Source organism: Xenopus laevis, chromosome 8S (assembly GCF_017654675.1).
Source record: "Xenopus laevis strain J_2021 chromosome 8S, Xenopus_laevis_v10.1, whole genome shotgun sequence".
NCBI classification, from domain to species: Eukaryota; Metazoa; Chordata; class Amphibia; order Anura; family Pipidae; genus Xenopus; species Xenopus laevis.
Genome location: NC_054386.1, coordinates 9,265,705 through 9,409,883, shown reverse-complemented (window position 1 = coordinate 9,409,883; position 144,179 = coordinate 9,265,705). Strand labels below are relative to the sequence as shown.

General features: G+C 39.5%; 1 protein-coding gene across 3 annotated transcripts; it reads right to left on the bottom strand.

The window, feature by feature from the left end:
* Nucleotides 1-47,429: 47,429 nt before the first annotated feature.
* jag2.S (jagged 2 S homeolog) lies at nucleotides 47,430-130,787 on the bottom strand. 3 transcript variants are annotated; one of them, XM_018232298.2, is made up of 26 exons: nucleotides 130,469-130,787; nucleotides 127,816-128,142; nucleotides 93,178-93,232; nucleotides 88,996-89,247; nucleotides 88,640-88,700; nucleotides 81,835-81,965; nucleotides 79,591-79,710; nucleotides 78,743-78,856; nucleotides 77,495-77,608; nucleotides 76,137-76,250; nucleotides 74,671-74,720; nucleotides 72,355-72,528; nucleotides 64,405-64,555; nucleotides 63,472-63,636; nucleotides 63,260-63,373; nucleotides 63,001-63,114; nucleotides 61,478-61,591; nucleotides 60,717-60,833; nucleotides 58,820-58,847; nucleotides 56,417-56,502; nucleotides 53,905-54,018; nucleotides 53,652-53,767; nucleotides 52,447-52,686; nucleotides 50,476-50,607; nucleotides 48,339-48,495; nucleotides 47,430-48,225 (listed from the first exon to the last, which is right to left on the bottom strand). In XM_018232298.2, exons 1-26 carry the CDS (start codon nucleotides 130,538-130,540, stop codon nucleotides 47,786-47,788), a joined length of 3,672 nt encoding a protein of 1,223 aa, XP_018087787.1. In that variant the 5' UTR covers nucleotides 130,541-130,787; the 3' UTR covers nucleotides 47,430-47,785. The 3 variants fall into 3 exon arrangements, with proteins under 3 accessions (XP_018087787.1, XP_018087788.1, XP_041430669.1); XM_018232299.2 differs by lacking the exon at nucleotides 76,137-76,250 and having other exon boundaries at nucleotides 130,469-130,786; XM_041574735.1 differs by lacking the exon at nucleotides 130,469-130,787 and having other exon boundaries at nucleotides 93,174-93,232; nucleotides 127,816-127,944.
* Nucleotides 130,788-144,179: the final 13,392 nt, after the last annotated feature.

Sequence of the window (144,179 nt, the reverse complement as noted above, 5' to 3'; positions counted from 1 at the left end):
AACTATTCTGGAAAACCCTCTGACGTCAACCTGTTTATTATCCTAGTCTTTTATATCTACTTACTATACTTTTTTATTATTATTATTATTATACTATACATCCATTATTAAGCTTCTTTTTTACCATAAAGGAATAGGGAATGACCATGAAATAGGCCAAATGGTTAGAAGCAAGAGGCCCACTGACACCTGGGCCCACCGGGAGTTTTCCTGGTATCCCGGTGGGCCAGTCCGACACTGGAACCGTGGAAGTGGTAAGGCAGGTGATCATTTCAAGGCTCCCTTACGTCTATGCTCCCTGTACTGCGCTCATCAGAGTGGTCTTCACTGGCACATAGGTGCTAATTGCAGATTGTAAGGAGCATGTATTGACTCAAGTACTTTTGTTAATATAGTTTCATAAATTACGCTTGATGCGTAAAAATCACACAAAGGTATGTCTAGTCATCCCATTAATTTAGGGGATTCTGAAGAACAGGCAGGCTTAATAGGCTCCTGCTTCGATTATGAAATAATCCTCCAAAGCTGGGCCCTCTGCTGCAACTCTAGTTTAGCCTGCCTGACCCCCCTACCCCCAGGGCGCAGGCCTGCACGTGTGCATTTTTTGCATGAGGAGGCAGCAGTAAGATGACTTGCACAGTTATTTGTATTTCAAATCAATTCAGGGATGACAAGTCAAGGAGAATATACCTATGCCCTCAGCTACCCCAAGTTATTTACATATCCATACCAACATAACCTTAGATAAGGGTAAGATAAAATATCCTAGCAACTACAGGCCTGGCTAAGCCTGCTACAGCAATCACGCCTTATCGGTCACGAAAAATCTCTTCCTTTAACAATTGCAGTTAAAATATCAGAATCTCTGTCTGCTTTATTCATAATTCATCAATTATTATTCACAATAATAATTGAAATAAAAATACAGAAACACAGATTGATACAAGAGGTTGAAAAAATTCAAATCACAGCCAAGCACAGTATTATTATGTTACATTTATTTATAAAGCGCCAACATTTTCTGCAGCTCTGTATATAAGGATGCATAATTTACAAACGGATGAAAATGTTAGATATGCGACAATCTGTGGGGATAAAGGACACACAAGGTATAAAATCAAGTACATGCGAGAGAAGTATATGTAAAAGTATTGACAGTGTTATGGCATTGTTACTGAGAATTTAATGAATTAGCATATTCAATATTCCACATCTGTTAAGTGTGTTAGATTTACAAAAGAGGTGCATTTTAAGGGAATATTTAAGGGTAGGAAAGTGTCTGATACTGTGGGGTAATGAATTCCAAAGGTGGGAGCTGCTCTGGGGAAGTCTTTGAGAAATAATGGTAATTAAATTACTAGGGCAGAAGATAATTTAAGATCCTTAGAGAAGTGAAGTGGTCGATTTGGAGAGTATCTATAGATAAGGCTTTAAATGTGAGGTGGAGCATTGTTATCAATGCTTTATAGGTCAGTGCGATGAGTTGAACATGTATTAGATAATGTATGGGCAGCCATTGCCAGGGATTTGCAGAGAAGTGCAGAATAGGTGGATGAGCCCTGCAGCTGTATTCTACATATACTGCAGAGAGGATAAGCAAGAATGATAGACCAAGGAGGAGGAGGAGGTTGCAATAGTCTTAGCAGGAGATGATTAATGAGTGGACCAGCATTTTTGTTGTTTCCAGATAGAGAAAGGGGCATATTCTTGCAATATTATTAAGATGTAGTTGGCAAGATGGGATTGGATGTGAGGAAAATGTATTGAAAAGATGCACAACTCAACATACTCAAGCAAGTGTGTTTATCTTTGCTATTCATTGGTGTAAGTTATTTGGCCCTCCATCTCAGCACAAAAACAAACATGGTATGGTTAGGCAAGAATTCATACAGTCTACAAATGACTCAAAAATGCAACAAGAGAATTTCCCTGTATATTAAATAGACAGTTTCATGAAAAAATTCACAGGTGGTGAAGTGAGGAAATTTGTAGCGAATCCATGTCTGGCGAATAAATTCACCCATCACTAATGATTATGTTTCATGGTTCTGTCCAGTAAATGGGTATTTGAATATACAGATTTCAGACAAAGAAGAAGAGTAAGATGCATCAACGGTCCAGTGTGCTCCCTTACCCATACGCCTGAAGGTCGGCTGGTTGGGCTCCAGTGTTCACTTGTATACATGTGCAAACGTATAGACCACAAATAGCTGGGACTTGCCTGCTTTATGGAAGAGTTAGACTTGTGCCAGCTGCCCTACCTCTGGGTTCTAGCCTGCCAGATTGTTATAAGAATAGTAGATTGGATTAGTAGAGATACATGTTAGTATTATCAGCATGAACGTGCTGTTGGAAGTCATGGGTATAACTTGGTATGAAAGAGTCCAGTTGAAATGTAAAGAATAGTAGAGATGTAAGTCTGACAATAAACAGGAGCTGTGAATGCAGAAAAGTTTGAAAGGAATGGGATCGAGAGGGTAGGTAGAAATATGTTTGGAAAGCAGAAGCCCTTGGGGGACGGAGCAAAGAAGAGACTGGGGAGTGTGGATGGAGGTAGGTGGTGGGATGTTGTTGAGTGATGTCTCTTTTGAGTCAATTGGGCTTTTTAAAGGGCTGAGAAACATCTTGAGCAGTGTCTGAAGTACATGGAGGGACTGGGAATATAAGAATATAATAAATTAAAGGTAGAGGAAAACGTTGCAGGTATTTCAGAGAGTGAATGAATAAGTGCATTGAAGTGCAGAGAAATAACAAATTTGCAGAAGTCTGTTCCTCCCCTGGTTTTGTGGCAGCGCAGCTCAAATACTGTATACGTCATCATTTGGAGAGAAAAGACATTTTACAGAATTGAAGTCTTTACACATACTGTACTCCTATATGATCTTTTAACAAACCACTCGACCAGCATTAATTACAGAACAGAAGAATTACATAGACCCCCCTCCCTTCCCCCCGCCTAAGTGCTACCCCGGGCAAATGCCCCTAACATTTTACTTACCCCTCAGTGCAGATTCAGGCATCAGAGTTCACGGGCGCCATCTTCAGCCGCTTTGGTAATCTTCGAAATTAGTCCGGCACTTCGCCAATTTTCCTGAGTTTCGGCTCGTGCACAGTTGTTGCGAAACAGAAAATTCCTCCAACTGCGCATGCGCCGACGCGTCGGTATCATTCCAAAGATTTCAGAAGAGAAGAAGATGGCGCCCGTGAACTCCGATGCCTGAATCTGCACCAAGGGGTAAGTAAAACGTTAGGGGCATTTGCACTTAGGCGGGGGGAAGGGAATACCATATTCAGCCTTGCCCCTGGTCAGCAAGTACAAGTAAGTTGTAGGACCAATACCATAGGGCCTACTAAAGTAAGATACACAAATACTGGATACTTTATCTATTGTGTAGATATTGTCCATTTTTGTGTAAACCCTTTTGTATTGTGCAACTTCATCTTCCACTGTGTCGATCCTTACTTTTCTCAAACTTCTGTGCTTTTGGTTCCCCACCACTAGGTGTCACTGAAAATTCTTTGCAAGGAGCTCCTGTATGTGGTGTCCTTCTCTGTTCACTGGGTATTTTTGTTGGCCTAATACTTGCTGTTTCTATTTATATCTTTTCACTTTGCAGTTTCTGTGAAAATTATCTTAGGCCATAAACCAAATGACGTTGATTTACTGTTACAACTTATCTCACTCTGAACATACACACACACACAAACACATATATACATATATTAACCTGCTTCTTCCAAGTCAAAAATATTAGGGGACAATAAAGTAAAAGAGTTTCATAGATGTGTTAGGTCTAGAAACGAGAGTTTGTATCAAGGTCGTAACTAAAGGCCTATTAAACCTCCAGCCTCACATTTGTAGCCTCTTCTCTTGTCTTTATGGGTTAAATAGCTTCTTGGGGGGGAAAACATAAAGCAGAATGTTTCTATCAAACTCTTCAGGTGAACCCACTTAAGTATGGAAGTATGAAACTTTGCATTTTACATTACAGTTCATTTGCAAGAACGGTTACATTAAATCCTAAAATTGTGCCATCAGAAGGGGGAAGACAGAAAGAGGGAACCAGCCTTCCAGCACAGATTGACAAAGCTCCATCTTGGATCTTTGGTATCCACTGTGAAATCTCTTAAACTAAATCATACAATGAAGGAATTGTATAATCACTGGGAGGTGCCAATATATTAGGTGCCCCCAAGAGATTATAACGCTTACCTATTCTACTGGACTGATGAAATGTGCAGTGGACCAGGCTACTACTACAATATGTACCATGCCTCCATCTTCTGGGGCGGGGAGGTGTTTGGCCTAGGGGCGCACCTTTTAGAAATCCGGCCCTGCCTACTGTATGCTGCTGAGGAATCCAAGATGGTTGTGTGTTCCACTGTGGAACGCACGAACTTCATGAAGAACAGAAGAGTGTTGGTCAGTGGGAGAAGGAGGGCAGCGGGAGCAGCAGCAGTAACGGTTCTCCTAAATCAGTGGGCCCCGGGCATTGGCCCTATGAATAAAGCGGCCTTTATGTAAGTATCTTGCTCTGTGACTCTGGTGGAAAGCACTAAATGGAGAAAGGGACTGCTAAATGTAAAAATTAAATTGTAATTCTCTACATTGTATGATCTAAGTAAACAATTGTTTTTTTCTACAGATAAAACATGAGGACACATTTACTGGTGATAAGACAGAAAGGGCACAATGGGCAAAAAAACAGGTACAAACTATGGGGCTCATTTATCAATTTATGGGCTGTTACCTATAGCAACCAATCAGATTCCTGAATTCATTGTTCTTCTTGCAGCTGGCTTTAAAAAGTTAATCACTGATTCGTTGCTATAGGTAGCAGCCCATGGGCAAATTTGCTCAGTGTTGATAAATGAGCCCCCGATATGTTTTGCCATCAGTGCCTCTGGCCATAGGTCCTTGCACAGACTGCATTGCCCCAATGAATACACCACTACCTGTGTTTGACAAAGCTGTATTCATGATAAATGAAACATAGGTGTCCCCACACCTGCTCACTGCCATTCTACCAATTTTCAAGTCTTTCTAAATTCAGCTTGATGGGTGGAGCACAGCAAGACCCCAGTGCTGCTTTTATGAGCATGGGACACGAATTTACATCCCTGTGAGCATTAGCACTTTCAAACCGTACCTATTGTTGGATTTTAATGTTTCCTTTTAAGTATAGTTCTCCAAAATACAAAAAAAAAACACTTTTTTTCTGAAAAGGTGAAAAAAAAGAGAGCCCAAGAATTCCAAATACAACATTCACTTGCATTAGCAATGATTCCGTGGAAAAATAAAAGATGCAATTTAAATATTTTAATTACCAGCGAGTAGAGTACTAGCAACTAGAGACAACATTTAAAGACAGTGTATCATTAACACGCCAAAATGATTGTATATGAATTTGCACTTGTTTGACCCTTCTGAGTTCAGACTTCTGACAATGAATCCCCACCCCTGCAATTTAAACAAAGATCTCACAGATGAAGCCTGGGAATAGGATATCAAAGGGGAAAATCCAGCTGCACCACTAGTTTTCACAAGTACAACAAATAGCATTTTGTGTCAGTAAAACAATACAAACAAAACAATAACAAGAGCATCCTCCATGAACGTAGCTGGAGAGCAGCTGTTAGGAAAAAGCAAGTATAATACTAAAAGCAAATAAAGATCTCCTGTATCTATCAAACAAGATACCATCATTCATTAATAATGATCATTAATTCTTTAGTGTTGATTTTCTTTGGCACATTAGTACACACCATGAAAATGCTGGTGGCAACTGAAGGGATAGATGTTTGGAGTGTGAGAATTCACATGAAATGTTGCTTTTGGAGTAGTAGCTGAGTCTACTACTGCCTCCTAGATTTATTACGCTTCAAATTAAACCCTTTGTATTCGCAATGCACAACCAAACCTTTGACTAGGGTTTTTTAAGATACTATTAAAAAAAATATATAATACGGTTTATGTAGGCTCATTCTCCAATGGAGCACAAGGTGCAAAGTGACAAATACACAGGCAAGAGGATCCACTCCCATCTGGCACAGCATTGGCCTACTGTATGTGTAACCAACGTGTAAAAGAAACGGATCCGCACACACACCGATTAGTGCAGTCGGGGATTATCCCCTTTTATTCAGCCACCAAACATCAACGTTTCGGGGGGGGAACACCCACCCTTCATCATCCTGAATAAATGGTGGCTGAAATAAAAGGGGATAATCCCCGACTGCACTAATCGGTGTGTGTGCGGATCCGTTTCTTTTACTCATTGGTTGCTAAGGGACCCGGCCGGGTCAACGGAAGGAACGCACCACCAGCTTGCAGGATTGGTGAACTACAGGTGTGCGGTAGGATAATTACATTGTAATCTACTGTATGTGTAGACATACGGAGTGGATCTTGGTGAGGAAATGCAGACTTTTGCATTTACGGTATGTGCCGAAATCCAATCTGTGGGGCTTATTTACTAAACTCCGAAAGCCACTTTTAGTATAAAATTCGAATTTTAGTGGAAAAAAAACCCCCAAATTTTTGGGATTTATTTTAGACTGAGGATGGAAAAGGTCAGAATCTGAAAATCCTGCATCTCAGTCCTGTTGAGGTTGCATATAAGTCAAAAAAAACTTCGAATTTCAAATGTTTTTTTTGGCTACTTCGACCATCGAATGGGCTACTTCAACCTTCGATTACGACTTCGACTTTGACTCAAACGATTCGGACTAAAAATTGTTCGACTATTCGACCAGTCGATAGTCGACGTACTGTCTCTTTAAGAAAAAACTTCGACCCCCTACTTTGTCACCTAAAAGCTACCGAAGTCAATGTTAGCCCCATAGGCTTAGCAATCTTTTTTTGGTCAAACAAAAATCGTTTGATCGATGGTTTAAAATCCTTCAAATGGAACGATTCGAAGGATTTAATCGTTCGATCGAACCAATAGTGCTAAATCCTTCGACTTCGATATTCTAAGTCGAAGGATTTAACTTCGACAGTCGAATATCGAGGGTTAATTAACCCTCGATATTCGACCTTAAGTAAATTTGCCCCTTCATGTTTTTCACGATTTTTTCAGGTTTTTTTTTCCCTGCAAACACATTTTTGGGAAAGTGTATTAAAAAATAAGGCAAAAAAACCTGTGCGGATTTGGTTGGAGTTTTTAATCAGAAAATACTGAGATAAATTCGGACTTTGATAAATAACCCGCTGTGTGTGTGCACTTACAGCAAGGACCTGGTCTGGTTGTGTTGACTTTTTCTCCACCTGCATTTCTACTAAGGCAGAGATACAACTAGGGTTGCCACCTGGCCGGTATTTTAACGGCCTGGCCGGTAAAAATGATGGTTGATCCCAATGTTATTGATAAGGGAAAAATAAATAGGAAATTAAATATATAGGAAGACCGGTATTTTTTACCAGAAAAGGTGGCAACCCTAGATATAGCCCAGTGTGCCATTGGCCTTAAAATAGAGTTTATGTTATCTGTGTCATTAGTTGTTGCCGTGTATCATCTGGCATTTGCAGGTAAGGGGCATCTGGGGCAGGGGAAGAGCATTTAAAATCTGGTGCAAATCTTTTGCTTCTCATACCAGAGGCGAAAATATATACCTGAGGCTGAGTCAAGCTCCTTGGATTGGCTTTATCTCCACCTGAAGGAAACGCTGGTGTTCGATAAGGGGAGCTTGTCGGGTGGGATTATTTGAATTTCAACTATATAGACATTTATACCTTGATGGTTTCTACGGACCATCTTATTGGTACAGAGTTCATTTAAGGTTAGTTACAAATGCTGGAATAATACACACTTACACATTAAGACCAACATTGCTACACACAGATCAGTGCAAGTTCTGATCTGCACCGTGCAATACATTTTTCAATACGTAGCAAGACGCAGAGAGCAATTCAGTTCCTTCTTTTTTTCATTACAATATACATCAGGGGCTGCACGTTCCAGTATATATATTGTGGCAAGCTGGCGGCTTGAACACGTAACTTTTAGGGGGGATTAGTCAGTGGTGAGCAGGCAGCATAGGAAAAAGGAGCATAAAGACAGGGACACACAGCTTCTTCAAGGAAAATACAGTTTTATTTACCCACTTTTCAAAGACAGTCAATAATCCACATACACAGGGGTGACCATTTTATCATACAAACAAAATCATAAAAATAAAACCTAGCCCACTGGGCACTACCTTCCAACTCTGGAGCCTAACTCAGTACCTGGGGCGAAATTAAAGGCTAGAGTGACCTTTTTCCACCTTTTCCTAGTCACTCTATCACAATATATATATATATGGGGGGACTTTTCCAGCCCCTTACACCGGTACAGTCCTAACTAGGACTGCTTGGTTGCCAAAGGGCTATTTATGCCTCAATCCAAGGGCTGACTTATTCCCACCTCCCAATCCATACCCCTTTTACTAATTTGTCATAGCCATTGGCCTTATTCTAGCATGGTAGTGTGGACTCCCTTATGGAGGAAACCTGTGTCATGGGAGACTGATGTACAAGCAGCTACTGCTCGGTCCTTGATAGACGGGGTTACGATCCGGTTGCATTAAGTCCAACGTGACTTGGGACTCTTCACTGCTGCAGGTCTCCTCCTCTCTTCACTCTTTGTCTGGAAGCTCAGTCTTTCATCCTTTATTCTACTAAGTGTCATTTCTTGGCTGCTGGATCCAGATATGCATTTTCCCACGTGAAATCAAAGTGTATTTTGCATTTACAAGCACATGCAAACCCTGATAACTCAAATTATGATGCTTGTGCTTTCAAGATGAAGAGTATAATTGAAGTGTCATTACCTATATGGCTTACCTACAAAGTTAACAGAGATTTTTTTCAAGATCAGCCTTGAACACAATACCCAGCTGTTATAACTCAACATATTTAAGGATTATTGGTTCATCCTTATCACGTAACATCTACATTTATGCTTCTACCGCACAGTACTGTCTGCCTAAACAAACAAAAACTCTTAGAAACAAACCAATTTCATGTGAAAACATCATTCTCAGTGTTAGTCCAACAGTTTTAAGTTAATTAGAATCTCATAACTTTATATATCAGAGGACCTCCATCCACGACCCAATCTAATAACCATTAGTTATGGAAAGTGCTAAATAAAGATGCGCAGAATTCTTAATTTGTGGATATGGCTGAATACCAAATCCTCTGCAAAAGATCTGGCTGAATACCAACACCAAATCCATACCTTTATATATTCAAATAAAGAAAAAAAGTCATAATCTATTAACAATTAACAAAAACTAAATGTAACACTTCTGACCATATCTTTAAAGTCACACAATGCTGCTCACGACTAGGGATTTAGCTGAATTTAAATCTTGCAGAATCTGCTGGTGCATCCTTGGTAATGTAGTTAAGTATTGGTAAACTACTATTTATATGACATGGCCCTGCGGTGCAAATAAGAAAGTTAATGGGAATTATCCTGCAGTGGAGCCAGCTGGGAGGTTGCCTTGTACCCTGACAGGCCAGTCTTACGCTGAGTAGATAAGCTAGAAAAGTGGCAGTATTATGGATGTGGAAAGAATTAGGGGCACATTTACTAAAGGGCCCATTTACTTAGTTCGAGTGAAGGAATAGAGAGAAAAAAAGTTTGAATTTCAAATGGTCGAATATGGCTACTTCGACCATCGAATGGGCTACTTCGACCTTCGACTACGACCTTCGACTTCGAATCGAACGTTTCGAACTAAAAATTGTTCGACTATTCGAACATTCGATAGTCGAAGTACTGTCTCTTTAAAAAATTCTTCGACCCCCTAGTTAGCCTATGGGGGAGGTCCCTATAGGCTTCCTAACAATTTCATGATCGAAGGAATATCCTTCGATCGATGGATTAAAATCCTTCGATCAAACGATTATTCCTTCGATCGTTCGATCGTAGGAATAGCGCAAAATCCTTCGACTTCGATATTCTACTTCGACGGTCAAATAACGAGGGTTAATTAACCCTCGATATTCAACCATCGAAGTAAAATCCTTCGACTTTGAATATCGAAGTCGAAGGATTAACCGCAAATACTTCGATCAAACGATCAAAGGAAAAATCGTTCAATCGAACGATTAAATCCTTTGAATCGAACGACTCGAAGGATTTTAATCCATCGATCGAAGGATTTTCCTTCGATCAAAAAAAGCTTAGAAAGCTTATAGGGAAGGTCCCCATAGGCTAACATTGTAGCTCGGTAGGTTTAAAGTGCCGAAGTAGGTAGTCAAAGTTTTTTTTAAAGAGACAGTACTTCGACTATCGTATGGTGGAATAGTCGAACGAATAGTTCGAATCGTTCGATCCGAAGTCGTAGTCGGAAGTCGAAGTAGCCTATTCGATGGTCAAAGTACCCAAAAAAACCTTCGAAATTCAACGTTTTTTTACTTCGAATGCTTCACTCGAACTTAGTAAATGTGCTCTTCCAGTTATAAAACACATTAAAACACGTTTCCTTGCTCTGTGCAGATAGGTTACTCTGTCTATTGTATCTGTATTGCAGCTAGAGAAATAAAGATTGATAGCAGCCTATATAGTGAATATAGTCCCCCCTATTGTATAAGGATATTATAAGTCATTGAGGAGTTCCATGGCCATATAAAAGCACAACACTGAAGGTCTGGTGCTTTTATACAGGTTGTGGAACTTCTCAATGATCAGAGGTGTTGGGTAAGTGATTACAATCACTGGTTGTGCCTAATATTTGGCACATTTTCCTTTAAGGTATAAGTATTCTGTACTGTCAATCAATCTGTAGAACAATAGCTGAGCTTCAGATGATCTACACCAATTACGTGAGCTGAGATTCAAATATTGACTGACTACTTTGCCCTCAAAATGTAACTTTAACTCGGGAAATAGTAAAATGGGTTGTTTCTAAAGTCAGTGTCTCTAAAGAAATAACAACTAACCACCGACCCCTCAAGGACTTTGCATTTTCTCTCTACTCTGGTGACTTTAGTGGTTTATCATAACAAACCTGTGGTCAAACAAAATATGTGTCAAAACAGATTAAAAGATTCAGGGACAGGTCATTATTTTACACCTCTAAAGCAAACTAGAGATTGGTTTTTTTTCTCCAAATATAATTTAATGGGGATTAGGTGAGTTAGAAGTAATCTTAATGAATGATTGCATGTATCTGTGTGTGCATGTGTTTTTTAGCACTGCAGTAAAAAGGGGTTGTTCACCTTCGAATTAACTTGTAGTATGATATAGAGAGGGATATTCTGAAACAATTTGCAATTGGTTTTCATTTTTTATCATTTGTGGTTTTTGAGTTATTTAGCTTGTTATTCAGCAGCTCTCAAGTTTGCAGTTTCAGCAATCTGGTTGCTAGGGTGCAAATTACCCTAGCAACCAGGCATCAATTTGAATAAGAGACTGGTTTATGAACAGTAGAGGACCTAAATAGAAAGAAGTAGCAATAACAATACATTTGTAGCTTTACGGAGCATTTGTTTTTTAGATGGGGTCAGTAGTGACCCCCATTTGAAACCTGGCAGATAATTAAAAAATTATAAAAAGAAAATAATAAAGAAAACCAATGGAAAAGTTGATTAGAATTGCCCATTCTCTGTGTGCACACCAAAGTTTCAGAGACAAGAAAATATGATATATTGATAAATGCTCAGTCAATCAAATAGATCACATTCAACTTGATTTCATTTCTAAGGGCTTTCGTCCTCTTAAAAATATACAGTAATTCCCTTTAAGTCAAAACTTTCTTTGAATCCAGGTGATGTGTTTATGAGGCCTAACCACAAGAGGTGAATTAAGAGGCCTATCACACCTGCGGGTGTTGCCACATTAAAGAATAAGCTTTAGAACAGCAGAAAGAAATGTGTTCGTTTGTATACGACATATTTACTTAGCCGGGTGCCTGTACGATGTCTTCATGGAACTTTTCTGTGCACTGGAGGTATTTCAATTTGCACTTTGCAAAATACAAAAAAGGGGGGTTATCGTAGCACTCCAAGGCTAAGGAAAAATAAGAGAAAATTTTTAATACTTACCATCATTTTTTTTCCTTGAACAAACTCATTTTAGTGAGTCACTTGTATCTATCCCTGCCCCGCAGGATTGGACAGCTACTAATTAGCATAGCAAATAAAAAACTCCTCCTTCACCTTCAGTTTTAGGTTTTCCCAAAGTTAAGATAGGGAGGGATCATGAGTTTAGAGAATTACGGAAAGTATTAAAAATGTCCTCTTTTCCTGTTCACTGCGCTCATGGCAGTGGGTCACTTATATAAGATACTATAGCCATGAAGGTTGGGAAAATGATGCAGTAACATTTATTGAGACAAAGACACGGAATGACCAAAGTTAGTATCTGTTAATGACATTACATCTAATTGGTAATGTCTAATGAACGTATTCATTGAAGTCCAACAATTCAAGCAGGCACACAAGGTGAGTTAAACCGGGGTCATACCCCTGGTGTGTTTATTGCGTCACACAACGTTTCGGAGGGCGTTCCCCCTTCGTCACGGGGAACGTCCTCCGAAACGTTGTGTGACGCAATAAACGCACCAGGGGTATGAGTTTAACTCGCCTTGTGTGCCTGCTTGAATTGTTGGACTATTTGGATATTGGGAGTGCCGTCTCCCTTAAGCTTTGTGCACCAAGCGGAACCAGTTGCGAAGGGCCTGAGTGTTCACGTGACCTTTTCTACACATATTCATTGAAGACCAGACAGCTGCTCAGCACATCTCTTCCGAGGACCGGAATGCCCACAACGTTGCCTCTGCTCTAGTGGAGTGAGCTTTAATTAATAAGCAATTTATAAGCTTCTTTGATACAGGAGGTAATGTATCTTGCTAAAGGAGATTTGGAAGCAGGTGCACCTCTTTTGGGGCCATCTGGGATCAGGAACAATGAGTCTGATTTCCTAAAGTCCTTCCCTCTCTGAAGATAGACTGACAGTGCTCTTGCCACGTCTAGTTTGTGTGGTTCTTATTCTAATTCATTAGAAGGATGTTTATAAAAGACTGAAGGAACAATATCCTGATTGCGATGGAATGAAGAGGATACTTTTGGCACAAATTTTGAATTAGTCCACTTTATATCAAAAAAGATATATGTCCCAAGGCTTCTTAAGGTAAAAACAAGACATTTATTAATAATCACATTTAAAAAAAGTTTTCGGTATACACTAACCCCACATGGCCCACCTTACGCGTTTCGCACCCTAGGTGTGACACACCTATGACTAAGCGCCGGAGGGTGCAAAACGCGTAAGGTGGGCCATGTGGGGCCATGTGGGGCCCAGAAATCTTGTTGTGCGGGGCCCCGTGATTTCTGATGGCAGGCCTGGTGGCACATGTAGTGATTCGGAGAGATTATACACCCAGCGACAAATCTCTTCTCCTTTGGGCAACTAATCTCCCCGAAATGCCTTCCCGCCAGCTAGAATGTGAATTGCCGGCGGGATGGCACTTGGGTTCAAGCGAGAGAGAGACTTCCAGGCCAACGCCCATTTTAAAAAACACAAGACCACCTTTTAAAGGGACTGCGAAAAAGAAACATAGATCTAGTATCTAGAGAAAAATATCCAATCTTAATTATAATAACTATCATGGGGACTGTCCCAATAGCAAACAAAAATTATTAAAATCCTTGTTCCTCATACAGAACACCTGTGAGAGGAGTAAAATGTATAAAGACCTGCACAAGCCTTTTTAAAAACTATTTTATGATATAAGTATCTGATAATATTAAGCAAATTATTCCACTTATAAACTTAAAGCAACACTAGTACCTATATTGATCAGGCGACTTCAGTGGCATATACAATTGTACACGGTAACTGAGGTGTGACCCAACAGGACTGCAGGAACACATATTTAAGTGATGTTCAAATCAAGTACAACTTTTGGGTTATCATGTCTAAACCCAGGTGTAGGATACCTGGATGAAGCCTTTGATGAGGGATATCTGTTCATGTACCTCTTATGGGAGCTACATCTCCTGAGGAAGAGAACATGGTAGAGCTCTGCAGATCTTAATATTTATAAAAAGAAAGCGGCTCTATCCCGAAAAAGCTAAAGCTGACCAAGTGAAATTTTTCAGCCCGGGAATGTAAAACTCCGAACATTACATTTGGGACAGCTAATTCAATTAAACTGTGGCTCACCCAATAGGGAAATTGACCTGGTTTTGTAGACTCCAGGTCCATCAAGTAAAATCAGTCTTGTTCACACTCACTGGTGGCGGCAGGTGGCTCGGTTGATGTGCCCCAAATCCGTAGCTTGGGGTGAAATTACAACCAAATGAGAAAGAAATGAGCACACACTCCTGGAGCCAACCGATGAAGTTAAAACTTTAACTTATTCCATATCGCTAAAAATACATGTCCTAACGCGTTTCGTACCTATCGATATGCCTGTGATTACATATCGATTGATACGAAAAGCGGTAGGACATGCACTTTAAGGGATATGGAATAAATTCAAGCTTTAACTTCATTGGTTGGCTCCAGGAGTGCGTGCTCATTTCTTTCTCAAGAGAGAAAGAGATAAGCTGCAAATTGAATATCAGCTCCTGCCAACGTATATGAATAATTTAAATGAAAAAGACAAATCGTGAGGCTAATGCAGAGTCAAGAACAGACAGTGCCAGAGGCAGTCAACACAAGTTCAGGATCTAGAAACCTGGCCCAGCATCAGATCTAACAGAAGCCGTGTACAGGTCAACAACAAAAGGCAATCCAAAAAGTGTCTCACACCGGGCACTTAGGTTACTTCACAATGACACAAAGGTCCACTGATTATATGAAGTGTGTATGTAGATCTTTACAAGCACGGAGAAGCCTCAATGAACTCAAGCCTCGGGTGCATTGCTGTGCTGGAGCAAGTAAGGCTGAGCAACCCGAACGAGCCAAACACAAGAGTACAGACTGTACCTGAAATATTTTGAAATATGTCCTCTGATATTTCCAAAGTGTATGAAAAGGAAAGTTTACAGTGAAGCAACTTAGGCAAATATATTACTTCCAGTACTTTGTGTGAAAAATACTTTTCAATTACATTTTGAGAGAATTCACTGTAGTAGGTTTCTGTGCTATAAAATGTAGAAAATAATTTGTTTGTCTGTGTTACAGCAAAACAGACTATCAAGAGATAGAGAACGATCGGAGCAATCTGTATATACCGACAGCTAGCAACAACATGTTGTTTGAGTACACAAACACTATACAAAAACTGGTTTTCATTTTTTCTTATTTATGGTGTTTGAGTTATTTAGCTCTTTAATCAGCAGCTCTCTAGTTTGCGGTTTCAGCCATTTGGTTGCTAGGGTCCAAATTATCCTAGTAACCATGCAATGATTTGAATAAGAAGAGACTGGAATATGAATAGGAGAGGATCTGAATAGAAAGATGAGTAATAAAAAGTAGCAGTAACAATACACTTGTAGCCTTAGAGAGAATTTGTTTTTAGTTGGGGTCAGTGACCCACCCCATTTGAAAGCTAAATGAGTTGGAAGAAGAAGGCAAATATTTTAAAACAATACAAAATAAATAATGAAGACCAATTGAAAAGTTGCTTAGAATTAGCCATTGTATAACATACCAAAAGTTAAAGGGTTACTGTCATCGGAAAAAAAATTTTTTCAAAATGAATCAGTTAATAGTGCTGCTCCAGCAGAATTCTGCACTGAAATACATTTCTCAAAAGAGCAAACAGATTTTTTTTATATTCAATTTTGAAATCTGACATGGGGCTAGACATATTGTCAATTTCCCAGCTGCCCCAAGTCATGTGACTTGTGCTCTGATAAACTTCAATCACTCTTTACTGCTGTACTGCAAGTTGGAGTGATATCACCCCCTCCCTTTCCCCCCCAGCAGCCAAACAAAAGAACAATGGGAAGGTAACCAGATAACAGCTCCCTAACACAAGATAACAGCTGCCTGGTAGATCTAAGAACAACACTCAACAGTAAAAACCCATGTCTCACTCAGACACATTCAGTTACATTGAGAAGGAAAAACAGCAGCCTGCCAGAAAGCATTTCTCTCCTAAAGTGCAGGCACATGTCACATGACCAGGGGCAGCTGGGAAATTGACAAAATGTCTAGCCCCATGTCAGATTTCAAAATTGAATATAAAAAAATCTGTTTGCTCTTTTGAGAAATGGATTTCAGTGTAGAAGTAGCACTATTAACTGATGTGTTTTGAAAAAATGATGTGTTTTGAAAAAAACATGTTTTCCGATGACAGGATCCCTTTAACTTAAAAATGAACCACCCCTTTAAGTCAATAGCGCATGGAGTGCTTTTGGCTCCTTTTAATTTTTATCAGCTCAGGATGCAAATTCAAATGGCTTCACGATGCCCACGATGAGATTTGCTTGAAAGTGCTTGTATTTATCTTGCATTAGGCTGTCCCACCCCTGGGAACTTCAGTCAAAGCTAAATAAACTAGTCTACAGGGAAGTTTCTCTTTAAATAAGCACTGTACTTCTGAACACCAAAGTGGTAAACTAATATTTTCCTTATTGTCCAGAATGTGAGAATTTCACACCCATATTTCAAACACCTACAGCGTACTTGGAATGAGGGCATGTTCTGACTCAAACAGTAAATTAAAATCTGCCGGGAGGAGACTTGTTTTATTGCACAGGAATCTTCCATGTCATTAAGAAGAACATTTGTGTGTTGTTTTTATGTTTTTAAGAAAAATTTCACATTTAAGATCATTTCTGCATTTACGTACATGTTGAAGTGTCTTATTGCGATATGTGACCTATAGCACACATAACTAATGTAAATGACTGCTGAAAATGTAGCAGAAGGTGATGTGAGGATGCACTTTGTGGTTTCATGCTGCAAAATAATGAGGCAAGTAATATGTTGTAACTGTATGATAAAGGGCCAGATTTTATATCTGTGATATCATTGCACAGAGTTCTAAGCTCTAAGGATAGATAAGGGTAGAGACACATGGTCAGATTCGGGAGATTAGTAGCCCAACGACAAATCTCCTCTTCTTCGGGGCGACTAATCTCCCCAAACTGCCTTCCCCTGCCTTCCCACCGGCTAGAATGTAAATTGCCGGTGGGATGAGGAAACTTCAGGCGACTTCGGAAAACGAAGCAATCCGAGTGCCATCCCGCCGGCCATAGTGACCTGAATGCTACATATTAGCCACTGCTTTATGAGAGAAACAAAGAAGATTTGATGAAACTTACGGTAAGCACGCTATTGTGCATTATTAAGCATTAAACTTAACGTTTTCAGAACCAAACTTTATTTTTGTGATAGTATCCTATTAAGGCAATGGCTTTCACACAACTTTGGTTCAAGCCCCACTTTGCAGTCAAATTTATGATCAGTGCCCACCTTAGCAATCCAGTAGACTTTCTAGACCAGTGGTCCCCAACCAGTGGCTTATGAGTAACATGTTGCTCCCCGACCCCTTGGCTGCTCCCAGTGGCCTTAAAATAGGTGCTTATTTTTCAATTTCTACCATGAAGGCAAGTTTTGGTTGCATAAAAACCAACTGTTCTGCCAAACAGAACCTCCTGTAGACTGCCAGTCCACATAGGGGCTACCAATAGCCAATCACAGCCCTTATTTGGCACTCCCTAGAACTATTTTCTTGTTTGTGTTGCTCCCCAACTCTTTTTTACATTTGAATCTGGCTCACAGTGAAAAAAGGTTGGGGATCCCTGTTCTAGACTCTAAACATTTCAGTACCTAACTTCCTAGTGCAACCAGCAGTGTGCTTAGTTAAGATTAATTAAATAAACTGTATAGTTAAAATTAAACTTTCCAACATACATTTTTAGAGAGGCTTAGCCCCCCCAAAAAAAGAAATTAGCGGCCATATGAATACAGTTAGGAGCTCTCCTATGAAAAGCCAACTAATGGAAGCCTCCTCATTCAAACATTTTGCTGACCTCCCCTGTTGAAAAGATCTCTGCTCTCTGACAGATATATGATTTACAGACATGAAAGATGGATAGATGAAGATCACAAATGAAATGGAGCTGTATTTGACGAAATATATGTACTGTATACAAATCAATATGGAAGCTTAGAGAAACACTTTGCATGAGGTCAAATTGGGTGGAGGCGTCCAACCAAAAACAAAATCAGCTACCCATTACACAAAGTAGAATTCACTCCTTCTCTGGCACAACAAGTGCTGGTCCAGCTGCCAGTAATCACCATGAGCAACCAGTATCTAAATGAAAATGCTTTGGGCACTTTAGCTTAGTGAAATAAACTCTGTAACTTTGTTCTTGATTGATAATCAAGTATAATGTATTATGTTGTTTATTTGTTGTACAGTCTTTGTTGACTGGTTCCCACACATGAATCTCAGTGGGTGGTGGTGCAGGTGCCCCTATATATCTTGAGACAAAGGGAGGTTTATCCAACCTAAACATTATTCTGCTTTGTGTGACCATAATCAACCAATGGGTATAGCACCATTTTAAATGCAATGTGTGTGTGCAGCTCCTAATTGTCTCTACTGTTCATTGTGTGTAGTTGGTCCCTTACTGCAAAAAGTACAAAATAAATCAAAAATGCATGTTCATGGAAACAGCTAAGCAGACACATGAGGTATTAGATAAGGGAACTCTTGTATTGTAAATCGGCCCCTGCAAATACCCCAACCTGATGGTAGCAAGGACGGTACCCGGGAGATTTTCTATATTAGGAAAAGAGAGCAGACTTGCCTTTCAAAAAAGTTTAAGGTAGGTCTTTTGCAGGCAATCCCACTTAAAAAAAGGAAATGTCGCCAGCATTTTTTGAACTTTAATGCATTTTCGGCAGACAGAATATGATGTAAGTGGCATAAGATTGAGGAAGATCTAGCTTCATTTTAGCAGTTCGTCTGGTCTGAGGTGGTGAAGTCAATTTGCAGAGCAATGACCATTCACTTGAGCAAAAAGTCGCCCTTGCAATAGAGTGCGAACAAATGTTACCGACGGTCTCTTTCACTGGCGAATTTGTCGTCTGAATTGTTACAGTAGCTGCCTGTGGATAGGAATGTCGCGGACTGTTCGCCGGCGAACTTGTTCGCGCGAACATCGACCGTTCGCGTCCGCCGAATGTTCACGAACGTAATGCAACGTTCGCCAATTTGGGTTCGCCTTAGCTGGCGCTTTTTTTTGCCATTTCTCCCCCAGACCAGCAGATACATGGCAGCCAATCAGGAAGCTCTCCCTCCTGGACCACCCCCACACCCCCTGGACCACTCCCCTTCCATATATAAACTGAAGCCCTGCAGCGTTTTTTCATTCTGCCTGTGTGTGCTTGGAAGAGCTAGTGTAGGGAGAGAGCTGTTAGTGATTTGAGGGACAGTTGATAGTAAGTTTGCTGGCTAGTAATCTACTTGATACTGCTCTGTATTGGAGGGACAGAACTCTGCAGGGATTTGAGGGACATTTTAGGTTAGGTAGCTTTGCTGGCTAGTAATCTACCTTCTACTGCAGTGCTCTGTATGTAGCTGCTGTGGGCAGCTGTCTGTCCTGCTGCTGATCTCTCATCTGCATCTGTTCTTCAAACCACTGCCACCTAGCTGTGTGAGCTTTTTCACATTCTGTCTAAATATCAATAATAATAATACCGTCTCCAGAAACACCACCTGAGTGACGTAGTGTGATTTCTGCCCTTTACAGCACAAAACGCAGCGCTGTGTCAACAATGGATTTTTTAGAAACATATTTGCCCTTGATCCCCCTCTGGCATGCCACTGTCCAGGTCGTTGCACCCTTTAAACAACTTTAAAATCATTTTTCTGGCCAGAAATGTCTTTTCTAGCTTTTAAAATTCGCCTTCCCATTGAAGTCAATGGGGTTCGCAACGTTCGCGAACCGTTCGCATTTTTGTCCGGACGTTCGCGAACATTTTTTCCGACGTTCGCTACATCCCTACCTGTGGATGGATGCTGATTTGAAAGGGAGCTTATGATGTGTTTGCACTTTGGTTGTCATGCTCAGCTAGGATTATTTTGGGAGCCAGCCTAAGGATTAATTATCTGTGGATGCCTGACCCATCTGTGTGAGCCCCTGGGTGAGTCTGCCTGAGGGAATGGGATTGAAAGGCTCCAGCGTGTGTCCCCTGTTTGAGAACAGGCATTGTTTGTGTGCCTGCTACATGGGAGCAACTACCTCTGTCCAGCAGGAGAGGTATTTTTGCAGGTAGCGCTACCTGGGGAAAGTTAAGAACTCTTTGGGAAAAGGGACCGTGACTCTCTTTGTCCCCCAGGAGTGAACTGTGGGATTTTGCCTTGTAAAGACTGTGCTAGGATTGGGTTCCCCAAAGGCAGGATTTGATATTAATATGTGATTTGTATTTTATATTTGTTCTCTTATATAAAGTTATATTGGTTACCGCATGTGTGTGTTTACTTATTGTTTCCTTGTGGGGCCACCCGTAGGTGTATCTCCAGATCCAACTAGGTGGAGGCACTGCCATTGAGATGAATTCCCAGTACCCTATCATTTAGCAAAGGGGATTCAGGATCTGTGTATTGTAAGATATTGATGATGTACATCCTATAATACATTAAGGGGTTAAAATAGGGTTAGAGAAAACTTATTTGATTCATTGACCATAACCTTGCATATTTAGTGACTGAAATGTTAGATTAATCCACTAAAAGTGTGGTGTTTTTTTGATCTATATTTATATTTTTCACTGACACCCATATACTTGATTTTGTAAAAGGAGCACTATAATGCTGTGTGTGGCTTTTCCTGATGTCTTTTCCAGATTTTTGCGTTATACATTTATACCTCCCCCTGATCCTTGATTTTCAGGCAGCCATAGCTCACATTCATCCCTGATGAGTAAGGCGAGCGAGTGTCCAGAATTGCATTCATGTTATGAGACACTTTCTATACCATCCAACAATAAACACTGACTGAAAGAGGAGCTGCCCGAAGCTCTTCTCATGAAACATGTACGCTAATGGGATTATGAAGCTCACAGTCGACAAAAGGCAGTTTGTTTAGGATTTTCCAAAATTATCTTGAGGTTTCTAGGATGCTGGGTGTGTCATATTTTAATTTATTGGCTTCCCGAATTAAGGTACTAAGCAGAGGTAACTTGGAGAAGGGATTGAGAAATATTGTTTTTCCATTAATTAAACCTAAGGCCCTGGGAGTCTAAAACAGTATTGGGGGAATGTAATTAAAGTCGCAAAGAGAAAAACAATTCGCACCAATAAGAATAAAAATGCACAACTTGCAATGTTATATTGTTCCTTAAACTGTTAAATCGCATTGCAAACTTTAATTGCACACTCTTAAGAAGTGCTTGAAGGTGTCGTAATCTTTTGGAGCAAACATAACTTTTTCAGTAAGAAATTTTATTACATTCACTGCGCATTGGCGCAAACTATAACATTCGCAAACAGTCTTCCACTGTCGGAAGTGGTTGCTATACAGTTTCCGGGTTATAGCTATATTAAAAATTTGTTCGCGCAAAGGCATAACTTTTCACATTGCGAATAGTTTTTACGTTATCGACTTTTATTACATTCCCCCGTAAATGCTTTAAAGAAATAAAGCTGAAAAGTATGGTGTCGAAGTAAGATGTTATATAGAAATATTGATGGAGTGGGACTTACATTTAATACATAAAAAGGGTAATTTTAAACCTTCTAACAATTTGCCTTGTTTTAGGTCCAAATTTTTTTTTCCAAGTGATCAAATTACTGTTGGCAATTTTTATATTTTAAGTTTGCAAATTTTATAGTTTGTGCCAGTGCGCAGTGAATGCAATAAAACTTCTTACTGAAACATTTGTTACGTTTGCTCCAAAAGATTACGACACCTTCAAGCACTTCGTAAAAGTGGGCAACGCACAATGAAAATTCACAATGTAATAACAGTTTAATTAAGAGTATACCATTGCGAAATGCGAAATTTAAAATTTTATTCTTATCTGTGCAAATTGTTTTGCTCTTTGCCACTTTTATTACATTTCTCCATTAGTCTCTAATTTGCCCCATCCAATCGTCATCCGTTGTTTTAGTGTAGATTCCGATTTACCTACAAATAGGATTTTCTGTTTATAGAATCTGTGAAATTAGACATACAGTATCAGAAGGCAGGGAGGGATTTTATTTTGCACAGCTGGGATGGTATGTGTTACTTGCGTGATGTCCCATTTGCAGTCAGCACGGGGCTGTGCAGACTTAATATACCATAGGATGATGAATGTTTAATGCGCTGCACCTGTTCAGAAGTAAATCCTCAAAAGTTTCCACTTAGACAAATATGACTTTGTCGCTCCTTCATTTTGTCCCAACATGGAATAGAATTCTCCAAGGTGCCAGGTGATGTTCCGATGAGTGTATTGGTCATAGATCTGCACATAATATATTTTATGTTTTTTTATATTTTAGAAGAGTCATTATAAAAAAACACACGTGGCATAACTTTGATTTGCGATCTAGCTGGGAGCATCACATTGTCTGGATAAATTCCATCAAAGAAAATCAAAGCTAGATGTTCAGTTCTTTTTTATTAAAACACGAAATGGGTCATTTACGAGCGCAAATGCAAAGAGCAAAAATTTTTCCCCAGATGTCCAGTTTTATTGTACATGTGAAACAATTGGAGACGGTGCATCAAAATGAACGCAAATGTGCTTGAACTTCAAAGCACGCTGCGTCTGCAACCGACAGTCGCATCAACAATGCGACACGATTACCTCCCGGAAATCCCGCTGGCTAGAATCTAAATCGCCGGTGGGGTGGCACACAGAGCGCTTCATTTTTCAGAGTTTCCTCGTGAGGCAACTTCGGAGGACTTCGGAAAGCGCACCGATTGCCATCCATTCGGGGAGATTAGTCACCCCAAAGAAAAGGAGATTTGTCGCTGGGCGACTAATCTCCCCGAATCTGAGTGCGTGTCTCTGCCCTTATGTAACTCCTTGGCACTGTATATTCTTTCAGCCATCAGCAAGTGATGTTCCTTATTAGAAAATTGAGAGATTATAGTATCTTCTCTTTAAACATAGTACGAGTGTATTATATCTAGACTATTTATGACAAGAAGATGTTATACTGTGTTGCCGGACAACCTATTCAAGCATGTGTACTCCGCCAGTGCAGAACATATAAGGTTATAAATAATATGTTTTATATAAATCAAGTCTGTAACACCGGCTGCTTGTGCCGCAGCTCATTTATTCACAAGAGAAATAAAACATTTCTCTTCCTTGCAGATGTTTTTCTATATATAAAAAGCCGCCTGTCCTCCACGGAGACTGACATTTAATCCTTACCGTGCCAGTGGGACAGATCCAGCCAATTTCATAGAAATGGTTTGTTGCTGATTCATATCATACTGAAGGTCTTGCGAAAACAGCAGTGTTGTTTCTTAAGGTGTTAAAGTACCATTTTCCAGGTTCCCTTTGAAATTTGTCTTAAGAGCATCATCTCGGCATGTTGTAACAATACATTGGGGAAGTCTGTTCCCATCTCAGCAAAAAGGAATTTCCAGAAATACGAATCCACTGAATTCCTTGTTGGTGATCGTGAATGCTTCTGTGCAGTAAGATGCCCTCGGTTACATAACAGACCTGCTGGGAGGGATTCCAGTTATATTTAGTGATGGGCGAATTTGGGGCGTTTCACTTTGCTGAAAAATTCGCGAATTTCCTGCGAAATTTGCCAAACGGCGAAAAACTTGTGAAACGACGATGGCGTTGTCCCATTTTTTTTTCACTGCCAAATTTTCGCTGGCAAATTTTCAAGGCAGTTTTACGAATCTATTCGCCGGCAGCGAATCACGGGAATTTGCCTCGAATTCGCGCCTGGCGAATAAATTCGCCCATCACTAGTTATATTTTCTAATTTTAAAGAAATTTAAGTGCTTTTTAAGTAACTGAAGTAATTATGTATAGGTTTTATGTAGAAATCAATAGGTGCAATTTCCCCATGTTTTTCTCCCACATTTCAGCATTTTTTTTAACAAAATTCCAGCGTCATTGTGGACACAAAGGAACAATGCTCTTGGTGTTGCACCTACAGCAGTTGCATCTGATTCACCACTGTTTGGAATTCAGAGCAGAAGTGCTACTATATGGAAGCACAAGGAGTACCTTAAAGTACCTTTAAAGGAGAAACAAACCATTAATAAAAAAAAACCCTACCCCCCTACCCTACATAGACCCCTAACTCTTTACTTACCCCTCTGTGCAGATTTTGTCCAGCGGAGTTTACAGGCACCATCTTCTTCTCTTTGGTAATCTTCGGGAATAAGACCGGCGTAGCGGCGCAAGTGCAGTTGGAGAAATTTTCTGTTTCGCAACAACTGCGCATGCACTAAAACTCACGAAAATTGCAGGAGTGTGGGTCTCATTACAAGAGTCTGAAGTTGGCGTCCGCGAACTCCGCTGGACAGAATCTGCAGGCAGGGGTAAGTAAAGAGTTAGGGGCATTTGCCCGGAGGGGAGGAGGGAGGGGGGTCTATGTAGGGGAGGGGGGTAGGGATTTTTTCTTATTAAGGGTTTGTTTCTCCTTTAATGAAAGTGGTGTGACACGTAACTGACTGTGTTGCAGACATACACACACCCTAATATGCAGTGGTGTAACTAAAAATTATTCTAAATAAAAAAAATAAAATTACTCTAAAATTTGACCTTTTCTAAATAACCATCCTAATGTCTACTCTCTAGATAAACCCGTTTGGGGGGTAGTACTAAGCCTTGACTTGCAATTTTTCCATACCCAACTGATATTTTTTATTGCTCTTGCTACAAGAAGGGCAGAGATACATGCTCAGATTCGGGGAGATTAGTCGCCAGGCGACAAATCTCCTCTACTTCTGGCGACTTATCTTCCCTGAACTGCCTCGGCTAGAATGTAAATCGGCGGTGGGATGGCACTTGGAGCGATTCGTTTTCCGAAGTCGCCTCACAAGTAAACTTTGGGCGACTTCGGAAAAGGAAGCTATCCGAGTGCCATCCTGTCGGCGATTTACATTCTAGCCGGCGGGAAGGCAGTTGGGGGAGATTAGTCGCCCCAAAGAAGCGAGGATTTGTCGCTGGGTGACTAATTTCCCCGAATCTGAGTGTGTCTCTGCCCTAAATCAGGCCATGAAGGCTTGAGGAATTGGTGCCAAATGTTTCCAGTTTAAAAGATGAACATTTTTATTGATGTAAAATGATTCTTTTTCAGCCATAACTGTGCCCCGTGATATTGTCATTCCTGTGACCCCATCCAAACGTTATTCTTGCCCCATGTGACTTACAGTTCTCTTCCTGAAATAGTAAACACTGCATTACATACATACATTCACCCTCTTCTGGAATAGCTGGCTTAGAAAGGAAATTAATGAAGTTCTAAGAAATCTTCAAAGCACCAATTACCGTGTGGTTTTAAAGTAATCTGAATCTAGATTTCTTTCTGGCTAGCATTTCATTTAGGAACTCCTGGTTCTATGCAGCTTGTAGCGTGTAGTTACCTGTACCCAGAGGTTATTATAAAGGCATTTTATAAAGGTATTTTAGTAACAACATTGCAATGGCACAACTATTAAATGATTATCACAATGTTTTCTGTGTGGAAGATGGAACATGTTGGGACAGGCTCAACACCATTATTATCTAGACATGGCTAGGTACAACCTCATGAACAACAAAATAGCCCATTGTACCATGTGTGAGCAGAAAATAGAAACTTTGGGTATATTTCGTAATCATCATATTGCTTGAACTTGAATTAACTTGAATTAAAGAGACATTTACCTTTTAGAAAGCAGATCATTAAAATATGGGAAAATGAAAAGACAATTTCCATTTTGCCTAAAGATAGAAATGTCTACATTCTACCGAAACGTAATTGTAAGATGAACTTTGCCTTTAATATGCAAACAGCGTACACCTGTATATGGTTTTGTCAAAATATAAAATAACAGAAACTGATATTGAGGGTGCAAATAGGGAATGTAATAAAAGTCAGTAAAGGAAAAAATATTCACAATGCAAAAAGTTATGCCTCTGTGCGAACAAATTTTCCTTTGCGCGAATTTAATATAACGTTTGCGAATCCGGAAACTGTTTAGCGACCACTTCCGACAGAAGAAGAAGGTTTGCAAATTTTATAGTTAGCGCCAGTGCGCAGTGAATGTAATAAAACTTCTAACTGAAAAAGTTGTTACATTTGCACCAAAAGATTACGACACCTTCAAAAGCACTTCTTAAAAGTGGGCAACGCACAATGAAAATTCACAACCCGGAATGAAAATTTGCAATGCAATAACAGTTTAAGAAAGAGTATTACATTGTGAAATCTTATCTGTGCTAACTGTTTTGCTCTTTGCCACTTTTATTACATTCCCCTTAAAGGGATACTATCATGGGAAAAAAAAATTTTTCAAAATGAATCAATTAATAGTGCTGCTCCAGCAGAATTCTGCACTGAAATCCATTTCTCAAAAGAGCAAACAGATTTTTTTATATTCAATTTTGAATTCTGACATGGGGTTAGACATATTGTCAATTTCCCAGCTGCCCCAAGTCATGTGACTTGTGCTCTGATAAACTTCAATCACTCTTTACTGCTGTACTGCAAGTTGGAGTGATATCACCCCCCCAGCAGCCAAACAAAAGAACAATAGGAAGGTAACCAGATAACAGCTCCCTAACACAAGATAACAGCTGCCTGGTAGATCTAAGAACAACACTCAATAGTAAAAACCCATGTCCCACTGAGACACATTCAGTTACATTGAGAAGGAAAAACAACAGCCTGCCAGAAAGCATTTCTCTCCTAAAGTGCAGGCACACGTCACATGACCAGGGGCAGCTGGGAAATTGACAAAATGTCTAGCCCCATGTCAGATTTCAAAATTGAATATCAAAAAATCTGTTTGCTCTTTTGAGAAATGGATTTCAGTGCAGAATTCTGCTGGAGCAGCACTATTAACTGGTGCGTTTTGAAAAAAACATGTTTTCCGATGACAGGATCCCTTTAAAGTATAAAATAATTTATTTTGCTACAAAAAAATTACTTTTTGGGCAAGAAGTTTTATGACACACACTGTGCACTGGTGCAAACTATAAACCAAGTTTTTCTGATGGCAGATGATCTGACCCACAGATGTCTAGCCTGGAACTCTTCATATGCATTTAGATAAACTCTACAGTGAGTATTAAAGGAGAATTCAACCCTAAATTAAAAAAACCCTACCTACATAGACGCCCTCTCCCTTGGCAAATGCCGCTAACTTTTTTACTTACCCCTCGGTGCAGATTTAGGCATCGGAGTTCACGGGCGTTATCTTCTTCTCTTCGGAAATCTTCGGAATGAGACCAGCATGTCGGCGCATGCGCAGTTGGAGCAATTTTCTGTTTTGCGACAACTGTGCATGCGCCAAAACTCACAGAAATTTCGTAGCACTGGTCTCATTGCAAAGACTACCGAAGCGCTTGAAGATGGCGCCCGTGAACTCCGATACCTAAATCCGCACTGAGGGGTAAGTAAAACATTAGGGGCATTTTCTCACATGAGATGGGATAAATGTATCAGCTTTATTAGGTTCACGGAGATCAACACACAATCGAATACCTCCAGTTTTCTTCATTGTTACAACAATTGGTGAAACCCATTCAGAGGATTTTGATTTTTCAATCACATCTTGCTCCACCAGTTTCTTTAGTTCCTGTGAGACAGTCTCAGTATTCCTGGTTTCTTAATTCTGACTAAAGATCTAGGCTGAAAGTGTACTTCTCTGGCACCATGTCAGTATAAGCCTTACATTTGGCTTGCTGACGTTTCGGAGGAATATGTGGTGTTTATACAAATGGCCTGTAGATGTCACTGTTCTCAAGACTTATACTGTACATACTTTCTATACAGCTTGTGGTGTTAGAGTTGCTTACTGTTGTGTAATGGCTGCATGAGCCTGCTAATAAAGCACTTTTATACTCTAAAACAATTTTTTTTATAGGTTTAATGATATTTTCTCTTTTCACACTGGTGTTCTCTCTTTTCCACAATAAGTCTATAATGTAAGCCATGCTAACAACTCTTTGCTATGTCATCAGAGCAATGTATGTCAACATGTGGATAAGAGATACAGCTGTAAACTTTCTATTTTTTCTTTTATGTTATTTGCAAAAAGAAAAAAAAAAGTCAGAGCACAGAAAACATTTTTAACTTTTTAACACACTGACCATTGGGAAAAACTAGGGTTTAACACCATAACAAATATTGAATTACTAATGATTAGGCTCTATTCATTCACAAAAATGCTTACAACCAACTAGTCACCAGGTGGACATCCTTGCTGGAGTCAACATTATTGAGGAACATGGATTATGATTCTGATAAATTAATCCTCTCTAAGAAACACAATGGTCTTCTTGTCAGATCCTATTTTATACCAGTGAAAATGATTATTGTCTTCAGGTGAGGCATGTGTGGGCTGCGGGTAGAGAAGCTGTTCCAGCATGTCTATTATACAGAGAGAGCACAGTTTTGGCTGGCACAGAAGGTATAATCTGTTTTTCCAGTGCATGACTTTAACAACACAAAGAGAACATTGGGGGCAATGTGCACAGATTTTTTTTTATAAACGTGTTCTAACATAAAACAGACCAGAAGAATCCTGTGAATAGTGTCTTTTTCGACAAAAATATCTTGTACCAATCTATCCAAGAAGACTAAAAAATCATGTTTTATGTTGTTCTATTCTTAGTAGTTCCATTAATTAGTTTAATTTAATTTAATTATGATAATTACAAGTCGTTTAGAAATAACCACAAGATGATACAAATACAGGATACAACCAAAGTCTGATTACTGCTTGAACAAAACATTCTACAGGCTATACTTAGAAGTCATTAACTTGAAAAAACAAAATCATTTTGTTACTTAAGGTTTTCATCAATTCACACCAGGAGGTGACTCAAAGGAGGGAAAACCTGTTTTTTTTAAATTAAAAATGTCCAAAAGGTCATTCTTTCTCACATGTAATTGATTGCTTTCATAATGAGATAAGTAAGGCTCTGTGGGTAAAGGTATGGGATCTATTATCCAGTAGGGATGTCGCGGACTGTTCGCCCGCGAACATCGGCCGTTCGCGTCCGCCGAATGTTCGCGAACGTCGCGCGACGTTCGCCAATTTGGGTTCGCCTTAGCTGGCGCTTATTTTTGCCCTCTCACCCCAGACCAGCAGATACATGGCAGCCAATCAGGAAGCTCTCCCTCCTGGACCACCCCCACATCCCCTGGACCACTCCCCTTCCATATATAAACTGAAGCCCTGCAGCGTTTTTTCATTCTGCCTGTGTGTGCTTGGAAGAGCTAGTGTAGGGAGAGAGCTGTTAGTGATTTGAGGGACAGTTGATAGTAACTTTGCTGGCTAGTCATCTACTTGATACTGCTCTGTATTGTAGGGACAGAACTCTGCAGGGATTTGAGGGACATTTTAGGTTAGGTAGCTTTGCTGACTAGTAATCTACCTTCTACTGCAGTGCTCTGTATGTAGCTGCTGTGGGCACTGCTTCTGATCTCATCTGCTGACTGCTGTAATAACCCAATAGTCCTTGTAAGGACTGCTTTTATTTTCTTTTTTGTTTTTTTACTTTGCTACTATAAGAGCCCAGTGCTATTAGTCTAGCTGTGTTGGGGAGTGGGACTGGTGTGCTGCTCCTCCTAGTAGTTCACCACTACCAGCACCAACCAGAGTCAAAATTGTTACAAAGTATCTTATTTGCACCTGTTAGCTGTTCTGAGTTCTCTGCCAAAAGCCAATTAAGTTAGAAACTGTTTTTTTTCTGGCTGTTCAGTGCAGAGAAAAGAGGGACTGGTGTGCTGCTCCTCCTAGTAGTTCACCACCACCAGCACCAACCAGTGTCAAAATTGTTACAAAGTATCTTATTTGCACCTGTTAGCTGTTCTGAGTTCTCTGCCAAAAGCCAATTAAGTTAGAAACTGTTTTTTTTCTGGCTGTTCAGTGCAGAGAAAAGAGGGACTTTCCAGTACAAAAGAGGGACAGGGGGTTGAGTGGTCAAAAGAGGGACAGTTGGGAGGTATGCAAGTGCCACCTAGCTATGTGAGCTTTTTCACATTCTGTCTAAATAACAATAATAATTCCGTGTCCGTAAACATCACCTGAGTGATGTTTTTACAGCAGCAATAATATATTCCGTATCCACTACTGTATACGTTGCCCTTGCAGGCATTGTTTGCCCAGTCTTTAACCAAGTGCCACCTAGTAGTGTGAGCTTTTTCACATTCCGTGTCCAGAAACATCACCTGAGTGACGTAGTGTGATTTCTGCCCTTTACAGCACAAAACGCAGCGCTGTGTCAACAATGTATTTTTCAGATACATTTTTGCCCTTGATCCCCCTCTGGCATGCCACTGTCCAGGTCGTTGCACCCTTTAAACAACTTTAAAATTATTTTTCTGGCCAGAAATGTCTTTTCTAGCTTTTAAAATTGGCCTTCCCATTGAAGTCTATGGGGTTCGCGATGTTCGCGAACCGTTCGCATTTTTGGACGCAAGTTCGCGAATATGTTCGCGAACATTTTTTCCGCCGTTCGCTACATCCCTATTATCCAGAATGCTCTGGATCTGGGGTTTTCCAGATAGGGGACATTTCCATAATTTGGATCTCCATACTTTAAGGGGCAGATTTATCAACGGTCGAAGTGAATTTGAGGGAATTTTCGGAAAAAATGTGAAATTCAAAGTCATTTTTTTTGGATACTTCGACCATCGAATAGGATACTACGACTTCGATTCGAAGTAAAAACGTTCGAATATTCAACCATTCGATAAGCGAAGTACTGTCTCTTTATAAAAACTTCAATTTCAATACTTTGCCAAATTAAAGTTCTATGTTTGCCTATGGGGACCTTCCAGAGCATTTGGAAGTCGAAGTAAAATCGTTCAATCGATCGCTGAAATCCTTCGAAACGTTCGATTCGAAGGATTTAATCGTTCGATCTAACGATTTTACTTCGACCGCAGGATAGCCAAATTCGATGGAAAAAACTTTGACTTCCATATTCAAAGTATTTTAATTTGATGGTCGAATTTCAAAGTATTTTTAACTTCCAAATTCGACCCTTGATAAATCTGCCCCTAAGTCTAATAAAAAAAAATCATTTAAATAAACTCAATAGTTTTGTTTTTCCACCAAAAAAGATGGATTATATCTCCATTGGGATCAAGGACAAACTGTTTCATTATCACAGAGAAAAATTAATCGCCCGAAGAAGAGGCGATTTGTTGCCGGACGACTATATCTCCCCGAATCTTTGTGTGTCTCTGCCCTCAAAAGTAAGGGATCCTTTCCAGAATGAGAAAAGTGTGAAAATTCGCCAGTGTCCGGTGGCCAGGACAAAACTCCGCATTTCAGTAAATTAGCGTTGTCTGAGCGAATTTTCACCCGGCAAAGTGCTGCGATGGGTGGGAAGCGGACGCTGGCGAATTTTCGCCGGAAAGTAAATCTGCCCCCATGTCTGACAAATCAAAAACAAGCAAGTTTCTGGGAATTTATTAGGAGTCTAGACACCAATATTACCTCAGTCTCATAAAAATAGGAAACATTTTAATTATAATCATTTAAACATTGCGCACGGTTATTGAAATAATAATAATAACGTTATTATTTCACTATGCGCTCTAAGACCTCTGTCTCTCTAACATTCAGGCTTTGTGTACGGGGTCATATTTTAAGTCCAGTTCACTGTAATACATCATTGGTCTGTATTTTCTTTTGCCTAAATGATCTATTGGAACGAACTGGCGTTTTTTAAAAACGCATCTCTGACACAAAGCCGGCGTTTAGAGATAAATTGCTGAAAGGGGAATAGTGAAATGTAACTGGAATAAAATGTAGAATTAATTACATTTAGAAAGTTTCTTATTTCCATGAGATGGGAAAATCTCTACTGTAACCGCTAACATCATCCAAATAAATCATCGAATAAAAGCTGCGACGAAAATTCAGCAGCAAAAATACCGTCATGTCAAAAAGAAAAATTTGGTGTGCGCATAAAAATTGTTGAGTGACAAAATTATTCGGACAAAATAGGCGCACAGATACAAATTGTCGCAGGTGTCAAAATTGACCCACATCAAAATAATTATGATACCCATTGACTTCAATGCGCTTTGCAAATTTTTCGCCGATTTGCCAAACATTTTAGCATTTACCACGAAAGTCACATTTGAAAAACGTTGAAATTCAAAAAGACCAACCGAAATTAAGTTGAAGGTTTTTTTTTTGCCCGAATAGGTCAGTTTTCGATCGAATAGGTCCGTATTAGGCCAAATTCGAATCGTACGAATCAAAGTAATAGCGCATTCGATCGAATTCGATTAGAAGTTTTCCCCCCAAAAAATATTATTTTTCAAAGTCCACCAACTGACTCCACATAGGTTTTAGGAGGTCCCCCATAGGCTAAAACAACAATTTTAGAAAGTGAATGGTCGTAGTCGAATTTTTAAAGAGACAGTTCATTTTTTAAATTTCAATTCTAGATTTTTTTCAGATTCGAATTTGGACTAGTTGAAGTACACAAATAAGGGGCAGATTTATCAAAGGTCGAGGTGAATTTTCGAATGAAAAAAATTCAAAATTCGAGCAATCTTTTGTGTACTTCAACTAAGGAATAGTCCAAATTTGATTATAGAAATTTATCATGCTGGGGCAGATTTATCAAAGGTCGAAGTGAATTTTTGAAGTAAAAAACTTCGAATTTTGAAGTATTTTTTGGGTACTTAGACTAGGGAATGGTCCAACTTCCATTCCAATTTGAAAAAACTTCGAAATTCGAAGATTTTTTTGAAGTACTGTCTCTTTAAAACTTCGACCATTTGCCACTTAAAAGCTGCCAAAGTGCTGTTTTAGCCTATCGGGGACCTCATAGAACCTGTATGGAGGCAATTGGGGGAGTTTGGGAGATTGAAGGTCGAAGTAAAAAAACTTTGGAAAGAAGTAGATCGAAGTAGCGCTACTTCACCATCTAAAACCTGCCGAATTGCTGTTTTAGCTTATGGGAGACTTCCTAGAACCTATTTGGAGTCAATTTGGTGGACTTTGAAAAATCTAAGTTTTTTTGGGGAAAAACTTCGAATTGAATTCTATTAAATTCCTTTGATTCCAATTTGGCTGAATACGGACCTTTTTGACCAAAAAAAAACCGTTGAATTAATTTAGGTTGGTCTTTCTGAATTCGAATTTCTGATTCAAATTCGGCCGAATACAGACCTTTTCGACCAAAAAAAACCCCAAAAAAACTTTGAATTAATTTAGGTTGGTGTTTCTGAATTTGAATTTTGAAGTTTTTTCAATTCGAAATTCGACCCTTGATAAATATGCCCCTAAATTTATATAGAAATCGCTCAAAATTAGAATTTTTTGAATTCGAAAATTCACTCGACCTTTGATAAATCTGCCCCTTGATCTGGAGAAAAATGTTTTTTAATCAAGCTCAGAGTTAATGGCGATGGGGTTCTTTGTTGTTGCCTTTAGTCTTTTCTGGAAAGTTGTCCAAAAAGACCCGGGAAAAAAACACAGCGAGGTTAAATTCTGTATGTCTCTCCGTTCACTGATTGTGTGATTCATTTATTATCCAAGTAGAAGGCATGAAATTATTGAAAATGAATGAAAGAAATGTCTCCATAGATAAGCTTCATCACAGTATGAGGTCAAATGAGAAGAATTCTGCTGGATTGTTTTACTCCTGAATGGGTGGAAGCCAACAATACAGCGGAGTTATCAGGTCTGAAATGTGCTAGAGCTGATTTGCATCAGTGTATGGTACGAGAATTGTGTTCTTCTCAGAGAGATCAGCCTGTCTTTGTGTACAATGTAGGGTGCGTCTACGTTTTGTTGAAGCAGAGACGGGAGTCTAAGGCTATATTTAGAGGCGTGTGAATATTTCACAAGGGGACTTTATATGAACATCCTGTTGCCTCCTTAAAGGACAACTAAAGCCTAACTAAAGAAGTAGCTAGAAATGTTGTACATGATGTGTTGTGCTTCTGTACCAGCCCAAGGCAACCACAGCCCTTTAGCAGTAAAGATCTGTGTCTCCAAAGATGCCCCAGTAGCTCCCCATCTTCTTTTCTGCTGATTCACTGCACATGCTCTGTGCTGCCGTCACTTACTGAGCTTAGGGACCCACTCACAATATACAGTACACATAGAATAGAAATGTCACAATATAAGGCTGATTAGTAATTAATACAGATAATTACTACATGGCAGCACAGAAACCAGTGCAATTAGCATCAGAATTTAATAATCAGCAAACCTGTAGCATCAGCTTATATTACAGCCAGGGAAGCTCATTTTCTGCTGGATAATTAGTGACGAGCCCTAAGCTTAGCTTCTCAACAGCCAATCAGAGCCCACTGAGCATGTGAGTGTCACAGACACTTTCCAAGATGGTGACCCCCTGTGACAAGTTTGAAGTCCTGGATCATTGCTGCTATTGACAAGCTGGAACTTTAGCCTCGTGCAATAAGTTCACTATATAAAATATGCAATTTTTATTCATTTTTAGGGTTTAGTTGTCCTTTAAGAGATGCACAATCGCACTTCCCAACAACATGAGGCTTTAAATGCTACCAAAAACGAGGAAAATTCGTATCCATTCGGTCCAGTCGCTGAAGTTAATTGTAAGCATTCAGAGTTTTGTTTAGAAGGAATGCAAGTATGAAAGTGTTTTTGGAAGATTCTTGAGGAATGTGAAAGAGTCATTGCCAATTAGCCTACATGTGTTTCCTGACATTTTGTTTTGCAGGAGGGAAGTGCGTCCGATCGAGGAGATATTATTCAGCCAGACAAACCTAACGACATACTTATTCCTAAACCCAGTTCAGTCCACCCTAAATAACATAACAACGTATTGTTTGACCACAAAAAAGGGGCATTGTGCAATATGCAAGATACAGAGGATGAAAAGGGCCAAAGGTCTTCTCCATTGAAGTAATCATCTAATATGACAACATTACATACAGTACAAAGCACATTCAAAGGAGAACTAAACTCAAAAATGGTAAAAATGCCATATTTCATATAATGACCTTATTTCACGAGGCTAAAGTTTCAGCTTGTCAATAGCAGCAATGATCCAGGACTTCAAACTTGTCACAGGGGGTCACCATCTTGGGAAGTGTCTGTGACACTCACATGCTCAGTGGGCTCTGAGCAGCTGTTGAGAATTAAAGGAGAATTAAACCCTAAAGTTACCACCCTACCCTACATTGACCCCCCTCCATCCCCTCTCCCCGTGTTACCCCTAAGTCTTTACTTACCCCTAAGTGCAGATTGTGTCCAGCGGAGTTCACGGGCGCCATCTTCAGCCGCTTCGGTAATCTTCAGGAAATAAGTGCCGTATCTGCGCATGTGCAGTTGGAGCAATTTTCTGTTTCGTGACAACTGTTCATGCTCCGAAACTTGCTGAAGCGCCGGTCTCATTTCGAAGATTACCGAAGCGGCTGAAGATGGCACCCGTAAACTCCGCTGGACAGATGCTGCATGGAACACAGAAGTGTTTGCCTGTAGTAACACTTAGGCTGGGAGGTGGAGGGAGGGGAGTCTATGAAGGGTAGGAGGGTAGGGTCCGGGGCGATTCTGGCCCCTCCGCCGCCTGAGGCAACAGCAGTTGCTGCTGCCCCCCCTCCCCCGGAAATTCGCTCTTAAAGTACCAGGAGCAGCATTTTTGCTGCCCCTGGTACCTAGTGGGGCACTGCCGCCTGAGGCGACAGCCTCAACTTGCCTCATTGGCGCAGCACCCCTGGGTAGGGTTTTTTTAACTTTAGGGTTTGGTTCTCCTTTAAGCTTAAAGATTGTTGCAAATTATCAAGCAGAAAATTAGTTTTGCCTGTAATATAAACTACAGGGCTGATTATTAATTCCTGATGCTAATTGCTCTGGTTTCTGTGCTGCCATGTAGTAATTATCTGTATTAATTACTAATCAGCCTTATATTGTGACATTTCTATTCTATGTGTACTGTATATTGTGAGTGGGTCCCTAAGCTCAGTAAGTGACAGCAGCACAGAGCATGTGCAGTGAATCAGCAGAAAAGAAGATGGGGAGCTACTGGGGCATCTTTGGAGACACAGATCTTTACTGCTAAAGGGCTGTGGTTGCCTTGGGCTGGTACAGAAGCCCAACACATAATGTACAACATTTCTAGCTACTTCTTTAGTTAAGCTTTAGTTCTCCTTTAAAGGAAAATGAAGCAAATGACTTTTAGCAGCTTGACAACATCCATTTCCTTTGTCTTTATTTGGGTGCTAGATTTGTTATGAGAGTTTATTTACAGCATCTCCTGAGTCACATCCTGACATTCTATGACAATAGTTCACCTCCGTTACGATGTACAAAGAGTTCCGCAGGAGATGGAAGTGGACGTAGGAAGGGATTCTCTGTATGAAGGCACATAAGGAATGGCAATCACAGAAGGGCATAGGAAGTTTCATCCAAAATATTTTCAAAACCTTTTTTTGCTGGAGATAAAACCAGGGTAAAGAAAAGGTGGAAGTATAGTAAGTTTCAGTGATGTCAACCCCCCGGGGCTCTCCAGCGGTTCCTCAAGTACAATTTTGTCGGCAGTAAACAATTGTTGTGCAACCTTTGGAATGCTGCATGTTTGACAGCCATGCTGTAAAGGTCAGTTCGGAACAATGGATGCTGAATCAGAGATAGTTTTTGCACAAATACAACATAGAGATCCTCCAATGCATTTTTTGTCGTTCCCATATAGGCATTTTGTAAGCACATATAATTAAAAAACAGTCCTGTATCCAGAAGACGCAAGCGTTTGCTTACACACACCAGCACAAAGGGCTAGTTTGGATGCAAAATTAAATGCGCCTTCACGCTATTCAAGCTACTTGCACCCATACATGCCCCTAGCACAGGGGTGTCCAAAAGGTAGATCGGGATTTACCAGTAGACCTTTAGCTGGTGATCAGTAGATCTCAAGACACTGACAACAAACATATTGTCTAAATCACCCTCCAATTTCATGCTTGATGTAGATCATAATGGGACATCATTCCTAAAAGTAGACCTTGCTTTAAAGTATGGGCACTCCTGCCCTTGTGGCTGCTGAAATCAACAGGTGATCCAGGTCAAGCTGCCAAATTGGGTGCCCACACTATCTTCCTAGATGTCGTCCCCAGCTCCCACAATCATACATAACTACATGGGGTGGAGTCAGGCCCAGATTTGTGGAAACCACCAAGGCCAGGGCCTAGGGCAGCAGGATATTAGGGGGCGGCATGCTCTCCAACCACACCCACTTTGGTTCAGAAACATTGGGGTTGAGCAGGAGATCCAATAATTTTTTAAATCTCCCGTGCACCAATCCCCATTGCTCCGGTACCATGATGAAAATTTGAGTGAATAAATGGGAGGGGACAGGGACGATGAACGACAGCGGACCTAGGGGTGCCAGCTATGTAAATCCGGCCTGGTGGTGTAGGCTAAATTCTTTAACCTTAAAAAAGTTACTTATCTTCTGTGTGAATGCAGGTTCTCTTGTACTGACTATTTGCTGGCCACGGACTCTCAAGTCAACTGTAATACAAGAAAACAAACCAAGGGTTACCCGAATTTCCATCTCACCAATGTTTGAAATGGCAATAAAAATGAAACAAACATTTTTAAAACAAAGAACAACTTACAACAAACAGCTAGTTTAATGTCCACCACTGGACCAATTTCGAAATTTCAAATTTGTCAGTCTCTACGGAACCTGGAAGGTGCAATGTTGCACCAAATATCAGGTGCATTTTTTTCCCTGGTCTCAGGTTTCCCACTTCAAAGCTTTCCTCTGTGGGCAATGCTCTTTAACTCTCAATACATCACTTCCTGACCTGTTCTTATGTAGAATAATAATATGCTTATTGTTACACAGAAATGTTTAGGCATAGTCAGTCCCTGCCAAAAATATATTACAGTTTAGCTTTCACTGGAAAGGATGATAAAGGGGTACATTTATGAAAACCAGGCAAATACCTGTGCTCTAACACAGAACAGTCTACTGCAAGTGTAAAGCAGAAGGCAATAGTCTGATTGGTTGATACAGGCTAATGCAGTATTCCCATGGTGTAAACACTAGGCTTGCTGTAACGTAGGGTATCCCAAACATAGAACTAACTCCAAGGTTGCAGTCTTACTCTTCTGCCTATGGCAGCCGCCTTTGGCTTCGGGGGCCTCCGCTACTCAGATGCCGCCAGGTCTCAACTTTAGAGAAACAGGGAAACAGTTCTGGGCAAGCAGGGGAACCAAACGTATGAGGAGGGGATGGGAGAGCAGACAGCGTAGCCGTGGAACAAGCCAGGTCAGACTAACAGACAATGCAGTACCAGGCAGTATACAGGAGCATAGTCGCGGTCACGGACCATGGTCAAACCAACAGACAATGCAGAACCAGACAGAATGCAGAAGCGTAGTCGAGCTCAATGGCCAAGGTCAGTAGTGCAGCACCAAATCAGGATCTGAAGAATAGTCAGTAACAGGCAGTGGTCAGTATAGGCAGCAGATAACAAAGTCAGGGACAGGCAAGGGTCAAGAACCAAGATCAGACAACTGGAACGCACCCAGGAACTATGGAAGGAACCTTTACGTTGGGCAAAGAACATTAGGCAAGGAGCCCTTTAAATTTTCAAATTTCACGACAAATGCGACGTCGTCAGATGCAGAGCTCGTGTCAAACATGGAAGTGGCGCAGGCGCACTTCATTCCTGAAACAGCGCAGAAGAAGGAAGACATGGCAGCGTCTCCACCGCCCCTCCCCTAGACCATCAGGAACTCTCACACTTGCATTCTTTCAATTTTATAACTACCCTTTCACCTGTATATCCCCAAAACCCATTCAGCAATATATACCTTTACTACATGCCTTGCTAACCCACTAATAGACCCTCTTTTCTGTCATCTTGTATTAACACATTACTTTAATGTAGTATTTTCCCACATTCATTCACTCATGTTCATAATAAGAAAATCGACCTCAGTAATTATTGTTCCATCCACCTATTACCCATCTGTTCAAAATGTCTTGAAAGAATTGTATACTTTCTACTTTCTTTAGTTTGAGCCAACAATAGACTTTTTGTCTGGATTCTGACTTCTTTACACTATCAAAACCGTCCTTTCAAAAACCACTATGCCGTATCCTCTATCAAAAGAAAAAAGGACAAAATACTTCTGCTCTTAGACCTCTCCGTTGCCTTTTAATAAACTCAAGTATGATGTCATCACAGTCACAATCATCAATATTGGGGATATAGTTTTAGACATGATAAATGAATGTTATACAAAGAAAAGCAGAGCAATGGGGTACAGTGGGCCACATATTTATGACTCTGTAGCACATAAAATACCACCCGGTTCAAATTCTACTTTATATAAGTTTATATCACTAAATGATGCTCATTACATATAACAAATGATGGGTGAATGAATTTGGCAGGCACGAATTTGTGGCAAATTTCCATGTTTCGCAGCAAATATTCCCCAGCACCAAAAAATTTTGGACATGCGTCGGAAAAGTCGATTGCGTCAAAACCATTATGCGTCAACATTATTCGGACACCCATTAAAATTGACGCGAGTGTCAGAATTGACACGGGTATCAAAATTTGCGGTTCCCGAATTTTTCGCCGTTCTGCGAATTTCATGGTCAATCCACAAATTTTGTGGGAAATTAGCGAATTTTTCGGGACAAATTCGCCCGTCACTACATATGACTCATAGAGCCACAGTCACTGGATGCAGTTTGATCTTAACTTTTAAAGATTAAAGAGGATCATGTATTGTTTTTTAAAGGCTACTTTTAATCACTGAACAGTATACTTTCTTTTCATGCAAATGATAATAGCATCCCTTCAATAAACATACATCTTCTGTTCAACCACAAACATATCCCTCATTATCATCAATCCAGTAGGGATTTCCATAACTTCATTGCCCTTCCTGTAAACCTCCTTTCATCCAGTCCCAGTGCACGTCCTTGTGTCACCTTCACCATCTCATGGAAGATAAATTTGTTATTTCTGCACTGGCCTTGTAAATATTTGTACAAATAGATCTCATCCGTTTATGGTGCCTCATTTCTGCTTTCCTCCTGGCCTCAGTTAAATTTGAATTTATGATAACGTCAAACAACGAAATCTTTTTTACCGTCATCCTTTATACTCTTCCTATGCAAATTGTGAACTGAAGTTTATTCTGCTGTACAAATATGGATACTGTAAACTGCCTACTGTATGTATGTATATGTATATATATATATATATATATATATATATATAAACTGCCTACTGTATGTATGTATATATATATATATATATATATATATATATACATACTTACAGTATGTTATTTGTTTGCTCTATTATAAAATATCAGCTTCACCATGAGATTCTTTTCCTACTGATAGGATTGTATCTTGCTGAAGTTATTAGAACAGTTCTAGACCTTGTAGAATAAGTTTTTAACTATTGCCAATATTATATAATGTAATATATAAATGATATGGCTAACACTACAAAGTAATTTTTGGGCTATAGTTGATATGGGTTGATAGATGACATATTGAATATTTTTCAGTTAATTGCACAGACACTATGGGGGCGGCAAAAGCACATGCGGGAAAAGTCTACTTCTGAATTATAAAAAAAAACAGAATGAGGAGATGAGGCTCATTAATTGAGGGGAAAGATGAGATGTCATTGTATGTGGATCTGTTTCATCAGGATGTTTGAATGAAATGCTCTTTTTTTATTGCATTAATGGACCCAGAAACATATTTTGTACCACTATGTAGTCTTCTCTTTTCTTTTGCATTGTGTTAAAACACAAACAGATACAAAAAAGTATTGTAGAAGTGATACCTATATTGGCTAACAATAAAAATACACTGTAAGCTTTCGGAGCATCAAGGTTAGATCCTGTCAAGGTTATGCACTTTGGCAGAAATAATATAAATGCAAGTTTCCTTAAATGAGAAGGATCTTGGGGTTTTTTGTAGATAACAAGTTGTCTAATTCTGGGCAGTGTCATTCTGTGGCTACTAAAGCAAATAAAGTTCTGTCTTGCATAAAATATAGAGCATAAACTCAAGGGATGAAAACATAATTCTGCCTCTTTATAGGTCCCTGGTGAGGCCTCATCTGGAGTATGGGGGCAGTTTTGGACTCCAGTCCTTAAGAGGGATATAAATGAGCTGGAGAGAGTGCAGAGACTAAGTGCAACTAAACTGGTTAGAGGGAGGGAAGACAAATTATGAGGGGAGACTGTCAAGGTTGGGGTTGTTTTCTCTGGAAAAAAGGCGCTTGTGAGGGGACATGATTAGACTTTACAAGTACATTAGAGGACATTATAGACAAATAGCAGGGGACCTTTTTACCCATAAAGAGAATCATGTACCAGAGGCCTCCCCTTTAGACTAGAAGAAAAGAACTTTCATTTGAAGCAACGTAGGGGGTTCTTCACAGTCAGGACAGTGAGGTTGGGGAATGCACTGCCGGGTGATGTTGTGATGGCTGATTCAGTTAATGACTATAAGAGGGACTTGGATGATTTCTTGGACAGACATAATATCAAAGGCTATTGTGATACTAAACTCTATAGTTAGTATAGGTATGGGTATATAGAATTTAATTAAAAGTAGGGAGGGGTGTGTGTATGGATGCTGGGTTTTCATTTGGAGGGGTCGAACTTGATGGACTTTGTCTTTTTTCAACCCAATTTAACTATGTAACTGAAAAATACCTCAAAGCCTTTATCCATGACAGCTCTAAAGGGTTCTGACAGTTATTGCATGAAAAACACATTTAAGAACAGCAGTACCAGTCACAGATACAAAACACATGTTCAGTCAGTAACATTACCAACAATATGTATGCCTGCCACACAGGATTATGTACCATCTGATACAACAGACAGGAACTCGGTCAGTATCCTATTATTAGATCTTCTGTATTGTCCGAACTATAGAATACCCTTTTTTTGTTCTTTATGGTAAATCGTTAAAAAGCAAGATACCAGAAATACACTTACAAAAAACAACTTTGGCTTTGACTTCTGCACAAATGGTTATACAGGGTTATTGGATTTGTACATAATAATGGAGGAATAACATGGGGGAAGGGAAAATAAAAAAAAAAAAAAAAAAAGGGGGGGGAAGTGTATCCAGTATTGTAAGCTGGTGAGCAGTAAGGTACACTTACCAAACGACTGCTTTCTAAACTAAGGTCTGTTGGGCTTAATGAAGTCGTTTGCACGTGGATAGGAAACTGGCTACAGGATCGGGTACAGAGGGTGGTTGTTAATGGGACATTCTCTACTTGGAGTAAGGTTCTTAGTGGGGTCCCCCAGGGCTCAGTATCGTGTCCACATTTATTTAACTTGTTCATTAATGACTTAGGGGAGGGTATTGTAAGTAATGTATCAGTGTTTGCAGATGACACAAAATTATCCAGCCCAATTAATTCCATCCAGAATGTGGCACTTGCAACATGATCTTGACAAACTGGCAATCTGGGCAGCTAAGTGGCAAATGAGATTCAATGTTGATAAATGTAAAGTCCTGCACCTGGGATGTAACAATATCCACTTATACCCTTAATGGGACTGCACTAGGCAAATCCATTATGGAAAAGGACCTTGGAGTCCATGTAGATAATAATCTTAGCAAGCAATGCCAGTCAGCAGCATCAAGGGCAAATAAGGTCTTGAGCTGTATTAAATGGGGCAGAGAGTCACGGGAGGAGGGGGTCATTCTTCCACTTTATAGATCACTGGTAAGGCCCCATCTAGAATATGCTGTACAGTTTTGGTCTCCATCTCTCAAACAGGACATTATTGTATTGGAGAAGGGCAACTAAGCTGGAAAAAGGTATCGAGGAAAGACTGGCCAAATTGGGGATGTTCACGCTGGAGAAGAGGCGCTTAAGGGGTGATATGATAACTATGTATAAATATATAAGGGGATCATATAATAATCTCTCTAATGATTTATTTACCAGTAGGTCTTTCCAGCTGACACGAGGTCACCCATTCCGATTAGAAGAAAAGAGGTTCTGCCTAAATATTGGGAAAGGTTTTTTTTTTACAGTGAGAGCTGTGAAGATGTGGAATTGTCTCCCTGAATCAGTGGTAAAGGCTGATACATTAGATAGCTTTAAGGGGTTGGATGGTGTTTAGCAAGTGAGGGAATACAGGGATATGGGAGATAGCTCATAGTACAAGTTGATCCAGGGACTGGTCCCATTGCCATTTTGGAGTCAGGAAGGAATTTTTTCCCCCTCTGAGGCAAATTGGAGAGGCTTCAGATGGTTTTTTTTGCCTTCCTCTGGATCAACTGGCAGTTAGGCAGGTTAAAAAAAAGTTAAAAGGTTGAACTTGATGGACGTGTGTCTTTTTTCAACCTCACTTACTATGTTACCAATACTAACAGGGGGTCCAGGTGCTCAAGCCCCAGACCTTCATCTTTGGGAGGTAATATCATACATTCTCAATTCAGTGGCAGGCTGGCACAAAGACTGGACTTGGACTCCAAAATATGATGCAAATTTATTACGCAAAAAGGAACATCTATGCCTATGACTAAGTGCCCACAAGGCATGAAACGTGTAAGGCCACCCCGTAATATGTTCCTTTTTGCATAATAAATTATTTTTATTTGCATCATATTTTGGAGTGAAGTCCAGCCTTTGTGCCAGCCTACCACCGAATCGAGAATGTATTATCAGATTTGTGTTAATGAGTAAAACGAAAACATAAGAAATAAGTGTAAAGTATCCCAAAACTGGAAACTGAACTGGCAGGAGAGCAGGGTGTAAGAGGCCACTATGGTGAAACACGCCTGGCCTATACGAGACTATAGTATTTCAGGCAGCTGCAAATTCTAAAATCCCAGTGCATCATGCCTGCAGCTAGAATTATTTTTAGAATTCACTAGACACGAGCCCCTCGCGTAGAAAGCGGAGTTTGCATTATCTTCTATAATTTACCTGATCTCTGCTTAAACAAACTCAAAACTTTTAATCATCCAGCCCCGTGAATTACAAGGGCATCGTTTTTGTTCCTACAGAACATTATTTTCCTGCTTATTTGCATTTCTTGCTTGAATTGACATAACGAAGCTTTAATTATGTTCCAGAGAAAACAAAACATCAATTTAGGAGCTGAACTGGTAATGGTGCCGAGACATTCAGAACAAGACCAACACATGGGAATAAAGAGGAGAATAAAAGCCTTTTACTTAATATTGTTATAAAATGCTTTAATAAATAGTGTTTTTTTTTTAAACATTTTAAGAACATGTCAAACAAAATGCACTAAACAGAATTATCTGCAAAGCAATATTGCCATTTGGGTATAAAATTATTAGTTTCAAGCATTCATGCTCATTGGCCAAAACAGGTAACTTTACTTCATTGGTAGTCCAATAGCAAAGGGTGCAGTGTTGCATTGCTTTAAAAAAATTAAAAAAAACACAAAAAACTCGGCCTTCGATGCAATTATAAACAATCTGAAAGAACAGGGAAATATGCTGCAAACCTTGATTTTGAATAACCAATTTTCTATAAGGTAATTCATTTTGTAAGATTACAATTTTTAACTTTTATATATATTTTTTTTTTAGTCAGGGAGAAAAAGCCAGTAACTAAAAAAATAAAACTAAAAACCAAGTGGGAGAGGGGAGCAAAAAGGAAAATATTGTTCCCTTCATTAGGTTTGTAGTGTACAGGAAATAAAACACATTGGGTAATAACACAAATAAAGGAGAAGGAAAGTCTTCTTCCACTTGGAGGTGCCGAATGTTAGGCACCCCCAAGTGATTGTATTTACTTAGCTAAAACCCTGGGCCGTTGCTTCTATCAGCAGAAAACTGCACCGGCCGGGGTTATACCAGTGAGCACCAGCTTCTTTCTTCTCGCGGTGCATGCGCATTAGTGTAAAGCTCAACTTTAACTAAAAAGTTGGCTATTTTGTTCAACTGCGCATGCTTCTGCCCGAATAATTTGAAGAAAGAAGAAGCAAAGAGGATTGCTCTGTGGTGCTTTTCGATTTACCGCGCATGCACAGCCACGAGAAGAAAAGAAGTCAGAAGAGAATCGATCTGTGGCGCTCACTGGTATAACCCCCGGCCAGTGTCTCCTGATAGGAGCACCGGCCCAGGGTTATTCCAGCGAGCACCACAGAGCCATCCTCTTCCAGCTTCTTCTTTCTTCTCGCGGCTGCGCATGCACAGTAGAGCAAAAAGCCGAGATTGAACTAAAAAGTCGTCTATTTCGTTCAACTGCGCATGCGTCTGCCCCGGGAAATTTGAAGAAAGAAGAAGCAGTTAGAGGATCGCTCCGTGGTGCTTTTCGCTCTACTGTGCTTGCGCAGCCGCGAGAAGAAAGAAGAAGATGGAAGTGAATCACTCTGTGGTGCTCGCTGGAAGAACCCTGGGCCGGTGCAGTTTTCTCCTGATAGGAGCACCGGCCCAGGGTTATTCCAGCGAGCACCACAGAGCCATCCTCTTCCAGCTTCTTCTTTCTTCTCGCGGCTGCGCATGCACAGTAGAGCAAAAAGCCGAGATTGAACTAAAAAGTCGTCTATTTCGTTCAACTGCGCATGCGTCTGCCCCGGGAAATTTGAAGAAAGAAGAAGCAGTTAGAGGATCGCTCCGTGGTGCTTTTCGCTCTACTGTGCTTGCGCAGCCGCGAGAAGAAAGAAGAAGATGGAAGTGAATCACTCTGTGGTGCTCGCTGGAAGAACCCTGGGCCGGTGCAGTTTTCTCCTGATAGGAGCACTGGCCTGGGGTTATTCTAGCGAGCACCACAGAGTGATCCTCTAACGGCTTCTTCTTTCTTCAAATTTCCTGGGGCAGACGCATGCGCAGTAGAACGAAATAGCCGACTTTTTAGTTAAAGTTCGGCTTTTCACTCTAATGTGCCGCGAGAAGAAAGAAGACACGGGAAGAGGATGGCTCCGTGGTGCTTCTTGCAAGAACCCTGGGCCGGTGCAGTTTTCTGCTGATAGGAGCACCCCGGGGTTTCAGGTAAGTCAATACATTCACTTGGGGTGCCAAATGTTAGGCATTCCCAAGTGGAAGAAGACTTTCCTTCTCCTTTAATGAACAGGTCTGACAGAAAGGGTGGTATGTTTGCCTCCCCTCATCTTGTTTGCCCTGACGCACAAGGTTAATGGAACTGCCTGTGTACTTGGACAAAAATCCTGAATAACTATTTACACACAATGGTGTCGCAATGGAAATACAAGACTCCTAACATTGATTATATTAACATGCCTTATTAAATCTAGACAACAAAACAAAAGAAAAACAAAAAACCATGGGGTTGGGAACATTCTCTATGAAAAGCCAGTCACTAAACTTCCCTTTCTGCAACATAAATTAAAAAGGAATGGCATGTCCAGAACAAAATAAAATAAAAAAAAAAAAACTTTAATAAATCAAATATACAGAGCAATTTATTTAATATATACATATTTACAAAAATATTCATTCACAAATAGAAAATAAACCGTATCTCTAAGAGGATTCCCCCTATTGCTCTGCTTACAACTTTAAGCAGAAAGGGTAGTCTTTGACAGTTGCTATAAAAAGTTTTAATCTCAAGGCACTTGTCACATACATCAATACTGCAATCCTAAAAAAAACAAAAACAAAAAAACATAAAAGGCCACTTTTGAAGTCAACATTGAAAGGTCCGAGACATTTTTGTCTCCGGTTTTAGTCATTCCCATTAAAATAATCGTAAGGCAAAGAATTAAAGGACCAGTAACCAATTTTTTTTTTAAAAAATTCGTTAGTATACATAGAAAAAAAAAAAACCACAAAGACAAATTAAACTTTAAAATCGCAAAGCCTTTATTAAGAAATAACTTACCGAAACTCTGCTTCCAATCCTCTTCAGAAAAGGCGACGGATTGACGATCCATCATGCGGCGCTCGATTTCTCTTCCCTTGCCATCTCCTATAAGGAAGACAGGGAGGAGAAATCGAGCGCTGCACGATGGATCGCCCGATCGCTTTCTGAAGAGGAGTTTCTGTAAGTTATTTCTTAATAAAGACTTAGATTTTAAAGTTTAATTGTCTTGGTGTTTTTTTTTTTGATGTATACTCATTTTTTTAAAAAAAATTTTTGATATCACTGGTCCTTTAAAGTAAAAAAACAAAAAATGCAACAAGTGTATGTGAGCTGGGAATAGACAGATTAACCCTTGTCTGGCCGCTCTCTGCAGTACAATACTTCGCTCGTGACCTGGGCTTTCGTCAGGGGGCGGGGCAGATATACCTTCGCTCATTTGCCTCAACCAGGAGGCTTTAAGCAAATTACCTGCGTTAAATTATAAGATTACAAAAAGGAAATACATTCTGTAAACAAATGTACAATTAAGCAACAAACTGAACGTGAGGATATTGTGGAAATCCAGCTATGACGTTTTTTTTTTTTTTTGTTTCCTCAAAATTCTTGAGGAGCTTTCAAAGCAAAAATAGCAACTATCAAAGATTTCCGCTCATCTTTTTTGCCAAAAATAATTTATAGAAAGACAACAGGAACAAAAAAAAATACATTTCTTACATCTTTAAGAAATGAACAGACTCCAGAATTTAGTCCTAAACCTCCCTGCCACTGGTTGGCAGAGCTAAACGACACAGGCCCCTCCTAGGACGGAAGGAACGAATGAAATGGAGATGATGAAATGTTGCCTCTCTCAGGTTCCCATTCCTAGCCAAGGCACAATGTCCCTTATTACGCACATGAGGCTGTAGTTCCTTCAGTGGGATGTATTCACATTTTTAACACGTCGGTTATCTATTTTGAAGTGACTTGTCCGATGGGGTTTCTTAACAGGGCTGCTCTCTGAGCAGTCAACATCCCCTTTGCTCGGTAAAGTTTTTGGGCCTGTCTGAGAGAGACATTTGTCCACCTCGGTCACCTCCTCTCCGATCTCCTCCTCCTTTTCCTCCTCTTCAGTATCATAAGTTCTTTTCTGATGAGAAAGGAAATTTTTGCATTCATAACGAATGTCTTTGTAAGGCGCCCCTATAGGGTTCCAAATGGGATTCAAAGGCTCCCTTTGGTTATTTGCACGCTCTTCTTCTTGGCACCTTCTCTCTCGCTCTTTTCTCCTCTTCCGCATCCACCACACACAGATTATTATGCATGTTATCCACACAATACTGAAAACTGTACAGAGTACCGGGATAAGGTAATCTGTAAGAGATTAAAACATCAGAAACTCATTGTAATAAATTGTTGCACAACACATTTTATACATGAAGGGCGAGGCTCAGGAAAAAACAAACGGAGGAGATTTTACAACATACCTGAATGAGAACTGCCAACAACCATCGTTTCCACTTTGACTTCCATGACAGCCAGCAGTACTGTACTGTTTTGCCTTTTTGTAATTGAATTAACAATGGTATTTGCAGCATTTTGAATCAGACTGTTGTCCTTGTCATCTGCCTGTGAGATAAAGGACTGCGGGAGAGAAAAATACTTTGTTAAAATATATATATACTTCATGCAGAAAATAGAAGAGAAGAAAGACCATACCTGCTTTTCCCTTTATTTCAGATGCATGATCTCTTCCAAAGACACCATTAGTCGGGGGTTGGGAGAGGCTCTCTCCTAAAATGCTCGCTCTCCCAACCCCCGCCTAACGGTGTCTTTGGAAGAGATCATGCTAAATAAAGAGAAAAGCAGGTATAGTCTCTCTCTCCACAAAGATAATACTTTTTTCACTTAGGATAGGGCTGACGCTTGGACACTGCCTTGATGGGGCGCGTCAGTTTATGCATGCTTTGTAACTAAAAGTGTCTTTTTTAAGAAAGTTACAGTTCAGTTGTGCAAGAATATTTTTTTTCAGGGGGTTATATATTGAGAGTGCTGGGGCTACCTTGTTTAGCGTGTGTATATTGTAAAATATAAGGATATAATAAGTCACCGAGGAGTTCCATGACCATATAATGGAACAGGTCATGGAACTCCGAGGTTACTTATGATATCCTCATATTTTCCAAAAAGCGTTACTTTATTTTAGGGATGCACCAAATCCACTATTTTGAGTTCGGCCGAACCCCCAAATCCTTTGCAAGGGTTCGGCCGAATACCGAACTGCATCCTAATTTGCATATTTGCATTTGCTTTGTGACAAAAAAATCACACGATTTCCCTCCGCACCCCAAATTTGCATATGCAAACTAAGATTCGGATTCGGTTTGGTTGGGCAGAAGGATTCATCCGAAACTGAATCCTGCTGAAAAAGCCCGAATCCTGGATTCGGTGATTCCCTACTTTATTTATTATAATACACAAGTTTTAGAGAGTCATGTGACAAAAATTACATGACTACTCACCGTTTATAAGGATATAATTTACAAGATATTCATAGCTTTTGTGTATTATAAGGATATAATTTACAAGATATTCATGGCTTTTGTGTATTATATATATATATATATATATATATATATATATATATATATATATATATATATATATATATATATATATATATTTTAATATTTTTTTATGTAGCTATTTACAAATGAGCTGAATTATATCCAAGTATAGCATAACATACAGTTTAAAGGGGTTGTTCACCTTTGAGATAACTTTTAGTATGATGTAGAGAGTAATATTCTGAGACAATTTGCAATTGGTTTTATTATTGAAGGCTTTTTGCTTTTTATTCAGCAGCTCTTCAATTAGCATCTTAAGCAATCTGGTAACTAGGGCCCATGCATTGATTTGAATAAGAGACTGGAATATGAACAGGAGAGGCCTGAATAGAAGGATCAGTAATAAAAAGTAGCAATAACAATACATTTGTAGCCTTACAGAGCTTTTGTTTTTTAGAAGGGGGTCAGTGACGCCCATTTGAAAGCTGCAAAGAGTCAGAAGAAAAAGGCAAATAACTATAAAAAAAATAACGAAACCCCAATTGAAAGTTGCTTAGAATTGGCCGTTCTAGAACATAAGAAAAGTTACCTTAAAGGTGAACCCCCCCGTTGATGGTATTTCTCAGTACAATCATAAGAAGTTATGCAGTATCAGTTGAATTGTATAAAGTGTGCAGAATGAAACGGATATAACTTCTTATAATTGTACTGAGACACTACTTGTGTATAGTATAAACAATGCTTATTTAGCAGTCAGCGCCCCTGGGCTGGAACATGATATCCTCATTGACATCTTGCTACAGAATTAGAACACTAAATCATTACTGGAGGGATATGGGAGGCAAGAACGGGAAACGGCGTCCAGCAATTCTGTCATGACTCACTGGAAACTTCTGTGGAAATGTTACGGACTTCGCTCAAAAGGGTCTTTTTGAAATTGAAAAAAAATATGCATTTGGTGTAGATCAATTAACTTAATCTATTGTCAATGAATACACTGTAAGATGCATTTTGATTCAACAGTTTACAAGTGTGTTACTTAGGAACAGTTACTTACTATGGCAACCTCTATCGCTTTTTCCATGGAATTGGATACGTCGCACAAAACAACGAGCTGCCTCTCTTTTGATACAGTCCTAATCGAGGGCAAATATCTGATCTCTGAACAGACACTTTCAACTGTCGTTCCCTTTAAAACGAAAAAAGGGAAACAAATTTTGTGTGATTTATTCAGTGCACTTGTACAAGAACAACATATTACACAGGACTGAGGGACAGGACATATGTTTTTGGAAAAACATTAAAGCACTGCGCATAATATAAGGCATCTCTGTGCCAAGGAGAAGGAAAGGCTAAAACTAAGTAAGCTTTATCAGAAGGGTCTATATAAATACACCAGTAAATCCTCAAAGTAATGTTGCTCTGAGTCCTCTGTCAAAAGAAACAGCACATTTCTTTCCTTCTATTGTGTACTCATGGGCTTCTGTATCAGACTTCCTGTTTTCAGCTTAAACCTCCAGGGCTTGGGCTTGAGCATGCTCAGTTTGTTCCTCTCTCCCTCTACCGCTCCTCACCTCCCTGAGCCCAGAGCTATGAGTGAGCAGGGAGAGACTCGGGCAGGAAGTGATGTCACCCCACGCTAATATGGCAGCTGCTATCCTAAACAAACAGAGCTTCTAGAGCGGTTTACTCAGGTATGGTAAAGCATTGTGCAGAATAAATAAAGTGTTATAGCTTGCACTATTGCGGTTAATCTATTGGCAATAAACTGCTTTGGTAGCTTTCCTTCTCCTTTAAGTATATGTCAAAGGGGTTCATAGAACAAAGTGGGGATTATTTATAAAGTTTGCGCAGCGCATATTTATTTGCAAATGGTTGTACTGCCCATGTTTTTTTTCTGAACACTAATATATTGCACTGCCTTTCTGGTTTTTGCAAGTTCGCAATGAGAATACATTTTCGCAAATGAGACTGCTCGAAAATAGCTCTGACGGTAACAAATTTGCAATTGGGAAAACTGTTTTGCGAATATCTCCACCACCAAAGTTGTGGTGTAATTTAAATGTGAAGGGGGTTATTAATCAAAGGGCGAATTTATCTCAATATTTTCTACTACAAACTCCTATCAAATCCGCTCAGGTTTTTACCTCTTATTTATTATTACATTTTCCCGAAAATTTGCTTTGCGTGAAATAGTTTGATTTTCGCGATTTTTTCTCCCAAAAACTCTGAATACGTCAGGGTATTGCACAAAACCCAGCGCACATCAAAAAATCATTGGGACTTCTCCCATTGACTTATATGCAACCTCGACAGGTCGGAGATGCTGGATTTTGTGATTCTGACTTTTCCATCCTTGGGGTTTAATAAATTCCGAAAAATTCGTCCGATTTTATATATATATATATATATATATATATATATATATATATATATATATATATATATATATATATATATATATATATATATTATATATATATATATATATATATATATATATATATATATATATATATATATATATATATATATATATATATATATAAAATCACCAATTTTTCCTGATTGTTGCATTCAGAGTTTAGTAAATAATCCCCAAAGTGTGCTCATAATATTCGCAATTTTTGCCATATTTAAAAAGCTCAATTGTGTTTGCACACTCTTATTCAGCTTTATAAATGTAACCATGCGCAGTGCAAATATATGTGCGAACCAATCTGCCCTGTGCAATGTTTATAAATGAGCCCCAGTGTTCTTACAAATCTTACTGTATAATAGCTGAAAAGTAGGACAAAAATATGCATTCAATACAAATAATGTAATTCATTAAAAAAAAATTAAAAAAAAAATAAAAACTAAAAAACAAAAGTCACAGCTGGTAAACATGGGTAAGGGCTTTTGATTGAATGTGTTCAGTGAGCTCAAATCAGGACTTCCTAGTTAGAAATGTGAATAAACACGGTAATTATAGATCATACGCAGCGTATTTCTGTATATGTTGTACATGAAAATAAACAAATCTTACCGGTGGAACTTTGTCACTGTTGAAGATTAGAGTTATTTTTGCACAATTATTGTCCAAGTAGTCCGAGTGAGGCAGACACTTGACGGCTGCTGGTAATGGAGCGTTACATTCTCCCCATTCCCCGCAAGGTGGCTGGAAACATTTAAATGGCGTCACTCTGGCTTCACAATCCTGACCAATAGGGCACTGGCTCTTGTCTTGAGACTGTTCCGGCAAACAAGGCTTTGGGCCACACCATGTCTAAATGCAGATGTGAGAAACATGGTCTACATTTCATTACATAACGAAGATCCAAATACTTTGACATGAAATGGTATTTAAAGGAGAACTAAACCATAAAAATTAATATGGCCAAAAATGCCACATTTTATAGGGGTGCACTGAATACACTATTTTGGTTTCAGCCGAACCCCCGAATCCTTTGCAAAATATTCGACCGAATACCAAACCAAATCCTAATTTGCATACGCAAATTGTTGGTGGGAAGGGGAAAACATTTTTTACTTCCTTGTTTTGGGACAAAAAGTCACGTGATTTCCCTCCCCACCGATTCGGATTTGGTTCGGCCGAATCCTGCTGAAAAAGGCAGAATCCTGGCTGAATACTGAACCGAATTCTGGATTCGGTGCACACCTAATATTGTATTTACTGAACTTATTGCACCCGCCTAAAGTTTCAGCTTGTCAATAGCAGCAATGATCCAGGACTTCAAACTTGTCACAGGGGGTCACCATCTTGGAAAGTGACACTCACATGCTCAGTGGGCTCTGATTGGCTGTTGAGAAGCTAAGCTTAGGGGTCGTCACTAATTATCCAGCAGAAAATGAGCTTCCCCTGTAATATAAGCTGAAGCTACAGGTTTGCTGATTATTAAATTCTGATGCTAATTGCACTGGTTTCTGTGCTGCCATGTAGTAATTATCTGTATTAATTACTAATCAGCCTTATATTGTGACATTTCTATTCTATGTGTACTGTATATTGTGAGTGGCTCCCTAAGCTCAGTAAGTGACAGCAGCACAGAGCATGTGCAGTGAATCAGCAGAAAAGAATGGGGAGCTACTGTGGCATCTTTGAAGACACAGATCTTTACTGCTAAAGAACTGTGGTTGCCTTGGGCTGGTACAGAAGCTCAAAACATAAGGTACAACATTTCTAGCCTCCTTCTTTAGGTAGGCTTTACTTCTCCTTTAACTTGAACATACCTTGGTACAGTCAACAAAACCATCCAAGCAATGGCAGCTATTGCACTCTTCCACCCATTTTCCGCCATGGGGATACTGCATTCCTTTAAGCCAACAAGATCTTCCAAATCCAATGACTTCATTAAGACAAAAAAAGGAAGGAAAAAAGGGTTTAGATAACTTTCAACTCCCCTCCCCCCAAAATAAAAATAAATAATAGGAAAAGAATGCACATTCATGGTGTCTCTCAAGGACTAAGGAACATAGCAATTACCTTCTTGGCAACGGAGGCCAGCTCTTCCAGATGGGCAGGTGCACCTGTAACCATTTATTTCATCTATACAAGTGGCGCCATATGCACAAGGGGAAGACTGGCATTCATCGATGTCTACAAAAGAGAATCAACACAATAATGATGAATGGAATAGAAGCATTGAAAAGCATTTCAATTGAATATCTGCCTAATTGGCAGTGGATAGAGCTGCTCAGTTTACAGTTGAAGCATGTGTAAGGTACAGGAAAAAACAGCACTGAAACTCTGCTTGTAATGGGGATTTAACGATTAAAGTGAAAATCCTTACTTAAAGGTATACTGTTATCGGGAAAAAAAATTTGAAAATGAATCAGTTAATAGCGCTGTTCCAGCAGAATTCTGCACTGAAATCCATTTCTCAAAAGAGCAAACAGATTTTTTTATATTCAATTTTGAAATCTGACATGGGGCTAGACATTTTGTCAATTTCCCAGCTGCCCCATGTCATGTGACTTGTGCCTGCACTTTAGGAGAGAAATGCTTTCTGGCAGGCTGCTGTTTTTCCTTCTCAATGTAACTGAATGTGTCTCAGTGGGACATGGGTTTTTACTATTGAGTGTTGTTCTTAGATCTACCAGGCAGCTGTTATCTTGTGTTAGGGAGCTGTTATCTAGTTACCTTCCCATTGTTCTTTTGTTTGGCTGCTGGGGGGGGGGGGGGAAAGGGAGGGGGTGATATGACTCCAACTTGCAGTACAGCAGTAAAGAGTGATTGAAGTTTATCAGAGCACAAGTCACATGACTTGGGGCAGCTGGGAAATTGACAATATGTCTAGCCCCATGTCAAATTTCAAAATTGAATATAAAAAAATCTGTTTTCTCTTTTGAGAAATGGATTTCAGTGCAGAATTCTGCTGGAGCAGCACTATTAACTGATTCATTTTGAAAAAAAATTTTTTTCCCATGACAGTATCCCTTTAAAGTATGTGATCAAATAATGAATCCATAAATGTTTAAATATTTTGGCTTAGTAGAAGATGCAGGACAACCCCTTCCATTAAAACAGACTATGAGCTTTTATACTTGACTTAAGGTGGGCAAATGAATGGCTGCTATACTTCACGGACCACGATCTACTGGCGAATGCCACCCTTGGCAATGATTTTTGTAACTGTGAATTCCAATAAAAGCTTTGAGTTGCAATAAAACACCAAAGAAGTGAAAATACCAGTACAGGTACCATCATTTTTAAAGGAATAGTAACACCAAAAAAATGAAAGGTTCAAAAGAAATGATAATTTAATGTACCATTACCCTGAAAAGCTAAAACTGTCGGCTTTATTTCTGCAGGGTGCGAAGGCTAGCCCATATAAAATTACTAGTGAGATCTTGGCACACAGAGATTAGACGCTACTCATGCTATGAGATCAGAATTGCCCGAGGTGGTAGAGAAATCGCTTATGGTAGATTCATCATTTAGAGTGTCTTATATGAATCCTTATACTAATGTATGAACCATCATTTGGGAGGTTTACATCTGTTTTAGCTAGGGATGCACCGAATCCAGGATTCAGCCTTTTTCAGCAGGATTCGGTCAAATCCTTCTGCCCGGCCGAACCGAATCCTAATTTGCAAATTAGGGGTGGGGAGTAAAACCAAGGACTTTTTGTCACAAAACAAGGAAGTAAGAATGTTTTCCCCTTCCCACCCCTAATTTATATATGCGAGAAGGATTTGGGGGTTCCGTGCATCCCTAGTTTAAAGGAACAGTTTAAAGGAACAGTTTAAAGGAACAGTTTAAAGGAACAGTTTAAAGGAACAGTTTAAAGGAACAGTTTAAAGGAACAGTTTAAAGGAACAGTTTAAAGGAACAGTTTAAAGGAACAGTTTAAAGGAACAGTTTAAAGGAACAGTTTAAAGGAACAGTTCAGTGTGAAAATAAAAACTGTGTAAATATGGTTAGTCAAAACTGTAATGTATAAAGGCTGGAGTGACTGGAAGTCTAACATAATAGCCAGAACACTACTTCCTGCTTTTCAGCTCTATAACTCTGAGTTAGTCAGCGACTTAAAGGGGGGGGCCACATGGTACATATCTGTTCAGTGAGTTTGCAATTGATCCTCAGCATTCAGCTCAGATTCAAAAGCAACAGATATGACCCATGTGGCCGCCCTCAAGTCTCCGATTGGTTACTGCCTGGTAACCAATCAGTGGAAACCAAGAGAGCTGAAAAGCAGGAAGTAGTGTTCTGGCTATTATGTTACACATCCAGTCAATTCAGCCTTTATACATTACATTTTTGGCTAACTAACTAGATTAGATTTTTTTATTTTGCACAACCCATCTATTTACCCAGTTTTTATTTTGACACTGTACAATTCCTTTAAGCGCTGCTACTAACCCAAAGGGGACGCTTAACCCTAAATGCCATAAGAATAGCTTGATTCTCAGTGAAACGCTCATGTAAATCCCCAGTAAAAAGCCATTTTCGGTAACCACTATCACATGGCATTCTTCTAAAAAGGAGTACTTACTGATTCTGCAGTCAGGTCCTGCAAAGCCAGGGGCACATTCACAGCGAAACCAATTCACTCCATCAACACATATTCCACCATTGTAGCTGCAAAGTAAAGTAGAAAAATCCATTTTAGATGGCCTGAAATAGGCTTTTAGAGGACTGAAATATATTATAAGAAACAGAAAAGCCATTAGGTTGTGTATTCTGCCAGAACAGTTTTCTGTGTTTTCATTTAAAAGCTTGGTTGCTCAGGTCTCGGCATAAAAGGGTGTACATGAACTATAAGCCCATACTTTACTAATGTGGGGTCTACTTTTAGTGATGTTGTCCCATTATGATCTACATCCATAAACATTCATTTCATATGTAATCTTAACATAATAGATATATGAATGAAAAAGGAGGGTGATTTAGACAAGCTGTTTGTTGACAGTGTCTTCAGATCTACTGATCACCAGCTAAAGGTCTACTGGTAGATCCCAATTTACCTCTTGGACACCTCTGCACTATATGGACAAAAGTATCTGGACCTCTGCCTGTCAAACATATCATTTGCAAAGCAAGAGTATTATTATGTTATTGCCCCACTCTGTGCTGCTGTACTAGCCTCTATTAAATGTAGAAATACAGTTGCTGAGATTTCACTTTTTGTATGCATGTATGTATAACTTTATTTGTAAAGTGCTGTTAAGGAGCTGCATCGATGTGCAGTACATAAAAGTACAATATATATATATATATATATATATATATATATATATATATATATATATATATATATATATATATATATATATATATATATATATATATCACATAAATATATACAGAACCATATCAGGACAAAGAGCTTAAGTGCTATGTGGTAAGAGACATAGTAGGAAGGAGGCCCATGCCCCGTAGAGCTTACAGTCTAAGTGGATGGGAGGCTAACATACAGATACAATTTGGAGATGAAAAAGTGCACAAGGTAAGGCATAGTCAGTAGGCACAGGACTAGGCTAATTTTCTAGTGCTCCAAAAGGTAGGCTCTTAGTTTTTTCTTGAAGAGAGAGATGGAGAGAGGATTCCTCAGGGATGGAATTCCAGAGGTAAGGAGCAACAAGAAAGAAGGGTTTGAGACGAGAGGTGGCAGTGGATGGTGTGAAGAGAAGGTGGCTCTGAGAAGACGAGCAGGAACGTATAGTGAGACAAGAGAAGAAATGTAATGAGGAGCAGAGGAGTGAAGGTCTTTGAATGTTAGTAGAAGAGTTTTATATGTTATCCTTTGCTTAACAGGCAGCCACACTAAGGATTTTAGTTGGGGTTGAGCAGGTTCCCTTTTAGGGCAGAGGCACACAGGCAGCTTTAGTTGCCTGGTGAGGCAACAATCTCCCTGAACTGCCTTCCCCCTGCTATAATGCCTCAAGAGGAAACCTCTGGCAACTTCGGAAATCAAAGTGCCGCGAGTGCATTGGCGCAGGCGTTTTCTCATAGCAGGCAGAAGGCAGTTCGGGGAGATTGTCACCCCGCAGAAGAGGCGATTAGTCGCCAGGCGACAATCTCCCCGAATCTGCCCCTGCCCTTAGGAGAGATCAGAAGGATCCTGGTAGCAGAGTTTAAGATTGATTGGAGGGGAGAGAGATGGGAGTCAGGAAGACCAGTTAGGAGGAGATTCCAATAGTCTAAACGGGGTAAGATAAGGGCATGGATTAGTGTTTTGGCTGTTGTTTGTGAAAGAAAGGGGCGTACCTTTGCTATATTACGGAGGAAAAAAAGACAGGTTTTGGCAGTATTATTAATATGATTAGAGAAGGAGAGGGACTAGTCAAAGATGACCAGCAAGCAGCGTGCTGAGTTAACTGGGTTTTAAGTCACAAGAATATTATTGTGGTTGGGTGATCAGGTTTAGGGCTCAGTTTTCTAATTCATCCAATGTGTGTTCCATTGGGTTGAGGTCGGGGCTATGTCTAGGAGTATTGTTGCTTGAATTTAACTAGAAGAGCAAACATTTGACAAACTGAATTGTTGGAAAGGTGGCATCCTAATACGAAGCAGTACGACTTATGTTACTGCCATTGTTTGTGGACGTGTGCTTAATTATATGTTGGAGTTATTGATGTGGCTTAAGTTGCTTCCATTAATAAAAAGTGGATACATTTCGTCTAGATACTTTTGTTCATATAATGAATATTTTTAAACATTAGAACCTACCATAAACACAATATACATTACACAGCTGGTTTTCCCTAGTATATACAGTATTATAGACCAGCCTTCACCTGCTGAAAACGATCAGACACTCCATATGTTCAAAGTTATCCTGCGTGCTAATCCTAATTTAAATTTAGAAAAGGTCACTTTTTTCTTTAGATTCCTATGTATTAAGTTTAACAAATGTATATTCAGCTTCCTTGGACATTCAGTAACACATACTTACCATGGATAAGGATTGCAGTCATTGGTATCTGTAGAGAGAACAGAATTTGTTAAAATAACGAATTATTTTAAATATAACACACAAATCATTTTCTCCCCTGTATGGAAGATTACCAACTGTAATATTGCATTTACACATTCTTAGGTAATTACTGTGGGTATGGGGTAATCAGTGGCGTTTCCTACTGATGTTAATGGGAGGTGACTTATGGAGGGGAGCGATTATCACATGGTCACCCTGTTTAATATGGAAAGGTGCTGGATGATATAGTTGTCTGCAGATCTTCATTCCAGATCTATACTTTTACATGCATATACTATTATAAATTGAATTCAGGGTGGCCAGGTTGGCGGTTTTTCAGCCAAATTGGGCTACTAATTTAAAGCCCGGGCTGTTTTTGAAAGTACAAACTAGCCAGAGTACGGTTTTGGGCTACTTTTTGGGATTTTGAAAACCAGCCAAAGTCTTTTCTTGCCCTAATGCATGTTGGGTATTTTAGTTTTTGTTTAACAATTTGCCAACAGCCAAGTCATGGGAAAAAATTTTTTTTTCAAAATGAATCAGTTAATAGTGCTGCTCCAGCAGAATTCTGCAATGAAATCCATTTCTCAAAAGAGCAAACAGATTTTTTTATATTCAATTTTGAAATCTGACATGGGGCTAGACATATTGTAAATTTCCCAGCTGCCCCAAGTCATGTGACTTGTGCTCTGATAAACTTCAATCACTCTTTACTGCTGTACTGCAAGTTGGAGTGATATCACCCCCTCCCTTCCCCCCCCCCCCAGCAGCCAAACAAAAGAACAATGGGAAGGTAACCAGATAACAGCTCCCTAACACAAGATAACAGCTGCCTGGTAGGTCTAAGAACAGCAATCAATAGTAAAATCCAGGTCCCACTGAGACACATTCAGTTACATTGAGAAGGAGAAACAACAGCCTGCCAGAAAGCATTTCTCTCCTAAAGTCCAGGCACAAGTCACATGACCAGGGGCAGCTGGGAAATTGACAAAATGCTAGCCCCATGTCAGATTTCAAAATTGAATATAAAAAAATCTGTTTGCTCTTTTGAGAAATGGATTTCAGTGCAGAATTCTGCTGGAGTAGCACTATTAACTGATGCGTTTTGAAAAAAACATGTTTTCCGATGACAGTATCCCTTTAAGCATTCTCGCATTTTCTGCTGACTTTCCTCAATTTCAGACAATTTTCGGAAAAAAATCTGCTGGCCACCAAAATGTCCAGACGTTAAGCGGTTTTACCAATATTTATTGAAATTGTATATGTAGTATGATCTCACGCCGCCTCTGTAGTTATGCTCCTGGTGACGGACATATCTGTTCCATTTTGCTTCATGGAAAAATTTACGAAACAGTGAAAATTTGAAAATTTTCACATATATTCATTTATTGTTCAGACTTTTTATCACTGCACATATTGTGCTGTTTTTGGGCTACTTTTGAAGTGCCTCTTGGCTAGTTTTGTAGCTGACTTTGGCTGGTTTTGAAAATTAGACCTGGCAACCCTGATTGAATTCTACTTTGCACCCATTTTTTAATGCACATACTACCAAATGTGTGTGTGTGTATAGAGTGGGTGTAGTGTGCGTGTAGTGAAACAAAAGCACATCTTAAACTTTAAGCCTTAAAGGGTATTTAATCTCAGAGAAATATGGTTGGGAAAAAGAAAAATCAGTAGACAGGAGCAGCTCAAGCTTACAGACCTTAGGCCCAAATAGTAAACCTATATGCAACATAATTTCATTTGAAACAAGCTTTTTATGCCCTCTGGTTACATCCCATCCCAAATGAGTCAAACATGTTGACAACCAAATGAAAGGATAGAACACGCAGAATGGACACACCCAATATCCTAAAGGTATTAAAAAATAGCTTACTCTGTGTGCAGGTCCGTCCCTCCCAGCCTTCTTTACACATACAAGAAAAGGAATCTCCGTTGCCCACACAGGTCCCTCCATTTTCACAGGGGTTTGGAAGACAGCTGCTGTTCTTTGCTGTTGGTGAAAGAAGTATTAGTTGTAGGTTTAACCACGTTTTGTTTTAAAAAACAAATGAAGTGTGCATTCAGCAGAACCGTAGGCAATATTTAGCCATAAATAAAAGTTTGTATCTGTGAGATGGTGACACAATTCCTGGCAAAAATCAGAATAAGAACACCAGTAACAAACATACTCATGAGGAGAATACCAAATGGGGCAGAACAGTTGTCTAAATGAGCTTCCAGTCTGTGTTCTACTGCTGGGCTTTTCTGTGTAGCCCATAAAGGTTTATATAAGAGAAATGCATGCAGACAAATCACACAACGATCCATGTTTCTGCAAGCTGCAACAGGACAACATTATAATACTTTATTACAAAGAAAGTAATCAGAAAGGAAAAATGTTACTATAGAAAGCCTCTCAATTTTCCCAAGTCTCCTAAAACATTATAATAAAATATCAACAGTGATCATGGAATTATTATCTGGCATTTACAGTATAATGGTGATTTTAAACCAACCCCCGCTACTCAAAAGACACTGCATGCATGGGCTACCTTCTGTTCATAGAAACTAAGTCTAGCTATATGGCAAATACTATTTGCTACAGGGTTTAAAACGGCATTCCAGTGCTTTACAGGTGGTAGAAAATATCCTTACCAAGGTTACATGTGCTTCCTTCCCAGCCAGGGTGACAAAGGCAACGGAACGAATCTCCCGTATCATAACAAGTTCCCCCATTACTGCATGTATTGGCATCACACTGATATTCACCTGTCGAGTAAAGTAATAAATCAATTTATGCAAATCCACGCCACACTCAAGATTATAAAAGTGACTGACTGCCATATCAGGCCACATAGTGACTTCTTCAACTGTAACTGATGGCATAATTAACATGACTTAGAGATATTCTATTTCCCAGGATTTTAACAACTCGTGTTAAAGGGGACCCGTCACCAAAAAAAATAATATTCCAAATCCTATTTTATCACGTAAAGGTGGCCATACACGGGCCGATAAAAGCTGCCGACAGACCAAGTCGGCAGCTTATTGGTCCGTGTATGGGGGCCCCCCCCCCCGACAGGCTTCCCTGATCGAGATCTGGCCGAAAGTCGGCCCTAGGGCCCACGATCGGATCAGCCCGATATTGCCCACCGGTGGGCATATCGGAATGAGATCCGCTCATTTGGTGACATCGCCAAACGAGCGGATCTCTCTGTGTATGGCCACCTTTAGTCAAGCAAAATGAACTTTAATTACACTATATAAAGTTTTTGAAACTTGTTTCCTTCGGTCTGGGAATTCATAATTATAGAAAGGTAGTAGCCATTTTGTGGACACTGTTATTAAGGCAAGCCTTGCATCATCTCAAAATCTTGCTTGTGCACCAGAATGGGGGACCTATGGAAAGCTAAGGAAAGCTATGGAGGCATTTTATTACCAACAGATAAGCCACAAAAGTGCAAGCTATAACACTATATTTATTCTGCAGAATGCTTTACCATACCCGAGTAAAAAGCTCTAGAGGCTCTCTGTTTGTTTAAGATAGCAGCTGCCATATTAACTTGCTGTAACATCACTTCCTGCCTGAGTCTCTCCCTGCTCACTCATAGCTCTGGGCACAGAATACAGCAGGGACGAGGGGAGCAAACTGAGCATGCTCAAGCCCTAGCCCTGGAGGTTTAAGCTGAAAACAAGAAGTCTGATACGGAAGCCCATGAGTACACAATAGAAAAGAAATGTGGTGTTTCTTTTGACAGAGGACTCAGAGCAGCATTACTTTGAGGGTTTACTGGTATATTTATATAGACCTTTCTGATAAGGCTTACTTAGTTTTAGCCTTTCCTTCTCCTTTAAGAGAACTGGAAGAATGTGGGGAGAGCAATGACATCTAAGAAGTGCTAAATGGAAAGTGAAAGTAATTTTTTATAAGGCATAGAGGAGGGGCAGGCAATATTTGATTGACAGCTGCAATTTTTACATGAGTTTACAACAGCTTCAATAAAAAAAAAAGAATTTGGGTTTCATGTTTAATTTGAAATTGACTTTTATTATACAGGTTTTTATGTCTGGGTGACAGGTCCAGTTTAAGAGCTACTGTCACTATCACTGCCATTAAAGTCTCCAACTGACCATTAAATACACTGATGATTTCAACTGAATAAGAGACATCTACTTACGGGAGTGACACGTTTTGCCTTTCCAGCCATTTTTACATTGGCAAGCGAAATCATTCACCAGATCTATGCATCTGCCATCATTCTGACATGGATTGGGGTTGCAGTCATTGTAATCTATAAATGGCACAAGGACATTTTCAAAATACAAACACAAAAGTAGCTTCTACTGACTGGCATTTTATGTTACGATAGAAGTAGATCATGCTGAAAGTATATTATGCAGTACAGGAATCCACAAAGGGAACTTGTTCCAACCTACTTATGTCACAGAATTCTCCTCCCCAGCCGTTTGGGCAAAAGCACTTGAAAGAATCAATTTCATCCGTGCAAGTCCCTCCATTCTTACAAGGGGTCCCAAGACAGTCATTTATATCTAGAGGAGAGAGAATACCAGCATGAGAGAGACACAAATGAAAAAAAAAACCCTTCATAGTCGTACTATGTATAGGGAAATATTAATTTAATACTTACTCTCATGGCAGTAAGATCCCGTAAATCCTCGGTTGCAGGAACAGGTGAAATTTCCTCCTGGTTGACTAATGCACCGCCCGTGAGGCCCGCAAACATTAGAGGAGATGTAACGGATACCTTCCTGGGTGGCATTAGTAGAAATCGCTATTGTACAGCTGTCTATGACTAAAAATAAAAAAGGCACATTAGTGACACGGAGACCCTCACCATAAGCTGCATAAAAAAGAGTTGACGGACAAAACGAACTTCAAGCTGAAACAGCATCCGACCACTAACATTTGTATAACTGCAGAACAGTCATTTATGGCAAGCCTTTTCCTTCTACACTTGAAGGAAAAGGCAGTACAGTAATGAAAAACTTTTAATTTTATAAGCAGAACCTTCTGAAAATTAGGATTTGCGTTAAAGGAAAACTATACCCCCCAAACAATGTAGGTCTCTTTAAAAAGATATTGCATAAACCAGCTCATATGTAAATAAATCATTTTCATAATAATATACTTTTCTAGAAGTACGTGCCATTGGGTAATCCTAAATAGAAAATTGCCATTTTAAAAAAACAAGAGCCGCCCCCTGTGATCGTAGGATTCACGGTGCACACAAACATACCAACAAACCATACTTGTTAGGTCACATGAGCCAATTAACAGACAGAGTTGTGTCTTTTGCTTCCTCACTTCTTCCTGTTACAGTTAGAGCTGCAGTATTTCTGGTCAGGTGATCTCTGAGGCAGCACACAGACCATCACAAAATGGTGGTTCAAGGCAAGAGATGTAAAAGGGCAAGATTTACTTAAATATATAGACTAGTTTGGCAAGATTCTTTAATAAGTCACTTAATATAATATAAACTGTTGCTAAAGTGTTCATTTTGGGGGTATAGTTTTCCTATAAACAAAACACTTCACAATGGCAATAATCTTTTGTCATTTACCTTTGCAAGAGCTATTTTTACAGTGGTCTTTGAGATGAGTACAATTCTTCCCATCATAGTCATCTGAGCAAGCACAGTAATAATCTCCTTCTGTGTTATAGCACCGAGCTTTATTCTGGCAAGGGTTGGGCTCACAGAGATCAACGGCGAGCTTTAAAAGTACAAAAAAACAAAAAACCCACAGGTTTAATAAATGCTGCAAATTAATGATATTCAATTACATGGAAATACATTACAATTGAATATAAACTGAATAGTAATCACCCATCCAAAAATACGGGATCTCTTATATGGAAACCCAATATCCAAAAAATATCTGTTTATTTCCTTATCTAACCACATTTCTCCCAGCAGAGAGCTGAAGTGATAGATCGTAGGCCCTGTGTCGGTGTTCCATCTACAATGCAATAACCATGAGCTGGTTCAAAACAGATCCCGAAAGCCTTCAACTGTCAGCAGATACTTGGAATTATCGGCAGAGTAAAGCAGAAGCAGGAGAGAGCAAGTGTCTATGAAAGATGCAGTTTCGTTACATGGATTTGGAGAGTGCGCTGCAGTCGCAGGTTGAAACCCCATCTGCAAGAGCTATCAGCACAAAAATGCCCAACTTAAACAAATCTTAACACATGTAAACCTTTATGCAGTTATATCCTTTTAAGGAAGCCCTTCATCTTAATAGATGGGCTTCAACTTGTCTCGGCTGTATTTATTTAAGCCAGATACAGCAATGTCATAACCCCGAAAAAGTTTCATTGCTGCTCTTTTTCCCTTAAATACTTGAGCTGCCTCTTATCGCATTTTCTTACAGCCATAAAGGATACGTGTATGCAAAGTAGTCAGACAGATCAGCAGGAGAGCAGGGGGTTAGGCTTAGGGAACTGTTCTAAACCATTAAAAATCATGAAAAGTCTGCATATTTTTTATTGATATATATTGCAAAGTTTCTTGAAATTATGTTTACTTTTCAAAAAAGCTAAAGTTTTGTTTTTGTGGAGTTCCCCTTTAACATAGCTGGCTAATTTGCTTTATTCACAGAGAGTTGTTTTTTTTCTAACTGTAAAAGGTTAACTTTTAGCAAGCAAGATGCTATGGAAGTGCTGCACACACACTTTTCCCCTTGCTTGCTATTTTTCCTACCGATCTGTTGGACTCTGAAGAATTTCCAGATCTGGGAAGAATAATTAGCAGCGATGTCCTGCACGGCAACCATGTGATGTAAAGCAGCGCAGCCACGTGCATAGTTAGCTAGTCACTTAAAATTTCAGGCGACAGCTCTGGCAGTCCAGCTGCTTTTAGAAAAGGCAACGGAACTGGCTAGCAAACAAGTATTTGACTGAAAACTGGATTGTTGTAAAATACTAGCCAGGAAAAACTTTTGGTGGATGGGGACACCAACTTATTCATTACTCACAATGATATCCTTTACAACAGGGGTCGCCATTCTTTTTAGGCTCGGGGACCAAAAAAGAGCCAAATTTTTTCCCCCCAAGGACCTAAATTACCTATATGCAAATGGGCCACAAAACTAGTGGATGTTATTATTTAACACTGGCATCCAGATGTTATGAAGTCAATAAAGAAAGTGCAGGACACCAGCTGAACTTGAAAACAAATGCTAACTTGAGATACCAGTTAAAGGAACAGTAACACCAAAAAATGAAAGTGTTTTAAAAGGGGTTGTTCACCTTCCAAACACTTTTTTCAGATTGTTCCCCAGAAATAAAAGACTTTTTTTCCAATTACTTTCCATTATTTATTTTTTACTGTTTTTCCAAAATCTAAGTTTAAAGTTGAATGTCCCTGTCTCTGGTGTTTCAGTCTGGAAGCTCAGTAATTCAGGTGCGGACTCTAAACTGTTAGAATTTTGCAACATTAAGGGCTCTTACTGACGAGCGTTTGTAACTGCGATCCCCTGCGTTCCGGTTTTCTGCGTTCAGCCGCAGCGGAGCGCAGGAATAGACGCATTAGGTTTTTGTCAATGGGATGTACTCTCACAGGCGTGTGTAGGGGCCGAACGCAGGAAAAATGCAGCATGTTGCTTCTCAACCTGCGTTCGGCGCCTACACGCCTGTGTGAGTACATCCCATTGAAAAAACCTAATGCGTCTTTCAAACGTTTGTCAGTAAGAGCCCTTAGTTGATCCATTTCTCAGCAGCATCTCTGGAGTATTAGCAACTATTGTATCAATTCTAACAGCTGCCTGTAATGAAACCCAGAGATTCTGCTCAGCAGGGACAAAGATAAGAAATGTATCAACTAAATGTATCAATTTAGAACAGTTTACAGGGTCAGCGACCCCCCCTTCCTAAAGTTGCTCTAGAAGGTGAAAAATGACACTCTACTAACCAATATTAAAAAAACGGTGACACATAGAAAATAATTGGAAAAAGTCGATATTTCTTGTGATCTATCTGAAAACAACTAGTTGTTTAAAGGTGAACAACCCCTTTAAATTAGGGACGCACCAAACCCAGGATTTGGTTCGGGATTCGGGCTTTTTCACCAGGATTCGGCCCGAATCCTTCTGCCCGGCCCAACTGAATCCGCTTATTTATATAAACAATAGTAGTGTTTCTGTAGCAAACACACCAGTTTTACCAGTGCAGGACAACACTACATTATATTTGTATTACTTTAAAACACTCATTTTTTGATGTAACTGTTCCTTTAATTATAAATGCACACTTTCTTCCAATAAAACAGGGCTGATGCCAGGCTAAAAATTGTTAGATTTTGAATGTTATAAAATAAACAGGCTGTTTAATTGTCTATTTATCTACGCAGGTCGTGTGAAAGAAAAAATAGCTTCCACTCCCCTACTCTGCAGACATTACTGTTCCCAATTGGCTTGGCTGCCTAACAAAATGTCAAGATTTATTCCCGAAGACTGGAGTACGTCAAGTGATGCAACAAGGAGTCTGCTTTAGAGAGATCCACTGGAAAGGACACCGAAAAATTGCTGTCCTGAATCTGAGGGGCACTGAAGTGAGAATGAAGTGGCCATTCATTTTAACCAGTAAAATCAAGCACTTTATTATTTTTATTATAAGGAAATTGTAAGAGCTGGTCTACATTTTCATCTAGCTTTGCTAAGCAGCCTTTGGCAGCCTCCTACTATATAGAAACCTCATTATAATCCCCTTTAAAAAAAGAATTCTAGAGGTGTAGTGAGGAAGTCATTATGGATTAACAATTAGAACACAGCAGTGGGCAGCACTCTCCATAAGCTCATAGCTCATTCCAGCATTCTTGTGCGTTTTTAAAAACTCCCCTAAACTCCCAAAAATTTGAAATTGGACCGATCGAAATGTATTAATAAAATAGAATTTTTTTAAACGAATGTAACTGACCCGAAAACTTTGATCAAATCAAATTTGAATCGATTAGATTCAAATTTTAAAAACTCGATTAGAGTTTTTTTTTCTTCAAAACAAACTGGAAAGTCAGGAAGGCTGCAAACAACTCCATGTTTATCCTGGACCTCTCCCATCGACTTAAACAGCGATTCTGCAGGTTTTAGGTGGCAAATAGTCAAATTTGAGTTCTTAATGGTCCAGAGTATGATAAAGCTCGTAAATCGAATTCAAATTTTTTTTAAAAAAAAAAAAACAAAAAAACCTCTAATCGAATTTGAATAACTAGTTGAACTGGACAGTTTTGACCATAAAAAAAAAATAGAATTTTCAATTCAACCCTTGATAAATTAAGATTTAGAATCCTGACCTGAATGCGGATTTGATGCATTCCTACCAAACACAATAAATAAGTCTTAGTACCCACAGCATTGGGCAAGCGGTTGCACCAGGCAGGGGTGAGGGCTTTTGAGATTATAAGGCAATATCACCTTTATTTATAATCAATCTGACTACCTGTCTGTGTGAGCCAATCTCTGTATATATATCTGGATGCCGGAGCAACTCTTATAAAGGTGTACGTTGCCTGGGTGCAAAAAAAGCCCAAAGGGATACAAGTATATGACGGAAGGAGGCTCACACTTACAGGTCTTACAAAGAAAATAAAGGTGTTTATTAATCAAAAGGGACTAATATATATATATATATATATATATATATATATATATATATATATATATATATATATATATATATATATATATATATATATATATACATATACATATATATACACACACACACACAGGCAATCAATTCCCTTCCTCTTAAAAGCCTGCTTATTGATTTTCGAAAGTGAAATACTGCTTATTCATCATACGCAGAGATATCTGTGCTGTGATTGGAGCATTATGTTGTGCTAAGCAATTAGGTTTTTTTAACTTGGGAATCAAAAGGACTCTGAGAAAAGTAGAACGTTCTTAAGAAGTCGCATATCAGCGGCATTCATTTGCTTCCGACTGAATCATTTCCCGTAAAAGAACAAGTTTAATAGCTGGTAACAAGGATATAGACAAAGTGGCTGAAACTTCCTGCAATTCTTATGGATTTTCATCAGGCTCCTTGATCTTTCAAAACAAAAAATAGTCTGAGCATAAGCAATAGAGAAGGGATGCCATCCTGTCTTACAGTATATGGATATGAGAACGTATGATTCAACCACCAGATAAATAGCCACCTGGTAATCTTGAGTCTGAGACTGTACTCATCAGTTCAATGCTCCATCACCTCTGGCTTATTGCTTGTGCCAACACTTATTACTATCATTTTGGACAAGCTTTGTTCATGCATGTGGTCTCATAGACTTTAGATGTGCATATGCAGGAGAATAAGGGGTAGATTTATCAAACAGTGAAGTTAGAGATGGCCACAGTCCTCTAGAGTGAAATTCCACCACTCTCCATTCATTTCTATAGGATTTTGAAAGGCATATTTATCAAATTAGGAGTTTTCACCCATTGATAATTACTCTTTAAAAAATCCCACAGAAATGAATGGAGAGTGGTGAGGTTTCACTCTAGAAGACTCTGGTGATCTCCAACGTCTAGGGATGCACCGAATCCACTATTTGGGATTCAAATGAATCCCGAATCCTTGGTGAAAGATTTGGACGAATACCGAAATGAGACCTAATTTGCATAAGCAAATTAGGAGCAGGAAAAGAAAATGTTGAAAAAAAAAAATCTTTTGTAACAAAAAGTCACGTGATTTTCCTACCCGCTCCTTATTTACATATGCAAATTAGAATTTGGTGCATCCCTAGTAACTTCACATACGCCTTAGTCTGTAACTGGAAAAAAAAAAAAAAAAAGAAAACCACAAAAAAAAAAAACAAACAAAAACAAAGCACCAATGATTAGAATTGAAAACAACAGTAACATTAAAAGGGATCTCTACCTACATTCTTTGCATAATAAAAATTTTACTTTGCAACTTTCCAATCTACATGCTAGAGTTTTCAAATTACAGGTATAGGACCCGTTATCCAGAATGCTCGGGACCTGGGGTTTGCTGGATAACGGATCTTTCCATAATTTGGGTCTTCATGCCTTAAGTCTACTAGAAATTCATTTAAACATAAATAAACCCAATAGGCTGGTTTTGCTTCCAATAAGCATTAATGATCTCTTAGTTTGGATCAAGTACAAGCTACTGTTTTATTATTACAGAGAAAAAAGAAATAATTTTTAAAAATTTGTATTATTTGGATAAAATGGAGTCTATGGGAGACAGCTATTCCGTAATTCGGAACTTTCTGGATATCGGATTTCCAGATAAGGGATCCTATACCTGTATTTGCAAAGCCATGTTCCATTCTGCACTGCTGATTCTTGCTCTTGAAATAATGGAGCAGAAACCAGCCCTGATGCAGGCAATACTCTGATTAACTTCTGCTATATGGACTACAGTAAGAAGCAACAGGGCATAGCATCATCTGCAAAGCTTGTGATCTTGTTATTGCTGCATTTGGGCAATCAATGTACTTCATCCAAAACACGAGATATCCTACTTGCAAAATCAATAGGGATGCACCGAATCCAAGATTCGGTTTGGGGTTTGGCCAGGATTCTGCCTTTTTCAGCAGGATTTGGATGAATCCTTCTGCCTGGCCTGAACCGATTCCGCGTGATTTGAGGGAGGGAAATCTCATGACTTTTTGTCACAAAACAAGGAAGGAAAAATGTTTCCCCTTCCCACCCCTAATTTGCATATGAAAATTAGGGTTCAGATTCGGTTCGGTATTCGCCCAAATCTTTTACAGGATTTGGGGCGTCAAAATAGTAGATTCGGTGCATCCCTAAAAATCAACACAAATATGTTGCTTAACTATATGTCCCACTGGGTGCTAGGAATTGTAGATCAATTAAAAAAAAAGGACAATATTGCTGATAAATGGTAACATGTTAAAAGTTAGTGCTTCTGCAAGTCACTGAAATGTGCAATACTAGTCTATGTATGTTACAACACCTCATTATAATGCAAAGCATTGCTACAAATAAAAGTAGTCCCTTCTGAACGGTGCAGCCCAAAGCCCACATTTAATCTCAGAGATAACAATGAGGCCTTCCCCGGCTTTCCCAGAGGCCATGGTTTAGCAGGAAAAGCAGAGGAAAATGCACATCCATTATCAGTTCTGCCAAGACATCCTGCACTTCCCTAACGATTACTAAGACGGGTTATTTCCCACTAGTTCAATCACTTTTTAACTCGCATAACAGAGACTGCATTCATATTGCAAGTCTCAACACTTGCACTTGCCCATGAGCGTCTCTTTGTTGTATTCTCAACTGGCAGAACATCCACACAATTCTGAATCCTTTCTGGAAAGATACTATTAATTCCACTCCTTCTACAAGAAAGTTGTTTTAAGATCCACCACTGGTTTGTTGAAGTAAAATAATATTTCACATATATGCAAGAGTTTACAGAGATAATGGCAAACAAGATTGGCTTTTTTTTTTTTATTCTAGCATGTTGATAGAATGATTTCTTAATAATAAAGAGGTAGAGTTAAAACTTGAACCTACAGCACCTGGCACCACAGAGCTTCTATCAAGGCTTAGTTGAGGAAAAAGGCCATGGCAGCTCTCCTTAGATTTTATGGTTAAGGGATGGCATTTTTGTTTTTCCTCCTTGTATCAAAACTGGCATTTAGGGAGCATGATTCCAATTAGCGTATGGTAAACTGTAAAATGGCATTTGTAACTTTTTACATACAGCAAAACATGAAGAACTGGTCACTATCCCTCTAAAGGTTTAAAGGGATACGGTCATGGGAAAAAAATTTTTTTTCATAACACATCAGTTAATAGTGCTGCTCCAGCAGAATTCTGCAGTGAAATCAGTTTCTAAAAAGAGCAAACAGATTTTTTTTTTTATATTTAATTTTGAAGTCTGACATGGGGCTAGACATATTGTCAGTTTCCCAGCTGCCCCCAGTCATGTGACTTGTGCTCTGATAAATTTCAGTCACTCTTTACTGCAAGTTGGAGTGATATCACCCCCTCCCTTTCCCTCCCAGCAGCCTAACAACAGAACAATGGAAAGGTAACCAGACAGCAGCTCCCTAACACAAGATAACAGCTGCCTGGTCTGGATCTAAGAACAGCACTCTATAATAAAATCCAGGTCCCACTGTGACTCTTTCAATTCAATTGAGTAGGAGAAACAACAGCCTGCCAGAAAGCAGTTCCATCCTAAAGTGCTGGCTCTTTCTGAAAGCACATGACCAGGCAAAATGACCTGAGATGCACCTACACACCAATATTACGACTAAAATAAATCCACTTGCTGGTTCAGGAATGAAATTTTATATTGTAGAGTGAATTATTTGCAGTGGAAACAGTGTAATTTAGAAATATAAACGACATCTTAAAAATGATGACAGAATCCCTTTAAAGCCAGCAGGACACATATACAAATTTGCTAATTCATACAAGGCATCACGTAACAGCAATTATCTAGCCTTGGATTGCTCTAAAAAAAGATAAAATTTCCCATCCACCCAACCCATCAGAGATTCCAGTGCACTCCTCACCTCACACAGGGTTCCAGAATATCCTGGGGGACAATGACAGTGGAAAGTGTTGACACGATCCTCACAGGTTCCTCCATTCTGGCAAGGCTTGCTTGCACACTTGTACAGCTCTATCTCACAATGTTTCCCAACGAAACCGCGAGGGCAAATGCAGCGATAGCCATTTACCTTATCCTAAAGCACAAAGATTAACATCTAAAGATGGGTTTGCTAATTAATAGGGATATCTTTCGCAAAGGATTCGGGGGTTCGGCTGAATCCAAAATAGTGGATTCGGTGCAACCCTACTAATTTAAGGAAAACTATACCCTCAAACCACGTAGGTCTCTATAAAAAGATATTGCATAAAACAGCTCAATTGTAAAACCCTGTTTCATGTAAATAAACCCTTTTCTTAATATACATATATATATATATATATATATATATATATATATATATATATATATATATATATATATATATATATATATATATATATATATATATATATATATATATATATATATATATATATATATATATATATATATATATACACACACACACACACACACACACACACACACATATATACATATATATTTTTTTAGTAGTATGTGCCACCATGATTTGTGGTGCACATAAACAAACCAAGGGCATACAATCATGTTAAGTCACAGGAGCCAATTACTGGACAAAGTTTGTCAAAGTCTTTTCTGTTTCCACCCTTCTACTGTTACAGTTAGAACCATCACAAAATGGTGGCCCAAGGTAAAAGATGTACAAGGGCAATATTTACTTTATATATATTAGTTTGGTAAGAGTCTTTAAGGGTCAGGCCACAAGAGCATGTTCGGGGCGATTAGTTGCCCTAGTGACAAATCTCCTCTTCTCCGGGGAGACAATCTCCCGAACTGCCTTCTCCCTGCCCTCCGCCGGCTAAAATGAAAATCACCTGCGGCAATTCATATGCGGCGATTTGTTTTCCAAAGTCGCCCAAAGCTTCCTTGTGAAGCAATTTCGGAAAACGAAGAGCCGCGTGTGCATTGCCGCAGTAGCTGGGGCGATTAATCTCCCCGAATCTGCTTGTGTGGCCTGACCCGAACGTAGTGCTGCTCTGAGTCTTCTGTCAAAAGAAACACAGCATTTCTTTCCTTCTATTGTGTACTCATGGGCTTCTGTATCAGACTTCCTGTTTTCAGCTGAAATCTCTTTGCCCTGGGCCTGAGCATGCTCAGTTTGCTCCACTCCCCCCCTTTCCTTCTCTGCTGTAATCTGAGCCCAGAGCTATAAGTGAGCACGGAGAGACTAAAGCACGAAGTGGTGACACACCAAGCTAATACTGCAGCTACTATCCTAAACAAAAGAGAGCTTCTAAAGCTTTTTACTCAGGTATAGTAAAACATTCTACAGAATAAATATAGCATTCTAGCTTGCACTATTGCAGCTAATCTATTGGCAATAAAATGCCTCCGTAGCTTTCCTTCTCCTTTAAGTAGCCACTTAGTTTATATCATATTATCAGTTAATTTAATATTTAATTTTGGAGTATAGTTTTCCTTTAAGTGGAACTTAAAGAAGGAAGGAGATTGTTTAGGTTATACAATGCCACTGCAGTATATAAAATATATTTTTGCTTTTAACACATTTTTACCTGCCCCTTTGCTTAAAACAATGATGGTTATACTTTGGTAGGGCAACTTTTATGAAGGAAACATATTAAAGAATGCAATGTTTAATCACCTATATAGCAACCAATAAGCAGGTAGCATTTACTGGTAACCTTTTGAAAAGCAAACATCTTATTGGCTGCTATGGGTTGCAGCATGTGGGCAAGTTCTCTGCCTTTCAATACAGAGGGGGTTCATTTTTTTGTAATAAGCCAACATTTGAGCAGCAACTCTCACTCTCATGCGAATTATCAATAAACTAGGCTTTTTACCCATTTCCCCTCAAGTATTTTATTGTCAGACTACACAGAATAACCCTTTGTTCCATACAATTCCCCTTTTCTATAGTGGGACTCCATCCTGTACTTTGTTTAAATTCCTTACTAAGGGCAAAAATCTGCAAAGCACAATCCATGCTCCCCCCTATTCTTTGTTCTACCCACCTGTTTTTAGCATGGAAACCCATACGAATACCTTAATGATCTTATTTTACCCGATATGCTAAAGTCAGATGCATCAATGAGCCCTGTACAGTATTCTCAAACTGCATAGATGAAATATGTGCTGCTTCCATGCAGAAGTAATGATGGAATAACACTGTATAATTATAAGTGTGTATTAATATGAACATATTATAGAAAAGCAATAAATGTAAAAAGCTTACCTTACATATGCCTCCATTTAGACACTGTCCATGGCAGTCATCACTTTTTCCTACAAATTAAATAGACTAATTGAGTATTGGAAAAAAAGGCCATCAGATTATCTATGCAAGGGAGTTTGAGATAGAAGAGAGGTACCTATATATATATATATATATATATATATATATATATATATATATATATATATATATATATATATATATATATATATATATATATATATATATATATATATATATATATATATATATGTGACATTCTAGTGCATTGCATGCATTGTGAAAGAGAATTTCATTGGATATTTAAAATATTCATGATTGAACGCCCTGTTTTAGATATACTGTCATAGTCACACCTGGGTTCTAGATCTGAGGTAGATCCGTGTGCTTTCATTGTACCAAATGCAAGCGATTGGTGAAAGCGAATAATTGATATGTTGTTATATGGAGTTCACATACATTTCAGCTCCCGATTTGGCCCCTTCAGACTGTGTATGGGGGCCTTCTTGATAGATATCAGCCAGATATCTATTGGGCAGGTATGAAAATCCTGTTGGAGAGAGAACTGCATTGCTGTGTTGATGCGGTCCTCTTCTGATGGGCCTCCATTGGCCTCTATCCTTGGCCCAGGAATCAAAAGATCCGATTTAAAGGACAAGGAAAGTTGAACTAAGAAGTAGAAGTAGCTAGAAATCTTGTACATTATGTTTTGAGCTTTTGTACCAGCCCCAGGCAACCACAGCCCTTTAGCAGTAAAGATCTGTGTCTCCAAAGATGCCCCAGTAGCTCCCCATCTTCTTTTCTGCTGATTCACTGCACATGCTCTGTGCTGCTGTCACTTTCTGAGCTTAGGGACCCACTCACAATATACAGTACACATAGAATAGAAATGTCACAATATAAGGCTGATTAGTAATTAATACAGATAATTACTACATAGCAGCACAGAAACCAGTGCAATTAGCATCAGAATTTAATAATCAGCATTTAAAATGTAGCATCAGCTTATATACAGGTCAATTTTCTGCTTGATAATTAATGATGACCCCTAAGCTTAGCTTCTCAACAGCTGCTCAGAGCCCACTGAGCATGTGAGTGTCACAGACACTTTCCAAGATGGTGACCCCCTGTGACAAGTTTGAAGTCCTGGATCATTGCTGCTATTGAGATGCTGAAACTGTTGGACTGGTGCAATAAGTGCAATATATAAAACATGGCATTTTTAGCCCTATCAATTTTTAGGGTTTAGTTTTAAGCCTTGGCCCTGTGCAAAAGCTGTCCTATCAAATACAGATCTGTTTGTTTGGCTACATTATAATAAGGCTGATTGTCTGAAATTCATGTGCTAGAAAATCTGTGAAACAAAACCTAGATTCCAGGTATGACCAGACTCAAATAACATTTTTTATATATGTCTCTCTTTTGACTGTAAGGAAACTATTTGAAATGGACCATTATATACTAACTGATGTGACAATTTAGTCCTGTCCATCCAGGAAGGCAGTGACAGAAATATCGACCAATCAGATTTCTGCAAGAATAAGCATTAAGACAGGGTTTCCCCTCACATTCATTAGCATCTGTGAAACAAGACAAAAAACAAAACAAAAAGAGGAAATAAAACACATGCCAAAGATGCCCAAACACCAAGCAGAATACAGTGAATTTCAAGTACAGGTATGGGACCTGTTATCCAGAATACACAGGACCTGGGGTTTTCCGGGTAACGGATCTTTCCGTAATTTGGGTCTTCATGCCTTAAGTCTACTAGAAATTAATTTAAACATTAAATAAACCCAATAGGCTGGTTTTGCTTCCAATAAGGATTAATTATATCTTAGTTGGGATCAAGTACAAGTTACTGTTTTATTATTACAGAGAAAAAGGAAATCATTTTTAAAAATTTGGATTATTTGGATAAAATGGAGTCTGTGATTCGGAGCTTTCTGGATACCGGGTTTCCGGATAAGGGATCCTATACCTGTAGTAGCCCAAAGATGGTCAACCAGTTGGTCACTCAACTTGAGGAAGAAATTATAGTTCAGCAGGGGTTAGCCCACAGTTTGAACACCCTTGTGCATATTACAGAATAAATTACACCAAAACCCATGCAGATGCCTTATGCTTGTGATTAAAACTTTAAATTTTGACGATCACATGCAGCGTTTAGCAGTAAACAACAATCAATGTGCCCAAAACGCAAAAAAAAAAAGATATTTCTAAAACGGGTTAGCTCACAAACACTGAAAACAAAAAATTGACCACCACCAATGCATACCCATTGCAACTACAAATGAAATGTGCAAGATTAGTAAAATAAACCCATAAAGTAGGGATGCACCGAATTAGGTTCGGGATTTGGCCAGGATTTTTCAGCAGGATTTGGATTTGGTTGAACCGAATCCAAATTTGCATATGTAAATTAGGGGCAGGTAGGGAAATCGTGACTTCTCGTAACAAAATAAGAATTTTTTCCACTTTTTCCTTTCCTGACCCTAATTTGCTTATGCAAATTAGGATTCAAATTGGTATCTTTCACCAAGGATTTGGGCAAATCAAAATAGTGGATTCGGTGCGTCCATACCATAAAGAGTAACGGTGTCCACGACCTGGCAAAGCAAACCAAAAAAAACTGCTCTCATGCCTCACAGCCCTACAATATGCATTGCGTAAAAACTCCCTGGCACCTATAACAGAGTTGAGGTCTATTTGTCTGGAAATATTTAACTTTTCTTCTTTTAGTTTCACCATTGTACCGAAGACATTATCACATAGTGTTTTAGCTAAGGGCATAAAAACAAAATAAACTAAAAATTACACGTACCAAGCTGGCAGGTGGTCCCGGCCCACTGAGGAGGACAAATGCATTCAAAACCATTGATGAGGTCTTTACATTCACCCCCGCTTGCACAAGGGTTGGATGCACATTCGTCGATATCTGTGTGGGGGGGGGGGGGGGGGAGCATGTCAAGAATTTGCCATTTTAGTCATAATAAAAAGTCATATATGGACACATAAGTAGGATCTAGAGATTAACCCCACAGTTATATGCCTGAACAAACACTGCAAAAAAAAAACCCCACAAAACCCCCCAAGTAGAAATATTGCCACCATTGCAAAAATAAATCAAAAAAAATCTCCATTTTATTAAAATAACCTTGTCTACTTGATATGAAGCTCTTAATCGTCATTGTAACTGTACTTTGTATGTATTATTAAAAAATCACCGAAGAGCATCTTTGAAATCTCTTAATACCTGCCACTCTGGTTGTTCAAAAGTTAATAGTAAGGCTTCAGCATTCCCTTAATCACTTAGGATTCCTTCTGCTCCTGTAACCCACTTAGCCCCTCCCTCGGGAATTTCCTTTGGCTGTTGGCTCATGAGCATGCTCAGTTCTTCTCGACTCAGATTAATAAACACACCCTCCTGTCTAGCAGCCAATGAAGGGATAGCATTGCTGGTTCCCATAGAAACTCTGATCTAGTTGTCTGCTCCTATTTTTAAATCCTAACCCCCTTTCCTAAACTCAGAGTAACCATTGCAGTGCTCAATCCAATCAGTACTCGTCATCATAATAAATTCTGTTTGTATTAGCCGGCATTCTTCAATTGCATGAACTTTACATCGCATATGTGCGGTTTGCAGATATAAATGCATTGATGTGTCAGCGGAAAAATGGCCCCCGGGTTAAAGCTGCTATTTGTTTTCGAGAAATGTAATGGCGCTGGCAAATGGAGGGGATGCATGCAGTACAATTATATTCATTTGGGTAAGGGACATGTGCCTAACTTATATACATGGTAGGAAAATGTAGGCTTTACATGTCCTTTAATTTATTGTTGTGATGTATAGTGCTGAATTCTTAAGTAGCACCATATAAATAAAAATATACATACAAGAACAAAGAAACTAGAACTTGTTGTCCAGAAACATCTAGAGAGTCATAGACTGCAGATCCTGCTCTACATGGCCATAAGAGATAGGGATAATCTTGTATGTAACACTATCAATAAGATATTATGCATATCATACATCTAAGCACTGAATAAGAGTAGAAAATTTTAAACATACCAACTGCACAAGTTGGTCCAGTCCACCCTGGTGGACAGTGACACTCAAACCCAGAAGGCACCTCATGGCAGACTCCATCATTGGCGCAAGGGTTGGAAGCACAGGCATGTTCAGCTTAAACACCAAACAAAAAATTATTTAATGGGAAATCAGACCGAAGAAACAACAACAATGCTGTTACATAGAGATTTATTAGGTCACATTAACAAAAAGATTTAAACAGTTTAAAGGAGAAATAAACCCTTAATCAAAAACCCTACCCTACATAGACACCTCCCCAGCATAGCTGCACCCCCCAGGCAAAGGCACCAAACTCTTTACTTACCCCTTTGTGCAGATTCTGTCCAACAGAGTTCACGGCAGCCATCTTTTCCTTAATCTTCGGAATGAGAGCAGCAAAGCGGCGCAGTTGGTGAGATTGTCTGTTGCGCGACAACTGCACATGCGCTGAAACTCATGAAAATTTCTGAATCGCCGGTCTCATTCGGAAGATTACCGTAGCTGCTGAAGTTGGCGCCCGTGAACTGTGTTGGGCAGAATCTGCAACGAGGGGTAAGTAAAAACTTAGGGGCATTTGCCCAGGGGGGCAACTAGGCTGGGGGGTTCGTGCCAGGTATGTAAGAAAGGGATTTATAGAGAAAGTAGACCCCCTGGTCTGCCGCCCAAGTTAGAGTCCTGTGCTGGTCCATTTTTTGGAACCCATACCAGACCCGTACCCGAAACCTGAAATCTGCAACTATACCCGACCCGGGTAAGATAGGGTTTTTTAACTTTACTGTTGACTTCTCCTTTAAGAGAGCTAAAATAAAAGAACCGGTATGCATAAAAAACAATATAAATTCTTATACCTATTTCACAGTTCTGTCCAGAGTAGCCATCAGGGCAAGCACAGTAGTATTTATCTGGCTCAGTGTTCATGCAAGTCCCTCCATTTAAACATGGATGGTGTGTTCCACAGTAGTTCAGATCTAAAAATAAAAATTCAGGAGACATTTGTAAAAGCATCCAAGGCTATCTTTCAACTGTCAGCCGGCAGACAACAGGCAGCCATCACCTTCCTGCTTTTAAACTTGCTCTAGTTACTCCAAGCTGACCTAAAGGTTTCATCACTAGCTGCTCCGTCACTCTATTCTTTTTATGTGTGTGAACAAAAAAGAAACAGCAAATGATAATAGGGGGCGAGGAAAGGCTGACAAATGCTTCACATTTTCCTCACATGTGAAACAGCTCCTTTAAAGTTCCTTTGCCAAAGACACAAAGCAAAGGCTGGAGAATGCCAACATCAGAAAAGATTCCTGGTTTATGGCAGTTTATAGTGGGAGCTTAGTCTAGGAGTTTAGAATTTAAAAGAGTGGTTAGGGATCAGTTATTATGTGGTTTGGACAGAATGCTCATGCTGTGTATAAGGATAAAACTAACTCAAAGCTGAGGGCACCCAAGAGAATAAGAGAGACACTTATAAGTACATTATTTTCTTTCAAAAAGAAGTACTGCAATTACTAAGAAATCACCATTCATAATATACATTGCATATTTAAAATATATACGCCACAAAAACATAACTTAAGCTTTTTGAAAAGTAAACATAATTTCAAGCAACTTTGCAATATACATCAATTAAAAAAATATGCAGACTTTTCATGATTTTTAATGGTTTCTGACAGTTCCCTAAAGGTGGCCATACACGGATAGATCCGCTCGTTTGGCGATGTCGCCAAACGAGCGGATCTCCCTCCGATATGCCCACCTTGAGGTGGGCAATATCGGGCTGATCCGATCGTGGGCCCTAGGGCCCAACGATCGGATCCTAGCGTTCGCCAAACGGGCGGTCGGATCGCGGGACCGCATCAATGAACAGATGCGGCCGCGATCCGACGGGATTTTTAACCCCATCCGATCGAGATCTGGCCGACTTTCGGCCAGATCTCGATCGGGGAAGCCCGTCGGGGGCCCCCATACACGGGCCAATAAGCTGCCGACTTGGTCTGTCGGCAGCTTTTATCGGCCCGTGTATGGCCACCTTACGCCTAGCCCCCTGCTCTCCTGCTGATCTTTCTGACTACTTTGCTGAGCTGGCTGACTACTGTTACTTTGTATCAACAGCCATCTGTCCTCAGCCTGCATCCTCCAAACCCCACAATTCCTTGCACACGTGATTTCAATAAGGAAAGGAACATCACAGTGCAATGCATTGTGGGTTATGTAGTTCCTGCATGCTGTCTGTAAGCTGTGGAGAAGTTGTTACAATTTGTAACATCAGTGTTTAGTCCCTCCTTCCCTGCCAGGATTTCAAATGATGCAGAAAGAAAAGAACTGTTAAACAGCTGGATTTCAGCATAGAAAATGGCATTTATTCATACTTTTTGAAAGAAACGGGTAACTTTGATGGGTATATTAGGTTTCTGTGTTATGTGGGCCTCTTTATCAAATTTTGGTTTGGAAGCCGGAGTTCCCCTTTAAGGATAACTAAAAAGTGTCAAAAGATATGTCCACCCATAGATTCTTTGGGAACCTGTATTATTTATGTATTTAAAAAAAAATGGAAAAATATAAATGGACTTAATTATTTCTTATATGTTTTAATATTTAGATCAGCAAGTGTATTTAGTAGCAGAGAATGCACATTTTCTCCCTGGGACACACAGCTTGAAGGTCAATTAGGGTGAGATTTGGGCTCATCATTTATTTATTTTCCTTGACATTCTTAAAACAATAGCAAAAATTGGTTGATTGATTGCAGATCTATGAAAGCATTGCTGCTTATTATGCTACATGGGCCCAGACTGAATTATGGAGCTAAAAAGGGAGGCCTGAATCAAATATCTGAAAACCACTAGTCTGTACTGGATTCGTACTCGAGACTTTGTATGCTCTGTATAAAAAGCCCACAACAAACCCTAAAATCTATTCACCTTCATTTTTTTTTTTTACAGAAAAAGAAAAAACCCCAGAGAAGCATTATTATAGTCATTAGCAAATAATGGATTCAGTAATGGAGCAATAATTATAGTCATTAACCAGCTTGGTTAACATTAAAAAAAACCAAACCATGTATTGCATAGTGTATTATATTAAAAGCAATCCAGGCATACCTTTGTTGCAAAGCAGGCCACCCCAATTAGTCTCGCACTTGCAGTCCCACGGCTCCTGGCAGCTGCCATGCACACAGCCAGGATAAGGGACGCATTCACTGCAGTACACCCCTTGCCAACCATAGTGACACCTTGAAAAGAAAAACGATGAAAACGTTAATTTCTGTGACTATACTGGTATAGGATCTAAACGCAGAAAAGGGGCCTTCCATAAGGAGGAGCCATGCCATAAGGTCCAGTTTCTTAACCATGGTCTCCTAAATGCTGTTCAACTATACAATTATGGGACCTGTTATCCAGAATGCTCGAGGCCTGGGGTTTTCCGGATAACGGATCCGTAATTTGTATCTTCATACCTTAAAGGAAAACTATACCCCCAAAACGAATACTTAAGCAACAGATAGTTTATATCAAATTAAGTGGCATATTAAGAATCTTATCAAACTGGAATATATATTTAAGTAAATATTGCCCTTTTACATCTCTTGCCTTGAACCACCATTTCAAGTCTGTGTGCTGCCTCAGAGATCACCTGACCAGAAATACTACAGCTCTAACTGTAACAGGAAGAAGTGTGGAAGCAAAAGACACAACTCTGTCTGTGACCTCACATGTATGGTTTTTTTGGTATGTTTGTGTGCACCGTGAATCATAATATCCCAGGGGGTTGTCCTTATTTTTTAAAATGGCAGATTTCTATTTAAACTTACCCAATGGCACATACTACTAAAAAAGCATATTATTATGAAAATGATTTATTTCCATGAAGCAGGGTTTTATATATGAGCTGTTTTATGCAATATATTTTTAGAGAGACCTACTTGTTTGAGGGGTATAGTTTTCCTTTAAGTCTACTAGAAAATCATGTAAACATTAAATAAACCCAATAGGCTGGTTTTGCTTCCAATAAGGGTGAATTATAACTTAGTTTGGATCAAGTACAAGGTATTGTTTCATTATAACAGAGAGAAAGGGAATTGTTTTTAAAAATGAGTCTATGGGGAATATTTATCAAAGAGTGAAGTTAGAGATCACCACAGTCCACTAGAGTGAGCGAAATTCCGCCACTCTCCCATTCATTGCTATAGAATTTTTAAAGTCATGCAGTAGAACCCCCATTTCACGTTTTCCAGGGGACCAGAAAAAATGGTGTAAAATCCAGGAAAATGTTAAATGGGGGTTCTACTGTATTTATCAACAGGTGAGCTTTTACCCATTGATAAATACTCTTTCAAAAATCCCAAAGAAGTGAATGGAGAGTGGCGGAATCTCCAACTTTGTTTTTTTTTTTATCCTTTTGACCAAAGAATACACACATACACAGTAAAAAACATGGGTTTAACACCCCCAATGACATTTCTTCTTTATACAGCAAAACCTCAATCCTGAGAGCCTGTGTAAGGCAACTGGTTCACATTATGCTTCAGAGCACCACTGGGCGAGGAACTGGTGAAAGGTTAGCCAATTTGTTGTTCTACAGCATGAAAGCATTATTTCAAGGTCTCTGGGTGGGTGAAGATGCAGCTGTCATGTCAATTTTCTCATATAGTTATTTTAGGAACCTTTTCCATACAATGAGTTTATTCATAGGAGTCATTTAAAAGAAGTGTTTTAACTGCATTGTAGGGGTGTGCATACACAGTAGTAGCATGCAAAAACATTCAATTCTCTAAATGCTACATTAAAATCTTAAGTGACATTTTTAATTCAAGGCACCAAAACTCAACACGGTTTTATGCTGGAATAAAGATTAAAAATAAAATAACTAAATACAGGTATAGGACCTGTTATGAGGAATGCTCGAGAATTGTAGATTTTTGGATAAAGTTTTTTTGTAATATGGATCGCCATTCTATTAAAAAAATAAATAAATAGACCGAAAGGGTTCATGACTCGAGGTGCTAATTTGTTAGGCACCATCCAGTGATTATAAACCAGTGCCCCTAATTATGCCAGCCCAGGGTATTGTAGCAAACCCCACAGTCACAAGAAGCCCGGACCACGGAGTCTGCTGCAGAATAGTCCCCCCTCCTGGATTTATTTAATACATCCCTGATTTCTTAAAGGAAAACTAAATCTTAACTAAAGTAGGTGTTGTACATTATGTTTTGTGCTTCTGTACCAGCCCAAGGCAACCATATCCCTTTAGGAGTAAAGATGTGTGTCTCCAAAGATGCCCCAGTAGCTCCCCATCTTCTTTTCTGCCGATTCACTGCACATGCTCTGTGCTGCTGTCACTTACTGGGCTTAGGGACCCACTCACAACATACATACACATAGAATAGAAATGTCACAATATAAGGCTGATTAGTAATTAATACAGATAATTACTACATGGCAGCACAGAAACCAGTGCAATTAGCATCAGAATTTAATAATTAGCCCTGTAGAATCAGTTTATTTTACAAGCCAACCTCATTTTCTGCTGGATAATTAGTGACGAGCCCTAAGCTTAGCTTCTCAACAGCTGCTCAGAGCCCACTGAGCATGTGAGTGTCACAGACACAGATGGTGACCCCCTGTGACAAGTTTGAAGTCCTGGATCATTGCTGCTATTGACAAGCTGAAACTTTAGGCTGGTGCAATAAATTCAGTATATAAAATATGGCAATTTTAGTCATATTCATATTTAGGGTTTAGTTCTCCTTTAAGGCTCAATTTTAATGCACGTCATTTAAAAAAAAATATAGGCAGAATCATTTCAGCCTAAAACTTTTTTCCCCAGAGGAAAGGTTTGTGAATTAAAGGGTTACTACATGTTAAACCAGCCAGCTCTACTATTATCTAGGAAGATTAAATGGCGACTTCCTGTATAGCAGGAAGTCTGGTTGCATCCATTTGTACAGGTGACAGGCTAGCGCTAAATTGGATTTCCTTATTACAATGCACACACATTTACATATATTTAGACTACTTGACGCACAGATACAGGATGTCTAAGGCTGTTCACTCGATTTCATCAAATATTCTGTGGTAAACAACTATTTAATACACAAAAGCCATGAATATCTTGTAATTTAAATGATATCCTTATAAACAGTGAGTACTGATATCATCAGTTATAAACAGTGAGTAGTGATGTCATTTCTGTCACATGACTCACTATACTTTGTGAATTATAATAAATAAAGTACCCCTGTTGCAAAATAGGAGGATATTCCAGCCTTCTGTCTTATGTTTTTATAATTTACAACAGGGGGTGCTTTACTCACTATATAAACTAGAATACTATACACATTTATTTATAAGGTTTGAAAGAAAAATGTGTGTGTAATTGGACCAGTGAAAAATTCAGGTATTCAGATTTTGCTATGCCATCTGCTATAATATATATTATCCCAGGTTGTTTTCATGCAAATCAGCAGCAGAGAAAGATGAAAGAGACCGGTCTATTTTTGCCTTTATTTTGTAACCCTGGTGTCTTTGTTCAACACATTAAAAGCACTCAAAGCAGATCGGTCTCGTCTATATTTTAAGCATGTACTTCCAGGTCAAGGCAAAAAGGTCGTGTCATGGCCAAAAGGCCAGCGTGTCCCCAAGAGGTTTATTTTTAAACAGGTTGACCTACAGCACATTTAACAGTTGTGCATTTGAGACAGAAACATGTTCTGCTCCTCTTGGACACACGCTGGTTAAGTACAAATGGCTAATATGCTCCCTAATGTACAACCACTAACAAGCAAATGGAAGTTGTAAAACCATAAAAAGTGTAGATTTTTAAGGTTATCTTTCACTTTAGGGCAGAGACACAAGTGGAGATTCAGGGAGATTTAGTTGCCCGGCAACAAAACGCCTCTTCTTCGTCAACTAATCTCCCTGAACTGCCTTCCCGCCAGCTAGAATCTAAATCGCCAGTGGTGAAGCCGCTCCGCTCCTTGTGAGGCAATTTTGAGCGACTTTGAAAAACGAAGCCCTCACAGTGCCATCCAGCCGGTGATTTAGATTGTCACCGTTGGGAAGGCAGTTCGGGGAGACTAGTCGCCCGAAGAAGAGGCGACTATGATAAGAAGAGGCGATTAGTTGCCTAGCTACAAATCTCCTCTTCTTCGGGTGACTAATCTCCCCGAACTTCCTTCACGCCAGCTAAGCCAATCTCCCAGAATCTCCACGTGTGTCTCTGCACTTAAAAGCTGGAGAATACAGTCAAAGCACAATGGAAATATAAATAAATAGCAGTTGCGTAGTCTAGATAATCTTATCCGGCTCCAAACGTCTATGCCTGAACCAAAGCAATTGTTATGTGGAGGATACATTGACCTTGCAAGGCATAAGAAAAGGCTCAGAGACAGCATTTCATGGAGGCACCTAAAACATTCTTTAAATTGCATCCGGAAGCAGCTGGCACCGTTAATACTGAGGTGGGGATGCAGTAGAGAATACAGCAGTCAAAAGAATAAATACAGAAGTCAAATATGGAGCATTTTTTTGCCCTTTGCAGCAGGGCATGCATATTGCACAGCCTCTTTATATGTAATTCCGTGTGTCTAAAAATGTATGCTACATTTCAATTTAAAAAAAAGTACATACTGTATTTATAAATGCATAGCCCCAAAAGTGTGTGTGTTGACAAAAGCATATATTTTTTCTACATGGTTGTATATATGTATGCGTTTCCCGCTTAAAGGACAACTATACCCCAAAATGAATACTTAAGCAACAAGGAGAACTAAACCCGCTTGCTAATAAAAACCCCTACAGTCCATAGTGCCCCTTCCCCACACAGGTGTTCAACACAAGTAAAAGCCCCTAAGCCGGTAATTACCCCTTGTTGCAGAGTCAGCACAGCAGAGCTCACCAGCGTCTTTCGGTGCTTCAGTAATCTTTGGTTCTTTTTCCAGTGCTTCTGTCATTTTCGTCACTTTTGGCGCATGCGAACCAGGAAAATGCTCCAACTGCGCATGCGCCGATTACTTACTGAAGATTATCGAAGAGCTGAAGATGGCCCCCGTGAGCTCCGCTGCACCGACTCTGCAACAAGGGGTAATTACCGGCTTAGGAGCATTTACTTATGTTAACACCTGTGCAGGGGGCGGGGACTATGATGGGGGTTTATTAGCAAGAGGGTTTAGTTCTCCTTTAAATCATAATGTGCCATATCAAATAATCTTACCAAAAATATTGCCTTTTTTTTACTGAGCCCCTGTATTATGATTTTCTCTGTGCTGCCTCAGATCACCTGACCAGAACTACTGCAATTTTAATTGTAACAGGAAGAAGCGTGGGAGTAAAAGAGAGAACTTTGTCCATTCACTGGCTCATGTGTCCGAACATGTGCCCTTGGTTTGTTTGTGCAATCGTAAGATCCCGGGGGGTGGCCCTGATTTCTTGCCAATTTTCCATGAAGTTTACCCAATGGCACATGCTACTAAAAATAGGGTATTATGAGAATCTGAATCCTAATTTGTATATGCAAATTAGGGGTGGGAAGGAGGAAGCATTTTTAACTTCGTTTTGTGACAAAAAGTCACACGATTACCCTCCCTGCCTCTAATTTGCATTTGCAAATTAAGATTTGGCTTGGCCGGGCAGAAGGACTCAGCCGAATCCTGCTGAAAAAGGCTGAATCCTGCACCGAATTTTGGAATCGGTGCTTCGCTAGTTAAAACAAAACCAGATTCTGCTACATGGTAAACTAGTAAAATGATGATGATTAGCTTAAAGGGATACTGTCATGGGAAAACATGTTTGTTTTTTTTTTAAACACATCAGTTAATAGTGCTACTCCAGCAGAATTCTGCACTGAAATCCAATTCTCAAAAGGGCAAACAAATTTTTTTTTTATATTCAGTTTTGAAATCTGACATGGGGCTAGACATATTGTCAGTTTCCCAGCTGTCCCCAGTCAGAGGTCCAAGCTTCATGTAAATAAACCATTTTCATAATAATACTCTTTTCTAGTAGTATGTGCCATTGGGTAATCATAAATAGAAAATTGCCATTTTAAAAAAATAAGAGCCGCCCCATGGGATCCTAGGATTCACGGTGCACACAAACAAACCATACAAGTTAGATTACATGAGCCAATTAACAGACGGAGTTCTGTCTTTTGCTTCCACACTTCTTCCTGTTACAGTTAGAGCTGCAGTATTTCTGGTCAGGTGATCTCTGAGGCAGCACACAAACCATCACGAAACGGTGGATCAAGGCAGGAGATGTAAAAGGGCAATATTTACTTAAATATATAGACTAGTTTGGTAAGATTCTTTAATATTCCACAGATATAAACCGTCTTTTGCTTAAGTATTCATTTTAGGGATATAGTTTTCCTTTAAGTCGAAAATGTAATCTATAAAGGCTAGCATGTGAACAGATGTCTAACATAATAGCCAGAACACAACTTTGCAGTTCTTTAAACTGTTAGTTAGCGACTAGAAGGGGGGCAAATGGAACATAAATATGAATTAACCTGCTTTTGAATGCGAGCACGCAAGTCAGGATAAAAAGGAACGAGTTAAGCATCGTATCCAATTCCTATCAAACAACAGAAGTACTTGGTTCGGCTAAACGACGGCCTGAAATGGTACAGAAAATGGAAATTTGTGATGGTGGGCATGTGGAATATTAGAACCGGTAACAGAGCTGTAGTTGCAACTTGCAGTCCTAGGGACTGTTTTCATATTCTTAAACATTGAAACCCCAAATCAAGCTACCGCCAAAGAAGACAAATTATTTAGGATACATAAATGACAGATACCAGTCACTTCATGGGTTTATTTCTGAAAAAAAATAACCCAAGCACCAACCGATAGCATCAACAGAGCAACCAATAATTTGATATTGATAACGAATAAATGATAATACTTACTTGCATTCACCAGGTACTGTGCATCCACCATGAAGCAAGTCACACCCCTGCTTGCATATAGCTGTAAAACACATTAACATTGTTGGAGTAACTTATTGCAAACACAAGTTGGCTCATTTCACACAGTTGAATACTGATGCCAAACTGAGGTGTAAACAGTGAGGTTTGACCCCTGCTTCATGCTTGGTTCCCCAGACAGCTTCAAAATTTTGCAATGTCTTGTACTGGGGATTTTTATGGTTGACCGTCCATTTAAAAAACAAAAAAAGCTCTTTTACTTTGCCAAAGGTTGTGAAAGATTTATATACACGTGCAAATAGAAAACCTCAGTGGTGCAAAACTACATTAAAACATACCTTGTTTACACTCTGCTCCCATCCATCCTTCCATGCAGGCTTTGTTTCCATTACTATCACAAGTGTAATGACCAACAAAGTCATTTCTTGGTCTGCAGAACTTGTTGCACATTGAACCATAGTAATTCTCGTTGCATTTCACCCTGATCTTTACGTCAAATTGGGCAACATGTCCAGTTAATGGTAACAGGGTCCACTGGTCCTCAGGGCTTGTCACTCCAGCATAAGTAACTCGATCTATCAGGAGATCATCTAAATTAAAATATAAATATTATAAAATATTTTAGCCCGTGGCAAACTGTCATTTGCAAAAGATAGAGCAAGCTCTTGCACACGGGTGTTTTTTCTGTACTCCCCAGCGTTACGCTTTCTTCCGTTCAGCCGCAGGAGTAAACGCACTCAGTTATCGTCAAGGGGGCTTTACTCATACAGACGCATGTAAGCGCCAAACGCAGGTGGGAAGCAGCATGTTGCATTCCACCTGCGTTTGGCGCTTACATGCATCTATGCGAGTACAGCCCCCTTGAAAATAATTGACTGCATTTACTCCTGCACTCCCCTGCGGCTAAACGGAAGAAAGCGGAACGCAGGGAAGCAACGCCTGTGTGTAAGAGCCCTTAGTCATTATATAGTATTTACAAATTCCTGTTGAAATTTATGCCCAGTCATTTTTCCTACTTATTTTGCCAAGCCACAACTTTCACTAGCCTGATGGCTCAGGGGATGCTGGGTGTTCTCTTCCAGCAACAGTTACAGGGTTATAGATTTGATAATGACAAGTTTCTTAATTGTACAATTCAAAGTAGGAGTTCTTAAAGGGGAAGGAAACCTAGTTGGCGCAAAAAGCCTCCACCCTCCCTCCTCCCCCCTGGCCTACCCATCCCGCTGGGCAAATGCCCCTAACTTGTTAATTACCCTTCTGCGCAGGTCCAGTCCAGGGAGTTCACAGACGACATCTTCTTCCACGCGATCTTCTTCCTGCGTTGAACGGCGCATGCGCAGTAGGAGCATTTCGCCGGTACAATCTACTGCGCATGCGCCAAAAGTACTTTGTGACTTTTGGCGCATGCGCAGTAGATCCGTACCGGCGAAATGCTCCTACTGCGAATGTGCCAAAACGCCATTCTACGCAGGAAGAAGATCGCGTGGAAGAAGATGTCGTGCGTGAACTCCCTGGACTGGACCTGCGCAGAAGGGTAAGTAACAAGTTAGGGGCATTTGCCCAGCGGGACGGGTAGGCCAGGGGGGAGGAGGGAGGGTGGGCAACACACGGGAGGGTTTTTGCGCCAACTAGGTTTCCTTCCCCTTTAAGTGTAATTATTCTTCCGTCAGGGTGCTATGTATTGATGTGCGGGTCAGGGTTTCCCTGACCCGCACCCGACCCTTACCCACCCTGCTACGACCCGCGTCCACTTCCGGGGGTCCTTTTATAGACCCGTCGACTATAAAACCGGAACCCGGAAGTCGGATGCCGGCATTTTAAAAGGTGGCGGGCGGGGAGAGCAGGAGAAGAGCTCAACCCGCACCCGCGAGGAGCACTACGAGGTCGACCCAAACCCGCGGGTATCGGGTCGGCACGCACATCACTAGTGCTATGTATGTCCAGATTGCTACAACTAATAAGTACGTAAAAGTATTAAATAACTAAATTGTGATAAGCCAAGACAAAATGAGAGAGAAAATTGTGTTAACTGGAAAAAAAAAATTAAAAACTAGAAGCAAGTACAACTGGTAGCAGTTTATCTTTTTAAGGTTGTTTAAAAGACAAACCACACCTAGACGTGGACAGCAACAAATCACTACTGGAGGCACCAAAACTATTTCAAGTTCGCAATTAATGTAAAAAGGCAACAGGACATTTCCTAGTCAACAATATGAACAGGATGCAGGCGGCACAATCCATTCCTGCATTCTCAGACTATTTCATTTTGGGAAGAGGGTGGGAGGACACCCTTTTTAAAGGGGAACTCTGGCTTCCAAACCAAAATTCCATAAAGAGGCCTACATAACACAGAAACCCCTGATATACCCATGACAGTTCCCTGTTTCTTCAAAAACTATGAATAAATGCCATTTCTATGCTGAAATCCAGCTGTTTAACAGTTCTTCTCTTTCTGCATCATTTGAAAACCTGGCATCAGTTCTGACCTGAGCACGCAGTTAAAAAAAAAAAAAAAAAAGACCTAGGCTAGCTCAGTTGACTTATCACTTAGAATATTGGTAGATTTTAAATATTTTGCATGTTTATATTATCAGAAGTTAATTATGGAATGCCGTCTATGCCTATACTGTAGTTCTTATGCATCAATTTAGACAGAGGAGACAAAATGTTACTAAACATCAGGAGCCGGCCAGATCGCATTAAGTGCCAACCAGTAGCATGAGTGTCAGATTGGTAGAGGATGCATTACTTAAATTACATGTCATTTCTGCAAGTAATAAATATGTACCTGTTCAGTAAGCTCTGACAGTGTCAGACACACACTAATTAATATATATATATATATATATATATATATATATATATATATATATATATATATATATATATATATATATATATATATATATATATATATATATATATATATATTTTTTTTTTTTTTTCTCCTCCTTATTGTATATACACACAAATGCCTTGTAATTTCTGTTGTACACAGAAAGAAAGTTGGCCCACTCTTAAGCAGTTCTTGGCTTTCCCTAAAGGGGCATGGTGTTTAAAATAAATATATAAATGCATATATTATCAACATGTATTTATAAAACACCAACATATTCCACATATAAAGAACATTTATACAACTTAATTTAAGGAAGTATAAAAAATGTATGATAACGTTTGGAAAAATATGGTTAAAGGGATGAACATTTAATTATATAATACAGATATATATCAGAATAACTGTACAGTAAAATCACTATACTAAAGAGGCTGCTTTGTAGCCATGGGAGCAGCCATTTAAAATTAAAATTGGGCTATAGGGCATAGGTTTACACAGAAGATAAACTGCAAAGCTAAATATAATACAGGAGGATCCAACTTTCGTCAAAGGAAAAAAAAAAAATAATAAAAAAAAATTGGGCTCTCTCTCAGATTCGGGGAGTTTAGTCGCCCGGCGACAAATCTCTTCTTTGGGGCAACTAGTCTCCCAAAGTGCCTCGGAGTGGAAGGCACTCGGAGCACTTTATTTTCCGAAGTTGGAAAACGCTCCGTGTGTAAATCCCCAGCGGGAGGCAGTTCAGGGAGATTAGTTGCCTGGCGACAAATCTCCTCTTCTTCAGGGCACTAATCTCCCTGAACTGCCTCCCGCTGGGGATTTACACTCGGAGCGTTTTCCAACTTCGAAAAATAAAGTGCTCCGAGTGCCATCCACTCCGAGGAGACTAGTCGCCCCGAAGAGGAGATTTGTCGCAGGGCAGGAGAATCTAAGCATGTACCCTGACCCTTATGATTTAACCAATTAAACTTTAGTTTATTTTTGTACAAAAAGTGTGGATTTTTTCCCTTCTTGATCATATGAGTAGAGGAGTGTTACTTCGGATTACATTACACCCAGGAATCCTTTGTGGTTCTCCCAGCTCTGGTTTGGAGGGGAGAGTAAGTCATTGGCAGTTTTTCTTTTTAACTTTTGGGCTAAATGGGGCATTTTGACATTTACTGGCCTAAGACAGAGTATAGTGGCTATAAAAAGTGGAGCGGTAACAGGCGACATCCACTCAAAAAACTGATCAAGCAGAAGACAGACACGTTTGACAGGCACTTGGCAGTGGCAATCAAAACACAACCGTGATGCAGGCCTTACACAGGAAGATAAAGAGGACACAGGTATCATTCTTTACGCTCAAAAAGAGACAGAATAAATTAGAAAACCCCTAATACCTCTCACATATAAAAGACTACATTTGTTGCCATGAAATAATTTATCTTGGTGAAGTTGCAGCCCCCTCTATATCATCAAACAAATACAGATCTAGATTTAGACTTTCGGCCAGATATCAATCAGGAAAGCCGTCGGATGGCCCCACACACGGGCCAATAAGCTGCCGACTCGGTCTGTCTACAGCTTTTATCGGCCGGTGTATGGGGGCCTTAAGAATACTATTAACCTCGTTTCCTTGTACATAACATTTTAGAAAATGATTACACTTTAACAAAATAAAAAAAGTTCTATATGTACTCACCCACTTTGGTGTCATTGTCCCAGTCCCAAGCCTCCAAGATTAAAGTAAATGACCTCTGAAAGAAAAAATATGGAGAATTAAAGCACCCCTTTATAGAAAATTGATGGCAGAAAGAATTGCTTCAAACATTACACCATACATAAGATAATAAATTACAGTTTTAAGCAAAATGTTAAGTGGGACCAAAATAATTCCTTTCATACAAACATACCCAGATGCACACCAATGAGAAAATACTGTAAAGTAAATTACAGGTATGGGACCTTTTATCCAGAATGCTTGGGACCTGGGGTTTTCCATATAAGGGGTATTTCCCTAATTTGGATTTTCAAATCTTAAGTCTACAAAAAAAAATGTATTTAAACCTAATCGGGTTGTTCTGCCTCCTATAAGGATTTGTTATATCTTAGTTAGGTTCAAGTACAAGGTAGGTTTTAGTATTATAGTGAAAAAGGAAAATTTGATAAAGAAGCCCACATAACACAGAAACCCCTAAATATATCCATCACGGTTCCTGGTTTCTTCAAAAAGAATATATTCCATTTTCTATGCTGAAATCCAGCTATTTAACAGTTCTTCTCTTTCTGCATCATTTGAAATCCTGGCAGGGAGGGACTAAACACTGATGTTACAAATTGTAACAACTTCTCCACAGCTTACAGACAGCATGAAGGAACTACATAACCCACAATGCATTGCACAGTGATGTTCCTTTCCTTATTGAAATCACATGTGCAGGGAATTGTGGGGTTTGGAGGATACAGGCTAAGGACAGATGGCTGTTGATAGAACAGTAGTCAGCCAGCTCAGCAAAGTAGTCAGCCAGATCAGCAGGAGAGCAGGGGCTAGGTTTAGGGAACTGTCAGAAACCATTAAAAATCAAGAAAATCTGCATATTTTTTAAATGATGTATAATGCAAAGTTGCTTGAAATTATGTTTACTTTCCAAAAAGCTTAAGTTGTGTTTTGTGTAGTTCCCATTTGAGAACCTATTAATATGGAGTCTTATGGGAGACAGCCTTCCAGTATTTCGGAGCTGCCTGGATACCAGGTTTGCAGATAACAGATCCCATACCTATATACAGCACAAGCAATAGTGTATAAAGTAATTTAGCCAAACTATACTGCAGTCTAGGCATTTGGAGAAGTTTCCATCACTTATCCATAATGCTGAGCAACATCTACAGGTAGCAACGGACAAATGGCTGTTCGTATTAGCTAGTCGCAAGCGCATTTAGAGACCGTGTAATGTCCATATAGGAGAGAATGAAACCAATTTCCAGGCAGCTCCTAGTAGTAGAAATAATTAAATCCTCCAAAACAGATATGACAAGTTGTAAAAATGGTTATCCATGAACTAGCAGAAAGGCGTGTTCGACTAGTAATATAGCCAATGGAAGCGTTCAATAGTAGTTATTCAAAATGTGATCAACGCACACAAAACAGGAAATATTTCGGCTCAATCCCACGAGTAAAGAGTTAAAAATTCCAAATGCGGCTCACCCAACGCAAAGTTGGACCTGGGTGTGCAAACCCCAGGTCGATCACATTCAGGTGCAGCCTTAACACATCTAAAACATGAAGTGAAAATTATCGCAGTAAATGTACCACACTCACCGATGGCATCTGGCGGCTTGGGTGCAGTTTTGGGAGTAATATCGACAATATGTAGAAAAGGACACTCTCTCCAGGAGCCAATAGGTGCCGATAAAGTCCAACTGTCCTAACGTGTGACGTATCCGAACAATGCTTAATCATGGTACCTATGATTAAGTATCTTCGAATATAAAACGCGTTAGGACAGTTGTTTTAGCGATTTTGGAATAAAGTTTAATTTTTTAATCGGCACCGACTGGCTCCTGGAGTGTGCGTCCCTTTCTACAAAATGTTATTAACAACTAAAAACCCATAAAAACGGTTTATGCGGTTGATGAAGTATAGTAATGAGGCTTAAAATATTAAATGATGACACTATAACTGGGCTGAATAACCTTGGGTCTTGTTAACAGTACAATGCTATGCCTTACAGGAAGGTCCTAAATAGCAGGAGGTTGCCAATCATTACTACTTACAATAAACATCACAAGGACACCGAGGGTTAGGCTTTACTTACCAAGTGGAAATGCACACAATACGTCGGCTGAGCAAACAACCATTTATTTAGTTATAAACTTACACTGCAAATGCCCTAGAAATGAGACATCTGGCAGGTTGTTTCTTTACAGTGTAATTAAACATGCAAAGAGAATTTTAAGTTAATCATCCAGGGAAAAAAAAAAATACTATTCTGTTGCAAATAATCTAGTGCTTAGGTCCAGAAATGTACAGTAAACAACTACATAAAGCTGCTGTGTGCATAAAAAGCAGTAACTGTTTGAAGAATTTGTTTGGAGAACTATGATCTATCGGCATGGGCAGCCACAGAATAATAATATGAAAAGAATATACATTTATCCATTGGGGCAAAAAAAGTTTATACTTTAATAGTGTCATTAAACGGTGTCCAATATGCTTAGATTGTAAGCTCTTTTGACCAAGACCTGCTTGGGTTTGTTTAGAAGGGGATCTCACCTTAAGGAGAATTCAACCGTTAACTAAAAAAAAAAACCCTACCCCCCTACCTTACGTAGACCCCGCTCCCTCCCCCCCCCAAGCCTAGCTACCCCACCCGGGGAAATGCCCCCCAACGTTTTACTTACCTCTCAGTGCAGATTCAGGGATTGCAGTTCACGGCAGCCATCTTCCAGGTCTTCGGTAATCTGTGCAGTTGGAGCAATTTCCCGGTTTGCGACAACTGCGCATGCGCCAAAATGGATGGAAATTGCCAAAGGGTAGGAAGAAGACACTAAGACACGGAAGATGGCTGCCGTGAACTGCGATCCCTGAGTCTGCACGGAGGGGTAAGTAAAAAGTAGGGATGCACCGAATCCACTGTTTTGGATTCAGCCGAACCCTTCGCAAAAGATTTGTCCGAATACTGAACCGAATACTAATTTTCATATTTGCTTACATAGGACGCGGAAGATGGATGCATGGAACTCCACTGAAAGAATCTGCGCTGAGGGGTAAGTATGGGGCATTACCCCGGGGGGGTAGTTAGCCTGGGGGGAGGAGGGTCTACCTGGGGTGGGGGGGTACGGGTTTTTTGCAAAAGGGTTTCCTTCTCCCTTAAGCATTGAAATGAGTCAAAATCTAGGTCAACTATAAGTAGGCTTCATATAACTGTCCTTTTCCTCAAACCATTCAGAGATCACTTTTGGAGCAGTGGATGGTCATCCTTGAACACAGGGATCAGGCTAAAACAATGGCATGTATGTTCACTTTTGAATGCTTATTTTGAATATTTTTTTTTAATGAATTTATATTGTCCAGGGTAGATGTAATTATTATTGCTTGTATATAAACTCTTTAGTTTGCATTGTGGGAGGCAGAAGTGTCCATCAAGTTTATGAGTTGCTCTGGCCAATTACCAGATACTAGATCTGAAAACTTATGTTATTTAAGGTGCTAACCAATATAACCAAGGTCCTCAGAGAGCTCCAGCCAAACATTTGTATTGGTGTGTGTGATGGGAAGGAGGTAAAAGATCCAGCAACTGGGATTGTTAGCATTTTTTGTGTCACACTCCACAGTGTATGTACCCCTGGACATATTAAGTTATATGGAGTCTGTGGAGCCGATTTTTTGAGTTCCTTTGCATTATATCTGTTATATCCATGGGGATCTTCGCTGAGAAAAAACCTGAAAATATCCTTTACCATCAACCACTGCTTTTATGGTTACAGACCAGCAGCAGAGAGAAGAATTGTGTTATTGCCAAGTGGATCACGACAACACACTGCAAAGCCGTCTAATCTAGGCAAGGTTGGGAAACTAGAAATGTTGTTCTCTGATCATTTTGCCCCTGGGCCAACTACTGGATTATAATTCCTACCTATGCAACTGCATCAATGGTTTTACGCAGTCCAACCCAAAAGGACTTTCCAACTGGCCTGGGCTGTCTGGCAGCCCCTATAACAAAGACTGGTCTACCAGTTCCACGCCCACACACGCCAAGATTTTCAGTGCCTGGTCACAGAAATAAATACTCCCAGATTCAGAAACCAGAGTTTTTGTCTACTACTCCAAATACACTTTGGAGTTAAATTCTCTGGCTTGCTGAAGAGCAGCCAAATGACAAGTTTAGAAACGCTTTTAGATGTCCGTGCCAACTACAGAAAGTCATCCCTACATACCACAGGGATAGCATCTCCAAAAGGAATATCAGGTAACTGAGGAGTAATGTAAATACAAACCTATTTCAGTTGTAAGATACAGGAATTCCACAGACAACAAAATAACACTGGCACACACAACATTAAGAATTTTGGTTAAAGGGGTGGTTTACCTTTAAGGTAACTTTTATTATATTATTGAACGGCCAATTCTAAGCAACTTTTCAATTGGTTTTCATTATTATTATTTTTTATAGTTTTATAGCCTAATTTGCATATGCAAATAATGGATGGGAAGGGAATTTTTTTTTATTTTTTTTACTTCCTTGTTTTGGGAGAAAAAGTCACACGATTTCCCTCCCCACCCCTAATTTGCATATGCAAATTAGGAATTGGTTCGGCAAGGCACAATGATTCAGTCAAATCCGAATCCTGCTGAAAAAGGCCGAATCCTTGATTCGGTGCATCCCTACTTTAAATTACTGGTCCTTCTATTCAGGCCTCACCTATTCATATTCCAGTCTCTTATTCAAATCAATGCATGGTTGCTAGGGTAATTTGGACCCTAGTTACCAGATTGGTTAAGATGCAAATTGAAGAGCTGCTGAATAAAAAGCTGAATAACTCAAAAACCTTCAATAATAAAAAATTAAAACAAATTGCAAATTGTCTTAGAATATCCCTCTCTACATCAGTGATCCCCAACCAGTAGCTCGTGAGTAACATGTTGCTCTCCAACCCCTTGGATGTTGCGCTCAGGGGCCTCAAGCAGGAGCTTATTTTTGAATTCCAGGCTTGGAGACAACTTTTGGTTGTATAACAACCAGGTGTACTGCCAAACAGAGTCTCAATGTAGGTTGACAATCCACATAGGGGCTACTTATGGCCAATCACAGTACTGAACTCCTATTATAGCACATGGCAGTGTCTCCCCACTGTCCGCATAACTCATGTTAGCAACTCCCTCCTGATGCGTTTCGCACCATTGTGTGCTTTATCAGAGGCGGAGGCCCCAGGAAAAGTGGATATTTTCTGCTCTCTGGACAGGGGAAACAAGGTCACTTACAACAACCACTAGTTTGAAACTAGGACAACAAGGAAGCTAACAAAAATACTAAAGGATAGAGTCCTGCGCAGAACCGATTTGTTAAAATAAAAAAAATAAAAAAATTAGTTTTTCCCGATTTTTCACCCGAAAACTCTTATTTTTGCCCGAAAACTCCTAAAACTTCAGTGTATTGCATGAAACCCAGCGCACATCAAAAAATCACTGGGACTTCTTCCATTGACTTATATGCAACCTCGACAGCTCTGAGATTCAGACTTTTCCATCCTCTCGGTTTATTAAATTCCGAAAAAGTCGAGATTTTTTTTTTTTAAAGTCAGATTTTATAAAAAAAAAACAAACAAAAAAAGCACACATTTTTCGTGATTTTTGCATTCGGCATTTAGCAAATAACCGCCCAAGTGTGCTGTTTCACCCATTCGAAGACCGAACGGAATATGCCTGTAGCTCAAGTGGGGGTGACATTTCTGGAATGATTGGTGACCATTACAGGGGCAGAACAAGTGTCATGTTAGGGACAGTGCAATACAATACAGATTAATAAAAGAAAGATCAACCAACATGACATTGCAATATGAAAACTTTTTTTTAGAAAGTTTTAGGTTACTCATACCAAGTATGGAGTGGAATGTTATACCTAATTTTACAATGATTTTTAGTTAATTTCTCATAGGAGAACTAAAGCTTAACTAAAGAAGAAGCTAGAAATGTTGTACATTATGTTTTGTGCTTCTGTACCAGCCCAAGGCAACCACAGCCCTTTAGCAGTAAAGATCTGTGTCTCCAAAGATGCCCCAGTAGCTCCCCATCTTCTTTTCTGCTGATTCACTGCACATGCTCTGTGCTGCCGTCACTTACTGAGCTTAGGGACCCACTCACAATATACAGTACACATAGAATAGAAATGTCACAATATAAGGCTGATTAATAATTAATACAGATAATTACTACATGGCAGCACAGAAACCAGTGCAATTAGCATCAGAATTTAATAATCAGCAAACATGTAGCATCAGCTTATATTACAGCCAGGGAAGCTCATTTTCTGCTGGATAATTAGTGACGAGCCCTAAGCTTAGCTTCTCAACAGCCAATCAGAGCCCACTGAGCATGTGAGTGTCACAGACACTTTCCAAGATGGTGACCCCCTGTGACAAGTTTGAAGTCCTGGATCATTGCTGCTATTGACAAGCTCAAACTTTAGCCTCGTGCAATAAGTTCAGTATATAAAATATGGCATTTTTAGCCAAATACATTTTTATGGTTTAGTTCTCCTTTAAACTAGATTAGGTGGATATCGATAAAAGAGCAAGCAACAGACAAATTGGTCCCAGTATTTATGACACAGCTAAATAGAGGGGGGCATGTATTCCTTCGCCCCCCAATACAGGGTGCTTGCTGGCATTACTGGTTTAAGCTCTGTTATCTTAAATTCTGACAAAACAAAAGCAGTTTATACTGCATGAACTCAAAAAGTACGTACTTGGTAGGAGCAACAGAATTCAGCATGCAAGGCTTCAAGTAGAAACCTGACTTGATTTTTCTACAAATTAAATGAAGTGCAACATGCACCAAGGCTAAATAGTTGCGGCTTCTGTAATGGGCCTCGCACCTTTGTGTTCTAGTTAAAAGAGAACGACATGAAAAGATTGTTAACTAATGAACATCTTGGTTTTTGAATAAGTACAGCTGGAGAAAGTTTTGTGTGCTAGTTTTGACCCCTATAGCAAGAGTGAAAGTGAAATATGCAGGGTGCTGTTTTGGCTGCCGAGAGGGGATATGAATAAATAGACGTAAGGGCTTTGTAAGCAGAGCAAGGGCTCAGTTAGGAGAGTGAATGAAAGGTGCTCAGAAAGTACAAGTATGAACTATACATATCCAGCATCTCAATGCAATTACTTTGCAGCCCTCAAGGTTAAAGGAGAACTAAACCGTAAAAATCAATATGGCTAAACTGGTCTTATTTTATATACTGAACTTATTGCACGAGGCTAAAGTTTCAGCTTGTCAATAGCAGCAATGATCCAGGACTTCAAACTTGTCACAGGGGGTCACCATCTTGGAAAGTGTCTGTGACACTCACATGCTCAGTGGGCTCTGATTGGCTGTTAAGAAGCTAAGCTTAGGGCTCGTCACTAATTATCCAGCAGAAAATGAGCTTCCCCTGTAATATAAGCTGATGCTACAGGTTTGCTGATTATTAAATTCTGATGCTAATTGCACTGGTTTCTGTGCTGCCATGTAGTAATTATCTGTATTAATTACTAATCAGCCTTATATTGTGACATTTCTATTCTATGTGTACTGTATATTGTGAGTGGGTCCCTAAGCTCAGTAAGTGACAGCAGCACAGAGCATGTGCAGTGAATCAGCAGAAAAGAAGATGGGGAGCTACTGGGGCATCTTTGGAGACACAGATCTTTACTGCTAAAGGGCTGTGTGGTTGCCTTGGGCTGGTACAGAAGCACAAAACATGTATAACATTTATACCTACTTCTTTAGTTAACAGTTCCTTAGTCAGTTCCTTTCCTACAGTCTGAACCAGTGAACAAAAAGGGATAAACAAATAGTAACTTCAAAAACACAGAAAATTTGTAATTAATGTATACTGGAAAGGTGTTTAGAATTAGGTTCTTTCAAGTTTTTTTCCTCTCAAGGAAAAACAAATGCCCAACGCTGCTTACACTAAATGGAGATTTATAAAACAGCTACCGGCACCAGGTAAATATCCTGAAACACACGACAGGTCTGAAAACCAGGCTGTATGATGACAACATTGGCATGTGTTTGCAGTCATCAAGATGGCCCTAGCATACTAAATGCGCCAAGAACGTTCCTTCCCCTGGACGCGCGCTTGAAGATTGTTTGTTCTGTGCATATACAATGCAGAAGAAATGCGCATGCGGCGCCTATTAGTTGAGCGAACTGCGCATGATCTAGAGTCTTGGTGGAATCCAGCTGAATCATGGGACTTTCTTAACAAGTAGATTGCGGTTTTGCGTGTGCTGCAGGGACTGAACGGACACACGGCTTATTGAAAAGGGGAATGGACGGATGGCTTCATTATGGGTAGGCCTTTTAACAGAAATTTACTTGTTAAGTTTCCTTGTCCTTTAAGTCAAGAAACTTATGCCCATCTCTGTAGAATTGCGATTTATTGGCTAAAAGTTCAGATATATGATATAATATAACCAACACCCAATGGGGCAGATTCACTAACCTGCGAAAATTCGCCAGCGACGGCTTTGCAGCCATCACAATACTTCAACAGGCGAAAATTCGCTCAGACAACACTAATTTACTAAAATGTGAAGTTGCGTCAAGGGAGAGGAACGCTGGTGAATTTTCTCTAGGGTTACTTCGACAAATCAAAGCGAAGATGCGCTAGCGCTGGCTAATTTGTATACGGCGGGAAATGATAAAGTTGAATGGACGTATATGTTGCAGCAAATACATTACACAAGTCCAGGGAACCTTAATAAAGACAATAGAGTTGTTATATTGCCCTACACATGAGCCCACTGTATAGTTAATGTTCCATATGTTAGAAAATGTATAGGGGAACCTGTTACCCGAAAAAAATTTCAAGGACTTTTGCAGGTTATCACTCTGAAAAAAGGAAAAGACGCCAGCGTTATTTGGGACTTAAGAGAATTTTTCCACTAAAAATATGATGTAAGTAACAGAAGATTGAGGAAGATCTATACACTCCAGTGCACTTCTACTGGTCTGAGCTGGTGAAGGCAAGTCTGGCGAAAGAGGTAACGTTCAGTAAAATCCAAATCTTTGTGAATTGGCGGAATTACATACATTCGCCAGAGCAATAATTCGCCTGGCGATAGAGTGCGAATGATCGCTAGCGTCTGTCTCTTTCGCTAGCAAAGTTACACCTGCGCCCGTTAGTAAATCGGAGAAGTGCCTGAATGACGTCACGCTGGCGGATTTTCGCCAGCATTAGTCACTTCACCCTTTAGCAAATCTGCCCAATGTATCCTAGTGCATTTATATGCGCAAGCACTGGCACAGTACATTACTGAAATTAATGAAACATCACATTTGAAGTACCAGTCAATCATAAATGCATGAGAGATCGTCTACTCATCAGCTTACTGGAAAGGTCAGAGAGTACAATGTAGGGAATCCAATCACTATAAATACGTTGAATGTTCTACATACTGTACATCTGGTATTATTAGAACAAGTTTTGATGCAAGAGAAACTTGTATTTAAACAGCACATTCCATTAGAACTTAATATAATTGCAGAATCAGGCACACGTCCTTTGCTTATTAAGCCTCCATTTACAGTATCTAGTAGAATTAAAGAGATACGGACACCAGAAATGAAACCATTTTTACATGTATCACAGTATTGGCTTTGTTTGCCACTTGTAAAAGCTTTGAGCAAATACTTTATGGCAAAATTATATTACCCAGCTGACTCCCCGTACTCGTCTATGAGGGGGCTGCCACATTTTTTTTCATGTTTTTCTGACAAAAACAAACCTCTTAGCAAAAAACGATCAACATGACCTAAAGGTAACTTTTTATGTAAATTCATATTTTAAAAAGTACTGTATATACGAGTATAAGCCGAGTTTTTCAGCCCCCAAAATATGCTGAAAAACTCTACCTCGGCTTATACTCGGGTCAATCGCAAAAACAGTCGCCGGCGCCCAAGAATAGTCGCCGGCGCCCAAGAATAGTCTCCAAGAATATACGCCGGCGTCCAAGAATGGTCGCCGGCATCCAAAAAAGAGACGCCGGCACCTCCAAGGGTAGCAGAAACCCTCAATTTTTTGATTGAAACTTACCAAAAGCTGCTGCATTTCTCACCCTAGGCTTATTCTTGAGTCAATAAGCTTTCCCAGTTTTTGGAGGTAAAATTAGGTACCTCGGCTTATACTCCAGTATATACGGTAGTTTTTTAGCGTCAGTATCACTTTAAGTCAAAGGCAACTGGGCATTTTAGAGTTTAGATCTAAGTGAAAATTTTACATTTTTTTTTTTTGGTCAAAACTCTCAAATTTGAATTATCCAAACTCAATTTGAGTTTTAATCCGAATTTGACCAATAAGTCATGAAATATTCCCAACTTTTATAGCAAACATTTGGCAGATATTGTCCCATTACCAAGTCACCCCTATAATATCATTTATTATGTTTCTCTGGGCTACACTCCGTGACACTCTTTACACTGGCATTAAGCAACTTGTCAAAGTATGAAGCACTCAAGCAGATCCTGGCGTTGATTCAGACCTTTTCACTGAAACCACAGTGTAAGGATCCAATTCAACGTGCAGAAATATCCCACTGGATGAAGACCACATCAGTCCATATATGAGCTCAGTGGGTGGTGACATTTCACTGGATCCATGTGTGAATCAATCAATCCAAGATGGCATGATTCTGCCCATCAAACAGGCGGAAAAATTAGTAATTGTCAAAACCACGTAGCTTTAAAAAAGGAAGACCTAAGGAGCTTGGACGTTCTATCAGATGTGATAAAACTTTTCATCCTTTATGTATTTAGCTGCATTTAGGGCAGTGACACAAACGCTAAGATTTAGGGAGATTTAGTCGCCTTCCCGCCAGCTAGAATCGAAATCAATGCCGGATGGCACTCGGAGCACTTCGTTTTCTCCAAAGTCATCTGAAGTTGCCTCACGAGGAAACTTTGGACGACTTTGGAAAACAAAGCACTCAGAGTGCCATCCCGCCGACTATTTACATTTTAGCCGGCAGGAAGGCTTTTCGGAGAGGTTAGTCGCCTGAACAAGAGGCGATTTGTTACTGGGCGACTAAATTTCCCTGAATCTTCGCGTTTCACCACCCTTACAAAGATAAATGGCAAAGAACACAACGTTAAGGCTACATATTTAATAAGATAGCTATAGCAATTAGGGATGCACCAAATCAACTAATTTTAAAATTAAAAGGTGGGAAGGGAAAACATTTTTTACTTCAATGTTTTCGATTTCCCACCTCGCCCCTAATTTGCGTATTCAAATTAGGATTCGGTTCTGCTGAATCCTAGTCCTGCTGAAAAAGGCCGAATCCAGAACAGAAACCTGGATTTGGTGCATCTCTACTAGAAAAAACACACATACTCAGTGGTGCCATGATTCCCGTTTATAATGGGAATCCTTTAGCTGCATTTCTGGCTTCATGAGCTCCCCCATTCACCACTAGCTCCCTGAATTAAAAACAAGAATGCACCATGTACTACACAGCCTTTAACTTAAACAAAAAAAATACGTCAACTCAAGATTTTACTGAACAGGTTTGAAAATAAAATTGAAATCGCATGTGTAGGATGAATAGCAGATTTTGGAATAAGATGAACACAAAATTTGCCATTTAGGTGGAAAAAAAGTCCCTTCTGTAGGCTCACAGGAGGTTGGCAGGCACAGCTAAAAGTCTGCAAACAATGTTCTTAGAAATGCACTTAAATCAAAATCAGAATTGAATTAATCTTTAATTCACAGAAACAGTTTATTTTAGATAAGCGAAAGGAAAATCCATGGAAGGGAGAGGCATGAAGCTTAACAGAAGAGTGCCTATAATAGAGTTCTTGTCTCAAGGTTAAATTGTCATTCCTATTGGTATGCGTTTCCTTGCTCTAGTTTCTAACAGCTTGCAGTCTCCAGTGTAGCTGGATCCCACCAGTATCGGATAACCGCTTATTCCTGGCAAAGCCTTAGAAGAAAATGACGCTTTCCTGTCATAGAATCACAGACTAATTGCCACACTCCAGATCTTTGGTAATTTACACATCTCAAACCTTTGACCGAAATGGCTGGGCAGTAAACATGCTTGCTTAATTCAAGGTAATTCATGACATGTACTTTTATTTATCCTTTGCAAATACAAGTTAATACATAAAATGAAGTGAAAGGAGAAGGAAAGGCATACTACACTTGGGGTTGCCAAATAGTAGGCACCCCCAAATGATTGTATTTACTTACCTGAAACCCCAGGCCGGTGCTTCTATCAGCAGAAAACTGCAACAGCCCGGGGTTATACCATTGAGCATCATGGAGCGATCCTCTTCCGGATTCTTCTTTCTTCAAATTTCCCAGGGCAGGCGCAATAGAACGAAATAGCCGACTTTTTAGTTAAAGTTTGGCTTTTCATTCTACAGTGCATACGCCGCCACACGAAGAAAGCGGAAGCCAGAAGAGGATCGCTCCGTGGTGCTCACTGGTATAACCCCGGGCCAGTGCAATTTTCTGCTGATAGGAGCACCGGCCCGGGGTTTCAGGTAAGTCAATACAATCACTTGGAGGTGCCTAACATTTGGCACCACCAAGTGTACAATGCTTTTCCTTCTCCTTTAAGAAAAATAGGTTCCAGCCAGAATCATGCCTAAATAATTCTGGACACTTTGTAATGTTAGATAGTGTACAGGGTAAGGGATCCTAGGTCCCAAGCATTCAGAATAATAATATTAGTGATAGGATATTTTGACTTATGGAACCACTAGGGACCATTCTCAGGGCATTAAGACAACTAAAAGATAGCAAATTATGTAATTTATGCACAAGACTTAAAGGAGAAGGAATGGTACCGAAGCAGTTTATTGTCAATAGATTAGCCACAATAGTGCAAGCTATTTATTCTACAGAATGCTTTACCATACCTGAGTAAACAACTCTAAAACCTCTTTGTTTGTTTAGGATAGCAGCTGCCATATTCACTTGGTGTGACATCACATCCGGCCTGAGTTTCCCTGCTCACTCATAGCTCTGGGCTCAGATTACAGATTACAGGGAGGGAAAGAGGGAGGGGATGAGGAGCAAACTGAGCATGCTCAAACCGTAGCCCTGGAGGTTTAAGCTGAAAACAGGAAGTCTGAGAACACAATAGAAGGAAAGAAATGCAGTGTTTCTTTTGACAGAGGACTCAGGGAAGCATTACTTTGAGGGTTTCCTAGTATATTTAGGTGGAACTTTCTGAAACTTCGTTTTAACCTTTCCTTCTTCTTTAAGGGGTGTGAATAACTAGCACTAGGGCAGCTAGGGTCTGCACTCTGCAGAGTTGGCTCAGTTGTAGTACCATCTATTTAAAGGAGGAGACATGGAGTATAGTCCCACCTACTAAATATCACATGGGGCCCCAGTTTCTTAATCCATCACTCAAACAAGAAAGTCCCAATGAGTGAACCATAAAATGAATAATAAGAGAGGACTTGCATCCTTTGGTCAATAGGCTAAGGGAGAATCACACCATCAACAAGAAACAGGAGGAACAAATATGACTTGCAGCAAAGGTATTTAGGTTCTTTACTGGCTCATTACCTCTTAAAACCTCTGAAATATACGAGCATCAAATACACTAATGACTTTTGTGTACTTTAAATTGAAGAAAAAAAAAAAAAAACTAACTACACGTAACTACGTGTGAGGTACAACAGTGTGTTCAACTTATTCCTATATCTAGGGAAATAGCAATATATATATATATATATATATATATATATATATATATATATATATATATATATATATATATATAATTTTTTTTTTTTTTTTCTTTTTTTTAAAGCATTCAAAAGGATTAAAGAGAATGCAAGAATGTCATTATGATGAAATATGATTTCAACTTCAGGGCTCAAACACTAAGGGGCAGATTTATCAAAGGTCAAATTGAGAACTCGAATTAAAAAAAAAAAAAAAAAAAACGAGTTTCGATCTAATTTTTGTTTACTTCGACTAGGGAATAGTCCAAATTCGATTCGAATAAAAATGTGAATTTTCGAAATTTATCATGTACTGACAGACCATTCACCATCTAATACCTGCAGAATTGATGTTTTAGCCTATGGGGGACCTCCTAGAATTTGGAGTCAATTGGTGGACTTTTTAAAATATACATTTTGGAAAAACTATGAATCAAATTCGATCGAATGCGCCATTACTTCGATTCGTACGATCCGAAGTTTTTCAAATTCGACCCTTGATAAATCTGCCCCTTAGAGCATTTTACACAGATTTGATCATTAACACATTCAGTCAAGACACGGTTTTCAAATACACATGAAAAATACACGTTTTTTAAATATATTTTCTTAGGCAACTGCCTATGTTGCAAATTTTACTCCAGTTTTAAATTGTGTAACTAGAGAAATGGCCAGAACAATGAGGCATTAATGGGACAACAGCTTCAGTTCAGATTGCCAAGAGATACGATGAAGCATAGATTGCCTTGTGGAGCTGAGGATAAGCCAGCAGTGTGACATTTTTCATAACAATTAAATTGGAGGATCACAAAGAGGAAAGAAGAAACTTTAAAGGAACAGTAACACCAAGTGCTTTAAAGTAATGAAAATATAATGTAGTGTTGCCCTGCACTGGTAAAACTGCTGTGTTTGCTTCAGAAACACTACTATAGTTTATATAAAAAAGCCGCTGTTTACAATGGCGGAAATTGAAAAAAGGCTATATGGCACAGGTTACACAGCAGATAAGCTCTGTAGATGTGATGTATATCCTGATTGAAACACTACTATAGTTAAAGGGATCCTGTCATCGGAAAACATGTTTTTTTTCAAAATGAACAAGTTAATAGTGCTGCTCCAGCAGAATTCTGCACTGAAATCCATTTCTCAAAAGAGCAAACAGATTTTTTTTATATTCAATTTTGAAATCTGACATGGGGCTAGACATATTGTCAATTTCCCAGCTGCCCCAAGTCATGTGACTTGTGCTCTGATAAACTTCAATCATTCTTTACTGCAAGTTGGAGTGATATCACCCCCTCCCTTCCCCCCCCCCCCCCACCAGCAGCCAAACAAAAGAACAATGGGAAGGTAACCAGATAGCAGCTCCCTAACACAAGATAACAGCTGCCTGGTAGATCTAAGAACAACACTCAATAGTAAAAACCCATGTCTCACTGAGACACATTCAGTTACATTGAGAAGGAAAAACAGCAGCCTGCCAGAAAGCATTTCTCTCCTAAAGTGTAGGCATAAGTCACATGACACGGGGCAGCTGGGAAATTGACAAAATGTCTAGCCCCATGTCAGATTTCAAAACTGAATATAAAAAAAAATCTGTTTGCTCTTTTGAGAAATGGATTTCAGTGCAGAATTCTGCTGGAGTAGCACTATTAACTGATGTGTTTTGAAAAAAACATGTTTTCCGATGACAGGATCCCTTTAACTATAGTAGTGTTTCAATCAGGATATATATCACATCTAGACTAGGAAAAGCATGAGCAGAGTGAAGCTGTAAAGCAGTTATGAAACTCCCTGTATAGCATTACAGTTGAAGCCTGCCACAGGATGCTGAGAGTTGCAATTCAACAAAAGGAGAAAAGGGCTAAAGGTTGAACGTCCCTGGTACAGAAGCGGGTATACTGGGAAGTGATTCGACACGAGCAGCTACGGGAAGCGGGTACAGATCAGTTTCACAGAGTGAACATGAATCTTACACGGCAGCTTCTACTCACACCTGCATTCCTATGTACTGAAATTAGCAGCCCATGTATTTCATTGACCAGAAGAAGCAGCTATGTCAGTTGGGAAATATGGCAGCACCTGCTCATCTCAAAATTGCCAAGGCCCCATAAACACTGTAGTCAAAACGGACAGGTATGTTTTAAAAAGTTAAAAATGACAAGGCAATGGGAAAACAGCACAATGCCTCAACATGGCAATTATTTAGCCAAGGTGCCATACAAGGCTGAAGCAATGACTGTTTAAAAACTGGAGGTATGGATGTTTAAAATGACAAGATGCCCCAGTAGCTCCCCATCTTCTTTTCTGCTGATTCACTGCACATGCTCTGTGCTGCTGTCACTTACGGATCTTAGGGACCCACTCACAATATACAATACACATTAGTAATGTGTGGGGCGGCCCGATAGCCTCGGGTCAGGCCGACCTTGCACGCTTTTTCGCATGTGGCTGCGGGTTAAGCCACCGTCAAATACCAGCTTCCCGGTTAGTCTTTTATAGACACTGTGGCTGCTCGCCCCCCCTTTTGTGACGTCATCGGTGGGGGCAGGTCTATAAAAGCTACCAGGAAGCACGGATGCGGGCGGGGCTAAGGGAGGGCGGGTTAGGGTCGAGTGAAGTGTGAGTGAAGTCCTGGATCATTGCGGCTATTGACAAGCTGAAACTTTAGGTTGGTCCAATCAGTTCAGTATATAAAACATTGCAGTTTTGTTAATGAGATATGCTTGATGGAAGAGTTAACTGCCTTTTCGCATAATAGCCATATTAAATATGCTTCCATTTGGTTGCTGTGGAAACAATTTCTTGAAGCCTCAGACAACACCTCTTAATACTGCCTGCTTGGGATAGGGTAGGACTTGACCATATTTCCCCTATGTGAGATTTCAGTTTAAGGGAGACCTAGTCACACACACAGACCGACATGGAATAGGATTGGAGTACTAATTTGCGCCAGGAATGCATTGTTGTTATAATTTTTGTATGTTATTATTTGAAGTAGTTTTACTTTTATATAACAAGTATATACCCTCCTTTGACTATACGCTTGAATATATCTGCAACATATCTGGAGGATTATAATTATTGCGATGATATGTATACTGTGAATGTTTACAACTTTATTGTTTTCGTGTATTATTTACATGTCAAATAAACGTTTGATAAATAAAAAAAAAAAACAAAAAAAAACATTGCAGTTTTAGCCATTCATTTTTAGGGTTTAGTTCTCCTTTAAGAAATTGGATGTATGTATTTGAATGCAGTTCATCTGCCCATCTGGAGTCCTAGAGGCAAGTTGTGGCCCTCTACCTGTCCATGGCCTTCATAAAATGTTTTGCATGACATCTTGTATCCCCTAGTCCTAAGCACTCCCTAAAAGTGCTTCTGTATCAGACTTCCTGTTGTCAGCTTAAACCTCCAGGGCTAGGGCTTGAGCATGCTCAGTTTGCTCCTCTCCCATCCCTCCTGTAATCTGAGCCCAGAGCTATGAGTGAGCAGGGAAAGACTCAGGCCGGATGTGATGTCACACCAAGTAAATATGGCAGCTGCTTTCCTAAACAAACAGAGAAAGCTTCTAGAGCTGTTTACTCAGGTATGGTATAGCATTCTACAGAATAAATAGTGTTATAGCTTGCACTATTGTGGCTAATCTATTGACAAACTGTTTTGGTACCTTTCCTTCTCCTTTAAGTAAAGTACTACTCTTGGGTGGCCAATACTAAGTTATGGATGACAACAACAGAAACCAGCAAGGATTTCAGAATGCAAAGGATGGCCTGATGTAATATGCCAGCATTTTTTTTTTTTTAAATCAAAAAGAAAGCCATGATACGTAGAATGCAACACTGCAATCAAACAACATGGATGCATGAAAGAGATGGTGGTATAGTATTTCTAAGAGTCACACCATGATTTAACGGATGGGTTCACATTCACAAGAACCAGAGGCAGGTTTACATAATCAAGTGGGTGTATTACAGGCCTGGACTGGCAATCTGTGGATTCTGGCAAATGCCAGAGGGGTTGCTGTAAGATGCCATAGACACTCACTATTTATTGAGCTGGTGGGGACTACTTAGAATGACAGGGCTTACATTGACTCACTTAAAACCGAAACTAACAGGTTCATAATCTGACGCAAGATCTAAATGCACATGGGCCAAAGACTTGTGGATAATATACAAACCTCCATGGTTTTGTCATTTTTAGAAAAAAAAAAAAAAAAAAAGGTAGAGTCCTGCGCGGAACCAATTTCTAAAGACCCGGACCCGTCCCGCAACACGGATAATTACCCACTTTTATCCGTTACCCGACCCCGCAACTGCCTTTTCCGCAACCAGACCACCACCACCAAACAGGAAGTGGTGTTGCTGAAAACGGGAAGCGACATCATAAAAAGTGGGCGGGGACAGAAACAAGTTTTGTAAAATTTTAAAAAGACTAAAATATAATATAAGATTTAGGTGAGATCCGCATATGAAAATCCTACCCTCATGCCACAGGGTACACGCTTATTTTGCGGGTAACCCACGGGTTCCCTGAAACGCTGCAGGACTCAAGGGTAAACAAATCAATCTATATGGAAGCAATATGATTTTTAATAACCACAATAGCTTGGGTAACAGCATGTAAAAACCGGCCGAATCCTTCTGCCAGGCCGAAACAAACCCGAATTTGCATATGCAAATTAGGGACGGGGAGGGAAAATTGCATGACTTTTTGTCACAATACAAGAAAGTTATAAGTGTTTTCCCCTTCCACCCTAATTAGCATATGCAAATTAGGATTCTAATTGGTATTCAGCCGAATCTTTTTTGGGGTTCGGCCGAATCCAAAATAGTGGATTCGGTGCATCCCTAGTTATAATTTAACATAGAATAAGTGGAGATGACAACAACTAAAGATTAAAAGCAATTGACAGTACTTAACCTCAAATGGAAACATAATTAGATGTTTACATAAACCTCCTTAGACTGTATACAAACTTTGTTCCAATACACACAGTATTGCAAATTGGGTAAAACACAATTCCTATTTTAATTTTAACAGAAACCGGCAAATATAAGTGACTGCTATTTTACAGATAAGAGTGATTTTGTACTGGAGAGATTAGTGGTATATTAAAAAAAAACAAAAAAAACTGAGCATGAGATTTAAACAATTCTGACTAACTTCTTAAATATATCTGGAGATTTAGAAGACAACTTGTGCTCAAAAAAACAAAACAAAAAAAACATTTGAATTGTGCTCAAAAAAACAAAACAAAAAAAAAAAACAAATCGTAGGGACAGCAACTATTTCCTTTGTAGAAATCATACACAGAATACAGTTTTGTTAGTGAAAGAGTGGGTGTCAGACATAGCACTTAACTTTGGTTTATATAAAAGCAGCAGGTATGTGGGTTATATACAATTTTAGCCACCATGTCCACTGCACCATCAAAACACATGTATGTTGGTGGAAAAACATTTTGGTTATGATACACAAACTTATTTCATTATTTAGATTTCTCCTTACTTTGTTCTACAAATGGTTGGAACAGGCGTCAATGATATAAATCAGGTGAAACACTGGCATCCTTATGCAAATAACCCTTAAATGGATGTTTAAAGGATTTTCTAATAAACTTAAAGGGGACCCGTCACCCAAAAAAATATTACAAATCCTATTTTATCATGTTAGTCGAACAAAATTAACTTTAGTTACTGTATAAATTATGTTTCCATCAGTCTGGGAACTCATAATTACACCAAGTAGGCAGGAGCCATTTTGTGGACATTGTTATTAAGACAAGACTTGCATCATCTCAGAATCTTGTTTGTGCACCAGAATGGGGGACCTGATGTCCATCCCCATGCCCTGGTTACACAATTAAATCGTTAAGAGAACTGGGGGAATGTGGGGAGAGCAGTGATATCTCGGAAGTGCTGAATGGAAAGTGAAAGTAATTGCCTGCCCTGCCTCTATGCATATAGATTGACAGCTGAGATTTTTAAATCAGTTTACAACAGCTATGAACGCTTTAAAAAAAAAAAAAAAAAGAATTTGGATTTCAGGTTTAATTTTAAAAGGACTTTTATTACACAGCTTTTTATGTCTGGGTGACAGGTCCACTTTAAGGCATGAACATCCAAATTACAGAAAGATCAGTTATCTCGAAAAACCCCAGGTCCCGAGCATTTTTCAGGGGACCAGAAAGAAAATGATGTAAAATCCAGGAAAATTTAAAATCAGGGAAATGTATTATGAATAATATATAGGTTAGACCAGAAAACAGCAATGTAAAATAAGGGGAAACTTAAAATCAAGGGATGTAAAATTGAGGTTTCACTGTAGTATATTGGGATAATTCCAGCAGTTCTCAGACTTTTCATTCAGCAAGACCATTCTGCTTGTCATATTCAACACCCCAGCCTCCAAACTTGAAAGATCAGTAGTGCAATTACAGGAGTTTGCAAACATTTAGTAGAACATCTACATCTACATTCAGTAGAACATCATTTCTACTGTCAAAATCTCAGTTCTGGGGACATGGGAGAACACTGGTGTTTTATTTGGCACAACAGCAGGAAAATAAAAAAAAGCATCAGGTCTTCCTGAAAAAAACAAATGCAATGGAAACTCGTTTGGGACAATATTCAGCAGCTACAGCTGCTTTGTCGGCTCCAAGCATGCACTCACTGTACATAATGAAGGTCCACTGTAAAGATCTGTCTCACTCATGGTCAGAGGATCTCCAAATGGCTAACTCAAAAACTAGGCCATCAATATGGAATTGCTGTTTCAGTGGATGAGTTTATGTTAAACAGGCTTCCTGCGTATCCCCAGTAAAATATGTTGGGCAGACCCACAATAACTTAAAATAAACTGCATGTCCAAATCACAAAGAATGCAGAAAAGGGAGAGAGCTGTAATTCATATCAGGATATACAGGTCCGGGACCTGGGGTTTTCCAAATTACAGAAAGATTCATTTTCCGTATCTTCATACCTTAAAGGAGAAGGAATGCTATCAAGGCAGTAATAGATTAGCCACAACAGTGCAAACTAGAACACAATTTCTATTTTTTAGAATGATGTTCCATACCTGAGTAATCAGCTCTAGACACTGTCTAGGTTTGTTTATGACAGCAGCTGCCATATTGGCTTGCTGTCACATCACTTCCGGCCCGAGTCTCTACCTGCTTGCGAATAGCTCAGATTACAGCAGGGAGGGGGAGAAGAGCAAACTGAGCATGCTCAAGCCCAAGCCCTGGAGGTTTAAGATGAAACAGGAATTCTGACACAGAAGCCCATGTGTACACAATAGAATGAAATAAAAGTGGTGTTTCTTTTGACAGAGGACTCAGAGCAGCATTACTTTGAGGGTTTACTAGTGTATTCATAGACCTTTCTGATAAAGCTTACTTAGTTTTAACCTTTCCTTCTCCTTTAAGTCTACTAGAAAATCATGTAAACATTAAATAACCCCAATAGGCTGGAGTTGTTTCCATTAAAGGGGAACTTTTGCAAAAATGGAAATTTAATATAAGCTTCCTCATACTGAAATAAGAAACTTTCTAAATACAATCAATTAAATATGATGCATGGTTTCTTAAATAATCAAGTTTATCTTCACTATCCCTCTCTCAGCATCCGTTTCTCTTCATTCTCTCTTCATGCAGCAGTTGGGTGTCAGAAATTCATTGACAGATCCAATATATCTCATAGGGGGGGCTTCCTTTCCTAGCAGATGTATTAGAGCTCACTCAAATCTATTCCAGTACAAACAAAATCCAACACAATAACTGCCTTTTGCACATATTCTGCATATAGAGAGACAGGATGTCTGGTGATTTTAATAGAGTGTACACTAATACATCTTCTAGGCAAAAGGAGCCCCCCTATAAGATATATTGGATCTAACTGTCAATGAATATCTTACACCCAACTGCTGCATGAAGAGAGAATGAAGAGAAACAGATGCCGAGAGAGGAATAGTGAAGATAAACTTGATTATTTCAGAAACAATACAGAATTTTTATTTGATTGTATTTAAAAAGTTTCTTGCGTCTGCATGATGAAATTTCCATTTTCACGACAGTTCCCCTTTAAGGATACATTATATCCTATTTTGGATCAAATACAAGGTACTGTATTATTACAGAGAAAAGTAAATCATTTTTTAAAATTTGGATTATTTGAATAAAATGGAGTCAATGAGATACAGCCTTTCTGTAATTCAGAGCCTTCTAGATAGCGGAAGCATACCTGTACTTCATTTCTATGGTGATATTGAACAATTAATACACCAAAAAACCAATCCAGATTACAATAATATTCCATGAGATTGTGAGGTTATAGCTATTAGCAGAATAAATATGTAAACAAATGGAAAATGCATGCACACGATGACACATTAAATTATATTATGATTTTTGTGAGGGTCTCAGTTTTCAATTCGAAAGGACTGAAAAACAGATGAGAAAAGGAAAGTTCTCGCTTTATCTTTTCCATCACATTTGTTACAGGATGGTATAAACGTGCGTCTATCCTTCTATACACATCATAGGTAGTCACAGAAGGCAACTTGCCTATATTAAAGCATTAAAAACACAACATATCAGCAACCCTGAAAGATCTATATTAAAGCGCAATGTTGCCTGTGGCCAAACTTGCGCTGCTGTTTAGACACAGTTGAGCAAGAGCAGAAATACACATGAAGTAGGTTCTTACATAAGCATCCTATTTACATTCACTAGGCCAGCTGGAAACACTGCAGTTTTGCCTGCCACCAACACAGTATGAAGCAGCATCTGCATTCTATCATGTTTAAGGGGATTGGAACTTGGAGGTGAAGAGACCAGAACAGCAGCTCATCTTCTACACACAAGAATGTGTGTTACAATTTGGAGGTAAGGACGTCAACATTTTACTTGTCCTTTAATTAGAGTTCAAAATGGCAGTGGGTATGGCTAAATCATCAAGTGCAAAACAAGGTGCCTTCAAACGGCGACAATAAGATTATTGTTAACATGTTTTAGAGCGCCAACATTAACAAAGAAAATACTCAAAGTACCACTCAAAAAGTCTCTACAAGTGAATTGGGGTATACAGTAGATCCTATAAAAACCACAACACACTGAAATAAGGATATCCTCAAATGCAACTGATCTACTATTGCTGTGCTTAATCCACAATAGTTACTGTTATACAGATCACAAATTAAAACTGTAGCCTCTATTTAAATGTATGTATGAGTATGTTCCTGAGCTTGAGGCCAATATTAAAAGCCCAAAACTAGAATCAAAGCTTGTCTTTAGGCTCAACACATACATGTTTATTCTGTCAGACGTTGCAGTTCTCCATACATGGCATAGTCAACCCTGGCTTCCACTGTGCATCTTTCTATTCATCATGAACTGGAAGTGAAGAAACCAAACATGACAGACATTAACCTCACTGTGCAGCTCTGCTTTTGTAGACCAGATCAAGAGCAAGCAAGGACACCATCACCATCGTGAGTGCCTTTGGTTCTGTTTGGCAGGGATGTACTGGGGCATGGTTTAGGGCTGTTATCCCCAACCAGTAACTCAGGAGCAAAATGTTGCTTACCAACCCTTTGGATGTCGCTTACCAACCCTTTGGATGTCGCTTACCAACCCTTTGGATGTCGCTTACCAACCCTTTGGATGTTGCTCTCAAGTGACCTCAAAACAGGTGCTTCTTTTTGAATTCTTGGTTTAGAGGCAAGTTTTAGGTGCTTAAAAACAATGTGTACTTCGAAATAGCGCCTCCTATATGCTGCCAGTCCATACAGGGGCTGCCAAATAGCCAATCACATCCCTTATTTGGCACCACCAGGAACTTGTTTTATGCTTGTGTTGCTCCCCAACTCTTTTTAAATTTGAATGTGGCTCACGGGTATAAAAAAGGTTGGGGATTGGTTTAGGGAATAAAACACAAAAAGGGGGTGGAAGGGACAGGTACCTTATGACAAATAGTGTTGAAGTCAACGAGAAGGGTAACAGGACTCAGATTTTCTCCTGTAGGACATGCTGAATTCACATTAATGGATTAGGACCAAGTCTGTGCAGAGGCAGCATGATTAGGAGAAGTAGTTAGTGAATAGTGTCCTAAACCAGATTCAATAAACTTACTCGATTCAACTAACTTTTCAAGACCTGAAATTATGGGGCACTGTATCCACAAGTACACTTTTTATTCTAAGTAACAATTAATGTTAATAGAAGTTTATAGATTAGCCCTTATAATGGTTCAGGTCTGGCATGTTGGGAGTTAAGAGTTGAGCCTGGGAAATACTATAATAAAGTGTTGGACATTCTCAGTCTACCATATGACACTCTCTAAGACAGAAGAGAATCACTGCCTTTAAAAAAGAAAAACCACACACAGTGCATGCCTTATGATCATGACTGTGATAAAAACCTTGAAGGTATTAAAGTGGACCTGTCATCCAGACACAAAAATCTGTATGATAAAAGTCCTTTTCAAATTAAACATGAAATCTGATTTAAATTTTTTATTAAAGCATTCATGGCTGTTGTGAGCTAATTTAAAAATATCAGCCGTCAATCAAATATTATCGACCCTCCTCTATGCCTAGGCATAGAGGCGGGACAGATAACTTTAACTTTCCATTCAGCACTTCCTAGTAGTGATGTGCGGGTCGAGAATTTCTCGACCTGCACCCGACACTAACCCGCCCACTCCCTACCTGCATCTGTCCCTGCTGCTGCCCTTTATTTATAGACCCCACGACCGCCGTGACATCACAAAAGGGCCGGGGCAGACGGAAATCTATAAATTCCAGCGCCGGAAGCCTAGGCATAGAGGCGGGGCAGATAATAACTTTCACTTTCCATTCAGCACTTCCTAGTAGTGATGTGCGGGTTGAGAATTTCTCGACCTGCACCTGACCCTAACACGCCCACTCCCTACCTGTAGCATCTGTCCCTGCCCTTTATTTATAGACCCACGGCCGCAGTGACATCACAAAAGGGGCGGGGCAGACAGAAATCTATAAATTCCAGCACCGGAAGCCGGCAGTTCTAGGTCCCGTGCATTTTGTCCCTCGGGTCAGCCCGCACATCTCTACTTCCTAGATACCACTGCTCTCCACAAATTCCACCTCTGTGTAGCCAGGGCATGGGGATGGACATCAGGTCCCCCATTCTGGAGCACAAACAAGATTCTGAGATGATGCAAGGCTTATCTTAAAAATAGTGTCCACAAAATGGCTCCTGCCTGCTTGCTATAATTATGAATTCCCAGACTGAAAGAAACAAGATTAAAATAATTTATATTGTGTAATTAAAGTTCATTTTGCTTGACTAATGTTATCAAATAGGATTTTACAAAAAAAAAAAAAAAAAAAAAAAAAGGGTGACGGGTCCCCTTTAAGGCAGTTATTACAAGAAGAAAGCAGAGAAGGGCATAGGACTCTAGTCCAGAAAATGAAGAAACAGGAAGCAATACCTTTAAAAGCAAATGGAATGAATGTTAAACATAACACACATGATTTACAATGCAGGGAGCCAAATGCAAAGTTATATCTTTCTCATACGAGTAACAAAGAACTCATGCTCTTTTAGTTATGTATGCAGAGCATAAATATTGAAAGGGTTCATTAAAAAGAAAATTAAAATGAATTATACAGCACAGCAGTTATTCACAGATGGCAACTTATTGAGGAGAACATATTTAGCTTTCCCAAAGAGCGGGGGGGGGGGGGGAATAAATGGCTATGAAACTCCTTATTTATTTGCCCTATCATTAAATGATAGTAAGAGGCCAGCGATCATTGATCTGTGTTTACCAACTCCTCCAAATCTTATCCCAGGTGAAACGTGAACAGGTGCTCAGTTTCTGACAGGTTGCACAGGGCACGTAAGCAGTTACTTAAAGACTATTACACAGTTCCTTAGCAAAAAAAATATAAAAAAAAAAAAAAAAATAAAATGTGTAAATAAATAATACATATAATATAAGCAACTATCGTACTTTTTGACACATTCTTCCTTGATTATATGCACACTCATTGCAGAAATAGCTAATCTACAAACTATAAAGTCTGTTACCTTTATAGGTTTTGTTTCTGAGAAAAGTCATGGCAACTAAAGGCTGCAAACAGACCCAGATTTCTGCAGGTATAGCATGTGTATGTTATCACCTTTAAAAATGCAATTATTAGTATAATAGTAAACAGGAACCTTATACTCTAAGCTCCACGGGGGCAGAGAATGATGTATAATCTCTGTAAGGTACTGCAGCATACAGTTAGGTCTGTAAATAGTTGGACAACTAATTTTGGATCTGTACATGACCACAATGAATTTTAAATGAAACAACTCTGATGTAGTTGAACTGCAGACTTTCAGCTTTAATTCAGTGGGTTGAACAAAAACATTGCATAAAAATGTGAGGAACTAAAGCCTATTTATAACACAATCGCTTCATTTCAGGGGCTCAAAAGTAATTGGACAATTGACTCAAAGGCTATTTCATGGGCAGGTGGGGGCAATTCCTTCGTTATGTCATTATCAATGAAGCAGATAAAAGCCCTGCAGTTGATTTGGGGGGGGGGGGGGTGCTTGTATGTGGAACAGACAACATGTGGTCAAAGGAGCTCTCCATGCAGGTGAAACAAGCCATCTTTGAGCTGCAAAAACAGAAAAAACCCATCTGAGAAATTGCTACAATATTAGAAGTGGCAAAATCTACAGTTTGGTAAATCCTGAGAAAGAAAGAAATCATTGGTGAACTCAGCAAGGCAAAAAGACCTGGACGTCCATGGAAGACAACAGTGGTGGATGATCTCAGAATCATTTCCATGGTGAAGAGAAACCCCTTCACAACAGCCAAACCAATGAACAACACTCTCCAGGAGGTAGAGTATCTATCTCCAAGTCTACCATAAAGAGAAGACTGCATGAAAGTATATACAGAGGGTGCACTGCAAGGTACAAGCCACTCATAAGCATCAAGAATAGAAAGGCTACATTGGACTTTGCTAAAAAAAAAAAAAAACCCAGCACAGTTCTAGAAAAATATTCTTTGGACAGATGAAACAAAGATCAACCTCTACCAGAATGATGGCAAGAAAAAAGTATGGAGAAGACGTGGAACAGCTCATGATCCAAAGCATAGCACAGTTGTGTATAAAACATTTGGGGGGCAGTGTGATGGCTTGGGCGTGCATGGCTGCCAGTGGCACTGGGACACTAGTGTTTATCCATCATGTGACACAGGACAGAAGCACAAGAATGAATTGTGAGCTCTTCAGAGACACTGTCTGCTCAAATCCAGCTAAATGCAGTCACATTGATTGGGAGGTGTTTCATAATGACCCAAAACATACAGCCAAAGCAAACCAGGAGTTTATTAAAGCAAAGAAGTGGAATATTGTTGACTGGCCAAGTCAGTCAGCTGATCTGAACCCAATTGATCTGCATTTCACTTGTTGAAGACTAAACTTGGGACAGAAAGGCCACAAACAGCAAGTGAAAGCCGCTGCAGTAAAGAACTGGCAGAGCATTAAAAAGGAGGAAACACAGAATCTGGTGATGTCCATGAGTTCAAGACTTCAGGTGGTCATTGCCAGCAAAGGGTTTTCAACCAAGTATTAGAAATGAACATTTTATTTTCATTTTTTTAATTTGTCCAATTACTTTGAGCCCCTGAAATGAAGTGATTAAAAAAGGCTTTAGTTCCTCACATTTTTATGAAATCTTTTTGTTCAACCCATTGAATTAAAGCTGAAAGTCTGCAGTTCAACTGCATCCGAGTTGTTTCATTTAAAATTCATTGTGGTAATGTACAGAACCAAAATTAGAAAAAAAAAAAAAAAAAGTTCTCTGCCCAAATATTTATGGACCTAACTTCATGTTTGCACTATATTTATATCTTGTATATTTGAAAGGAGATGCTACCCCTCTATGAACAAGTTCTCTCTGGTTTTGCAATAATATTTCCTTTGATGAGTAGCGGAGGAGGAAAAAAATAGCACATTGCTATGGGTTACTGCACACGGGAGATTATACACCTGAAAGTAAATTAAGAGTTCCTGGCTACTATCACAAGCCTATGGGACTAGTTATAAAAATTACATCTGCTTCTGTAAAACATGACCTGGAAGAGTGTTAGGGACCTCACTATGCTTATAGGCCCTATGTTTTGCCAACACAGTTTTCGCCATAAACTGGAATTTCTTATACAGGATTCCATTATGCAAGAGCATTATCTGTGTACCGGGCATCTAATTATCGACCTCTCAAGAACCAAACATGAAGAAGTTACAAACAAACTCAAGAAATATTATTTATTTGGTTTTTTTTGCGATTTGACAAAAATTATGAAAAAGTATGTTCTGCACAAGTGCTGCTCATTGAACTTATGTTGAACTGGGGAAAAAAGTGGAATCATGTAGCCACCAACTGGAGGAGAAGCTGTAAGGAGCTGTATATGGTGAAGGTCACATATCAGCTGATTTAGTCACTTATAGACACACATGCAGCCAAATAACTGAATCAGATAGGAAAGGCATTTGGCCACTGGAATTTACACTTCCATTAAACAAAAGCCCCACGTGGCGTATCTGAATTTAAACAAATTCTAGGAGCTTAAGGTGTGAACAGAGTGTGAAGTAAGAGCAAATGTAATGTTTGGGAGAGAATATGGTTACTATGGGAATGAAACAGCCTTTTGTGTTCAGGTACAAATTAGAAAAACTGGAAGAGTATAGAGTGCAATTGGCTGACACCTGCCATAACAGTGTGTATACATGTGCAACTGTACAATGAAACGTAGGGAGGGGACATAGTCAGGCTAGTGTAAGGATACCAAATCATAGGAAAAATTTGGCTGAATCCTGGCTGAAAGGCTGCACGAGTCACATTTAATGTAAACAGTTTGCCATCATTTAGGGTCAGGACACACAGGTAGATTCGGGGAGATTAATTCCCCAGTGTCAAATCTTTTCTTTGGGGCGACTGATCTCCCCGAACTGCCTCCCCGCCGGCTAAAATGTAAATCGCATTAGGGATGGCACTCGGAGCGATTTGTTTTCCGAAGTTGCCCAAAGTTTCCTCATGAGGCGACTTCAGAAAACAAATCATTCCAGAGTGCCATCCCGCCAGCGATTTACATTCTAGCCAGCGGGAATGCAGGGGAGGCAGTTCGGGGAGATTAGTCGCCACGAAGAAGAGGAGATTTGTCGCCGTCCCCGAATCTGCCCGTGTGCCCTGTCCAAGCTCAGCAAGAATATTGAACAAAATAATGGTTTTGGGTGATTTGGTAACTGTGACCTGTGGAGGATATCCATATTCATAAATATGTAGGTTTTATTTGCACCATATTGCCTCTTGGTTGGGAATAGAAAGGCAAAAAAGCTGTAGGTTAGGCCTTTTTGTTTTTCAACAACCTCACTGCATCAGAGGTGCCATTTCATGTGAGCTGTAAACCGTTCATTACAAAGGTAATATGATCGAAAACAGTGTGTGTAGTGTAGAAAACACATATTTAAGAGCATACGTTGATCGATATTGAAAGGGTACACTTTAAAGTACCTAACAAAGGTGTACACACTAAAGCATTGATCCCCAACCAGTAGCTCATGAGCAACATGTTGCTCTCCAACTCTGTAGATGTTGCTCCCAGTGGCCTCAAAGCAGTGCTTATTTTTGAATTTGAGGCAAGTTTTAGTTGCATAAAAATCAGGTGTACTGCCAAACAGAGCCTCAATGTAGGTTGACAATCTATATAGGGGCTACTATATGGCCAAGAACAGCACTTATTTGGCACCCCAAGTAAATTTTTCATGCTAGTGTTGCTCCCCAACTCCTTTTACTTTTGAATGTTGCTCACGGGATCTAAAGGTTGGGGATCCCTGCACTAAAGCATCACCATGGTATTGTATTATTAAATTTGAGCCAAAACAGATACAGCACCTCTTTACTTATCCCAGTATGTCACTCCAGTTGACTTTTCTTGTGAAGCCATGCTTAGATATTGGATCACTCAGCTTCTGTACAATGAAGTTGCTGCTCAACCAATTCTGCTTTAGGGCCCTGTGTAAAGAGCATGTGAATGGCCAGTCCATGTTGGATATCTCCACAATAATTTGCAGGTCACATGGTATACCAGGCCTAAGTTACTTGCCCTTCTCCAATATGAACATCATCATCATCATCATCATCAAGTCTCCTTGATGGCACATGCTCTCATACATTACTTGAAGGAAACCATGAGCAAGAGGAGAGTGTTGAAACAATTACTCCAAAGACTGCCATGTCTAGCACATACTGCTTCGGTTCTTACCATACTACCAAGAATAGGAAGATCCTTCTTAAGGTTGGGCATATTTAAAATTAAGATTTGGTCTGCCAAGTTTAGGCAATATCAAATAAACACTAGTATCCATCTGGAGACCTACACAATATACTCATGGCAAGAAAGTGGAACACTTGAAAAAAAAAATATGAAAGTTGTTCTTTAATTCTGGGGCTTAATATCTCAAGAGCCAGGAATGAGAGATGACCCTACAAGTTATGTTCTGGCCCCCGGGAGAGCATCACAAAATTTTAAAATAAGGTTCTCCCGCATGTAAAAATGGGCAGCATTTATTTCAGACATATATTTGGCTTCATTCTGCAAATGTCACATATAATCAAGTTAATATAAATAAAATGTATGGGTTTGTCAAGCTCTATTCTTAAAAGGGATTTGCAGTTTCTTGATCTCTCACTGGATCTGTCTGCGCGGAACCAATTTCTAAAACCCGGACCCAACCCGACCCGTGACCCGCATATTTACCCACTTTGAACCACTACCCGACCCGGACCTGCAACTACCTTATCCGCAACCCGCCGACCACCATCAAACCGGAAGTGATGTTGCTGCGAAGCCGGAAGTGACATCATCAACCATGGCAGATAGTCGAGAGGGACAGAAGCGAGCCGTGTGATGTAAGAGAGCTGTGCCGGAAGTCAGATGGGAGGGGGAGATAAGTGGAGGGAAAGCTGCAGCAGGAAGAGACCCGCATCTAAAAAGCCTACCCTCATTCCGCAGGGTACCTGCTTTTTTTGCGGGTACCCGACCTGCTGCAGGACTCTACTGGCTGTGACTCCAGGAACATGAGTTCTTGGTCTGACTGCATGAGACAGGGCCTTCAGTTTGGTGCATCTCAAGATAAGAGTGGCGAGTGAGAACTAGTGACAGAATGATGGTTAATTTCTGCAGAAAAAAAGAAGTGCATAAAACAGCCACAGTTGCAGACATAACCCGTTGCATGGAGAACCTATAAATAACCAACAAAAATATGACTGCAACAATATTGTTTATGCAGCTACCAATATCTCAAAGACTATCTGTGCTGATGAAAAGAAATGCCAGAAGAGTAGGCCACATGAGGGCACATTCAATTCTTGGCAAGAAATAAAGAGAAAAAAAAAAAAAAAAAAGTACTCCGTAAAGCGAGAGTACGATTTACGGGATTACTGAGAAGTATAGGGCCAATATATAAACTGTGTTACGCACATTTTCTCCATTGTGGCATGGTTCCAAAAAGCAATGTATACACAAGGGATAACAAAAGCCGAAATTCCGTGCTTGGGTAAGCAATTGTCAAGCAAGTGCAGATCCTAGACGGATTCCAAGTGTAATAGGCTAATTGCCTGTATTCACAGTTTGTCACGCATACAGATGATTTGATTTTTAGATATGAAACTAAATTTTATATAAAGATGACGGCAGACCCCATTTACATCTCAAGCTCACACAAGGGTTTTCTGTAGCTTCATTTTAAATAATTTTAGCAGGATGATTCCCCCAACTTTGTGATCTTGCTGGCTTTACATATTTCAGGAAAGTGCTGCATGACACGCACAGAGAAAGAGCAAGCTCCACACAAAAACAGCAAAAGGCTCTTCATGATAAACGAAGCCTATCAATTCTTAAACAACGCTAAAGATACTTCAAACGACTTCTGCTCTCTACTGCGCAGATGAAATCCGTTTCCAGAATGTAACAGGAGCCAATGGAAGATGAAATGAAGACATTTCATCAACACTTGAGGGATAAATTTAGGTGAGTGGCATTTTTGTACAGCAGTGTGAGACCAAAGATCCTCATTGCATGTGATCTGCAGCAGAGTACACCTGTTTCGGTCAGGGGAAGGGGTGTGTGCTCTGGGCACATAGGAGACACTGCTGGGGAGGGGGGGGTGAAGATTTGTTACATGAGCCATCGGTGAAACCTCATGTTTAATGCACTTTAATCTCACACAGAGCCAGTACTACTGACATGCCACAGACACACACCCGGATTGGGTTACTGGCAGTTACAGGAAAATGGGAGGCCCACAATTTTTTCATGCAGTAAAAGGCAGTAGTATTTTTTTTTTCTTTAAAGGAAAACATTACCCCCAAAATGAATATTTAAGCAACAGATAGTTTATTAAAGAAGCTTACCAAAGTGGTATTTATATTTAAGTAAATATTGCCCTTTTACATGTCTTGCCTTGAACCACCATTTTGTGATGGTCTGTGTGCTGCCTCAAGAGATCACCTGACCAGAAATACTACAGCTCTAACAGGAAGAAGTGGGGAAGCAAGATAGAACTCTGTCTTAATTGGCTCATGTGACCGAACAAGTATGGTTTGTTTGTGTGCACTGTGAATCCTACGATCCCAGGGGGCAGCCCTAAGGGCAATTTTCTATTTATGGTTGTCCAATGGCACATACAACTAAAAAACTATATTATTATGAAAATGGTTTTTTACATGATGCAGAATTTTACATATTAGCCGTTTTATGCAATATCTTTTTATAGAGACCTACATTGTTCAGGGGGTTTCAAATACAGGTATGGGATGCGTCATCTAGATTGCTTGGGACCTGAGGGTTGCTGGAAAAGGGGTCTTTCCATAAACCACTAAAAATAGGATTGCTTTGATGCCAATGCAGAGTTATGCAGCTTAGTTACCATCAATTATGAAGGGAAAAAAAAATACGCCGCTGAGGATTCCTATACATTTAAGCTTTTTGTAAAATTTGTAGTTGCAAACAATTTTAGTTTTATATTTAATAGTACAGGTATGGGATCGATTGTATAGAAACAGCAAAGCTACAGTAGAGGTATGGGATCCGTTATCCGGAAAACCGGTATCCAGAATGCTCCTAATTACTGAACGGCCATCTCCCATAGATTCCATTTTATCCAATTAATCCAAATTATTACAAATGATTTCCTTTTTCTATGTAATAATAAAACAGTAGCTTGTACTTGATCCCAACCAAGATAGAATTAATCCTTATTGGAAGCAAAACCAGCCTATTGGGTTTATTTAATGTTTATTTGATTTTCTAGCAGACTTAAGGTATGAAGATCCAAATTACGGAGAGATTCGTAACCCTGGAAAACCCCAGGTCCCGAGAAATTCCACCTTGCCAAATAAACAAGTATATCAACTACAGTTTTCTGTATACCACTGAAAGAAAACATCTAGGCAATGTTGACAACATACAAAAAAAAAAAAAAAAAAAAGTTACATAGGAATATTTAGAAAATTCCTGTGCCTATCAACAGTTTAGACTATGGGTGTAACATATGCTAAAGGCATGAGCATCATGAGTTAATGACCTTAACTACCCAGCCCCCTACACCCAAGCCACAGGATGGCCTGAAGCCAACTGCTCAACACACCCCTACGGGGATAATGCAGTCCCTGGAGGAGTCTCCAACACAGAGTCAGCTCTTTTTTCCTCAGTATGGGCTGCGTGCTGTCTGTCTGCCACCTGTAACCATGAAATAGCAGATTCCGGGTCCCTAGATAATCACACGCCCTGAATGAACATGTCTGCCTCGTCTAACCATGTCACGCCACGAATATCTACAAACAGTGATACCAGGGGAGCTAGAGCCACCCCTCAATCTATGAGCCTATAAGTAAGTGCCCCTATAGGCATGAAACGCGTTAGGTCGTTTTTTTAATATGTCCAAAAAAATATTTTTGATAATCTTGACTGTTTTTGGAGGGACTCACAACTATTGTTGCACTTTCCTCACCTTCAATCTGACATATTTACTTGAAGGCTTCCAGGACACTGTTTGAACACGGTGTGCTGCCATGCCTGCATTTGCAAATCACAAAATATTGTATTCTCCTTTTGTTTGTTCCTATACGGGTCATTTAAACGAGATGACATCCGTATACAGCAATTTAGCTTTGAAGCAAAAAAAGGTACAGCACAACTCTATGCTCCCGACCTACACACGCTTGGCGAAATGCAATTTCTAATGCACGTCATTTAGAGGATAGCAGATGGCTGAATATATTAATATACCATACAGAAGCGATTCGATGTGTGTGCCTTCTGAACTGCTCCCTTTGCAAGAGCTTAATCTGGAAACCAATGTTACAACAAACAGCCCAGGTGAATAGTATCCATGCAAACTCAGATGAACTGCATGCAGCTCCATTCCCTTCAGAGCAGAAAATCTATTGGCTTAAAGCAGAAATGCGAGAGACTGCTGCCATTAATTCCGACAGAAATGCTGGGTCACACGTTGCACAAAAAGGCATCTGCAGTATCAGCTGCTCACCCCCATACACACACACACACAAAACTGCATTTCTCGAGGGGACTGAACCACTTATCTGCTTCTGAAAGCCACAGAAAAACAGATCGAAAGCTCCTGTACCAAAAAAACGTTCTACACAAGCACTAGCTACAACCTCTTAAATAAAGACGTCCAAAATGCCAATACAAGCAGCATCATTTCATTGATATACAACCACTTTGAACTTGTTATTCTAAAAACCAAACTGCCATGTTTCTACCATGACGACAGGTCTTTCTAGCATCAAGATACTTGACAGGTAAGGAAAAGGCAACTTACCGTCCAGGCAAACTGGAAAGGAATAGTAATCCTGCCACTCTCGCTGGGGTTACTCTTAACCTGGTGGTTGTATTTGTTGTTCAAATAAATAGTATTTCCACCGAGAACCGAAGTAAATCCGGAGCCATAGTTGCATGGTCCAGTTGGGGTGATCTTGGCCTGAAACTCCTTCAGACAGACCTTCAGGTAAGTATCACACTCGTCCCTTCCGCAGTCCAGGTTCTGATCGCTCTTAATGTCATCGCAGCATTCCCCATTTAACAATTCTCCGTTGGCATTCTTCAGCGAGATCAGCTGCAGCTCGAAATAACCAGTGGAATGGGAAACCTAAATAGAACATATCAAATAGGGAGACAACATCATCACTACGGTGCCTTGGGACCTGCCAGGGGGGACACGATACTATCAACCCCCATGGAGCAGAAGAAATATGAATTAATCATAATTGGCCATTAAACGTATTGATCACACAAGGTTAATGCAGCAGCCATTAGAAGGACATGAAACTTTACCCAGTCTAATTCAGCTTAGTATATGCAGAAGCACAGGGGAGAACATACCATTCTACTAGATTGTAGACCACCAACAAAAAGTTGGAGTGTGGAGTAATTCCGTAAAAATCTGTTTAAAGGGTCGGGGTTATGATGCTCTGAAGCGGTTAGATACAATAGATATACGGTTTTTTTTTAAGGGTCAAACTGTATTTAAAAAGATACTGGATCACAAACTGTAATTAAGGGACACATGAAGTTTATTTTAAATAATGAAGACTGACAATTTAAAAAAAAAAAAAATGCCAGTTTGTGTCAGTCCTTACCATATAGCAACTGGATTTAGTATGATATGACTGCAACTACACGCATGCATTTAGATGGGAAATAAACCAGAAATGATGGGATAAAGTCATGTAGCTCTTGGACGGGCAAACTGGCTACACTTCGTAGGTGTTAGGTGAAACAAGGATCATCTGCAGGTACTGGGAAGAGGAGGCTGAATATTTTGACATTACCAGGGCATGGTATGCAGAGCAGGCATCCAAACCTAGGCCCTCCGTCTATTGCTGAACTACAACTCATAGCAGCATGATAAAGCCATATGCTGGGAATTGGTGAATGCAAAAAGGGGGGGGGGGGCTTATGATAACCTGATGTGAACAGCAGCCTGACAACTGGAGGGCCCATCAGCGTACAAGTATATAGCTATAATACTCATTCAAGCTGCCTGTAGTAACCTAAATATATGCACCCAGATCCACAACACTCTTAGGGATTGGTAATATACAGCAAGCATTGGGGGATATATACAGGGGTATATTTTTTTATATATATATATATATATATATATATATATATATATATATATATATATATATATATATATATATATATAGATATATATATATATATATATATATATATACACACACACATACAGGGGCATATTGCATGTACATACAGGGGCATATTGCATGTACATACAGGGGCATATTGCATGTACATACAGGGGCATATTGCATGTACATACAGGGGCATATTGCATGTACATACAGGGGCATATTGCATGTACATACAGGGGCATATTGTATATATAGAGGGACATCTATACAGGGGGCATATTGTGTATATATATATATATATATATATATATATATATATATATATATATATATATATATATATATATATATATAGAGGGACATCTATACAGGGGGCATATTGTATATATAGAGGGACATCTATACAGGGGGCATATTGTATATATAGAGGGACATCTATACAGGGAGCATATTGTATATATAGAGGGACATATATACAGGGGGCATATTGTATATATAGAGGGACATATATACAGGGGGCATATTGTATATATAGAGGGACATATATACAGGGGCATATTGTATATATACAGGGGGCATATATACAGGGGGCATATATACAGGGGGCATATTGTATATATACAGGGGGCATATATACAGGGGGCATATTGTATATATACAGGGGGCATATTGTATGTACATACAGGGGCATATTGTAAATATACAGGGACATATATACAGGGGCCTATATACAGATATATATACACACATATATACACACAGGCTCATGGGCAGGTCCACTAGGTGAGCTTGTAATGAGCATTAGGTGCAGCTAATGAGTTGGATCTGCTGCAGATGGAGGGGCACAGGGATGCACAATCATTAGGGACTGATCTTCACACTGTGTCTCCATACTCACTATACACAGGGCCACAGATAAACGGGCAACAATCTGAATTTATAATTAAAAAAAAGCAATGACATGTGTCCAACCGGCGGCCCTCCAGCAGCTGTTCCACTACTACATCTCCAATAATCCCCATCTGACAGCTGGAGGGCCTCAGCCTGAAACTCATCCCCCCATATAACAGAAGGAATCATTGTTAGACTATTTATAGAAAAATAAATTGCAGCAAGGAAGCCCATTGTTACTAGGGCTAAATATCCTGACAACCCTAATGTGGCCCTGCTAATTGCCGAGGATCAGCAGGTTGGACACCCATGTGACTGAATGTAAGGAATAGTCCATGCAGGTAGAGCGGGGGGGGGGATCATGGGAGAAAAGGGGCTGCAGACAGTTAGTCCGGCCGTGAGGTTATTCTAGAGATCCAGCCTTACCTGAACCCACAAAGTTAGCAGCACGAAAGGCAGCACGGAGAGGTGTCCGTAATTGTTACTTATATCCAACATTGCTGGGAAATAGTAGGAGCGTCGGCCGGCGCTGCTAGTAACACGCAGAGAAAGGCAGGAGGGGATTAGCCATGGAGCAGCAACGCTTCGTCCTGACGGGATAAAATGATCGCAGTCCACGGGAGCAGCGCGGATACCTAGGATGTCAGTCAGGGCAGCTCCCAGCCCCAACTCCTTCGATCGGCTCTAGAGACTCTCTGGTCCCATCACCACCAACATGTAGGTGAAAGACTGACAGCTCTGTTAACCACTAGTAAGCGGCGCTCGGGTATTGATATTCATGAGGGGCGTGTCGTGGGCGGGGCCCATAGGGAAGCGCTCTGGGAGGGCCTCTGGTGGAGGGCGCTGGGCCAGAGGGAAAGGAGAGGCAGCGCAGGTTGTTCTGTTCTCAGGGTTAATGCTAAGATGTCCGTAGCAAAGCCGTGTTCTTTCCTCTTTCTTGTATACCTGCTGTATTCCCTCAAGTGCCCTGCACAACAGAGTCCGAGCATGTAAACACACACAGGCTTTAATAAAACAAGAAAATCAAATACGATATTATGTGAGGAAAAAAAGAGCGGGTTAACTGGCATCATTGTCTTGCAGAGATGCCGACTCTTTATCTCACATAGGTGCTAGTTTATAAGCCGATCACATTTTGTAATGACCTTGCTGCTAGCCCTCATTGTTTATTTTCTGGAGAGAGGTGCACCTGTTCTGCCGCTCTAAAATGGCCACTCGTCTCAGGAAACGTGAACAAATCGACACAGTTGTTGTGTTTGCTCACAGGGCCCCGGAGGCAGCCATTAAGTACAGGGTTCCTTCATCAGTTCTCTTTGGCCCTTAACTCTAGTGGTTTCCAATTGGTTCTCTAAACATCCCCTTTGGCACCACCACAGACTTTGCTAGTAGCTCCCAGCACATGTGCCATAGAGAGATAATGCCGGGCTTCAGGGTTGCCAGGTCTCATTTTCAAAACCAGCCAAAGTCAGCTACAAAACCAGCCTAAGGGTAGGGACACACTGGGCGATTTGGGGAGATTTAGTCGCCCGGCGACTAATCGCCGCGACTTTCCACGACCAATCTTCCCCGAATGCCTCCCCTCGCTCTGCGCCTGGCTAAAATGAAAAATCGCCTGCGCTAATCACACGCGGCAATTCGTTTTCCGAAGTTTCCTCGTGAGGCAACTTCGGGCGATTTCGGAAAACGAATCGCCGTGTGTGATTAGCGCCGGCGACTTTTCATTTTATCCAGGCGCAGAGTGAGGGGAGGCATTCGGGGAGAAAAGTCGCTGCGATTAGTCGCCAGGCGACTAAATCTCCCCAAATCGCCCAGTGTGTCCCTACCCTAAAGCTAGCCATGAGGCACTTCAAAAGTAGCCCAAAAATAACACATGTGCTGTGGAAAAAAGTCTAAAAAAATAAATGAATATATGTAAAAATACGCATATTTTTCCATGAAGCAAAATGGGACAGATTCGCCTGTCGCCAGGGGCGTAACTACAGAGAGGGGCCCAGGAGGTAATATAAGACCCTAATACATATACAATTTCTATAAATATTGGTAAACCAGGTCAACCTCTAGACAATTTGGTGGCCAGCAGATTCTTGCCCCAAAATTGTCTGAAATTGAGGAAAGTCACCGGAAAATGCAAGAATGCTTATAGGGGTGGTTCACCTTTAAGCAGTGTCGGACTGGCCCACCGGGATACAAGGAAAACTCCCGGTGGGCCCAGGTGTCAGTGGGCCCCTCTTGCTTCTAAACATTTGGCCTATTTTGTGATCATTCCCTATTTCTTTATGGTAAAAAAGAGGCTTAATAATGGAAGAATAAAGTATAGTAAGTAGATATTTAAGACTAGGAGAATAAAGAGGAGAGGAGGAATAACACTTTGGAATTAGGGTTGCCACCTTTTCCGAAATGTTTTACCGGCCTGGTGGGGGGCGGGAACAAAAAGGGGTGGGCGTGACATCAAAGGGGGCGGTACCATGCCGAAAAAGGGGCTTGTCCACATCACCGACATTTCAAGACGGGGACAAAGTCACAAAAGCTAAGTTTTTACAGGGGATTGGGGGCAGGCCGAGGGGTCTTTTTAAGGATATTGCAAATTTACCGGGAGCTACATTGCCGGTAAATTTCTAATACTGGCCCCGGCCTTGGCAGGTGTTTTACCGGCTAGGCCGGTAAAATACCGGCTGGGTAGCAACACTATTTGGAATGTGGGCCCACAGTCTAAGGTTTTCCACTGGGCCCATGGTCTAAGGTTTTCTGGTAGGCCACTGGTATCCCAGTCCGACACTGCCTTTAAGGTAACTTATATTATAGAACGGCCTATTCTAAGCAGCTTTTTAATTGGTTTTCCTTATTTATATTTTACAGTTTTATAGTTATTTGCTTTTTCTTCTTACTCTTTGCAGCTTTCGAATGGGCATCGCTGACTCCCTTCTAAAAAACAAATGCTCTGTAAGGCTTCACATGTATTGTTACTGTTACTGATCCTTCTATTCAGGTCCTCTCCTATTAATATTCCAATCTCTTATTCTTTAAAATGCATGGTAATTTGGACCCTAGTTACCAGAATGGTTTAAATGCTAATTGAAGATCTGCTGGATAAAAAGCTTAATAACTCAAAAACCTTTAATAATAAAAAATGAAAACAAATTGCAAATTTTCTCAGAATATCCCTCTCTATATCATACTTTAAGAGTGACAGCAGACTGGGGTACAGAGCCCAAAATCTGGTAACTCCCGACTTCACTATACAAGTCAGTCCTATGGCATGCTGGGTATTGTAGTCTTACATTAAACTTGGAAGTCAGCAAATTGTTATACAAAACTACATTACCCAACATACATTGGAAGATGCACATTAGGGCAAGAAAAAAAAAAACATTTCAAATTACATTTCATATGGTTACTGAGACCTGGGGAGATGTGAATAAGACTTGGGGTACAAGCCTGGAAATAACAATATTTGCACCTTGGCATAAGAAATCTAGACACAGACTGGCCCAGCTGCATAAAAACATGTGATCCACTGTTAGTATGCCCAGGCTGAACAGTTTGCAGGTTTGTGTAAATGTATGTGCCTAAGGAAAATATTTTAAAATGTCATCTTTTTATATACATATTCTTTTATAGATATCTAATAAATACAGCGAAAGTCTGTTTTTACATGCACAAAAGATGCATTTTTGGTAATATAATTTCTATTTGTAGTCCGTTGAGCTCCCCCTTCTGCTTAAACAATGCAGAACATGGAAAATGTGCCACACGTTGGTTCTAAGGATAAAGCACTTGCTCCTTGTATCCAACAGACCAACAGAAAATGAAGTGGAAAGTTTAAGCCATTCCCCCTATAAACATTGAACCGATAAACATATCATGAAAAAAAAAATGTGAATATTCAATCAGTCCTTTCCTGGAAATGTGCTTAATTATTAAGGTCACTCAAATCTACATTTAATTATATTTTGGTTAATTACCTTGGGGATAGCAAGGATCATCTGTGGTATTACCGTGACAGATTATCAGCAGGGGAGATTTAGCTGTCATACGTTCCTAGACACAAGAGGGTTCCGTACTTGATTGTTATGTCAAGCCTTTCAGTTCTTTGAAATCCTAGAAACCCATGCAGCGGATCTGTTTTACTGAACAGCTCTTAAATCATTCACAGGAAAATATTATTTTCAGCTTGCTTATTAAGAATGCTTGTCTGCAGTTTAGATTGTAAGCTCTTAGGGCCTTCTTTACTTCCTGTTTCATTCAGTATATGTACGTAATTCTTATGTTTGATGTTTACTTCCTTCCATTGTACAACCCTGCCGAATATGTTGGTGCCTTTTAAATACTTGATAGTAATAATACTTTGTTTCATGAATGTTTCCTTAACAGGAAGACTTGGATTCTATATGAAACAGCATGTTGTAACTTAAAAAAAATACCCCAATAAATAGTTCTCTGCCTTGGAACTTAATGACCCATTGATGTTGGCCAAGCTGAGCAAGGTGTAGGAAAGTATACATGCCTCACTTGCTTGTGTGGAAATAATCTATAAAGGTGGGACCCAGTATAGTAAGGTAATTTCAAATCACATCCTAAACCAGAAGAACAGAACATGCTATACCCCATATGTTAACCTTTGCAGTATTACAGGTGCGGGATATCTTATCTGGAAACCTGACACACAGAATTATGCAAAGACTATCTTCCATGGAGTGCATTTGGAACAAATAATTGACTCTTTAAATTATTTCTTAATACAGGTATAGGATCCCTTATCCGGAAACCGATATCCAGAAAGCTCTGAATTACGGAATAGCTGTCTCCCATAGACTCCATTTTATCCAAATAATCCAAATTTTTAAAAATGATTTCCTTTTTCTCTGTAATAATAAAACAGTAGCTTGTACTTGATCCCAACTAAGATATAATTAATCCTTAATGGAAGCAAAACCAGCCTATTGGATTTATTTAATGTTTAAATGAATTTCTAGTAGACTTAAGGCATGAAGACCCAAATTACGGAAAGATCCGTTATCCGGAAAACCCCAGGTCCCGAGCATTCTGGATAACAGGTCCCATACCTGTAATAAAGTTTTAATCATTAAATGCTCCATAACAATCATCATTTGTCATTTTTTGGAAACATTAGCCCGTATTCAGTCATACATAACATAATAACACATGTCATAATTATATTAATGACAACAATATAGATGGTAGCCGCACCTTCTAACCAATTGTTTTTCCTTAGGGTTACCCCTTGACCGAGAGTTAGGAGCAACTCGGCATAGATGTGCTGACCACTCCTATATAAAACCTGGTTCGATGCTCAAAAGGAGAGACAAAAAGCGGAGTATATAGCGTCGCACAATCTTAAATTGACCTGTGTTAAACAATGTGTCTTCCTGCTTCAAGCGATCAACTATGGAACTTAAATAAGTTGTTGTGTTCTTATTGTGATCAATCCAATCATTTCTTCTGTGATTATTAAAGCAAAATTAATTAAAGTGCAATTCTTAACAATTCATGGTGACTCAAATCTTTAAAGTGCATAGTGCTAAGTTGTGAACATGGGAATGTACTTGAGCCTGCGGCTTGGACTAATTAAAGAGACATCATAAAAAATAACTTTTATTTCATATACTAAAATTCATTGATTGAAAGGGAATTAATAATTACAACCACTAAAAACAATTAAAAGTGAAGGGTGGAAATCCGATCTGGAATTTGTATAAGCAGGGGTAACAGTGTAATTGTTTCCTTAGACTGTTCCCATATCGATCTTACATCACCCGTTTCCCTATACTGGCTGAATAGTAGTCAGGGAGTACATTAAGGATAAGTTAGCACTAAAGCAGTGATCTCCGAAGAGACTGGTTATGAGGTGAGCGTGGATTGGGGGTTGTGGGGGGTACCCTTGAGTCCTCAAGCGTAATATCCCCTAATCCTTCTGTTCGGAGGGGGGACTGAACAGCCACTGTACAGTATGGTGTGCGCAGAATTTAACTAACACTGTGTCCTCTCAGAGGCACCTAAAGCGTATTGGCCTATTCCCTAGACACTGCAAAGGCAACACCTTATACTGACAGATCCGCTGAACGTGACACACTAGTGATCGATTCCCCACCATGAAATAGTATCTCCCGTTCCTCCCCCTCTGAACCTCTGACCCACTGCGAGCTTAAATTAAGTTCCTATGGTTCCCAGTTTTGTAACCGCTAAGCTAGCGGCAAAGCTACGGTGCCTGACGCACGTTTCGCCGGAAAAAGCCTAACTTATCCTTAATGTACTCCCTGACTACTATTCAGCCAGTATAGGGAAACGGGTGATGTAAGATCGATATGGGAACAGTCTAAGGAAACAATTACACTGTTACCCCTGCTTATACAAATTCCAGATCGGATTTCCACCCTTCACTTTTAATTGTTTTTAGTGGTTGTAATTATTAATTCCCTTTCAATCAATGAATTTTAGTATATGAAATAAAAGTTACTTTTTATGATGTCTCTTTAATTAGTCCAAGCCGCAGGCTCAAGTACATTCCCATGTTCACAACTTAGCACTATGCACTTTAAAGATTTGAGTCACCATGAATTGTTAAGAATTGCACTTTAATTAATTTTGCTTTAATAATCACAGAAGAAATGATTGGATTGATCACAATAAGAACACAACAACTTATTTAAGTTCCATAGTTGATCGCTTGAAGCAGGAAGACACATTGTTTAACACAGGTCAATTTAAGATTGTGAGACGCTATATACTCCGCTTTTTGTCTCTCCTTTTGAGCATCGAACCAGGCCATAATTATATTATACTGTGCATTTATAATTAAATGAAATTGTAAATCATTAGACAGTCTAATTCATGTACATGGTATCATGAACTAAGCAATTAATTCAAAGTGCAAATAACAGTACAGTTCCTAACAAGGAATGATAAAATACATTTGTAAAAAATTAGAACCTTTGGCATCATGAGTCAATAAAAAAAAGTTCATACTGGAGGTGATCATTAGAAAATAAAGTTCTTGATGGAAAAACAATGGCCTGCCTACCTCTGTTACCTCTTTTCCTGTTATTGACATTGGCACCAGGCTGGTTCAAGTTGGCAAACTGTAGAAGCATTGAAACATTGAGAATTTGCACCTTTGGGTAGAATAATTTGAACTCCATGTTACAATTCACTGGGTTTTTCCAACAATAGCAGCTGTAATAAATCCTTATCCAGCGTCTCTTGTATTTGATTAATACAAATGCACCCCAGACTACTTTTCCCAGTAGCTCCTATGATCAGTCACTTAAATCCAGTACACTGAATTTTTACTAAGAAATGTATACATGCATATGCTGTTAGTGTATCATGCGTGTGTATGTTTTTTTGTTTTTGCATAGGGCTAAATTATTAGTGGACAGCCTTCTTTCTTGTAGGAAATGTACAGAGGCGCTCAAGAGCACCTAATTTTTAGTTCTGAAATTTTCATGGAAAAAAAAAACAACTGCAGCACAAAAAAAATAAATATAAACATGCTATTGCACTCTTCAGTGCCAGAACCATACCCACATAAGGTTTTGGTGTTTAGTAAAAAAGGCCTCTAAAGGCATACAAGACAACAGGTTTGGTAGCTAACTGGATAACTCATTGACTATATGGACAGGCAAACCTGACCTGTTTTGCAAATCTGCAATAAAATCACCAAATGCACTGAAGTCAATGGGGGCGTTTGTCACACAACTTTTTTCAAACCATGCAACAATTTTTTTTTATTATACATTAGAGTCTAGTGGGTTTTTTTATGGTGAAACAAGGTGAAATATTTCACTTTTTTTTTTGCCTATATGAGATGGCTTAATAAAAGTCAACAAATAGATATCTGGAATTAAATAGATTTAATTAGATTTTTTCATGTGATGTTCACAACATACTTAACACTTTGAAGGTTTCTTAGTCCTTTCCAATGAAAATCATCATGATACTGCCACCACCATGCTTTAACAAAGGGTATTTCATAGGGGGGTGCATAACTTTGGGGCCTTGGTCCACTGCGCCAAAATTGTGGTTCACCTGTGGTGCTCAAAAAAATGACAGGTCACTCATAACATGTAAGAAAAAAAAATGCAGCTGACCTGCGATTTCATGTGCATCACGCGTCAACCGTGGTCCCCCATACAGACCCAGGCCCCCCCTTTGGCTGCAGTAATGCCACTGCTGATGTGCAATATAGGCTTTCAGCCACACATTGGGGCAAATTCACTAAAGGGCAAATTTCCGCCAATGACCGCTTCGCCAGACTTCCAGAGACTTCGCCACGCTCAAATTCATTACTACTAGGCTAATTCAATAAGGTGCAAAGTTGCGTCACAGTAGCCGAAAGCTGACGCAGCATTACTTCAGCAGTGCGAGAATTTCATAGTGAAGTTTCGCTAGTGTTCATTTCTGCCTAATGAAACATTGTTAATACTCTTACGTTAGGTCAATTTGAATAAGGCAGGTTCATAAAAGTTGCATGGACGTCTTTATTAGACATGTTGGTGCACATGCTTGAAGTGGCCCGTTTTTAGTACAAATGTCCAAGGAACCATAATAAAGACAGAAGAGATCCTCTAATGCCTCTAATACCCTACACCCTAAAACAAATGTGCCATGCCCCTCAAATGTCTGGAAAAAAAAGTCAACACAAAAATCTTTAATAGTTTGAATTTTTGAAGGCAATCCCGCTTTAAAAAAATAAGTCGCCAACCTTTTTTAAGAACTTTAATGAATTTCTGGCATACAGGATATGATGTCACTGACTAAGATTGAGGAAGATGTAGCTTTGTTTTATTATTTCGCCTGGTCTGAGGTGTCCAAGTAAACTCTGGTGAAAGAGGTAAAGTTCAGTAAAATTCACATCTTAGTGAATTTGCAGAGTAGGGACTATTTGCCAGAGCAAAAAGCGAATTGTCGCTAGAGTCGGCCACTTCGCCCTTTAGTGAATTTGCCCCATTGTGTTTGTGCTAAGGACAAAAAGGGACATTTGGGTCTTAACATGCCAGTGAATCTTTATCCAGTGTCTCCCAACTTGCTTTTGGCAAACCTGATATGATTATTCCAGTAATGGTTTTCTTCTTGCCACTGCAAATGGACTATAGTCGTTACCATTGGCCTCTGTTGCATCTTGGTTAATGCCCTCCTTACCCAACCACTGAAGTTTTGCTTGGAGTGCCTTTTATAGGCAGCGTCACAGTTGAGCCATGTTATTTCCATTTTCCTAAATGTAGGGCAAGGGTCCCCAACTTTCTTTACCCTGGAGCTACAATCAGGTGTAAAAGGAGTTGGGGAGCAACACAAGCATGAAAAATATTTGCTGGTGGTGCAAAATAATTGGTAGCCCCTATGTGGACTGGCAGCCTACAGTATGCTCTGTTTAGCACTTCACCTGGTTTTTATGCAACCAAAACTTGCCTTTGAGGCTACTGGGAGCAACATCCAAAGGGTTGGTGAGCCATTGGTTTGGGATCACTGCTCTAGGGAATGTTCCACGTTTAGTATATTGTTATTTAAATTAATCCTAATTGGTGCCCTCCAGAACTTTATAGATGCATTTATTTTTCATGCTAGCTCCACTCTCTCATTTAATGCTAGGCCTTGTGATTACTGTTGACAACAAGTTGAGTTGTAACATGCACTTCATTTCAAAACATATTTGCAGGACATTTATAAACTTGTGTAGAGGTTGTAACTCCAAGGTAATTATTTTTTCCCTGCATATGCTTCTTTAAAATGTTTCTTGCAGTTGTCAGGATAGGATACATTTCTTTTAATATGTTCAATGGAATTATGTACATAATTTTTAGAGTATTAAGCAGTCACTGTGACAGTATTAACAATAGGACTCCATTGTGCCATAAAAACGTGGTGCTTTTAGCTGATATAAATATGTGCAGGATTTTCCTTTGTAAACAAAAGTTTGCTTCATTATTCTGTCTGCTCCAAATACAGTATGTTTCTTTAAATAATAAAACTAGACTATAAATGTGTATGTCGTATAGCAAATCACTGTTTTCTTATTTTTTTGTACAATTTTGACAGTATTATGCAGCCACTTGTCTTAAGTAAGTGCAACATTACGCAGACATACAAAATACACAAAAAGGAAGTAAATTCACCAGAAGCAGGCAGCCTAATAAGGCAACTGACAACCATTGTTTATATACTTTGATGGACCTTTTTTGTCATTTCAGCATGGGTGAGCGAGTAAAGGTGATTTATTTTCCTCCAACAATTATTTGAGCAATTTATGTTAACAACTGACTAACTTAAATTATCTGTACTTGAAAGAGAAGAAAAGCAATTGCTGCCTAGAAAATGGCTAGATTAATGGAGGAAGGGTGGCCACTCAAAAAATCCTACCCCACACAGTGCTCTTGCACATAGTTTATATTTGGACAAATGCCCACAGATTGTAAGAGATAGCTGCATAGATTCTTCTTTCTTTGTATTCTCTAGGGATTGTACATTTCTCAATGAACAGTTCATGTCCAAGACTGAGTTACTATTTGTCTTTGATGTGTAGTGTTGCAATGGTAGACATCACTAAGGGCATGGACACATTCGGTTTTCAGCGCGGCATTTTAAAAAAGCCTACTGGTGAGTAAATACGCTAACCTAGTGTGCCATTGCCTAAGCTTGAAACTGCTTAGTGTATTTATGCAACGGGCGGCTGTTTTAAAAATTGCGCCACGTTTCTGCGCGGTAAAACCACATGTGTGTCTGGGCCCTATGAGTTTACAAAATTATATACCAAATCAGCAAGGCTCAGGCTATCGAAAATACTCTGTGCAGTCCTAAAGCTCTGTGACCAAAAGTGATTCCAAATATATTTGCCATGCAGTGTGTTTCTCTTCTTTTACAGCACAACAGTTCTTCTTCTTCTTCTCAGTGGGTCATAAAAATAAGCCTCCGGCACTTGGTACAGAATATGGACTATTAAGGAATGCATTTTGTGTGCAGTTTGAGGGAAAAAGTAATTTCTCTCCTGTCCCTAAAAACTATTGTTATCCTCCAATGAAAATCCAATTGCCCCACATACAGCTTTTCTTTAGGAAAGCAGTATGGTTTTGTTTAAAAGATATTTTTATGAGGCAGGAGCACGCCAAGCTGACCAGGCTCCCTAGACAACCTGGCTGGCCACTTCACCCACCTGTGTACGAGCTCCAGGGCAGCAAACGGAGTTGCCAGCGGCAGCAAGAAATACTGCACTAGGGGTGAGCAGAAGGCTTTTCAAGAGGTACCTGCCCAGCACCCCTCAGTCATTGCACCCTAGACATGTGTCTTTTCTGCCTACCCCTAGTTCCCCTATCCCTGCTAACATATGTGTTTATAGCTGAGAACTGGGATCACTCGGTATCTACATGATATTTAGTGTTATTATAACTCCACCATGCAAGGTTTAGATTTGTTTTAGTTGTATGTTGCTTTTGTTAGCTTATACAGTAGATCTAGTTACTAAACTTTATTGTATGGGTCAAGGGACTCATTACACTAATATAAGTCATTTATTTTTTTTATGTTTTCACAATTTTATTATGCCTTTGTGTTGTAAACAGCATGATGTATGCATGCAGTTAAATAGCTTAATCACACTCAATTTGCGCTGTGATAAGTAAATCTTGCTTGTTTTTGGAAAACTCAATAAAAATGTTGAAAAGGAGAACTGGGATCAAAAAACTACTATGTTTTAGCTATATGTGTCGCTTCTTCATTGTAATCTATTAGGTTCTTTGGTTGATTTGAGTACTTATGTTATTCTCTGGAAAAAAAATTATGCAACAGTTTTCATTTTAATATGTAATATATCTTGTCTTGTTTTTCTGGTATAGTGAGACATTTTTTTAACAGGAAATGAAAGTGCTACTTTGCACAGATGCTTGTATCACAAAGATATTTGCCTCCAGCACATCCAAGTACTGGTTTTGAAGTTGAGTGTAACACTTTCCCTTTACAAAGAAAAACACTTGTAAAATATTGCAATACGGGAAAAAGGCAAACTTGCAGTATGAAGGACGTACTGTATATAGATGCCTTCATTTTTAAAAAAAAAAAATATGGCAAACTACCCTACCTAGGTGTCACTGGTCCTGGCACTTGTGCCAGGTTTACAAATGCATGTCATAGATTTTATAAAATAAAGCTAGAGTGTAGAATATACAGGTCCTGCATAAAAAGAACATAGTGTTTGTGTCATAGATTCTATATTTCTAGTCCACTTTTTTGATCTGTGTTGTATTTTTGTTTACTGGGCAAACAAATTATAATATATACTATAAATGCAAGTATCTTAATGCCAGTGGTAATCAGCAGACTAGAAGGGTAAATAAGATATAAGGAAGCACAGGTGGTGCCTACTACAACATAATACTATGTGATGTAGTGCCATGGTGATGATATACATAGTGACATAGTAAGTTAGGTTGAAAAAAGATACCCATCGATGAATTTTAATCCATCGATCGAACGATTTTCCTTCGATCAAAAAAAGCTAGGAAAGCCAATGGGGACCTTCCCCATAGGATAACATTGGTGCTCGGTAGGTTTTAGGTGGTGAAGTAGGTGGTCGAAGTTTTTTTTAAAGAGACAGTACTTTTTGACTATTGAATGGTCGAATACTCGAACGATTTTTAGTCCGAAACGTTCGATTCGAAGTCAAGGTCGAAGTGGCCAATTCGATGGTCGAAGTATTTTTTATTCTAATCCTTCACTCGAGCTAAGTAAATGTGCCCCTTAATAATGTATTAATATGTATTGAGCATTAAAAAGAAAAAAACTAAAGGTAGCAAAAATATTCCAGTAAGGCTTGTTCAAAGGTGTTTAAAGATAAAAAATGTCATAAAAACATTACTGTTAATTTATGCTCTTCCGTATTCTGCTACAATGTGCAAACTCCGAATGCATTAAAGTTTAAACCAAGCAGCCTTAGATATGCTGGCAAAACAATGTGTTTTCTGTACGTGCTAAACTCAAAATATGATACTGGTACTTTACATAAGAAAATCTGACACATACAGTAATGGATTTATTGATCAAGAAATCAAATATGTGAGGTTTTTTCTACTTTGAATAAACTCACAATTTAAAAAACTTAAATGCTTGCTTATTTAGGAAAAAAACCTAATGTAACAAACGTGGAATATAATCCTGAAAAAAACTCAAATACCTCAAATTCTTTAAGAATATAGGCTTAAAAACCTTGAATTTGTGAGTTTACAAACTTGAAAACTCAAATTAAAAAGTCGCTTGAATTTAGCCCAGGATAACGTCCATTGACTTCTACATGAACTCACCAGCCTTTACAGTAGATGCTGAGATTTCTTACATTTTTTTTGCTTAATAAATACCAGACATTCGAGTTTGTGAAAATATAATTAGAATTGTGAGCTTTTGTGCAAAAAAATTTGAATTGTGGCAAAAATTTTAATTTGAACCTTGATATATCACCCCTAACTGTCTTTGGCTTTTTAGACTTAGGTTTGAGATGTACTGAATGATTTCTGAGCAATCATGGAGTGAGTACAAGCTGTATGGTTACACTGGTAGATTAGTTGATTAGCGATCAGCCAGCCTCTTATTCAGTTTTAAAAGATTACCTGCTTGCTCCAGATCTTATGTTATGTGGCAGCTAACAGGAGAGTAACAGTTCACTTATTGCTTATACAAGCAGGTGCAGGAGTCTTAGGGGCCGATTCACTAAGGGTCGAATATCGAGGGTTAATTAACCCTCGATATTCGACTAGGATTTAGCGCAGATAGTTCGATCGAACGATCGAAGGATAATTCCTTCGATCGAACGATAAAATCATTAGAATCGAACGATTCGAAGGATTTTAATCCAACGATCGAAGGAATATCCTTCGATCAAAAAAAGCTAGGCAAGCCTATGGGGACCTTCCCCATAGGCTAACATTGACTTCGGTAGCTTTTAGATGGCGAACTAGGGGGTCGAAGTTTTTTTAAAGAGACAGTACTTCGACTATCGAATAGTCGAACGATTTTTACTACGAATCGAAGTAGCCCATTCGATGGTCGTAGTAGCCCAAAAAAAAAAAAAAAAGTTTTTTACCTTTGAATCCTTCACTCGACGTAAGTGAATCGGCCCCTTAATATTTCACCAAAGCTA

Coding starts and splice junctions, on each gene's coding strand:
- jag2.S (XM_018232298.2), bottom strand. CDS start 130,540: ATGTTGGATATAAGTAACAATTACGGACACCTCTCCGTGCTGCCTTTC. Junction 78,857..79,590: donor TGGACAGAACTGTGAAATAG/GTATAAGAATTT, acceptor TTGGTGTTTAAG/CTGAACATGCCTGTGCTTCC. Junction 60,834..61,477: donor AGGAAGCACATGTAACCTTG/GTAAGGATATTT, acceptor TTTCACCAACAG/CAAAGAACAGCAGCTGTCTT.